Source organism: Nomascus leucogenys, chromosome 13 (genome assembly GCF_006542625.1).
Source record: "Nomascus leucogenys isolate Asia chromosome 13, Asia_NLE_v1, whole genome shotgun sequence".
NCBI classification, from domain to species: Eukaryota; Metazoa; Chordata; class Mammalia; order Primates; family Hylobatidae; genus Nomascus; species Nomascus leucogenys.
In genome coordinates this window covers 19592228-19734952 of record NC_044393.1, presented here as the reverse complement: position 1 = coordinate 19734952, position 142725 = coordinate 19592228, and the positions used below count along the sequence as shown (strand labels likewise).

Sequence of the window (142725 nt, the reverse complement as noted above, 5' to 3'; positions counted from 1 at the left end):
TTCTTGGCCTTTGACATGAAATTTTGCAGGACCTCCCACTGTCAGTAAGTTTATTCCCTGCCCCATTGATGGGGCGCTTGTTCATGTGACCTTCTTGGGCCCACAGAAGGTTAGAGGAAGGATGTGTCAGGAGCAGAGGCCTTATTTTATTTATGTATGTATTTATTGAGACGGAGTTTTGCTCTTGTTGCCTAGGCTGGAGTGTGGTGGCACGATCTTGGCTCACTGCAGCCTCTGCCTCCTAGGTTCAAGCCACTCTCCTACCTCAGCACCCCCAGTAGCTGGGATTACAGGCACACACCACCATGCCAGCTAATTTTTTGTATTTTTAGTAGAGACGAGGTTTCACCAATGTTCACCAGGCTGGTTTCAAACTCCTGGCCTCAGGTGATCTGCCCACCTTGGCCTCCCAAAGTGCTGGGATTACAGGCGTGAGCCAGCGCGCCCAGCTGAGCAGAGGCTTTAAATGTGCTGGCCAAGGCTTGGGTGCCCCAGTGGTCATCATGAGAAGAGCATGCCCCTATATATTTGCTGCCCTTTAAGCCTGGACGCCAGAATGAAACAAGTGGAACAGCAGAGCCCAGCTGTGGCCTGGAGCCAAGTGTAGCCGATGGGCAGCCTGATGCAGAACTCACCAGCTGAGGCCAGCCCATACCAGCAGAGCTGCGGTTGATCTGTGAGCAGTTTAAGTCCGTGAGTTTGGAGGTGGCTTGTTGTAAAGCATTATCATAACCACCCAGTGGGTTCACCTTACCCACTACCTAGACACAGCCGATGTATCAAGACAGAGGAATTGCAATGGAGAGAGAGTAATTCACCCAGAGCCAGCTGTGCAGGAGACCGGAGTTTTATTATTACTCAAATCAGTCTCTCCAAGTATTCAGGGATGAGAGTTTTTAAAAATAATTTGGGTTGCCGGGTGCAGTGGCTCACATCTATAATCCTAGCATTTTGGCAGGCTGAGGTGGGTGGATCACCTGAGGTCAGGAGTTCGAGACCAGCCTGGCCAACATGGTGAAACCCCATCTCTACTAAAAATACAAAAATTAGTCGGGTGTGGTGGCACATGCCTGTACTCCCAGCTACATGGGAGGCTGAGACAGAAGAATCGCTTGAACCCAGGAGGCGGAGGCTGCAGTGAGCTGAGATCATACCATTGCACTCCAGCCTGAGTGACAGAGTGAGATTCCATCTCTAAAAAATAAAGTAAAAAATAAATAAGAAAAATAAAAATAATTTGGCAGGCAGGGACTTGGGAAGTGGTGAGTGCTGATGGGTCAGGTTGGAGATGGAATCATAGGGGGTTGAAGTAAGGTTTTCTTGCGGTCTTCTGTTCCTGGGTTGAATGGCAGAACTGGTTGAGCCCAATTACCGGTCTGGTTAGTGTCAGCTGATCCACGGAGTGCAGGATTTGCAAAATATCTCAAGCACTGATCTTAGGTTTTACAACAGTGTTGTTATCCCCAGGAGCAATTTGGGGGTGTTCAGATTCTTGGAGCCAGGGACTGCATGACCCCTAAAGTGTAATTTCTAATCTTGTAGCTAATTTGTTAGTCCTGCAAAGGCAGACTGGTCCTCAGGCAAGAAGAGGGTCTTTTTGGGAAAGGGCTATTATCAGTTTTGTTTCCGAGTCAAACCATGAACTGAATTCCTTTCCAAAGTTAGTTTGGCCTATACCCAGGAATGAACAAGGACAGCTTAAAGGTTAGATGCAAGATGGAGTCGGTTAGGTCTGATTTCTTTCACTGTCATAATTTCCTACTAAAATTTTGCAAAGGCGGTTTCATTATTACAGCAATCTCTGACTACTACCATGGCAGAGCTGGGATATGAAGCATCGGATGTGTTAGGAGCAAAAACCTTTGCTATTTTCTCTATGGTCTAGGTTGTTGGTAACTACAGGTGAGAAAATACAGTAAAAATGTCAGACACTAAATAAAAAAAATCAAGAACAAATGCTTGTTATTAATGTTATTCATTGTTGCTTTATTATTATATTGATGATACTAAGTCATTTCAGGGTTGTTAGGGGATATTTAGGAACTATAGTGCCCAGGCTTCTGAGAGAGACATCCTTAGGCAAAAATATAATTTTATGTAGCCCCCATAAGTGCCTGACATTTTAAAACTTATATTTTCCAACCCACGACTTCATTAAGACAATTAAAGATGGCCGGGCACGGTGGCTCATGCCTGTAATCCCAGCAATTTGGGAGGCCAAGGCAGGTGGATCACTTGAGGTCAGGAGTTTGAGATTAGCCCAACCAAAATGGAGAAACCCTGTCTCTACTAAAAATACAAAATTACTCAGGCGTGGTGGTGCATGCCTGTAATCCCAGCTACTCAGGAGGCTGAGGCAGGAGAATTGCTTGAACCCAGGAGGCAGAGGTTGCGGTGAGCCAAGATCGCACCATTGCACTCTAGCCTGGGCAACAAGAGCAAAACCAAAACTCCGTCTCAAAAAAAAAAAAAAAAAATAGACAAAGACTAGTGTGGCGTAAAGTATTATTCTCACTTCGTAATTGAGTAACCAGCTCAGAAAAACTAAGTGATTTGCCCAAGATCAGCTGAGGAGCTGATCGGCAGAACTGGAACACGGTCTGCTTGGCTCCAGGTCGAGTGCTTCTAATAACTCCAGATGAGAGTCCACTTATGTCCCCATCCATTCACCCCATACCACTCCTATCAGCACGGGGGGTGGTGCCTGGCAGATGGAGCATGATCAGGAAATGCAGCCAGAAGGCAGGAAGGGCTGAGAGGAGGGGAGGGTGAGAAATTAACTACCGCAGCTTGTTAGGGCAGGGCCCCAGTAACTTTTTCTTTTTCTTTTTTTTTGAGATGGAGTCTCACTCTGTCACCCAGGCTACAGTGCAGTAGCGCCATCTCTGGTCACTGCAACCTCCGCCTCCCGGGTTCAAGCGATTCTCCTGCCTCAGCCTCCTGAGTAGCTGGGATTACAGGCATGTACCACTGTACCTGGCTAATTTTTGTATTTTTAGTAGAGATGGGGTTTCACCATGTTGGCCAGGCTGGTCTCGAACTCCTGACCTCAAGTGATCCGCCCACTTCGGCCTCCCAAAGTACTGGGATTACAGGTGTGAGCCACTGCACCCGACCCCCAATAACTTTAGAAATTAACAGACTAACCAGAGGTGGCTCCCAGGCTCCCACCTACCTCCTAGGCACTCCCACACCCCAGATGCACATGCCCTGGGCAGCCACACCCTGACAGAGAAAACATGGCAAGTGGCAGGGCTCAGTGAGAAGGAACCCAGCCTGGTCCCCAAAACTAAGCAGCCCAGGAACCAGCGCCAGGCAGCCCTTAGCTCACCTTTGGGCAGATAGCACCTCAAACAAGATGGGGACCTACTTAACCTTGGTCAAAAGGACACCGCAGACACAATGTGCCCTTTCCTTTTACAGCTTTCCTTAAAAACAGTTCTTATTCTCCCTCATCCCCTAGTGAACCCCAAAACCAGACTGCAGAGTCTCGGAGACTCCATTCCCATGCTGGAGCACTGGGACCCAGCCTTCCACATTCGCTAACTGCACTTTTTCCCTTTTTTGAGACAGGGTCTCGCTCTGTCACCCAGGCTGGAGTGCAGTGGTGCAATCTTGGCTCCCCGCAACCTCACTCCCTGGGCTTAAGTGATCTTCCCACCACAGTCTCCCGAGTAACTGGGACCACAGGCACATACCACCATGTCCAGCTAATTTTTTTTTGTATTTTTAGTAGAGACAGGGTTATCCCATGTTGCCCAGGTTGGTCTCAAACTCCTGAGCTCAAGCAACCCGCCCTCCTTGGCCTCCCAAAGTGCTGGGATTATAGGCATGAGCCACTGAGCCTACCCTGATGGTACATTTTGACTACCCATGAATCAATAAAAATTTAAAAGTCACATGCATGGGTTTTTTTCCCGATTTTAAAGTAAGTTATGGTTCTGGTATTGTGCACTTGAAAGACATTTATATAGTACCTCCCATGCACTAGTTCCTGTTCTTTTTATTTTATTTTATTTTATTTATTTATTTATTTATTTATTGAGACTGAGTCTCACCCTGTTGCCCAGGCTGCAGTGCAGTGGTGTAATCTTGGCTCACTGTAACCTCTGCCTCCTGGGTTCAAGTGATTCTCCTGCCTCAGCCTGCTGAGTAGCTGGGACTAAAGGCACCCCCCACCATGCCCGGCTATTTTTTTTTTTTTTTTTTGTATTTTTAGTAAAAATGGGGTTTCTCCATGTTGGCCAGGCTGGTCTCAAACTCCTGACCTCAAATGATCCGCCCACCTCGGCCTTCAAAAGTGCTGGGATTACAGGCATGAGCCACCATGCCCCGCCTCACTAGTTTCTGTTCTGAGTACAAGTGTTAATTCATTTAGTTCTCACAACCCTTTAAGGTAAGTTCTTATACCCATTTTACAGATGAGGAAACTGTGGCCCAGAGAGGTCAAGGAACTTGTTAAAGAACAGCCAGAGTGTGACAGAGTAAGGATTTAAACTAACGCAGTCCATGATAATCTCTCCATTCCTTTGCTTTTCTAAATGCTTTATATAAACCATCTCTGCCTGAGTTGGTGACAGTGTCAGGGTAGATTTGGAAAACACCCTGCTTTTGACCCTCAGCACACTTTGGGGACTCTCCTTCCACTGTCTATGCCCAGCTAGACTGTAGACCTGCTGAGGGCAGGTCTGTGTCTCTCTGAGTTAATGGTGCATCCCCTGTGCCTAGTACTGAGCCTGGTATACCTGGTGCTCCTCAGCTGTTGGGGCAGTGAACACTGAGTAAGTTGAGGCACTATTAACCCCACCATATGCTTCAGAAACTGACACTCAGAGACATTGACTTGGTCGAGGACACACGGCTGTGAGTTATAGCCAACATGAGCCCGGGGCTTTCAACCTCCAGGTTCTACGCTAGACATATACCACTTATTCTTTTTATTCTTCCTCACCTTCTTTGTGGTGGTGAGATCACTTATTCTTTGCAGTGACTGCATATATCACTAAAATGGAGTTGCTATAATTTATCTAACCGATTGGCATTTAGGTTCTTGATAATCTTTGACTCTTACAGACAGCTGTAATGAAACCTTTGTCCTTAGCTTTGCTCACTTCCTGAAGCATTTCTAAAGCCCAAATCCCTAGATTGAAATCACTGGGTCTACACATTTTAAGTGTGTTTTGTTTTGTTTTGTTTTGTTTTGTTTTTGAGAGGGAGTCTCACTCTATCTCTCAGGCTGGAGTGCAGTGGCACGATCTCGGCTCACTGCCACCTCTGCCTCCTGGGTTCAAGTGATTCTCCTGCCTCAGCCTCCCAAGTAGCTGGGATTACAGGTGCACGCCACCACACCTGGCTAATTTTTGTATTTTTAGTAGAGACAGGGCTTCACCATATTGGCCAGGCTGGTCTCAAACTCCTGACCTCAGGTGATCTGCCCACCTCGGCCTCCCAAAGTGCTGGGATTACAGGCATGAGCCACCGCGTCTGGCCTACTACTAGGTTGCCATCTAAACAGGTGGGACCTGCTTACCTCCCCTTCTCCTAAGGTATGAGAATCCGTTTTCTGTACTGTGTGTGTTCAACTTTAAAACTCCCCAGAGACTGTATTCGAGGTTTCTGGGACAGTTTCTAAAGGTGTTTAAATTGTAAAGGATTTCTCCTAACAGAACCTACCTTCTTGACAGCTATCAAAAATGTTTTTATTTTTGAGACTTTTTAAAAGAGCTGGCCAGGCACAGTAGCACACTCCTGTAATCCCAGCACTTTGGGAGGCCGAGGTGGGTGGATCACCTGAGGTCAGGAGTTCAAGACCAGCCTGGCCAACATGGTGAAATCCCGTCTCTACTAAAAATACAAAAATTAGCCGGGCATGGTGATGCACGCCTGTAATCCTACCTACTCGGGAGGCTGAGGCACAAGCATTGCTTGAAGCCAGAAGGCGGACGTTGCAGTGACCCGAGATGGCGCCACTGCACTCTAGCCTGGGTAAGACAAGACTCTGTCTCAAATAAATAAATAAATATTACAAATAAATAAATAAATATTACAAATATATAAGACCTCTGCAGTTTATTCCTCTGGGAATTAGGTCCAGCTCCCCATGTCCATTAAACCTATGTGAACATGTGCAACCAGGCCTGAACTACATTTGTGTGTTGATGCAGAGAAAAAGGAGGCAGGGCTGCAGCAAAGTCCACCCAGAGGTCTGCTCCCCCATCATTCACGAAGAAACCAGCTGCCACAACAGCTCTGAGTGGGAGTTTCTTTTCATGTTGTTTCCAAAAATAAAAGCCATAGTCATCTTGGGAAGAACTTTTCATCAAGCAGAACAGAGAAACAGGGTAGAAAAGATTCAAAGAGTTGGTGAGATTATCCAGTCCACCCCCATCGTTTATTACAGGAGGAAATTGAAACCCAGAGATGTTGAGTGACTAGTTCAAGGTCACACAAAAGAGTGGAAAAACCAGCAGCAGAACCCAGCTCAAAGCCAGGTGCTCTAACTTCCAGCTGAGCATCTTAGTCCATTTTGTGCTGCTATAACAGAAGACCACAGACTGGGTAACTTATAAAGAACAGTGACTTCTTACAGTTCTGGAGGCTGGGAAGTCCAAGATCAAAGGGCTGGCATCTGGCTAGGGCCTTCTTGCTATATCATCCTATAGTGGAAGGCAAAAGGGCTAAAGATTTTGGGGGCTAGGGAACAAACTCATCCTTTATAAAGATGCTCCTCTCATGGTAACAAACCCACTCCCCAAATAATGGCATTAATCCATTCATGAGGCCAGAGGCCTCATAACCTGATTACCTCTTAACGGTCCCACCTCTCAATGCTGTTGCATTGGGGATTAAGTTTCCAAGACATGAACTTTGGAAAATACGTTCAAACCACAGCACTGAGTGCTCTTTATGTTATAGCAGGGAGTATCTATGATCTCCACTCACAGTCCTTTAAGGCTAACTTTCTTCCAATCTCAGTTGCTTTTAAAAATGAGAGGAAAGTGAGGCTTCTTGAAAATGGATGTCCACATAAAAATCATGGTAACATATCTATGTGCCTTTGTGTGTGCTGTCCCCACTGCCTTGGATTTCCTTCTCTGCCTAACTGCTTGAACTCCTCCTCATCCATCAAAACCCAAAGAATTGCTGCCTTCTTTGAAAATATTCCCTGACTCTCCAGGGCCTCTGGTTGTTCCCTGCTTTATGTTCTTGGCCCTGACTTTGCCCCAGCACTCAGAACACTTTATGGCAGGACTGGTTCTTCTCCATGAGAGTGAAAACTCTTCCAAGGCAGAGATGGACCAAATTCATCTTTGCAACACCAGCACACAGCTTAAGCTACAAAAGGATGGACTTTGAACCACAATCTCCACGAGGAGGGGAGTTTATCATTCCACCCCAGCTCCCAGCTCACAGTGTGAGCCCAAGAAGGGTTTGTTGCTGCCGAAGGAATCTGAACAGGGAAGTTCTGCAATGGGAGGGGATTCTGATCCTGGAGCCACCAAGCTTTCGACAGACACTTCCTGGACGTGCCAAGCAGGTCAGGCTGACAAATGAGTGGGCACTAAAAGGCACAAGAAGCTCTCACATGTGTACAGGCCTCCAGGGCTACAAAGCACTTGAAAAGTGACCTCATCTGAGTAAACTTTGAAAGTGCTCTTCAGTGTTGCTTCTGTGAGGCCTACTTCACCTTTTACCAAGAGAATTGCTCCCAAGTCTGGCTGATCCTGACCTCAGGACTGTAAGACACGAAGTGGCACACAGGGAAGGAGTAAGTCAAGCTAAGAAATACATGACTGAACACGCATTTATATTACAAGACCTAGGGGGAAAAACAGGAGCAACTCTAGCCATAAAATAGCCTGTATATGACAAGTTAAATTGAGAAAGAATTACCTACTTTCACAAAGTGGGCTGAGGTTTACTGGGCTCTGCACTTCCTTAAGAGTATTAGAAAAGAACACACAAAATGCTGAAATGTGGGATTTCATTATCTCAGTTTACTTTAATTTGCTTGTTTACACACATGATCTGTGTGTATGTAACAGTAGCAAGAGCCATTCTCTAAATACAATCTGGTACCCAGACTATGACAGATGCACGTGGAAAATGAGGCGTCAGTGAATTAATCTCAACATAGAGAGGCAAAATAAGCATGGCAGTATTCTATGATCACAGATGCCCCCAGAGCCTGGGGGTGACCGACACTTTTCAACATAATACAAGACAATTTTAACCAAAGACCCAGACTCCAAATGGCACCCAAAATATATTCGTTTCTCTGCCTTCTCTAAAGGAGTCAGAAAGTTCTAAAGGCTTACTCAAGAAAAAGGAGGCAGGGAGACTATGGCCTGCTAAGCACAGATGCTGAGCACTTTACACGCACCATTTCCCTTCATCTCCACCTGACAGACGATGAAAACGAGGTTTGCCATGATCACACAGCTATCAGGAGTGGTGCCAAGATATGAACCCATATCTCATGTTTGCTTGAGCCCAAATCCTTTCACTTATGTCAGGCTGTCTCACATGGGAATAGAAAGCATGCTCCCAAGGAAAAGGCAATGGGGCTAAGCATGGACAAGCGGTGGAAGCCTCATGGATACAGAAGGCTCTGCAATTGACACTTTCTACATAGAGTTAATTTAGTGCTGAGCCTGAATCAGACCCACATGGGATAAATACCTGGAGATTTAAGTATCACAAATGAACTTCTGGGGTCACCCTGTGCCTATTCCCTTTTGGTGCTGAACATGACACTTTGGAGAGCCTTTTTTTTTTTGAGACGGAGACTCACTCTGTCGCTCAGGCTGGAGTGCAGTGGCGTGATCCTAGCTCACTGCAACCTCCGCCTCCTGGTTCAAGCAATTCTCGTGCCTCAGCCTCCTGAGTAGCTGGGATTACAGGCATGTACCACCACACCTGGCTAACTTTTGTATTTTTAGTGAGACGGGGTTTCACCATGTTGGCCAGGCTGGCCCAGCCTCAAGTGATCCTCCCATCTCGGCCTCCCAAAGTGCTGGGATTACAGGTGTGAGCCACCGTGCCTGCCCTAGGAGAGCTTTCAATCCCTTCAACAAGCCCCTGCCATCTACTCCATGGCCACTCCCCCCACTGGTTTATGGGCATAGGCAACAGAGGGTCACATCTTGCCAACCCCTCCAAAGCACCATGGCGCCACCTCTCATATCTCATCACCTGTGTTTCTGCTCCTTTTGGGTGCAACAAATCATGACTCATTGTGATTGATAAAGTTAACCTGCAACTTGATGGGATATGAAATATATAAAATATATCTTTATAGTAAAAGATTTTACACCGAAGATTCACCCTCAACCACCTAAGCTTGAGTGAAGCCAGTCAGGTGTAGTGCTTCTCAGTTAATGCTACTATTGGGCTTGATTGGACAGAGGGGCATCAAGGCGGCTTTAAGGGTGATTACCCCAACAGCAAGGGGCTCAGTTTGAAAGCCTTAATGAGACAGTCAGGGAGAGAAGAGGGGACATCTTATCACGGAGCGTGGAAATGTGCCTTTGTGGATGGAGGTGACAGGATTTCTAACCCTTCCCAGCATTGTCACAGCAAAGGCCACAGAATGACAAAGCTGGAAACTAAGCAGTGCTGCAAAGGGGAAAGAAAAAGGAAACTGATTTCAAGTCTAGCTGAACAGGCGCAGGTATGGTTTGGTTTAGTTTGGTTGGTGATGCAAGTAACAGGAGGGAGGGACCACAGCCACGCCACCCTTCAATAAGGGTGATTTTGCAAACAGGTTGGCTTTTTGCCATCAGAGGGAGGCATTTTACTTCACTTCTGAATTATCATAATCTTGTCCAAAAGGTACAGATGCCCTGGGCCACAGCGGAGTGATCAGTGCACTCAGCACATGACCCTGAAGCACACTGTTCAGTCTATACCACTGATATGTGGTCAGGGACATTTCGGTGCAAGAACGCATTCTGCAAAATTACCCTGATTCACCTTAAAATTCATCAGGTTGTTACTAAAATGCCTGCTTTCTGATTTGATTATCTTATTTATTTATAGAAACCAGGGTCTCACTATGTTGCCCAGGCTGGTCTCAAACTCCTGGGCTCCAGTAATCCTCCCACCTCAGCCTCCCAAAGTGCCAGGATTATAGGTGTGAGCCACTACACCTGGCCCAGGTTTCATTGCTAACAGAGAAAACAGCCCCATGAGGTGGAATTTAAGACTGTAAGCCCAGAGTTTGGTTTATAACAAGTACATTAGTGTTCTAAACCAACCAACCAATCAACCAGCCAACCAACCAACCAACAAACCCTCAAAACAACCTACATGTGCCAGAGTGCAGCACTGGCCTTGTGAGTTATTTTCAGGAGTTTTATCAACAAAGAACAAATGCCATAGTTCTTATCAAAAACTGTAAAGGATTCGCTCAAAATAGAACAGAAAAAAAGTAATCTTATTGCTCCAAAAAAACCAGCATATAGTAATAGAAAACATGGACAGAAAATGATCATAGTCCATTACGTATGAATCATCTAATACTTGGTCGGAGAGGCACTGCATCTAAAAGGGCCTGTTTTGGTGGCTAATCGCAAGTCAGTTGCAATATTTAAACATTTCATGGATAAAACAAATATTACAACCAGAGAGTGTCTTTCAGGCATCAGGGTGTTTTTATAAAGAACCCTGCCTGAGCCGGGCGCGGTGGCTCACGCCTATAATCCCAGCACTTTGGGAGGCCGAGGCAGGCGGATCACCTGAGGTCAGGAGTTTGAGACCAGCCTGACCAACATGGAGAAACCCCGTCTCTACTAAAAATACAAAATTAGCTGGGCGTGGTGACGCATGCCTGTAATCCCAGCTACTCGGGAGGCTGAGGCAGGAGAATCGCTTGAACCTGGGAGGCGGAGGTTGCAGTGAGCCGAGATCGGGCCATTGCACCCCAGCCTGGGCAACAAGAACAAAACTCCATCTCGAAAAAAAGAAAAAAAAAGAACGCGGCCTGAAATAGATGCCTATGCAAAACTGACCAGTGGGAAATACTGTTTTGCTTTGTTTTTTCTTTTTTGAGATGGAGTCTGCTCTGTCACCCAGGCTGGAGTGCAGTGGTGCGATCTCCGCTCACTGCAACCTCCATCTCCTAGGTCCAAGCAATTCTCCTACCTCAGCCTTCTGAGTAGCTGGGATTACAGGCACCTGCCACCACATCCAGCTAATTTTTGTATTTTTAGAAGAGACGAGGTTCGCCACATTGGACAGGATAGTCTCGAACTCCTGATCTCAGGTGATCCGCCAGCCTTGGCCTCCCAAAGTGCAGGGATTACAGGTGTGAACCACCATGCCCGGCCGGAAAATACTGCTAAGTAACAGCAGTAAGAGCCGTGAAAATCTAAAGACGACTAGAACCAGGGAGAAGGCAGCAAAGGAGTCCCAAGGCTCTGGCCTCTCCTTTAGCCACACCATAGAGGCTTTCCTGATTCTGCCCTTTTGCTGAGCCTTAGTTCCTCACTCTAGGGACAAAAGGAGTGTTCCAGATAAACGTCAAGTCTTACCAGGGACAAAAAGTGCCTAACTGGGAATGGTGGTGCTTCCAACACTGGTGATGTTGCCAAGAATAGTCTGAAGACTAAACTCACTCCCCAGACTTCAGCACCACCCACCAAAACTGCCTGGTACACTTTCCCTCTGAAGTAGGATCAATAATTTAGCCAAATAACTAAGCAAAATATATATTTGAAAAATAGATTAGCCATTGTCCTTCTGTGCCCCCTCTGTTACTCTTTTATTTCTTGTAACTATCTTGCTTCAAATTCAAACTACAGCTCTGGGGAGGAAGTCCTGGGGAAAAAGCTTTCGGATACCAAAACCCGTATGTCCCGTACCAGCTCAGCAAACCGAACAAGGTGCCAAACACCTTCTGGGACAAGTTGTGGAAATAAACAGCTGTGCACAGAAACATCAACACCCAGATGAAAGTCAGAATGCCCAGGGCCACAACCAGGGTGGTGATGGCGGTGTGGAGGCAGTGGCTTCGGTCTGTCTTCACCTCGTGCAGCACAGACATCTCTTCTACAATCATGAGGGCACAGAAGGTCAGCAGGAAGGAGTGACCTGAGATGTCAAAGCCATGCCAAAAGCCTCCTTCCTGGTGGCATTGCTGCTTGCTCTGGTGTTCCTTTCTGACCCCCTCCAGGGCCGGGGACTGGTAGCAGCTGCCCGTGTAGTGTTCGATGTTGGAGAAGATGGAGGTGCAGATGTACCAGATGGCCGTGCCCACAAGCAGGGTGCTCAGCCGCCGCAGGACCAGGCCAGCCTTGCCGGTCAGATGGTAGTTGGTGAGGGCAATGAAAGGCAGGAGGAGACAGAACGTCCAAGCCCAGGCCACTTTGACAAAATACCTGACAGAGGAGGAAAGTGGAAATGAAGAGAGGGAACACGGCGGAGAGGACACCATGTCAGGGCTCAAGTCTCTACACTGTCAGGGGAGGGAAAATGAGAAAACTGATCAAAGCTACAGCTCATAGCAACTATCATGTTTTAAGTACTTACCATATACTTCACTTACTAAGTACTTTATTTATTTATTTATTTATTTACTTATTTATTTATTTATTTTTGAGACAGAGTCTCACTCTGTCACTCAGGCTGGAGTGCAGTGGTGCAATCTCAGCTCACTGCGACCTCCGCCTCCCGGGTTCAAGCAATCCTCCTGCCTCAGCCTCCGGAGTAGCTGGGATTACAGGTGCGCATCACCCCGCCTGGTTAATTTTTGTATTTTTAGTAGAGAGGGGGTTTCACCATGTTGGCCAGGCTGGTCTCGAACTTCTGGCCTCAAATGCTCCGGCCACCTTGGCCTCCCAAAGTCCTGGGATTACAGGCATGAGCCACTGTGCCCAGCTCTCCCCTCCTCCCCTACCCCACCCCTGTGTAAGTACTTTAAATGTATTAACCAGGTAATCCATTAACAACTCTATGAGTTGGCCGGGCGCGGTGGCTCACGCCTGTAATCCCAGCAGTTTGGGAGACCAAGGCGGGCAGATCACGAGGTCAGGAGATTGAGACCATCCTGGCTAACACGGTGAAACCCTGTCTCTACTAAAAATACAAAAACTTAGCCAGGCGTGGTCGCGGGCACCTGTAGTCTCAGCTACTTGGGAGGCTGAGGCAGGAGAATGGCAAGAACCCAGGAGGCGGAGCTTGCAGTGAGCTGAGACTGTGCCACTGCACTCTAGCCTGGGCGACAGAGCGAGACTCCGTCTCAAAAACAAAAAAAACAAAAAAAAAACTCTATGAGTTAAGTACTGTTATTATCTGCCTTTAACAGAGAAGAAAACTGAGACAGAGGGAAGTGCCACGCCAAAAGTGGAGGCCGGAAGTGGAGGAGCTGGGATTCAAATCCAGGATCTGTGGTCTTAAGCACTTGTTATTTACTTACGAAAATAATAAAAATAAATAATAATAATTGAGCATTTACCAAATGCCAGGAGCTTTCACACACATTCACTTTCCCACAGAGCACTCACATTTACCCTGGGAGGAAGATGCCATTGTTCCATTTTATAGACAAGAAATCTAAGGCTCAGAAAAGTTCAGTGCCTTGCCAGGGTCACACTCACACAACCGGCATGCACAGATTAAACCACGGTTTGGATAGCCCCCAGGCTCATGCTGTTTCTCCCATACCAGATGTGGTTTTTTATTTTTTATTTTTATTTTTCTGAGACAGGATCTCACTCTGTCCCCCAGGCTTGCGTGCAGTGGCACAATCACACCTCATTGCAGCCTCAAACTCCTGGGCTCAAGCAATCCTCCTGCCTCAGCCTCACAAATAGCTGGGATTACAGGTGTGTACCAATGTGCCTGGCTAATTTTTTTTTATTATTATTTTTGTGGAGATGGGGCCTTGCTATGTTGCCCACACTGGTCTTGAACTCCAGGCCTCAAGCAATTATCCTGCCTCAGCCTCCCAAAGTGCTGGGATTACAGGTATGAGCCATGCACCCGGCCTGGTTCTTTCCTAATGGCAGAAACAGTCTTACAACAATGAGCTTTACTTTAAGCCAAAGACACGTTCAAATCTTGACTCTGACTTAACTTACTATACTTCCTACCTCTCCAGCCCTCAGTTTCTTCAGCTATTAAACAGAGCTGAGGGGATCAAATGATTTTTTTTTTTTGAGACAGAGTTTTCACTCTTGTTACCCAGGAGTGCAGTGGCACGATCTTGGCTCACTGCAACCTCCGCCTCCTGGGTTCAAGCAATTCTCCTGCCTCAGCCTCCGGAGTAGCTGGGATTACAGGCACCTACCACCACACCCGGCTAATTTTTGTATTTTTATTTTTATTTATTTATTTATTTTGAGACGAAGTCTCACTCTGCCATCCAGGCTGGAGTGCAGTGGCATGATCTCAGCTCACTGCAACCTCCACCTCCCAGGTTCAAGTGATTCTCTTGCCTTCAGCCTCCTCAGTAGTTGGGATTACAGGCATGCACCACCACACTCGGCTAATTTTTGTATTTTTAGTAGAGATGGGGTTTCACCATGTTGGCCAGGCTGGTCTTGAACTCCTGACCTCAAGTGATCCACCTGCTTTGGCCTCCCAAAGTGCTTGGATTACAGGTATAAGCCACCACGCCCAGCCTGGTTCCTTCCTAATGGCAGAAACAGTCTTGCAACAAGGTTTTACTTTAAGCCAAAAGACCCGGGTTCAAATCTTGACTCTGACTTAACTTACTATCCCTCCTACCTCTCCAGGCCTCAGTTTCTTCAGCTATGAAACAGAGCTGGGAGGACCACATGATTTTTAAGATCCCTTCTATATCCCAGGATTCACTAGTTCCCTCTCATTAATCAGCACAGAAGCTTGGAACAAAACTCCAGGATCCATGGCTGCCTTCAAACAACAGGGGCGTGTTGTCAGCCAGGCCACTTGGCTCCCAGCTCACCTAGGCCAGAGGAAGCAGCAGCTGCCTTGTCTGCCTCCCCAGTGCTCACGAAGGGTGGCTGACCTAAACCCAGGGCAGAGACTTGGGGCCACTACCACTCTCATGATCTATTCTTAGCCCAGCCTCTCAGGGTGGGTGAGGAAGGAAGGTGGACCAAGGACAGGACTCTTTTCTAGGTTCCAGTGGCTTCTCAGGCACCACTCCCAGGCCTGTCACTAAAATCTTCACTGGGACTGATAAGGAAGATCTTGCCAGAGCCAAGACCCGTCAGGCATTTGAGGAAGCTGCCTGTGAAAGGAACCAGGGTTTTAAGCAGATAACAAAAGTTGGGCTGACTTTCAGGACACGCTGGAGACACTTATTCTGGAAAACACTTGGGCTCACATCAAGGGAGCAGTTTTATCTTTCAGAGTTTCCCTTTATGACTGCAACAGAGTTTTTGTGCAATAAACTTACTAACCGGGAGTTTTGAAAAAAGCAAGCAAGAAAGCAAAGGAGTGGATGGGTGGAGTTAAGGAGATGTCTCAAAGCGCCCAGCTGTGATTGCTTTTCTGGGCCTCTGCCATGCATTCTGAGTGGCTGAGATGATCCAAGGAGATCCAGGGGAAAGGGCACAGCCTAGGGGGTTCCACTCCTCTGTGAGTATCTCACAGGCGGGGGCTCTGCCTGTCACAGGCTAGGGAGAGGCTCTTCCACAGGTCGTAAAGGGATTCCGTCACGCGCTGGAGGGATCTGATCTGACGCAGGGTGGGGTCTGTGCGGGGTCTGACACAGGCAGGCAGGACAGAGGTGAGGTGGCATCTCCCAAACAGGGCAGGGGGTCAGCTCCTAACTCCAAGGGGAGGCGGGGGAGTGGTGACATGGGCTGGTTCATCCCCACCCCATTCCACACCCCTACATACAAAGACACACACGACCCCGCTTGTCACCACCTGCCCAGCCAAGCTCAGGCTGCCCAAAGTGGGTCTGCAAACACGAACTGCTAGTGACACCAGCTACCCCGGGGCCTCCCAGGCGTGACAAGCGTGCAGATGCTGCTGTCACGGCTAGGAGGAGGACCTCCCCTCCAATGACTCGTCCACCACGGCAGCTAGCACCGGCTTCTCTGGGCGAGGCGACAGCGGGCCGGCTCTGGCGGGGACAGCAGAGGACCAGGGTGCACTCACATGTTGAGGACGTTGCGCTTGTTGCTGAGGTAGCTCTCGGGCAGCGGAGACAACTCCTTGAGGAGGGAGCCCGCCAGCATGGAGGCCACCAGGGCCCAGGGCAGGTAGCGCCGAACGGCCGCCCGCACCAGCGTCCCCCGCAACAACCACTCGCAGCGCTCCAGATGCTCCATGCCGGATCTCGTCAGCCACCGTCCTCCTCCTCTCCGTGCCCTCTCGGCCACCGTATCGCCCTTCGCCCGGACCGGCGCCTCCGCCCCCCTTCGAGCGCATGCGCACTGCCCAGGAGTCCCACCCCTTGAGGCGTGCTTGGGCTCCGGAGCCCGCGCGCTCCCCCTCGTGGCCGCTGCTGCCTCTGGCGCGTGCCGGTCCCCGAACTCCTGCTCCTCTCCACTGCGCTCTCCTGGCCGCCCCCCTCCCCAGCCTCCGCGTCTTGCTCTGGTCTGGGAAAAAGCGCTTGTGAAAAAGTATTTGCTGGAGGCTGAAGGAGGATAAATGTAGCCCTGGAGAATTGGAGCAGCAGTCACAGCATCATTTGGTCTTTCTTGGAGCCTCGGAGACACCTCTGCCATCTGAGCCTTAGTTTTCTCATCTGTAAAATGCGGGAGACAAGAGGAGATCAATCTTTCCCAAAAGCTAGTTTATGAGCTCAGGGGTTCATTACGTTGACAGGTAGAGGGACATGAGATGAAGTTTCCTTAGGAATAATTATTGTATTTATTGATTAGTTGGGGGGGATCCCTCTCTGTCGTCCAGGCCGGAGTGCAATGGCACCGTCACAGCTCACCGCAACCTCAAATTTCTGGTCTCAAGCAATACTCCCACCTCAGCCTCCCGAGTAGCTGGGACCACAGGCGGGCACCACCACACCTGGCTAATTTTTTTTATTTTTATTTCTGTAGAGACAGGGTTTTGCTTCGTTGTCGAAGCTGGTCTCAAACTCCTGGGCTCAAGCGATCCTCCTGCCTCGGCTTCCTAAAAATGCTGCAATTACAAGTGTGAGCCACCACGCTCTGCAGTTATTAAATTAATTAATTAATATAATTTATTTATTTATTTAGAGACATAGTCTCGCTCTGTTGCCCAGGCTGGAATGCAGTGGCACGATCTCAGCTCACTGCAGGCCTCTGCCCGCCGGGTTCAAGCGATTCTCTGCCTCAGCCTCCCGAGTAGCTAGGATTACAGGCATGCGCCACCACGCCCGGCTAATTTTTGTATTTTTAGTAGAAATGGGGTTTCACCATGTTGGCTAGGCTGACCAACTCCTGACCTCGAGTGGTCTGACCTCTCCAAATCTTGACCTCAAGTGATCTGCCAGCCTTCACCTCCCAAAGTGCTGAGATTACAGGCGTGAGCCATTTCACCCAGTGCAATTATTACATTTAAAGTTTAAATTTCTGAATTTATTTTCACCTGGGCAACACAGTGAGACTCGGTATCTACAAGAAATAATTTTAAAAACTAGCTGACGTGGTGGCTCAGGCCTGTGGTCCCAGCTACTCAGGAGGCTGAGGTGGGAGGATTGCTTGAGCCCAGGAATTTGAGGTTGCAGTAACCTGTGATGGTGCCATTGCACTCCAGCCTGGGCCACGGAGCGAGACCCTGTCTTAAAAAACACACAAAGAAACACAAAACAGCTATCTATGCATGTTGGATGCAAATGCTGGATGCTGGGGTTAATGGGGAGATCACATGAAGGTATTGGAGACTCAGTTGCTCAGTTTATCACAAAGCTAACCCCTCACCCCTGGTTAGGGCTGGGTGTCTATTTCAGTTTCCCAACCTTGGACTCATTCCCTTACCCCAATGTTAGTTTCCTGTGGCAGCTCTAATAAATTACTATAAACTCAGTTTATTTTTATTCCCTTTTTTTCTTTAGTTTTAAATAGAGATGGGGTCTCACTATGTTGCCCAGACTGATCTCGAACTCCTGGGCTCCAGTGATCCTCCTGCCTCGGCCTCCCAAAGTGCTAGGATTACAGGCATGAGCCACCATGCCCAACCCTGAACTCGATTTTAAACAACAGAAATTTATTCCAAAAGCCACAAACCTAGCCAATACACACATATATAGTCATATGAAGAGATGGGCATTTTAGGCCAGGCATGGTGGCTCACGCCTGTAATCCCAACACTTTGGGAGGCCAAGATATTTTGATCTAGGCTCACTGTAACCTCTGCCTCCTGGGTTCAAGGGAGTCTCCTGCCTCACCCTCCCAAGCAGCTGGGACTACAGGCATGTGCCACCACACCTGGCTAATTTTTTGTATTTTTAGCAGAGACAGGGTTTTTCCATGTTGACTAGGCTGGTCTCCAACTCCTAGCCTCAAGTGATCTTCCTGCCTCTGCCTCCCAAAGTGCTGGGATTACAGGCGTGAGCCACCACACCACCACACCCGGCCCAAAGAAAACATTTCTGTTGAAATATTCATCATCACTAGCTGCCCAAAATAATTTCATGTCTCTATGCCAAGGACAGCTACCACACTGGGAAATGCTAGCCTGATTTATGCCTACAATGGACTAATGTTTATAGTCTCATGCAGAGAATCAAAAAATTAATGCAAGTAATAATTCCTTAAAGCCATCTTAAGATGACCTTCATATCTGTAAATTGCAATTATCTGATTAGAGTTCTTATATAGCAAGATGCTTCCAGGCCTTCAGAATGCTTGGTTTAAAAAATAAAATATAGTGACAATTATACCAATTTGGCATTTCATGATTGAGAATAAAAACTACATAGCCAGAAAGGTGTTATTTGTGAAGGCAGCTTGTAAATAGTATCTGATACCATCTCTGTCTCCTTGAGTTTGTCAGGTGCTCAATTACTGTGGCTTTCCTTAGCAAACAGCATAACAATTAAGAGCAGGGAGGCTGGGTTTGAGTGCCGGTTCTCCTCCTTACTAGCTGTGTGGTTCCTCCAAAGAAAATCCAGATACGTCCCCCAACCCAAGAAGGAGGGAAAGACTGCTTGGTGAATATAAACACTAAATATCACCCCAAGGGACTGTCCGAAGAGTACCTTCTGAAAGGTTCAGGATTTGTATTTTTGAGAAAGGAAATGGGTTTGTTTCATTTGAAACTGCAGTTTCATTCCTGGAGAGTTTTCTTTTCCTTCCTTCCCTTCCTTCCTTCTTTTTCTTTTTTATTTTTTTCTTTTTCTTTTTTATTGTTTTTTTTTGAGACAGGATCTTGCTCTGCACTCCCAGGCTGGAGTGCAGTGGTGAGATCGTAGCTCACTGTAGCCTTGAACTCCTGGCCTCAAGCAATCCTCCTGCCTCAGCATCCCAAGTGCTGGGATTACAGGCATGAGCCACCACGCTTGGCCACCATGGCTGGAGATTTTTGAAGACTGGGTTAAACTCAGCCTGAAAAAATTGTTGCAGGTCTCTAGAGAAGTTTTTGTATTAAAAAAATTGAACCAATATTGGGAAATACATATTTATGTTGTGAGTGAAATGATGTGCTGTAGTCAACTCATACTAGCCTATAAGAGCTGATGATTAAATTTTCAGAACTTTTGCGGGCTGATTGTCAAACACAGCCATATTAAGAACTGCATCATAGGGCCTGGGCCTGTTGGCTCACCCCTGTAATCCCAGCACTTTGGGAGGCCAAGACAGGTGAATTGCCTGAGCCCAGGAGTTCCAGACCAGCCTGGGTAAAATAGGGAGATCCCATCTCTACAAAAAATACAAAAATTAGCCAAGCATGGTGGTGTGTGCCTGCAGTCCCAGCTACTCAGGAGGCTGAGGTGGGAGGATGGCTTGAGCCCAGGAGACTGAGGCTGCAGTAAGCTGTGATCATGCCGCTGCTAGAGAGCGTGCTGAGTAACAGAGCAAAATCCTCTCAAAAAAAAAAAGTTACAAATATAAAAAAAAAATGAAAATACTCAAAACTCATTAGTTACTAAGTGTTTTACTCTGTTTTATTATTATCTATGCTCTTGGGGTAACTTACATCTATTTTTCCTGTATGGTAAGCTCCCGCACAGCTCTTCCCAAATCTATTCAGTGATGTTACATTGGGAGCTTGAAATCAGCCACGGGGGTAGTATTTACACTATGGAAATTGGCAAGTGCTACAAATCAGGGATTTACTTGGTTTGTCTACATTGAGAGTCAAGTCCATTTGTCAAAATATAGTTGAATTGAAACCATAGGTTGCCTATGGTTACAAGAATCCAACAAAAATCAATAAAAGCATTCTGTGAGAATCAATTAGCTATAGTTATAACGAAGAGTATTTATATATTTCTTTTCTTTCTGTTTTTTTTTTTTGAGACAAGTTCTCACTCTGTTGCCCAGGCTGGAGTGCAGTGGCATGATTATGGTTCACTGCAGCCTTAACCTCCTGGGCTCAAGTGATCCTCCCACCTCAGCATCCCGAGTAGCTGGGACTACAGGCGGACTAAATCAGCCATCACCTCTGGCTAATTTTTGTACATTTTTTTGTGCAGATGGGGTTTCGCCATGTTGCCCAGGCTGGTCTCAAACTCCTGGGCTCAAGCAATCTGCACATCTCAGCCTCCCAAAGTGCTGGGATTACAGGTGTAAGCCACCAAGCCTGGCCATATATTTTATTATTTGTAAATAATGTGCTACACATTATTTTATGTTAAGAAACATTTATAATAAACATAGGTAGGTATATGCTTATACATGTTTCCCTAGAGAGCCAATAGTTAAACCTTTTTTATTTTTTATTTTTTGAGACAGAGTCTTGCTTTGTCTCCCAGGCTGGAGTGCAGTGGCATGATCTCGGCTCACCGCAACCTCCACCTCTCAGGTTCAAGCAATTTCTCCTGCCTCAGCCACCTGAGTAGCAGGGATTACAGACGTGCACCACCACACCCGGCTAATTTTTGTATTTTTAGTACGGATGGGGTTTTACCATGTTGGCAGGTGTGAGCCACCACGCCTGGCCTTAATAGTTAACCTTTTTTTTTTTTTTTTTTTTGAGACAGAGTCTTGCTTTGTTGCCCAGGCTGGAGTGGAGTGGGGTGATCTCCGCTCTCTGCGATCTCCGCCTCCCGGGTTCACACCATTCTCCTGCCTCAGCCTCCCGAGTAGCTGGGACTACAAGTGCCCGCCACCATGCCCGGCTAATTTTTTGTATTTTTAGTAGAGACAGGGTTTAATCATGTTAGCCAGGATGGTCTCGATCTCCTGACCTTGTGATCCGCCCCCCTCAGCCTCCCAAAGTGCTGGGATTATAGGCATGAGCCACCGCTCCCGGCCAATAGTTAAACTTTTATCAACAAATCACTTGTGGCCTAGTACACATATAAAAATTTATATAGTGTGTAAGCAAATATATATGCTAATAGGAATATAGAAATAGTTTTATGGCTAGGCGCAGTGGCTCACGCCTGTAATCCCAGCACTTTGAGAGGCGGAGGCGGGCGGATCACCTGAGGTCAGGAGTTTGAGACCAGCCTGGTCAACATGGTAAAACCCTGACTCTACTAAAAATACAAAAATGAGCTGGGTGTGGTGGCACGCGCCTGTAGTCCCAGCTACTCAGGAAGCTGAGGCAGGAGAATCACTTGAACCTGGGAGGTGGAGGTTGCAGTGAGCTGAGATTGCGCCACTGTACTCCAGCCTGGGTGACAGGGTGAGACTCCGTCTCAAAAAAAAAAAAAAGAAAAAAAGAAATGACAATTTATGACAGATTATGGCAGAATTTGCCTCTACCATGTGTGAAGCACTCTGATGTTTTCTACTCAGAAATTTAATTCAATTTTTTAAAATGCTGGTCATGACCCACTGAAATGATTTTATAACTCACTAATCGGTAAGAACCTGTAGTTTGGAAAACACTGCATTAGGAGAGTTTGAGGCATTAGAAAATAATGCTCCTACACTGTCCACCAGAGGGTAATAGAAGACCACAAGTTTCAGGGTTCTGCCCTGCCTGAGACTTCAGTGGGACCACCTAATTGTTGGTTTTCACCTTTCATTTGTCTATTCTACAAATACTTATTACGAGTGTATGGTATCTGCACAAATAAATGAAAAGATATCCAGTGTTCATGGACTGGAAGAATTAATATTGTTAAAGTGCCCATACTGCCCAAAGCAAGCTATAGATTCAATGCAATCCCTACCAAAATTCCAATGTCCTTTTTAATAGAAATAGAAAAATACCTTCCTAAAATTCATATGGAACCACAAAAAAACCAAATAGCTAAGGCAATAATGAGTAAAAAAACAAAGCTGAAGACATCTTACTACTTGATTTAAAACTATACCACGAAACAGTAGTAATTAAAACAGCATAGTAATGTCATAAAAATAGACATGTCAACCAATGGAACAGAGTAGAGAGCCCAGAAATGAACCCATACATATATGGTCAATTGACTTTTGACAAAGATGCCACGGATACACAACAGGAAAAGGACAGTCTCTTCAATAAATGATGTTGGGGAAAACTGGATATCCACATGCAGAAGAATGAAACTGGACCCTTATCTCACACTATGGACAAAAATCAACTGAAAATGGAATAGAGACTTAATATAATACAATAAATTATAGAACTACTAGAAGAAAACATATGGGAAAAGCTACGCAACATCGGTTTAGGCAAAGATAATTTGACCCTGAAAGTACAGGTAAGAGAAGCAAAAACAGACAAAGGGGATTACATAAAAATAAAAAGCAGGCCAGGCACGGTGGCTCATGCCTGTAATCCCAGCACTTTGGGAGGCCAACGCAGGTGGATCACCTGAGGTCAGGAGTTTGAGACCAGCCAGGCCAACATGGTGAAACCCTGTCTCTACTAAAAATACAAAAATTAGCTGGGCATGGTGACGGGCACCTGTAATCCTGGCTACTCAGGAGCCCAAGGCAGAAAAATCACTTGAACCTGGGAGGCAGAGGTTGCAGTGAACCGAGATTGCACCACAGCACTCCAGCCTGGGTGACAGAGTGAAACTCTGTATAAATAAATAAATAGCTTGTGCACAAAAAAGGAAATAATTAACAGAGTAAAGAGACAATGTACATATTGGGAGAAAATATTTGCAAACCATAGGTCTTATAAGGGATTAATGTCCAAAATATAGAAAGAACTTGAACAACTTTATAGAAAGAAAACAAATAATCTTATTTTAAAATGGGCAAATGGCTGGGTGTGCGTTAGCTTCCACCTATAGTCTCAGCTACTTGGAAGGCTAAGGTGGGGAGATGGCTTGAGCCAAGGAGTTCGAGGCTGTAGTGAGCTATGACCACTCCACTCCACTCCATCCTGGGCAACAGAGTGAAACCCTGTCTCTAAAAAAAAAGAGAAAAAAGAAAAGGCAAAGGATCTGAATAGCTATTGTTCAAAACAAGACAACATAGAAATGGCCAGCAGATATATGAAAAAATGCTCATCAACATAACTAATCATTAGGAAAATGCAAATTAAAACCACAATGCAATATCACCTTATAGCTGTTAGAATGGCAATTAGGCTATTATAAAAAAGACAAAAGTGTTGGTGAGGATGTGAAGAAAAGACAGCACTTGTACACTGTTGGTGGGAATATAAATTAGTACCAGCGTTATGAAAGACTGTATGGAGGTTCCTCAAAAACTAAAAACAGGATTACCATATGATCCAGCAATCCCACTCTGGGTATTCACCCACAAGAGTTGAAATCAGTATGTCAAAGAGATGCCTGCACTCCCAAGTACATTGTAGCACTGTTCACAACAGCCAAGTTACAGAATCAGCCTGTGTCCATCACTGAGTGGATGGATGGATAAAGAAAATGTATGTATATATACCCACTGAAATACTATTCAGCCTTTAAAAAAGGAAAGAAATTCTGTCATTTGTGGCAATGCAGGTGGAATTGGAGAACATTATACATATTTAAATAAGCTAGGCACACAAAGAAAAATACCATGTGGACAAAGACAATACTTACATGTGGAATCTAAAACAATCCAACATGGCCGGGCACGGTGGCTCACGCCTGCAATCCCAACACTTTGGGAGGCCAAGGCAAGCGGATCACCAAAGATCAGGAGGTCAAAACTAGCCTGACCAACATGGCGAAACCCCGTGTCTACTAAAAATACAAAAATTAGCCCAGCGTGGTGGCAGGTGCCTGTAATCCCAGCTACTCCGGAGGCTGAGGCAGAAGAATCACTTGAACCTGGGAGGTGGAGGTTGCAGTGAGCCGAGATCATGCCACTGCACTCCAGCCTGGGCGACAGAGCAAGACTCTGCCTCCAAAAAAATAAATAAATAAATAAAACAATCGAACACATAAAAGAAAAGAACAAATGATGGTTACCAAAGGCTAGGCGGTGAAGCAGGGATGGGGAGATGATGGTAAAAGGGTACAAAGCCTTAGATGGACAGAAGGAATAAGCTGATTTTTTTTTTGAGGGCTATTGCATGGCATGGTGAATATAGCGCATAATGGTGTACTGTACATTTCAAAATCATTAAAAGTAAATTTCAAATGTTCTTGCTATGAAAGATGATAAGTATTTGAGATAATGAATATGTAAATTCACTTGATTTAATTATTCCATACTGTATTCATAAATCATAACACCACTTTGTATCCCATAAATATATACAACTATAATTTGTCAATTTACAATAAACTTTTTTTTTTTAAAAAAGAAGTACATGGTCTCTGACCTCAAGGAACTTAAAATCTAGCAAAAGTCATAATCATTAAGTTATTCAATCAACTAACATTTATTAGCTACTTACTCTGCATCAAGCATTAGGCTAGATATTGGGACTTCTAATGTCTTAGATAGGTGAGTTTCTTTAATAACCGCAGATTTACCGCCCTTTAGGAACATAGTTTCCCAGGTTTGAGGCAGAATATTCAAGATGTGGCTGGATCATCTTGTCAACCAAAAGCAAGGAAATGTTAAAGCAAATAAGGAGATCATTAGGCTGAGGTTGTCCCTGTGCCCAGAGCTCTTATGTAAACAAACCAAAACTTAACTGGGAGGCATTTCTTGTAACTGACATAAAACCAAAATAAAACAAAACATCCTCAGTCAATCACAAACAGCCAACCAGCTGACTGGCTGTGTAACTAGGGTCTTCCCATCACACCATACCCAAATAAGACAAATGCCTAGTTGTAGCCAATTAGATGATTTCTGTTTTTTTGCTTCTGTGGTCAGCCTATAAAAGCTTGCTGCTCACACAGCTAGTAGAGTGAAGCTCTCTGAACCTCTTCCAGTTTTGAGTGCTGCCCGTTTCATGAAGCATTCTTTGCTCAAAGAAAGCCTGTTAAATTTATTTTGTCTAAAGTTTTTCTTTTAACAGTTGCCATAGGCTCTCTAAGACTGCCAAGGTCAGGAGAACACAGGAATCAATAGAAAACCCTCCCACAGGCCAAAGATGGGCAACTGGAGCATAAATAATAACTGTAATGAATGGAAACACACAAATAGGTTTAAATTCATGGGTTCATAATGGTACTTGAAAAACTAATGCCCACTTTCAGAGGAACCAACTCATTATTTTGAAAACTAGTAAACAAAAGTAAGGAATCAAGCAATTTTTGTCTTTCCTATGTGAACTGAACCACTGAGCAGCCAAACAGTAGGTGAGCTTCTTTTTATAGAAATATTTCAATAAATGGCTGGGCATGGTGGCTCATGCCTGTAATCCCAGCACTTTGGGAGGCCAAGGGGGGTGGATCGCAAGGTCAAGAGTTCAAGATCAGCCTGGCCAACATGATGAAACCCCATCTCTAGTAAGAATACAAAAATCAGCCAAGCCTGGTGGCACGTGTCTGTAATCCCAGCTACTTGGGAGGCTGAGGCAGGAGAATCACTTGAACCTGGGAGGCAGAGGTTGCAGTGAGCCAAGATAGCACCACTGCACTCCAGCCTGGGTGACAGAGCAAGACTCCGTCGGGAAAAAAAAGAGAAGAAAAGAAAAAAAAGGAATATCTCAATAAATGAAGAAGGAATGATAGAATTAGAATATCACCATATGTAACATGCAAGTAAAAATTTAAGTTTGCAATAGTGGTGAGTCACATTCACTAAAGAAGAGTGAGCTGCAGATATTCATAAACAGAAAAATCTTTTTTTTGTTTTGTGGGGTTTTTTTTGTTTTGTTTTGAGACAGGGTCTTGCTCTGTCACCCAGGCTGGAGTGCAGTGATGAGATCTTGGCTTACTGAAACCTCCACCTCCTGGGCCCAAATGATCCTCCCACCACCGTGTGCCACCATGCTTGGCTAATTTTTAAAGCTTTTTTTTTTCTTTTGTAGAGACAAGGTCTCACTGTGTTGTCCAGGCTGGTCTGGAACTCCTAGGCTCAAGCAATCCTCTTGCCCAGCCTCCCAAAATATTGGGATTACAGGGACAAGCCATTGCACCCGGCTGAGAAAAATTAACAAAATAAATATGAGCAGCACTTTAAATCTCTAAAAATTCACCTTATAAGTTTTAAATTTTAAAAATCAAATCATCAGAATTTTGACCTTTGCTCAGAATTTTATATTTTAGGCTTCTTAGAGTCGGATTTTGCAGGAGCACATGGCTTCACATTTACTGTGGAAATGAACTATAACCAAAAATACGTCTGCCTCAAAAAAGCAACATTTCCTTATTGCCAACTGTAATTTCAAACTCCATATATATGTCACTATTTTGGCAAGAGTAGACTCTGAGTCTCTCTTAGGCAAATAAAACTTTTTGACTTTTTAAAAAATCACTTTTACTTATCTTTTTATTTTGATGGCAGTTTGACTTTTTGAAAAACATAAAATCACTAAATTTGTGGAATTGTTACATGAAAATCATCTGAGGTTATGATTGTGCTTTGGCCAGGTTGGACATTTATATATATATATATAATATTATGTATTATTAATATATTTATATATTATATATTAATTAGTATGTGTATATATAAAGATTAAAGTAAAAGGAAATTTAAGTTTAAAAATGCTTCTCATAAAGAATTTTTCTCTTTTTTTCCCTTAACCCAAAGGAGTATATCATAAAGAATTTTTGGGCTGGGTGTGGTGGCTCACACCAGTAACCCCAGCACTTTGGGAGGCCAAAGTGAAAGGACTGCTTGAGCCTAGGAATTCGAGACCAGCCTGGGCAACACAGCTAGACCTCATCTCTTAAAACAAACAAACAAACAAAAATTAGGCCAGGTTCAGTAGCTCACACCTGTAATACCAACACTTTGGGAGGCTGAGGCAGCAGATCACTTGAGGTCAGGAGTTCGAGACCAGCATGGCCAACTTGGTGAAACCCCATCTCCACTAAAAATACAAAAATTAGCTGGGTATGGTGGGGCACGCCTATAGGCCCAGCTACTCGGGAGGCTGAGGCACGAGAATCGCTTGAACCTGGGAGGCAGAGGTTGCAGTGAGCTGAGATAGCACCACTGTACTCCATCCTGGGCGACAGAGCAAGATTTTGTCTCAAAAACAAAACAAAACAAGACAACAACAACAAAAAAATTTGTCAAAGTGGTGTCATATGCCTAGCCATTTGGGAGGCTGAGGCCGGAGGATCACTTGAGCCTGGGCAGTCCAGGCTGCAGTGAGCTGTGATTGTGCCACTGAGCTCTTGTGTGGATGACAAAGTGAGACCCTGTCTTAAAAAAAAAAACTGTTCTTTATAACCATATTAAGTTAAAATGCCAGTGATTCATAAGGGGATTAAATTCTGCTGGGGTAGAATACTAAAAAATGAGAGTGTTTATTTCAATTTTAAAGTAAATTGGTGGCCGAGCAAGGTGGCTTACGCCTGTAATCCCAGCACTTTGGGAGGCTGAGGTGGGCAGATCACTTGAGGTGAGGAGTTCGAGACCAGTCTGGCCAACATAGTGAAACCTGATCTCTACTAAAAATACCAAAATTAGCCGGGCGTGGTGGCGTGTGCCTGTAGTCCCAGCTACTTGGGAGGCTGAGGCACGAGAATCACTTGAACCCGGGAGGCAGAGTTTGCAGTGAGCTGAGATTGCACCACTGCACTCCAGCCTGGGTGACAGAGCGAGGTTCTTGTCTCAAGAATAAAAAATCTAGTAAGTTGGTTACAGGGAGCTATGATTTCACCACTGCACTCCTGCCTGGGCAACAGGGCAAGACCCTGTCTCTAAAATACATAAATAAACACATAAATAAATAAACAGGCTTGTGTCACTTGGTTAAATGGCAAAATGCAGGAGGTCTTTATGGGTTAGGAGTATCCATCAAAGATTCCATTTAGAATATACTTTATAATTTACTTATTTGTGTGTTTATTTTCTGTCTCCCCTGGAATGTCAGCTCCAGAGGGTAGGTAACTTTATCTGTCTTGCTCATTCATGCATCCCAAGTGTCTAGAATGGTGTTCTAGAAGTTTGTGGTTAAATAAATTAAACGATCATTATTAACACAGTGATCTAAAGGAAATCATTTTTTTTTCAGACGGAGTCTTGCTCTGTTGCCCAGGCTGAAGTGCAGTGGCGCAATCTCGGCTCACTGCAAGCTCCGCCTCCCGGGTTCACGCCATTCTCCTACCTCAGCCTCCCGAGTAGCTGGGACTACAGGCGTCTGCCACCACGCCCGGCTAATTTTTTGTATTTTTAGTAGAGACGGTGTTTCACCATGTTAGCCAGGATAGTCTTGATCTCCTGACCTTGTGATCCACCCGCCTCGGCCTCCCAAAGTGCTGGGATTACAGGCGTGAGCCACCATGCCCAGCCATTTGAGACCAGCCAGGAAATCATTTTTAAATTTAAATTGCTTCTTTACAACCAGAAGAGAAACAATGGAAAATAATAAAAATTATGAAATTATTATTTTAGAGTGATGCAAAGAAAAAAAAAGAAATTATCATTGTTTTAATCTTAAGGAGTTCCCAAGATTACAGCCCAGTAATTCTCCCAGTGGGAGGCCCTCTTTGTCCACAACTACTGGTCAGTGAGCAGGAGGATTCATCTCCAGCACCAGCTCCTTCCTTCTGAGCTCTCCTCTGCAATGCCTCCCCCCATTACTAACATCTAGCCACCTCTTCTTCTGCCAGGAAGGCACGACTAGCCACTCCCTGGGGTGAGGCAGCTGAGCAAAGCTGGTGTCTGCCAGAGGCCAGGCTGCCTGACTGTCCAACTGGGAAGGGCTTGTCTCCACTGACTGTTCCCTGAAACCCACACAAGCCCAGGCTACCCATCACCTGGGCCCATCTGGGACACAGGGTCAGCAGGGCTGGCGGCTTTACTCAGTTGCAGGCTGAGTAGCAGGGGGCTTACCTGGGACCCTACACATCCCTGGCAGCCTTGAAGACCCTCCAGCTTCCTCCTCTGGTCACTGTCTCCTGCAGACTCCAGTACCTCCTATCTTAGACAGGTCATGGCCAGGGAGGAGAGGGAAGCTTTTGTTACCTGAAAGACCAATGGTAGGTCAGGCGAGGTGGCTTATACATATGCTTATAACCCAGCACTTTGGGAGGCTGAGGTGGGAGGATCACTTGAGCCCAGGAGTTCCAGACCAGCCTCAGCAACAGAAAGACCCTATCTCTACAAAAAAAAATTTTTTTAATTAGCTGGGCTCAGCCAGGTGTAGTGGCTCACGCCTGTAATCCCAACACTTTGGGAGGCTGAGGCAGGTGGATGTCTTGAAGTCAGGAGTTTGAGACCAGCCTGGCCAACTTGGCAAAACTCAGTCTCTACTAAAAATACAAAAATTAGCCAGGTGTGGTGGTGTGCACCTGTAATCCGAGCTACTTGGGAGGCTGAGGCACAAGAATTGCTTGAACCTGGGAGGCGGAAGTTGCAATGAGCCAAGATCATGCCACTGCACTCCAGCCTGGGCAACAGAGTAAGACGCTGTCTCAAAAATAAAATAAAATAAAAAATAAACTGGGCATGGCGATGCACTCCTGTAATCCCAGCTACTTGGGAGATTGAGGCAGGAGGATCTCTTGAGCCCCAGAGCTTGAGGCTGCAGTGAGCCATTACCACGCCACTGCACTCTAGCCTGGGCAACAGAGTGAGGTGGCTCAGGCCTGTAATCTAGCACTTTGGGAGGCCGAGACAGGTGGATTGGTTGAGTCCAGGAGTTCGAGACCAGCCTGGGCAATATGCAAAACCTCGTCTCTACCAAAAAATACAAAAATTAGCCAGGCATGGTGGCATGCGCTTGTAGTCTCAGCTACTCAGGAGACTGAGGTGGGAGGATGGCTTGAGGCCAGGGGTTCCAGGCTGCAGTGAGCCGTTATGGCACCACTGCACTCCTGCCTGGGTGACAGAGTAAGACTGCGTCTCAAAAATAAATATAGTTTGGGCTGGGCACAGTGGTTCACACCTATAATCCCAGCGCTTTGGGAAGCCAAGGCGGGTGAATCACTCGAGGCCAGGAGTTCGAGACCAGCCTGGCCAACATGGTGAAACCTCGTCTCTACTAAAAATACAAAAATTAGCCAGGCGTGCTGGCAGGTGCCTGTAATCCCAGCTACTTGGGAGGCTGAGGCAGGAGAATCACTTGAACCTGGGGGCGGCAGAGGCTGAAGTCAGTGGAGATCATACCTCTGCAATCCAGCCTGTGCAACAGAGCAAGACTCTGTCTCAAAAAAAAAACAAAAAATAAAATAAAATTACAAAAAATAAATAAATAAATTTTTTAAATAAAAGGAAATAGGCTGGGCATGGTGGCTCACACCTGTAATCCCAACACTTTGAGAGACCGAGGCAGGATGACTTGAGCTCAGGAGTTCTGACCAGCCTGGGCAACATAGTGAGACCCCTGTCTCAACAAAAAGTAAATTTTTAAAAATTAGCCCGAAGTGATGGTGTGGCTGTAGTCCCAGATATTGAGGAGGCTGAGGCGGGAGGATCGCAGGAGTTCCAGGCTGCAGTGAGCAGGATTGTGCCACTGCACTCCAGCCTGGGTGACAAGGTGAGAGAGACCCTGACACAAAACAAAACAAAACAAAACAAATAAAATAAAAAAGAAATCTTTAGCTGCTCCTAGTAGCTTGAGAGATAGGTCAGGCAGTGTCACCATCCCCATTTAACAGATGGGAAGGCTGGCTCAGTTTTGAGGCCACAGAAGAGCAAGGAGGCCCTGAGGGTCTCACAAGTCGCTTCCCGCCCTGGCCCTGTTGAATTCTTAGGGTCTGGCGCCAGGACGTGGCCGTGGGGCCCTAACTCCTGGCCTGCTCAGGAATGTGGCACGGGCCGGTGGCAAGGCGCTGGTGCGGGGGCGGGGAGGGGCGCTGACGCCGAGGCTTTTCCGCTCCAGCTGCGCGGGCCGGCGACACAGCAAATTCCGAGGGCACACCTGGCTGTGCAGCTGTCCCGGGACGAGGATTTCCCAGTCCTCCGGTCGCCAGCCCCCCAGGGCACAGCCTTGACCCCGGGACTGCGGGGCCCCGCGCGGGACAGGAGCTGGGGGCGCCCTTTGGGGTTAAGCGCGCTAGGCCAGCCTTCGCCCTCCCCGCTGCCAACCCCAACCCCCTGGCACTGGGTGTGGAGGCAGCTCTGCCTCTGAAGGTGGTCCCGGCCCGCGTGGCCTTGCCAGCTCCACCTTCCAGGAATCTCCTCCCCACCTTTTCAAAGGGTGCTAGTCCTTTCCAGCACCCAGGAGGGTGAGGGGCTCCCTGACTCAGCCCTTGATAACCCCTTACTTAATGGGAGGGCAAGGATGAGGAGGGGCAGCTCAGTGGCCCTCTTCGGTTCTGCGTTCTGGGGGTCCATGGGAAATCGGTCCTAGGAGGATGGACTGGGATGAGGGGCCCCCCTTCCCTGAAGGAAGCTCTCCCTACCTCCTTCCTACCCCCATCCCCCATGCCCCATAAGTCTCCAGGACCCAGCACAGGGCAAGGCCTCCAGCCCTGCAAAAACTGGCCTCTGTTTACCTCTGAGCCCATCTCTCCATCCACCTCTTACACTCTTGACCCTGTCGGTCCTCCCTAACCTGACCTTCTTCAGTTCTTTTTTGTTTTTGTTTGTTTGTTTTAGGGATTTTTTTGTTTTTGTTTTCATTTTGAGACAGGGTCTTGCCCTATTGCCCAGGCTGGAGTGCAGTGGGGTGATCTCAGCTCACTGCAAGCTCTGCCACCCAGGTTCAAGCCATACTCGTGCCTCAGACTCCTGAGTCGCTGGGATCACAGGTGCGCACCACCACTACTGGCTAATTTTTTTGTATTTTTAGTAGAGACAGGGTTTCCCCATGTTGGCCAGGCTGGTCTTGAACTCCTGAGCTCAGGCAATCCGCACACCTTGGCCTCCCAAAGTGCTGACCTTCTTCAGTTCTTTTTTTTTTGGACACAGAGTCTCACTCTATCACCCAGGCTGGAATGCAGCGGTGCCATCTCGGCTCACTGCAACCTCCACCTCCTGGATTTAAGCGATTCTCCTGCCTCAGCCTCCCAGGTAGTTGGGATTACAGGTGCAGGCACCACCATGCCTGGCTAATTTTTGTATTTTCAGTAGAGATGGGGTTTCACCATGTTGCCCAGGCTGGCTGGTTGCCAGGTGATCCACCTGCCTCGGCCTCTTAAAGTGCTGGGATTACAGGCGTGAGCCACCGCACCGGGCCCTTCTTCAGTTTTTAAAATGAACCCGATTCCCTCTAGCCTCAGAGGGTGGACCCAGGTGGTTCCCTCTCCTTGCTCTGCCGTCTTCCCCCCTCCTCCACATTCCAGCTTCCAGTTTGCTTCATCTGACCTCCACTTATTTTTCTGTTTTCTGCTTAGTCATCACCTGTGACTAACATTGTGATGAACGAAGTGTTTTGAAAATCTTGAACCATAGATCTTCTACAGGAAGTTTAGAATCAGCCCTCCAGCTTCCTCTTGAAACCTTGTTGGAATTTTGATTGGGATTGTATCGAATCTATAGATTAATCTGGAGTGAACTGACAACACATAGGTTTACCAAAACAATGACATGAGTCAGTGATGATACAAATTAGACACAGCTCCTTCCTTCAAAGAGCTTATTTATACTCTTCCTATTTTATTTTACTTTATTTTATTTTGTAAGAGAAGATCTTATTGGGTCCATTTTACAGATGAAGAAACTGAGGCTTGTGAGTTCATATGACTGGCTCTGGGTCCTATGGTAAGGAACAGGTGGGGCCAAGACCCCACCTATGTCTGTTTGGCTCAAGAATCTGCCTATTCAGTCGATTCAGTCCATGGGTTTGGTTTGTGTGTGTGTCTCTGTGTTTGCAGGTAGGGTATGTTTCCATGTACCCAGAGTGGAAAAGCATCTCCTTTTAAAGATAGATGGGGTTGAGGGACAGTGTAGGCATGTCTGCTTTATTGGAAGGTAGCTTCTATTTGCGTTGGTGTCAGGGTCATTAGCAATGTGTGTAGTGTTGGGGGGCTAGTGGTTATGTTGGGGAGGGTATTTATGTGTATTGGGTGGAAGTATGTGTTGGGAGGACAAGAACAGGATATTTCTGTTGGTGTGTCTGTTTTTTCTTCTATACGATTTTACTTTTATACCTGTTGAAAGTGCTCTTTTAAATTGAACAAATGGCTAGGAGCAGTGGCTCATGCTTGTAATCCCAGCACTTTGGGAGTCCAAGGCAGGAGGATTGCTTGAGCCTAGGAGTTAAATACCAGCCTGGGCAACATGGCAAAATCCCATCTCTAAAAAAAAAAAAACAAAACAAACAAACAAACAAACAAAAAGAAACAAAAACAACAACAGCAACAACAACAAAAATACAGATATAAAACATGTAAAACACCCCTGTAGGAACTCCCTCATGCCTCCTCTGAGCCAGTACCCCCCAACTCCTCACAAAAGCAGCCACTGTTCTGACTTCCATTACTCTAAATTAGGTTTGCCTGTTCTTGAGTATCTTGTCAATGGAATCACACAGCATTTCTCTTTGGGGAGGTTAATAGCTGATATTGAACTAACTTTGCTTTGTGTGCTGAAAACTTTCCATATCTCACTGAATTTCTCATAGTAGCCAAATCAGTTAGCACCTGTTTGTTTATTTATTTATTTATTAGAGACAGGCCTCTCTCTGACACCCAGGCTGGAGTGCAGTGGCATGATCACAGCTCACTGTACCCTCAGCCTCCTGGGCTCAAGCAATCCTCCCTCTTCAGCCTCCTGAGTAGCTAGAACTCGGGGCCTGGCTAATTTTTGTACCTTTTTTTTTTTTTTAAGATGGAGTCTGACAATGTTGCCCAGGCTGCTCTCAATCTCTTAGGCTCAAGTGATCCTCCCGCCTCGGCCTCCCAAACTGCTGGGATTATAGGTGTAAGCCACCATGCCTGGCCAGCACCTATTAATTGTTCCCATTTTACAGATGAGCAAATGCTCAGAGAAGGCCCATGACTTGTTCCAGGTCACTCAAGAGTTATCAGAATCCACAGCTCTGGTCCATGCTCATTAGACGATCCTGACTCCCTTGGGGTATTCTGCAGAAGAGGGGCACTGCTATCTGAGTGCAGAGAGCAGAAGACAGAGCCTGGAGCTCAGAGATGCTTCTGTGTGTGATTTATTCTCCAGGTCAGTTTCTCAGAATCTATTGTGAGGCCTCTCCAACCCCACCTTGCTGGGTCAGGGACTCAGCAGCCCAACCACCGCTATGCTGTGGAGACTCATCAAGCTATGGGGGTCGAGTCCCAGCTCCCAGACTTATTTGTTGTACAACTTTGGGCAAGTTGCCTCTGTCTTTGAACCTCGGTGTCCTCAACTGTTAAAAGGAGGTTAAATTTCTCCTGCTTGGTTAAGGGGTAACAGATGGAAGGTGTCACTGTATAAATTGCTACTGTTGTTGTTTTCTTTAAAAAAAAAAAAAACCTTTTTATTTTTAATTAAAACACAAATATTGAAAGTCACATAAAACAAACATGGAACCTACTAGGTTATTATGAGGTAAACAGCTTGTAACCACAGGCCAGATCAAGAAATAGAAGCCCCGCCGGGCGCAGTGGCTCACGCATGTAATCCCAGCACTTTGGGAGGATAGGTGTGGGATGGGTGGCGAGGCGGGTGGATCACATGAGGTCAGGAGTTTGAGACCAGCCTGGCCGACATGGTGAAACTCCATCTCTACTAAAAATACAAAAAATTAGCTGAGCATGGTGGTGGGCACCTGTAATCCCAGCTACTCAGGAGGCTGAGGCAGGAAAATTGCTTGAACCTGGGAAGAGGAGGTTGCAGTGAGCCGAGATAGTGCCATTGCACTCCAGCCTGGGCAAAAAGAGCAAAACTCCATCACAAAAAATGATATATATATATAATTTTTTATATATATTATATATATATTATACATATATTTAAATATATATTATATATGTATTATATATATATATGCCCCTCAAATGCCCCACACCAGCCTGACTTTATAGTATTTGTTTCTTTTCAGTTTTACACCCAAATGTATAGCCTTGAAGTTTATAGTAATTTGCCTCCCATCGCCTTTATTCCCTTACAGTTTGTCTTTTGAAGAACCTGGGGCATTGAATTTTAAGAGTTTCCGCAGGGCTGGGCATGGTGGCTCATGCCTGTAATCCCAGCACTTTGGGAGCCCGAGGCAGGTGGATCACCTGAGGTCAGGAGTTCGAGACCAAGCTGACCAACATGGAGAAACCCTGTCTCTACTAAAAATACAAAAAATTAGCCGGGTGTGGTGGCGCATGCCTGTAATCTCAGCTGCTCGGGAAGCTGAGGCAGGAGGATCGCTTGAACCCGGGAGGCAGAGGTTGTGGTGAGCCGAAATCGCACCATTGCACTCCAGCCTGGGCAACAAGAGCGAAACTCCGTCTCAAAAAAAAAAAAAAAAAAAAGAGTTTCCTCAGAGCCTGAATCCTCACTGCTCTTTTCCACTCATGCACCCTTCTCCTGGCTTCCTCCCTCCTCCTGCTTGGATTTGGAGTAACTTAGATCTGGGTTGCAGTCCTGAGTCTACCCGTTCCTGTGTGACTTTGGACAAATCACTTAACCTCTCTGAACCTCTTTCCTCAACTGACAAATGGGTACATGACCTAGATCATCTCTAAGGGCCTTCCCGCTTTCTCAGTCTCCTCTCTCAAGCACCAGGCTCTTGCCCCACAGTCTCTTCTCAAAAACAACTTTTTTGTTTGTTTGTTTGTTTTGAGACAGAGTCTTGTTCTGTCACCCAGGCTGGTGTGCAGTGGCACAATCTCGGCTCATTGCAATCTCCGCCTCCTGGGTTCAAGCAATTCTCATGCCTCAGCCTCCCAAGTAGCTGGGACTACAGACGTGCGCCACCACACCCAGCTAATTTCTTGTATTTTTTGGCAGAGGTGGAGTTTCGCCATGTTGGTCAGGCTGGTCTCGAACTCCTGACCTCAAGTGATCCACTCCCTTAGCCTCCCAAAATGCTGGGATTACAGGCGTGAGCTACCACACCCGGCCAAAAACAACTTGACTGGGTGAAAAGAACACTGGGTAGGAGTCAGAGAGACCTGGCCTTGGAATCTAGTTTCCACTGGAACTAGCTGTGTGAACTTGAGCAAGTTACTTAACCTCTCTGAGTTTCCACTTCCTTGTCTATAGAATGGGGATCCTGACACCCAACCCATGAAACTGGAATGAGCCTTACCTGAAGTCATGTCCCTAAGACATTTAGTGTCTGGCATCTGGTATGTGCTACAGAAATGTTGACTGTTATTGTTATTAGCTATTATTTATTATTTATTGACTGCTTGCTCTGTGCCAGGCATTGTGTCAAGTGTCTTAAGATGTACTAACTCATTTAATCCTCACAGCCATGCTATGAGATAGCCCCATCTTATAGATGAGGAAACTGAGGCACAGAAGGGTTAAGTAAATTGCTGATGGTCACACAGGTAAAAAGCCATGGAATTGATCCATGAACCCAGGCTGTCTGGATGCAGAGCCTGCCCTATTACCCACCAAGCTGCACTGTCTCAAATACTACTACTTTCTGGAAGAATGTTCTCTTTGCTTGTCCAAGCCCAGAGAGAATTCCAGTAGGGGTGAGGATGGAGCAGTAGCTGAATCCAGTTGGTCAAATCCAAGGGTGAGAAAGACGTTCTTACCCTAACGCGAGATAAATGTCCAGGGCATTAACTTGAGCTGACCCAAGTGCAGTGGCCCACACAGGTAATCCCAGCACTTTGGGAGGCCAAGGTAAGAGGATTGCTTGAGCTTAGGAGTTCTAGACCAGCCTAGTCAACATAGTGAGACCTTGTCTCTACTAAACATTTTAAAAATCAGCCACGTGGTAGCACGTGCCTATAGTCCCAGCTGCTCGGGGAAGCTGAGGCGAGAGGACCATTTAAACCTGGGAGATCGAGGCTGCACTGAGTCATAATCGCGCCACTGCACCCCAGCCTGGCCAACAGAGCAAGACCCTGTCTCAAAACTAAAATAAAAAGAAAAATAGGCCGGGCGCAGTGGCCCATACCTGTAATCCCAACACTTTGGGAGGGAGTTTGAGACCAGCCTGGCCAACATGGTGAAACCCCATCTCTACTAAAAACACAAAAATTAGCCAGGCCATGGTGGTGGGTGCCTGTAATCTCAGCTACTTGGGAGCTGAGGAAGGAGAATTGCTTGAACATGGGAGGCAGAGGTTTCAGTGAGCCGAGATTGTGCCACGGCACTCCAGCCTAGGCAACAAGAGTGAAACTCTATCTCAAAATAAAATAAAATAAAATAAAATAAAATAATAAATAAAAATAAGTTGGGCCACCCCTGATTATTTCCTGGCCCCACTCCTAATATTTTACCCATTGAAAACCTGCCAAAGTGCAACTGGGACCAGCTTTCTTCAATGGGGGCAGCAGAGAGGGTCTGACTGGGAAGTTGCTGTGTGTTTGCTACCAGAGTGAGTTTCTGGGTTTCTGTGGATGCATGAATGTGTGGAGCAGGCGATGATGGTCTTGTCTGCGTGGCTGGACTGCGGGGTCTTCCTCGATGTCTGTCTCTCAACACTGTGGAGAGGCAGTATGGGGGTGCCTGTCCCACCTCTCCCACCCACAGGATGTGTGACCCGGGGCAAATGACTCACCTTTTTGTGCCTTAGTTTCTTCATGTATATAAAAATGCGGATGATGATAATAATAGGGTTATTCTGAAGACTAAATGAGATTGCCCATGTAATGTGCTTAAAACAGTGCTGGCCACTTATGAGAAAGTAGCTAATACCATCAGCTTATATGTAGTAGACATGCTTAAGTGTGTAACCTGTGGGTTTCTGTATATTTATTCAAGACACCTGTGGTGTACAATGGAGAGGATATGAGGGCCTGGCGGGGATGAGCTCTGTGATTTGTGGGAGGGAATGTGCTTATTTGAGTGTGTGCACAAACGTGTGTGTGTGTGCACATACATGTTGTGTGTGTTGTGCGTACAGCAGATGCATGTGCCTTCTGCACATGTGCGAGGACGTTCACTGTCAGGACCCAGGTTACCACACAAACAGTCTCCATCCCTAGGACAAGTCACTGAGGCTCACGTGTGCCTTGGTATCTTCATCTGTACAATGGGTGGAGTCACTACCCCAAAGGCAGCTATGAGGCCCAAGTGAATTGAGGATGTGAAGTTCTGAGCCAGTGCAAAGTGCTAGTTACATAGGAGTGGCTTGTGCTATGCGTTCTGAGAGAGCCGGGCTTACTTGTTGACACTCCTGGGTTCCTAAGTGCCAAGGCTGTTTGTATCTGCCTTCCCTGGCCGGCAGAATTTGCCCTAGTGTATCGAAGATCCCAGCCTGTTGTAGTCAGAAGAGCCAGAATTGGAAACCTACCAAAGTGAAACTGGGAACAGCCTTCTTCAATGGGGGCAGCAGCTTCAATTCAGCTTCTTCAGTGGGGCATCCAAGGCCCAAAGAAGGATAAGAACTTGCCTCAAGACACCCAGCACACTGGAGGCAGAGAGGGGGCTAGATCGAACCAGTCTCTCTTGTCCTTCTGGCACAGTGGGAGAGCCCCCATAGGGGTCAGGGATCACAGCCCTCACCCGTCACTGCTCTGCCCTCCCCACCTTCCCCAGCATCCAGCCATCACTGCTCCAGCAGGAAGGTGTGTGCTTTGGCAGCCGCACTGTCTGGGCTGCCTGTGGTGGGAATTCCACGTGTCTGGAGAGGACCCGTCTGAAATAGCCCAGTCCCAGCCCCCAGCCCTGCTTCGCCAGCTGGCCCGGGGTTTGGCCTGCTGCCCCGAGACTAGGTTCAGCCTGGGAATCCTCAGAGCTTGCTAGAAGAATAGTCTGAGGATTGCAAATTCTTCACCTGTGTTTTTTATACAACACCTTTCTTTTGTAAGTCTATCCTCTTCTATTACAAAAGTAATGCTTGTTATTTTGGGGGAATACAAGTAATGAAAGAGGAGAAAATTGAACTCTTTCTTAACCTAGGACTTCAGCAACTCAGAGACCAACGAGACTTTAAACACACACACACACACACACACACACACACACACACACACACACGTCCATTATCTACATACTCATACATTCACCTGGGGACACATGTGACCCAAGAACACTCAAACACACACGCATGTAAGTATACTTGCACACACATACACAAGTGCATACATACTCTCACAAGTACACACAGGTACACACAAACACCTTCACACACACATTCCTGGAGTGCATACTGTGTGCCAGCCACTGTACTAAGGCTCCACAAATGTTCACTCATTTCATCTTCACAGCAGTGCTACAAGGTAGGCACCATTATTTCTCCCATTTTACAGATGAAGCACACAATGGTTGAGTAATGTGCCCAACACCTAGTTAGTGAGGGGGTGGGATAATGGAGATTCGAACCCAGATTCGTGGGCTTAATTCATTTGCTAATGAATAGGCTGTGTTTGAGTGGCATCATGACGAACATCACCCTAGGCTTTTTTCCTTATGCATCTATATTTGGTTTGGTTAGAAAATGGCATCTTTGGCTCCAACAAAAAAATTAGCCAAGTGTGGTGGTGCATGCCCGTGGTCCCAGCTATTCAGGAGGCTGAGATGGGAGGATCACCTGAGCCTGGGAGGTGGAGGTTGCAGTGAGCCGAGATTGTGCCACTGCACTCCAGCCTGGACGACACAGCGAGACTCTCTCAAAAGAAAAAAAAAGAAAGACAGCCTGTCCGATATGGTGAAACCCCATCCCTACTAAAAAATACAAAAATTAGCCAGGTGTGGTGGTGCGCACCTGTAGTCCCAGCTACTTAGGAGGCTGAGACAGGAGAATTGAGGTTGCAGTGAGCCGAGATTGTGCCACTGCACTCCAGCCTGGGTGACAAAGTGAGGCAAAAAACAAAAAGAAAGAAAAAAAGAAGGAAAGGAAAGGAAAAGGAAAAGGCATTCTTTTTAGATACTAACCAGGCCTGGGGTCAGATCTGGATTTAAATCCTGGCGTGATTGCAGACTGGCTGGCTTGACTTTGGGCTTGTTCTTTCTCCTCTCTGGGGCTCAGTTTCCTCATCTGTGAAATGGGGAGCTATAGTACCTGCTTCTGAGGGTTGGCTGAGCTTGTTTGTAAAGCACTCAACCCTGGGCTTGGCACATAGCAGGGGCTCACTAGATGGGCCATATTAACTGTGTACTCCAAGGCTGGAGGGTGTTGTAGGGAAAAGTCAGAAAATACTCTCCAGATGCAAGGTGGCCTTAATATGTCAGGATGTGGAAGGCAGAGAGAAGCCTCGGGGTCTGGGATCTCCCGTAGGGGATGAGCATTTTTTCCTGGAATCCCTGCCCTATTGCCACATCACTACCCTGACCATTCCCCAGCCCAGCCCTACACGCTTCAGGTGAAAGCAGAGAGAGAGAGGGGCGGGACAAAAAAGCCCATCAAGCAGAAGGCGGAGCCTCCCTGCAGGAGTCTGGCCTGGCTGGAAGGGGAGGGGGCCGTGGGGCCAGGGACGTCAGATGCCAACAGCGCCCAGGGGACTGTTAAAGTCGCTGCACCGCCAGGTGGGCCAGGGTGTCTGCGGAGGTCCCCAGCCTCCTGGGCTGCCGCCTGCCGCCGTTTGTGCTGCCTGTCCTGGGTATGCACCGTTGGAGCCTCCTGCCTGGTCTCTCATGCTTCTCTGTCTCTAAGTTGATTTCTCGCTCCTTCTTCTGTTTCTGCCTCTCTCTCTATTTCTGTCCTCCCCCAGCCACATCGTTGCCTCTCTCTCATTCTCTCTTATCTCTTTACCTTTCTATTTCTCATTCTTTTTTCTCTGTAACTCTTTTTTTCTGTCCCCTTTTTGGTCTCTCTTTTTTCTCTGCCTCTTTCATTCTCTGCCATTGGGTTTTCTCTGTGTCTCATTCTCAATTCCTAAATTGCAGCAAAGCAGGGACAAAAGGACCGTGCAATATGCCCTGGGTTAAGGTGGGCCCTGCCCTCCGAGGGCATTGACTAAGCCTGCTCAAGCAGGATTGGTGAAGAGGATGTCTAGGCTAGAGAGGGCTGCTGTCTGTCTCCTGGGCTGGAGGGACAGAGCCCTGGCTTTGAAGTGGTGGCACCATCTCACCCCAGGGCCATGTCTGGATTAGCCACTGTCTGGGCATTTCTTCCCCTTGCCCAACCCACTCAGTCCGCTGGCATGGAAAGGAAGGGGTGTTGGGCATCCGGACCAGAGCTGCATCTGGAGGTCTTTGCCAAGTTCCCAGGAGGCAGCATCCTCTGGGTCGGCACTGCTGGAGAACGCTCAGGGTCTGGTGCTCTCGTGCCTGCCCCTTCCAGGCAGCCGGCTCTGATTGCACAAGGCAGACCTGTGACTCCTCCATCCAGCTATGCCCCTGCTGCCCAGCACCGTGGGCCTGGCAGGCCTTCTCTTCTGGGCTGGCCAGGCAGTGAACGCCTTGATAATGCCTAATGCTACCCCAGCCCCGGCCCAGCCCGAGAGCACAGCTGTGCGGCTCCTGAGTGGCCTGGAGGTGCCCAGGTACCGCCGGAAGCGCCACATCTCTGTGAGAGACATGAATGCCTTACTGGATTATCACAACCACATCCGGGCCAGCGTGTACCCACCTGCCGCCAACATGGAATACATGGTGAGTCACCGTACCTGCCCCCAACCCCCCACAGTGTCCCTTCCGGCAAACGCAGCCGACTCATCTTGGCCTAGAATGACTGGCTTTGAAGAGCTGGACCACTTGCCTGCCTGGCCCCACTAGCCAGTATCTGGGTGTCGACCTGCAGAAAGGGCAGGAGTTAATCTGCCCATTTTACAGATGAGGAAACCAAGAAGGTTGCACAGCTCTTCCAGTGAGTCAGGCATGGGACTACTATGGAAGGAGCGGCTCTGTGTGCCAGGCACTGCACGTGAGTATCATCTCCATTTTCCAGAGGAAGAAACTGAGACTCAGAGAATTAATTTGCCCAAGGTCACCCAGCCAGGATTTCAATCCAGGTCTGCCTGCTGCCACCTGGCATCATCACAACTGTAACCATCACAATCCCCTACCCAAGAATTTTGGCTCCCCACACTGGGGACCTGCAGGGGGTGCGTGGCTGGTGCTTTCTATGCTATTATCTCTTTACCCTAAGGGTTTGACTGACACACCCACACCATCCTCCGCAAGCCCCTGGAGGCAGGCTTGGAGCAGTGGGGACAGGTACTCGGGAATCTCAGGTTGAGGAAAACCAGCAGCTGACTAGCAGAGGAAGCTGGGATGTCTCCCCTCAAAGAGGCAGGGCTGGTGGCTCTCACTCCAGCCCCCAAGAAGTCAGAGGAGGGCACCAACCTTTTGCTTACAGCTTCTCCCCCCAGGGCCACTGTCCAAAACCAGCCTAGAGGGATGGGTTTCCAGCCCACCCAGAGATGTCTTTAGGGAAAGAGTTTGCCAGTCTGCCCCCTGAAAGACCAACACATGCCACTCGATAGCCTGAAAACTTAACTTTTTCATCGTATCCATTGACTTATACTTGGAGTACACTTGGAACCAGGCACCGTGCTAACCCTTGTGGATACTGCTGGGAACGGAATGGACAAGGCCCCTTCCTTCGTGGAGCTGACATTTTAGTGGGAATAAGAGAAAACAAGCATGAACAACAAGATATTAATATATATGATAATGTGAGGAGGCAATACGGTGTTGGGAGGGACGGGAATAGGGGCTGGGACGGCAGGGGAGTCATTGACTCACTCATTCATTCGTTAGCACCTAGAATGCCCTCCATTTTTCAAACAAATGGCACATTTATTGAGCACCCGTTGTGTGTGTGTGTGGCACCTGCCTCAACAGGTGTTTAATGATTGCAGGCGACATGGAGCAGAGAGGGTTAGATGTCTCACCAGAGACTCCAGGGAGGGCCTGAACATGTAGGTTTGATGTTTAGCCTGCTCCTTCCCTCAGTTTACCCCTTTGTGGCATGAGGGAAGCATTCCTCTGCTCTCTCTAAAAGACTGAGTCAGACAGCTGGGCGCAGTGGCTCACGCCAGTAATCCCAGCACTTTGGGAGGCCGAGGTGGGTGGATCACCTGAGGTCAGGAGTTCCAGACCAGCCTGGCCAACATGGTGAAACCCAGTCTGTACTAAAAATACAAAAATTAGCTGGGTGTGGTGATGGGCACCTGTAATCCCAAGCTACTCGAGAGGCAGAGGCAAGAGAATCACTTGAACCTGGGAGGCTGTGGGAAAACAACCTCTTTTTTTTTTTTTTTTTGAGACAGAGTCTCGCTCTTTCACCCAGGCTGGAGTGCAGTGGCGCAATCTCGGCTCACTGCAAGCTCCACCTCCTGGGTTCACGCCATTCTCCTGCCTCAGCCTCCCAAGTAGCTGGGACCACAGGTACATGCCACCACGCCTGACTGATTTTTGTATTATTATTGTTATTTTTGAAGACAGAGTTTCACTGTTGTTGCCCAGGATGGAGTACAATGGTGTGGTCTAGGCTCACTGCAACCTTGGTCTCCCAGGTTCAAGCGATTCTCCTGCCTCAGCCTCCCAAGTAGCTGGGATTATAGGTGCCCGCCACCACACCCGACTAATTTTTATGTTTTTAGTAGAGACAGGGTTTCACCATGTTCCTAGTCTCGAACTCCTGACCTCAGGTGATCCGCCCACCTTGGCCTCCCAAAGTGCTGGGATTACAGATGTGAGCCACCACGCCCAGCCTAATTTTTGTATTTTTAGTAGAGAGGGGGTTTCTCCATGTTGGCCAGGATGGTCTCAAACTCCTGACCTCAAGTGATCTGCCTGCCTCAGCCTCCCAAAAGTGCTGAGACTACAGGCGTGAGCCACTGTGCCCAGGCGAATATCTTACATATTAAAATTATGCATATTTTTACGATTTAAAAAAGCTTTTGAATTAAACATTTTTAATGTTAAAATAAACACATTTAGAAAATGTGGATCGCCAGATGCAATCCACCTGCTTCAGCCTCCCAAAGTGCCCTGTAATCCCAGCACTTTGGGATGCTGAGGCAGGTGAATTATTTGAGGCCAGGAGTTGGAGACCAGCCTGGGCAACGTGGCAAAACCCCGTCTCTACAAAAATTAGCCAGGCGTGGTGGCATGCGCCTGCAGTCCCAGCTACTCAGGAGGCTGAGGTGGGAGGATCGCTTGAACCAGGAGGCAGAGATTGCAGTGAGCTGTGATCGCGCCACTGCACTCCAGCTTGGGTGACAGAGTGAGATCCTGTCTCAAAAAAGAAAAGAAAAGAAAAAAAGAAAGAAAGAAAAAGAAAATACTATAAGTACAATTTAAGAATTAGTTATTTTCTCATCCTTCTGGGTTTGGTCACTTCTAGGGACTGCTGAGAACTCCTGTACGAACACCCTGGGACCTGCTCAGAGCAGAGCCCAAGCTCAGAGTCAAGAGATCTGGGTGTGGACCCCAGCTCTGGTGTGGACTCATGGTTGCCCTTCAAGTCATCAGCGAGCTAAGCCTTAGTCTTCTACTTTGTCATGTGGGTTTGTTGTAGGGTTCCAGGGAGATGGGATAGAAACGGCACCAGGTAAATGTGCATCTCTGGACACGGTTGTGATGATGGTGGCTATTCCCCTGGGGAATTTCATTGCCTTTCTTTCCCCAGGTCTGGGACAAGAGGCTGGCCAGGGCTGCCGAGGCCTGGGTCACCCAGTGCATCTGGGCACATGGGCCTTCACAGCTGATGAGATACGTGGGCCAGAACCTCTCCATCCATTCTGGCCAGTGAGTGACCTTCTGCCCTTCCTTCACTCAGTCGTTCAACAAACACTCATTGAACACTTACTCTGTACAAGCTGCTGCACTTGACACTGGGATACAGTGGTGAGCAAGGCAGACAAGCTCTTCACCTGCAGGGAGCCTGCATTCTAGTTAGGAGGGGCAGGCAAAACCCTAACAAAGTTGTGTATACATTGAATTGAGGCAAGTCTTGTTTTGTTTTGAGAACAAACAAATGCGCAGATTGTGGTGGAAACTGAGGAGGGATTGAAAGACTCAGAAAATAGGATAAGGGGGCTGGGCATGGTGGCTCACACCTGTAATCCCGGCACTTTGGGAGGCTGAGGCGGGCAGATCACTTCAGGTCAGTAGTTCAAGACCAGTCTGGCCAGCATGGTGAAACCCTGTCTCTACTAAAAATACAAAAATTAGCTCAGCATGGTGGCGCATGCCTGTAATCCCAGCTACTCGGGAGGCTGAGACAGGAAAATCACTTGAACCCGGGAGGTGGAGGTTGCAGTGAGCTGAGATTGCGCCACTGCACTCTAGCCTGAGTGACAGAGTGAGACTGTGTCTCAAAAATAATAAGTCAATAAAATAGAATAAAGATAAGAGGATAACATAAAATAAAGATAAGTCTGAGAATGGCAAACCCATCCTTCTGGCCTGACCTTCTCACTGCCATTCTGACTCTCAAGTCAGAATCTGGGGACCTTCTGATCTGGGTGGCTTTGGGAAGTTATTTCCACTTTCTAAACTTTCTAAACCTTGGTGTCCCTGTTTGTAAAACAAAATTGTTAGCCTACCTTAGTTCTTTCCAGACTTGCGGATTTCACAGGCCTATAAAATTGCAAAAAGAAATCTGTGAGACTGCCACACAATTGTCAGATTTTTATTTTGCCAAATAAGGATGTTAGAAAAACAACTACCTTCCCATCCTCACCATTCTGACATCACCCCAGGGAGAGTGGGAAGGAATTAAGCCCAGTCCTTTCAAGTGAGCTTAGTGGAAATTCAGGGCCCTGTCTGCGTTTTTTCTTGTCCTTCACTGGTCACAACCAGCACCAGCTTCTGAGAGCCGTGAATGGTCACTCAGAGCCCTACAGAGCAGACATCGGGTGATTCGGTCCTGCCTCCATTTCACTTCCCCTCTCCCCTGCCACTGAACTCTTCCTGCCAGACTCCACCCCTACCCATGGCCACCATTTGAGAGGCTCACAGAGAGAAAGAAAGCGGTGTTAGAGACGAAGCTATGCTGTCGTAAATTATGAATGTGCATTCTTCCAGATTTTCTCCCTCTTTAGTCATTTATGTACATTTTTATATATTTGTGCCCCTGTCAAATATGTGTGATAGAAAAAGCCCTCAAAGGCCAGGTGCGGTGGCTCATGCCTGTAATCCCAGCACTTTGGGAGGCAGAAGCGAGCGGATCACCTGAGGTCAGGAGTTCGAGACCAGCCTGGCCACCATAGTGAAATCTCATCTGTACTAAAAATACAAAAATTAGCCAGGCGTGGTGGTGCATACCTGCAGTCCCAGCCACTTGGGAGGCTGAGGCACAAGAATTGCTTGAACCCAGAAGGCAGAAGCTGTAGTGAGCTGAGATCACACCGCTGCACTCCAGCCTGGGCAACAGAGCCAGACTCCACCTCAAAAAAAAGAAAAAGCCCTCAGGTCCTCCCAGATGGCTTTTCAGACTGCAGAGGTTATCTCTGGGTGACACACCGGTATCTGCCTTCTCCTCACATCTCAGAGGCCTAGGAGATTGTCCGAGGAGCCCTTCCTTTCCTAAAAATGCAAGCTCCCCTGTCAGATGTACCTCCTGCCCAGCCCTCTGTATAACAGTAACACGTATGCTTTTTTGAGGACTTACCACTTGCCAGGTACAGGGAGACATTCATATGGGTTCAGAACATGCCTGTGAGGCAGGGCCACCGCCCTCCTGCTCACAGATAGGAAGCTGAGATGGGGGAAAAGAAGCAAAGTGATCACCCAAGGTCACCAGTGAGTTGGCGGCCAAGCCACTTTTCCATCCTCTCACCCAGCTTCTTCCGTGTCCCCCGCCTCCCCAGGTACCGGTCCGTGGTGGATCTCATGAAGTCCTGGTCTGAGGAGAAGTGGCATTACTTGTTTCCGGCCCCGAGGGACTGTAACCCACACTGCCCCTGGCGCTGCGATGGCCCCACTTGCTCCCATTATACCCAGGTACTCCTCCGTCAGGGCTGACGGCCCCTGGGATAACACATCCTGGTGCCTTAGAAGAAAAGGAATGTGTGGAGCAGAAATGAGAATGCAAACAAAGACCTTTATGAGCTTCTTTTCACCAAAGAAACATATTCCTGGAAAGTTATGTGCACAATGAATTGAGGTGAATCTTTTTTGTTTTTGTTTTTTGTTTGTTTGTTTGTTTTTTGAGACAGAGTCTCACTCTGTTGCCGAGGCTGGAGTGTAGTGGCAAGATCTCGGCTCACTGTAACCTCTACCTCCTAGGTTCAAGCGAAACTCCGTCCCCTCCCCCCCAAAAATTAAAAGTTATATATATATAAAGAAAGAAAATGACTGGGTGCAGTGGCTCACGCTTGTAATCCCAGTAACTTGAGAGGCTGAGATGGCAGGATTTCCTGAACGCAGGAGTTTGAGACCAGCCTAGGCAACATAGAAAGATCTCATTTCTAAAAACCTTTTTAAAAATAGTGATGCGTGGCCGGGTGAGGTGGCTCACGCCTGTAATTCCAGCACTTTGGGAGGCCAAGGGGGTGGATCACGAGGTCAGGAGATCGAGACCATCCTGGCTAACACGGTGAAACTCCGTCTCTACTGAAAATACAAAAAGTTAGCAGGGTGTGGTGGCATGTGCCTGTAATCTCAGCTACTCAGGAGGCTGAGGCAGGAGAATCACTTGAACCCAGGAGGCGGAGGTTGCAGTGAGCCGAGATCGCACTATTGTACTCCAGCCTGGGCAACAGAGCAAGACTCCGTCTTAAAAAAAAAAAAAAAGTGAGGCTTGGTAGTGCACACCTTTAGTCCCAGCTACTTGGGAGGCTGAGGCAGGAGGATCGCTTGAGCCCAGGAGGTTGAGGTTGCGGTGAGCTATGATCCCACCACTGCACTCCAGCCTGGGTGACAGTGAGACCCACCTCTCTAAAAATAATAATAATTTAAAAAGGAAATGAATAGAAAAGTATAGAAAATATATTGGCTGGCCAGGTGTGGTGGCTCATGCCTGTAATCATAGCACTTTAGGAGGCTGTGGGCAGATCACCTGAGGTCAGGAGTTCAAGACCAGCCTGGCCAACATGATGAAACCCCATCTCTACTAAAAATCCAAAAAATCAGCTAGGTGTGCTGGTGGGCACCTGTAATCCCAGCTACTCGGCAGGCTGAAGCAGGAGAATCACTTGAACCCAGGAGGCAGAGGTTACAGTGAGCTACTGCACTATAGCCTAGGCGACAGAGCAAGACTCTTTCTGGAAAAAAAAAAAAAAGAAACAGGAAAGAAAAAAAGAAAGAAAGAAAGAAAGAAGAAGAGAGAGAGAAAGAAAGAAAGAAAAGAAAGAAAAATATATTGGCTAATAAAAAAGAACAAGATCACATATTTTGCAGGAACATGGATGGAGCTGGAGGCCATTATCCTTTAGCAAACTATTGCAGGAACAGAAAACCAAATGCCGCATGTTCTCATGTATAAGTGGGAGCTAAATGATGAGAACACATGGACACAGGGAGGGGAGCAACACACACTGGGGCCTGTCAGAGGGTGGAGGGCAGGAGGAAAGCATCAGGAAAATTAACGAGTACTAGGCCTAATTCCTGGGTGATGAAACAATCTGTACAAACTCCCATGACAGGAGTTTACCTATGTAACAAACCTGAACATGTCCCCCTGAACTTAAAACAAAAGTTAAAAAATCCAAAAAAGAAAAAAAAAAAAGAAGAAACCCAGATACTTTATTTCAAATTATTAAAAACATTAGATGGCCAGGAATGGTGGCTCGCACCTGTTATCCCAGCACTTTGGGAGGCTGAGGCGGGTGGATCACCTGAGGTCAGGAGTTCGAGACCAGCCTGGACAACATGGCAAAACCCCATCTCTACTAAAAATACATAAAATTAGCCAGGCATGGTGGTGCACGCCTGTAGCCCCAGCTACTTGGGAGGCTGAGGCAGGAGAATCACTTGAATCTGGGAGGCAGAGGTTGCAGTGAGCCAAGATATCACCACTGCACTCCAGCCTGGGTGACCGCAAGACTGTCTCCAAATAAATAAATAAATAAAAACATTAGTGACTGTCAAAAAAAAAGAAAATATATTGGCTAGTCTGAAGGTAGTGAGTTCTCTCAATTGATTGTCTACAGTCAGTTTCAGATCCAACTCCCTTCTCATGACTGCACTTGACTGAGTGCAGCATGAAATGAAAGAAAGAAGAAAGAAAATATATCACACGTGATAACATAAGGCTAGTGATTCATAAAACCCTGGTTCAAATTGTGTGTATGTGTGTGTCTGTTGGTACACCTGTAACAATATAAAAATTATTCCTTACTGTTGGTTGTAATAAAAAAAAAGATTGAGAAACATTATGTTACAATATAAATGCCTCCGTTTCCTCCCCCAACACCTTGGCACAGGCAGACTGTCTCTCCCAGGAAGACCTCACCTAATGCAACTGTACAACCTCAGGGAGCCTGGGTCCCACTGAGCCCTTCTCATAGCCTCCTCTGTCTCTGTCCTTCACCAGATGGTGTGGGCATCCTCCAATCGGCTGGGCTGTGCCATCCACACCTGTAGTAGCATCAGCGTCTGGGGCAACACCTGGCATCAGGCGGCATACCTGGTCTGCAACTACGCCATTAAGTAAGTGCCTGCACCAAGGCAAAGGGAGCCCTGGGGCAGACGGGTGGGTCCTGAGAATTCAAAGAAAGATACGCTCCATATCTCTTCTTCATTCTAAGTGCCCTCAATACCATATAATTTGGGTAGTTTTTTAAGAGTTTACTAAGGCCAAGCATGGTGGCTCACACCTGAAATCCCAGCACTTTGGGAAGCCAAGGTGGGCAGATCCCTTGAGCCCAGGAGTTCAAGATCAGCCTGGGCAACAAAGCAAGACTCCATCTCTGAAAAAAAAAAAATTAGCTGAGTGTCGTGGTGATCATCTGTAGTCCTAGCTACTGGGGGAGGGGTGAGGTGGGAGGGTCACTTGAGCCCAGGAGGTTGAGGCTGCAGTGAGCCATTATCATGCTACCTCACTCCAGCCTGTGCAAGAGTGAGAAACTGTGTAAGAGTGAGAAACTGTCTCAAAAAAAAAAAAAGTCAATTAATAATCCATTTTTTCTTTCTTTTTTTTTTTTTGAGAAGAGGTCTTGCTCTGTCAGCCAGGCTGGAGTGCAGTGGCATGATCTCAGCTTGCTGCAGCCTCCACTTCCCAGGTTCAAGCAATTCTCCTGCCTCAGCCTCCCGAGTAGCTGGGATTACAAGTGTCTGCCACCACGCCCAGCTAATTGTTATATTTTTATTAGAGACAAAGTTTCACCATGTTGGCCAGACTGGTCTCAAACTCCTAACCTCAGGTGATCTGCCCACATCGGCCTTCCAAAGTGCTGGGATTACAGGAGTGAGCCACTGCGCCTGGCCTATTTTCTCTTCTTTTTTTGAGACAAGGTCTCACTCTGTCACTCAGGCTGGAGTACAGTGGCACAATCACAGCTCACTACAGCCTCGACTGACTGGGCTCAAGTAGCCCTCCTCACTTCAGCCTCTCAAGTAGCTGGGACTACAGGTGCATGCCGCCATGGCTGGCTAACTTTATGTAGAGATGGGGTCTCACTATGTTGCCCAGGCTGGTCTTGAACTCCTAGGCTCAAGCAATCCTCCTGCCAAGGTCTCCCAAAGTGCTGGGATTACAAGCGTGAGCTACCCTACCCAGCCCAATAATCCTTTTCCTTTACCCAAGTTTGAGAATCACTGGGAAATAGACAAGACTGACACAGGTGGAAAGACAGTGTTGCTGAAGTCAGTAGTGGAGAATGTGGCTTAGATCTGCCGATACGCCAGCCAAGTAGGCTTACAAATATCTCGCTACTGAATTAGACCTACACATCCAGTGGCAGGTAACACTGGACAGCCAAAGGCCCCTTCTTACAAGAAAAGTGCCAGCCCTCTAAGCTTACGACAAGAAAAATACAGCCAAGAACACATGCTCCCTGCAGACAGGCAGATCCCAAAGAAAAGGAAGGAGGAATGAGTGTGCTTAGCTTCTCCAGTTTGCTGGGTGGGAGAGTTTAGGAGATGCCTGCATACAAGCCTCTTGGAAACAGGGAGCAAGCGTAATGAAACTTGCAGACATTACAGATTCTCATAGAAAAGCAAGAACAGTCCGGGTGTGGTGTCTTACGCCTGCAATCCCAGCACTTTGGGAGGCCGAAGCGTGTGAATCACCTGAGGTTAGGAGTTTGAGACCAGCCTGGCCAACATGGCGAAACCTCGTGTCTACCAAAAATACCAAAATTAGCTCGGCATGGTGGCGCATGCCTGTAATCCCAGCTACTCGGGAGGCTGAGGCATGAGAATCGCTTGAGCCTCAGAAGTGGAGCTTGCAGTGAGCCGAGATTGCACCACTGCACTCCAGCCTGGGCAACAGAGCAAGACTCCATCTCAAACAACAACAACAATAAACACAAAAACAAGAACAAATTCTAAGTAAAAATGATATTTAGAATTTCTTTTTTTTTTTTTTTCTTGGAGTCAGGGTCTTGCTCTCTTACCTAGGCTTGGAAGTACAGTGGCACGGCCACAGCTCACTGCAGCCTCAACCTCCCAGGCTCAAGTTTTCTAGTTTGTTTGTTGACATATCAAATGTTTGAAGCATTGAGTGTTATCAGTATAGTTGTTAAGATTTTTAGCCTCTGGGGCCAAGACTACCAGGGTTCAAATGTGTGATCTTCTCTATTCCTGTTTCTTCATCTGCAAAATGGGAATAAAATAGTACCCAATCTTGGAATTGAGGGAATTGAGTGAGATAACACAGGTAATGCCCCCAGGCTCATAATAAGTGGGGAAAACAGACTGGTTACTATTGTTATTACCAGGCCTAGGTTTGATTCCCCTCTGCAATGCATGTACTAAGTATTTGAATACATCATTTTATCTTGACAGGCTTTGGCCTTCCCCTTCCCCTTCCTTTCTTTCCTTCCCCTTTCCTTTTCCCTTTTTCCTTTCCCTTTCCCCTTTCTCCTTTCCCTTTTCCCCTTTCTCCTTTTTCCTTTCTCCTTTCCTCTCCTTTCTTTTCTTCTGTCTGGCTCTGTCACCCAGGCTGGAGTGCAGTGGCAGAATCTCAGCTCTGCAACCTCCACCTTCCTGGTTCGAGCAATCCTTACACCTCAGCCTCCCCGGTAGCTGGGACTACAGGCATTCACCACCACGCCTGGCTTATGCTTTGTTTTTTGTTTTTGTTTTTTTTTGTAGAGATAGGGGTCTTGCCACGTTGTCCAGACTAGTCTGGACCTCCCGGGCTCAAGCAGTCTGCCCACCTCAGTCTCCCAAAGTGCTGGGTCTACAGGCATGAGCCACCAGGCCCAGCCCCTTTAAGGTTAATGCTACCTGGCTCACAGAATTTAAGGATTAAAATATAATGTGAGGCCGGGCATGGTGGCTCATGCCTGTAATCCCAGCACTTTGGGAGGCTGAGGCAAGTGGATCACCTGAGGTCAGGAGTTCAAGACCAGCCTGGCCAACATGGTGAAACCTCATCTCTACTAAAAGTACAAACATTAGTCGGGCATGGTGGTGCGTACCTGAGGCAGGAGAATCGCTTGAACCCAGGAGGCAGAGGCTGCAGTGACCCGAGATCATGCCACTGCACTCTAGCCTGGGCGACAATGCGAGACTCTATCTCAAAATAAAATAAAATAAATAAAATAAATAAGCCTCTGTGGTGCCTTGCCCATAGTACATGCTAAATAAATGATGGCCACGACTAGAACTAAGTTATAAACTCTTGGGCGTGGGAAATCGACCATTTTCATTTCTATATCCTTCTACTATAGCGATTGCAACCCTTTGGTTTTTTAAGCAGAACTTTTTTCTAAGTGGTTAAATTAAACAAAAAAAGAACTCCATGTCATCCCAGGTATCACCACCACCCACTCTCCCTGCCCCCAAACTTCTGAGAGCACCTTTTGAGAACTGTGGACTGGCAGCAGCTGGCACAAATCCTGATGATCAATAGGTGCTCCAGAAGTGTTTGTTGAATGACTAAATGATCAAATGAGTCCTGTTAGGAAACCAGAAGTGAGTATTGTTCTGAGCACTTCAGCTGATTTTACTCACGGTCACTCAACAATCACGTTTGGAGAAAAAAGATTATATTTCTGCTCAAAGGTGTGTTCATTTAAGGTGTGAGAAAACAAAGCACTGGGGCTTGGCAAAGATAACGAATGCCACAGGCCAGTGGTGAGATTATTAGGCAGCCATGAGCAAGAGCTGGAGGAACAATTTTAGGCTTTGAAAGGAGAAAGAGGGAGAAAAAGGCTGGGTGCAGTGGCTCACGACTGTGACTCCAGCACTTTGGGAGGCCGAGGCGGGCAGATCACTTGAGGTCAGGAGTTCGAGACCAGCCTGGCCAACATGGTGAAACCCCGTCTCTACTAAAAATACAAAAATTAACCAGGTGTGGTGGCACACGCCTATAATCCCAGCTACTCAGGAGGCTGAGGCACGAGAATTGCTTGAACCCAGGAGGCGGAGGCTGCAGTGAGCCAAGATCGCACCATTGCATTCCAGACTGGGTGACAGAGCAAGACTGCCTCTCAAAACAAAACAAACAAAAAGAATAAGAAAATCAACCCTTACAGGGGAGCCACTAATTGACCAGGCACAGTGCTGGGTGCATACATATATGTGATCTTTGCTGAATCCCTTAGAGAGAGAGGAGGTTCTTCTCTTGGTTTTACAGGAGAAACCAAGGCTTGCAGGTTGGGCACAGTGGCTCATGCCTGTAATCTCAGCACTTTGGGAGGCTGAGGCAGGAGGACTGCTTGAGTCCAGAAGTTTGAGACTAGCCTGAGCAGTATAGGGAGACCCGCATCTCAGCAAATAATTAAAAAATTAGCTAGGCATGGTGGCATGTGCCTGTAGTCTTAGCTACTCAGAAGGCTGAGTTGGGAGGATTGCTTGACCCCAGGATGTCAAGGCTGCAGTGAGCTATGGGTGACAGAGCAAAACTCTGTCTCAAATAAATAAATAAATAAAAATAAAAAAAGGAAAGAAAAAAAAGAAACCAAGTCTTGCAGATGTGACTTGCCCCAGGTCCCCAGGGCTGGTCAGTGGCAGTGCTGAGATCTGGACATCTGTGTGAAGGTTACTCACCTAACGCTCCTCTGTCTCCCTGGGACCTTTTCTCTTCCAGGGGCAACTGGATTGGCGAGGCCCCGTACAAGATGGGAAAGCCATGCTCTGCCTGTCCCCCCAATTATCAAGGCAGCTGCAATAGCAACATGTGCTTCAAGGGGCTGAAATCCCACAAGCTCACATGGTTCTGAATTTTCTCTGGGCTTTGGTGAGCCTCCAGCTGGGCCTGACCCTCCACGTCCTGCCCTCAAAAAACTGGGTGGAGAAATAATTGTTTCTTTAAAGGATATGAGTTAGAATCACCCCCTATTGAATTTTCCCTCCTAGATTCCCTTTCTTAAATGTCCAACATGAGTCAAAAGAAAATGACCTCCTTGCCTTCCTTCTTTCCTAGTTGCATCTTTCTTTTCCTGGGCCTCCGGGAAAGAGCCCTGCATCTTTCACTAATTCAGTTCTCAGAGAACCAAGGCTGGAAGGCATAGAACTGGCACCTCGGGACCAGGCATAATGGCTCACACCTATAATCCCAGCATTTTGGGAGGCTGAGGTGGGAGAATCACTTGAGTCCTAGAGTTGGAGAACAGCCTGGAAAGCATGGCAATACCCCATCTCTATTTAGAAACAAACAAACAAACAAACAAAAAACCTGGCACCTTGGTTTTGTAACTCTCAGGCCTTGTCAAACCCAAATGACTTTGTCCATCCAATGAAAGGAACTCCGCTGGGCGCGGCGGCTTACACCTGTAATCCCAGCATTTTGGAAGGCTGAGGCAGGTGGATCACCTGAGGTCAACATTTCGAGACCAGCCTGGCCAACACGGTGAAACTCTGTCTCTACTAAAAATACGAAAATTAGCCAGGAGTGGTGGCTCGCGCCTATAATCCCAGCTACTCGGGAGGCTGAGGCAGGAGAATCGCTTGAACCTGGGAGGTGGAGTTTGCAGTGAGCAGAGATCCAGCCACTGCACTCCAGCCTGGAGAAAGAGTGAGACTCTAAAAAAAAAAAAAAAGAAAGAAAGAAAGGAAACCCGCTTTCATTCATCCCATAACAGTCAACCAGTTTCTGGGCAGCCTTTGAGGACTTGTGATTTGCTCCCTGAGTTGGGCACATTTCAGGCGCATGATTTTAAAAAACATTGAAATTGGCTTGTGGACATCCGCCCCCCCACCCCCACTGCATGGTATTGGAGCCACCACGGAGTCCAGGCCCCCCTTTTTATAGATGGGTACACTGAGGCTCAGAGCAGGGTGTAACTTACCCAGAGCTGCACAGCTTGTCTTTGACGGCCAAGGTTAGAGCTCGGTCTCTCACAGCTCCTTCCTGTTTCCTCGGCTCTCAGAACTGAGAAGTGAAAACCAAAGTTGGCCTGAGGGGACTCTCTCTGGGCCTTTTTTTCTCTTTCTATCTCTGCCTCAGTCTCTCTCTTGTCTACTGTCCGTTCTATCTCTGCCTATTTTTGTTTTGGTCTCTGCATCTCTGATTCTTTTTCTCCCATATAATCTTACTCTCATTCCAATAAACCATTTCCTCTCTCCCCCGCATCCCACCCAGGGATCATAGCACACACAAGTCCTTTTGTCTCCAGAGATAGTAAAATCTCCTCCCTCAGACCTTGCCCTGTAGCTGGGGCCCACTCCCTGCCTGGCTGGAGAGCTCTTCCTTTGAAGACCCGGGATGGAAAACAGGCCCTTCTCTGTGGAGTCCCTAAGTTGTCCTGGATGGAATGAGTTTTCTCATCCTGTGCATGTCACCCCCTCCCATTCCATCCCCAATAAAGTCTTTTGAGATCCAGTGTAGTGGCTCTTTCTGGTCCCTCCCTCTCTCGGCTCCCAAGAGGGTCAAAAGACAAGGAACAGGAACTGGGTGGGGGAAGATGGGTGAGAGGAAAACCAGCTCAACTGGAAGACCAGGGGAAGGAACTAACAGTGCTTTGGGCCCCGATCTGCAGAAGGCTAGATCAATGCACAAGTGCATGCATGTATACTATTGCTCCACTTTACAGATGAGATAAATGAGGCATGGGGTGAGTACTAATTTCTAAATGCTGGAAATGAGTGAAATAAGAGAATTAAGAGGTTGGGCGTGGTGGCTCATGCCTGTAATCCCAGCACTTTGGGAGGCCAAGGCAGCAGAGAGCTTGAGGCCAGGAGTTCAAGACCAGTCTGGGCAACACAGTGAAACCCTGTCTCTACTAAAATTACAAAAATTAGCCAAGCATGGTGGGGCACGCCTGTAATCCCAGCTACTCAGGAGGCTGAGACACCAGAATTGCTTGAACCCAGGAAGTGAAGGTTGCAGTGAGCCAAGACTGCACCACTGCACTCCAGCCTGGGTGACAGAGCAAGTCTATGTCTCAAAAAAAAAGAGAGAGAGAGAGAGAATTAAGGACACTGTTGTGAGTTCATTGTTCTTAGACTATATCTTTCCTACTTTATTTTTTGGAATGGGCTCTTGAAGGCAGTATCAGAAATGGAAAACCCAAGAGATCACGTGGAATTCCAACCTTACAATGGCACTTTTTGCTCGTCTCTTCCCTGGCACGGTGGCTCACACCTGTAATCCCAGCACTCTGGGAGGCCGAGGAAGGTGGATCACCTGAGTTCAGGAGTTCCAGACCAGCCTGACCAACATGGTGAAACCCCGTCTCTACTAAAAATACGAAATTAGCCAGGCGTGGTAGTGCGTACCTGTAATCCCAGCTACTTGGGAGGCTGAGGCAGGAGAATTGCTTGAACCCAGGTGGCGGAGGTTAAAGTGAGCCGAGATTGCACCGCTGCACTCCAGCCTGGGCAACAAGAGCAAAACTCTGTCTCAGAAAAAAAGAAAAAAAGAACAGATTTAATGAAGCTTCTTGAGTCTCAGTTTTTACATCTGTAAAATGGGAATATTGACTATGACAATTCAATGACATTAAGAACATACAATGCTGACAAACTAAACAGTTCATAAATGCCAGTGGTTGTCATTCTCATTATCCTGGTGCTCAGGAAGGCAATGTGAGACCTGTTGAAATAGCATGGGCTTTGGGGTCAGATGATGCTGAATTCCAGTTCTGCGTCAGCTCCTTCCTAGTTATGTGACCTCATGATGCCACGTCATGCAGGGGGTCACATACCACTTAAATCTCCAGAACACTTTGGGAAAATGACATAGGGTTAGCAAACCTCCCCTACCCTCATATAAAAATATTAATACTTTTTTTTTTTTGAGATGGAGTCTGGCTCTGTTGCCCAGGCTGCAGTGCAGTAGTGCAATCTCGGCTCACTTTAACATTTGCCTCCTGGGTTCAAGAGATTCTCCTCCTTCAGCCTCCTGAGTAGCTGCGATTACAGGTGATCGCCACCACACCCAGCTAATTTTTGTATTTTTAGTAGAGATGGGATTACACCATGTTGGCCAGCCTGGTCTCAAACTCCTGACCTCAAGTGATCCACCTGCCTCAAGCCTCCCAAAGTGCTGGGATTACAGGCATGAGCCACCATGCCCGACCAGGAATATTAATACTTTTTTTAAAAAAATCCAACAGGAATTTATTTATTTATTTATTTATTTATTTTGAGATGGAGTCTTGCTCTGTTGCCCAGGCTGGAGTGCAGTGGCACGATCTTGGCTCACTGCAACCTCTGTCTCCCTGATTCAAACGATTCTCTTGCCTCAGCCTCCCGTTTGCCACCATGCCCAGCTAATTTTTTATTTTTAGTAGAGATGGGGTTTCACCATGTTGGTCAGGCTGGCCTCAAACTCCTGACCTCATGATCGGCTCACCTCGGCCTCCCAAAATGCTGGGATTACAGGCATGAGCCACTGCGTCCTGCCCCAAAATCTAACGTTTGTTATCACTATTGTTTTACAAAAGAAAGGACATTTTAATGCAACCCATGCCCATCCATAGGGGCTGAAGGTCCCTCTGAGGTGATCGATAAAGCTGAAAAAAGAGACTATGGGAAGAGAAGAGGAATATATCAATTAGCTATTTTAGAGGAAGGACAAACTATGAGCTAGGTATTTCTATAAGGAAATGAAACAATTTACTAAAAAACATACAGCAAGAAAATAGTAGAGCTGGAGTTTTCTGATTTTTCTGAGTCCAGAATTTGTTTCACTGTTCTCATTTCAGCTCTCTCTAACAGGATGAATGACCTTGATTTCAGAATCCCCAAGCAGGTGGTGAGATCCAAAATTGAGACAAAAGAAACGGGGCTGTTCCAAAAAAAAGCTAGGTGGCAGGTGTCTAACATGCCAGGGAGCTAAAACAGGGTGTGCAAGTTTCAGCAGCAGGTTGAATTTAGAATGGGGAGGGAGACCAGAGGAGACGCCAGACAGGATGACTTTGTCCCATTGGCCTGGAGGCAGACCCATGTTTCTGTTTCTCCACCCCTCATATCACCCACCAGTTTGTAATAGTATCTTTGAATGACGATCTGATTAACGTCTGTCTTCTCCATTAGTCCACAAGTTTTGGGGGCACATCTACTTTGCTCATTTCCATATCACCAGAGTCTAGCACAAGGCCTGGCACATAGTAGGTGCTCAATAAATATGTTAGCTGAAAGGAGGATAACACCTCTATGTACTAGCGGTGAGACTCCAGCATGCAATTTCTTTCTGTCCTTCAGTCTCTTCATCTCAAGGTTTAATTTAAATATGGTAACGCCTGTATGCAACTCCCAGCATCCAGTAGGCACCCACTAAACACAGTTCTCCACCCTCCTTTTTCCCTCTGCCCCTCCCTCGGTTTTCCCACTACTTCCTGCATGGTGACACACCCATAGTTTGGAGCCATAAAACCCAACCCAGGTTGGACTCTCACCTCTCCAGCCCCTTCTGCTCGGGCCCTGTCCTCAAACTGGGGGGCTGATGTCCCCATACACCTGGCTCTGGGTTCCCCTAACCCCAGAGTGCAGGACTGGGACCCGAGTGGACCTCAGGTCTGGCTGGGTCACCATTGCCATGGAGACAGCAACAGTCCCCAGCCGCAGGTTCCCTAAGTGACTGGTTACTCTTTAACGTATCCACCCACCTTGGGTGATTAGAAGAATCAATAAGATAACCGGGCGGTGGCAGCTGGCCGCACTCACCGCCTTCCTGGTGGACTGGCTCCCGGTGGCTCTGCTGCTGCTGCTGCGAGCGGGCCCCTGCTCCTCCATGCCCCCGGGTCTCCGGCTGGCTGGGCTTGGCCATGGTCAGTGTGAACGCGCCCCTCGGGGCTCCAGTGGAGAGTTCTTATGGTAAGTGGGGCTGGGGGAAGACCGGACAGGGCGGGGCTGCGGTCAGCTTTGGGAGGCCATGGGACACCTCCCCGTGTGTTTCTTACGGGCCCAAAGCCCCTCCTGGAGCTCCTCTGGAAGGACAGGAAGCCCCCACGGAGGCTAAGCTCTCAAGCCCGGGCATGGCCTGCTTGGTGCGAGAAGTGCTGGGAGGGGCCGAGAAGCCCTGGGGCAGGGGCTTGACTCATTTTGTCTGTCCAGGGGCCTTCCTGGGAATGCATCTCAGGGGTCTTTCCAAAACCCCACAGAGGGTGGGGCTTGGAAGCACCGGCCTGCTTCGCTGCGGGGCAAATTGAGGTCCACCAAGAGAGCCTTGCTGGGCCTAGGTCACGTTGCTGGTGCATTATCAAGCTGGGCGTGGGACCGGGCGGCTCGGTCCCTCCGCACCTCCGTTGGCTCTGGATAATGGGGAGGAGGTAGAAAGCGCCGCGCAGGGTGGAGCGTTGGAAAATGAGAATATCTTGTGCGGACGTGTGAAACTCAGATGCAGGACTAGACAGCATGTGTTACTGAGAGTGAAAGGCTCAGGCTCACTCATTAGGGTGACCCCCACATTGGAAGTAACCCAATGTCCCTCAGCAGAGGGAAGACGGGTAAATAAAGCGTGAGACGTCTTTACAATGGAATGCTATTCCATTGTTCAAGGAAACAACGCACATCTGTGTGTGACAGGGAAGAACCTCTCCGTTAAATTAAGTGAAAACGGTACACTGGAGAACTGTATAGTTGCTGATAGCGAAACGGATATAGATGTATATATGAACACACGCGTATACATGTACATTCCACGCATAGAAAATTCGTGGAATGACACGATAAAATTGGTGACAGGTTTGTTTCTGAGGAGGGAAATTCAAGGGAATGTTTGTTTTATCTTTTGGGGACACATTTTGGATTTTCTAAAAGCTGGGTGCCTTTTATAAACCTGTTCAAATTGCACACCCGCACAGAACTTGGCCTCTGGAATCCAGTAGACCTCGGGTCTAGCTGTGACTGTCGCATGACTCAACATTCACATGCCTCTTGCTTTCTTTCTGAAGTGGAGACAGGACTAGGATGTGTCTTAAGATCATGGTGGATGCCGTGGGGAGCAAGGGTGTAAAGCCACGTGCATTGCAAAGACGCAATCAACATTTATGTCATCAATCGCTGAGGACAGAGGGCCAGTGAATGACAGAATCAGGGCCTGATCTCCTGACTCTAGTCAGGGAGTATCTTCTTTGCTTTGACCCCCATCAAACAGGAATATGTGATGCACTGGAAATGGCAGAGGCTGAAGAAACCAACAGCCTGGGAACCCATCCCACACACCAGCTGTGTGACCTTGGGCAAGACATTTTCCCCTCTCTGAACCTATTTCCTCATCTGTAAAATGAAGATAACAACAGGACCTATCTCCCAGAGGGCGGGGAGATTAGAGGAGATAGCATAGAGGAGATTAAGGGTGACGCCACCCTTAATCCACAATTTTAAGACCTGGAGTAAAGATGCCAATGGATGACTTGGTTGAACCTGTGGCCAGAGGAGGACATTGTCTCTCAAACGGGCCAGATAGCTTCTGGGGAAGGACAGCCCAGGTCATAAGGCTAAGCTAGGGGTGAACAGAAGGCCCCACAGTGTCTCTTAAAGGATGATACAATAATATAACCTGACAGCCTTTCACTGTTAGGATGTCCTCATGGCTCTTCATCTCTGCCTCTGAGTCGTACTCATTATATAGCAAGCATTCAGCAATTATTAGAATGGTTGCTTGTATCAATGGGTAGGTGGGTGAATGGATGGATGAATGGGTTAGTGAATGTTCTACTATTATCTCTCAGACAGCTCTTTCATTTTCCAAACAGCTGTCTGAGATAAATAATATTGTAATCTCCAAGGACAGAAGAGAAAACTAAGGTTCAAGATTAAAAAAAAAAAAAACGCAAACAACAAAAAATGTCATCTGACTTGAGACTTGACACAATCCAGCTGTTGCTGGCCCTCTGCTCTAGGCCACAGATATGGCTGGACAGAGAAAGGAGAACTCCAGTGACCTTGTAACACATCCACAAAAAATGAGCACTTTTGTCCTGGGGCAGTGGAACATTCACGCAGTGTATGTGTGCCTGTGTGTATGTGTGTGAGAGTGGCTGAAAGACCCTGATTTGATATTTTTGATAAAATACATCTGGGTTAGCATCCTAGATCTACCTTTCTTAAAAAAAAAAAAAAAAAATGCTGTGTGGTCTTGTGAGTCAAATCATTACCCCTCTCTGAGCTTCATATGTTTTATCTGTAAAATGAGCTAGTGAAGTCTGCTGGGAGGCTCCAGAAAAAAAAAGAAAGAAAGAAAAGAAAAATTTGCTTTCTGAGAAAAGAAACAAGTGCTCCGAGGAAACAAAGCCCCTCTCCCAGGCTGGGTGCAGTGGCTCACGCCTGTAATCCCAGCACTTTGGGAGGCTGAGGCGGGCAGATAACTTGAGATTAGGAGTTTGAGACCAGCCTGGCCAACATGGCAAAACCCCATCTCTACTAAAAATACAAAAATCAGCCAGGCATGATGGCACACGCCTGTAATTCCAGCTACTTGGGAGGCTGAGGCATGAGACTCACTTGAACCTGGGAGGTAGAGGTTGCATTAAGCCGAGATCATGCCACTGCCACTCCAGCTTGGGCAATAGAACAAGACGCTATCTCAAAAACAACAAAACAAAACAAAAAAACAAAAAACCTTCTTCTGGGGTTCTCTAATGGGGATAACATTAATCATCTCCTAAGATGACTGTAGCAGAGGTGCATTGGTGGGTCAGGGACATGGCACATAGCAGAGCCTTAGTTAGAGGCAGAGGAAGACATGGCTGTTGTGAGGATCAAATGGAAGCATCCATGAGTGCTTAGAACAGTGCTGGGTCCAGAGCAAGCATGCAAGAAATCCTCGTTGTGGTTTCGTGTTTTTGAGCTTTAGCAGGACTCTAAAGAGCTGCTCTTTGGTGTGGTGATGCTGGGTGGACTTGGCCCTCCCTGGACTTCCGGTGCTTCCACGGCACACTGGATTTGGCTTTGCGGTGGTTCTCGTCATCGCTCTGATCATAGTTGTTGGTGTGAATTGTGGTGTCTGGCTCCCCCACCAGACTATAAACTCCGTGAGCTTTGGGACCTGGGTGGTTTGTTCAGCCTTGTTTGTCTCACAATGTCTCACATGGTGACTGGCACAGAAGAAATGCACAATACGCATTTGTTGGATGAGTGAAATGATGGGCTTAAAACAGCGCTACAACGATGATCATCAATGTCAGCCAGATCCCATTCTCTTCCCTTCCTTCCTCTCTGCCCTCCTCACTGCGTTGGCTTTGGTCCTTGTATTTGCCCCATTATAACCCAACTGGCTGTCCCAGCATCAGTTGTCATGTCTGCCTGTCTGAAGCTGGAGGCAGGAGGAGAAGACGTTTTCCTCAGTGCCCTTGTTTCTTTCATCCAAAAGTAAAACTTCCCCAGAAACCTCCTGGCAGACTCCCCTAGTTCAAGGAAAGCTGGGAAGACAAGTATGTAGTGGAAAGAGATGGGAAAGCCAAGACAGGCCTAGACCAGTGATTTTTCTCTTGGGGTGTGGCACACTCCTGCTCCAAACAGAACTGAGGCTCTCGTTTCTCAGCCTCAGCACTGTTAACTTTTTGGCCTGGAAGATTCCCTGTGGCGGGGGGCTGTCCTGTGCATTGTAGGATGTTAAGCAGCATCCCTGGCCTTTACTCTACTCCCCAGATGCCAGTAACATCTCTTCCCATCAGTTTTGCCAATGAAAAATGTCTCCAGAAAGCCAAATGTACCCTGGGGCACATATAACCCCACTGTGTTATAGGAGAACAAGGTAGTTCTAGGGAGTGTCTACCACAGTGGAGTAGAGTAGACTGTGACTCTTGTGTTGTTCTGCTTTGAGTGCCAGGATCTTGCTCAGTGCCAATCTGGGACTACCCTGAGTAACTGTGAGGATGAGATGCTAAGCATGCATATCTGTGTGCTAACCTGACTCCTGGCCTTATTACTTTTCTACCCTTATTTTCCCTTTAACAAGTTTCCCTTGGTTATTTATTTTGCTTCTTTGGTAGTTGCTCGATTCTGTAAGTATCTCAAATCTCCTTGAAGGAAAGGTCTGTATCTATCTCATTCTTTTTGTTATAGTCCAGCCTTCCACAGGGCCTGATCCCATGTAGACCTTGACTGAAGGCTAATTGAGTGGATGAATGAATGGGAAGATGGATGGATGAATGAATGTATGTTTGGGTGGGTGGATAGGTGGATGGACTGATGAATGAATGTGATGTGATGAATGGATGTGATAGATGGGTGGAGGGATGCATGAATGGAATAGATGGAGAAATAGCTGGATGGATGAGACAAATGAATGAGTAACTGGGGAGATGGCTGGGTGGACAGATGGGTGGATGGATTAATGAAAAGATGTTATGGGTGGATGGGTGGGTGTAGAGGATGATTAATGGATGGGTAAGTAGATGGATGAGATGGATGGAAAGATATGTAGGTGCATGTGATAAATGGATGAATAAGTAGCTGGATAGATGGGTAGGTGGTTAGGGGAAGGATGGATGGACAAATGATGTGATGAGTGGGTAGATGAAAAGATGGATGGATGGATGGATGGATAAGAAGGGTTGGGCTGAGCTGGCCTGGAATAGCAGCATCTTCAAGTGCTGCAGACAGGACAAGCGAAGAGACAGGGGATGTCAACAATCTTCCATCAGGGCAATACTGTCTATCTGTTTTTAAGTGCCAGGTGAGCCTAATTTTTCCTAGCTATGTAGGCCTAGTCCCTTTGACCAATAGCATCAGCTTGAGGACAGATCAGAGGCCATTGTCAGAGGCAGTTTGGTCACGTGGCTCTGCCCCTTGAAGCTCTGTGATGATGGTGCTTTGCTTCAGTTCTCTGTTCCTCAGTTTCTTCACCCATCAGATGAACCTTGGTTGTTGTGAAGATTCCATGAGCTAATGAAAGAGAAAAGGTAATAGAAGCTATAACGAACATGCTGTGTCCTTGTGAAGGGTGGATAGGCCCAAAGTCGAGTAGGACCCCAGGTGCTGGCTGGCTATGGGACTGTGTCAAATATCAGGCTATGGCTATTCCCACCCTTCATTCTCAAAATATGGCCGCTCTCCAGCCCTTCCCCTATCTCCCCTCCCACATCACCTTCCCATCCTACCTCAATTCAGTCTTCAGCCCCCATGAGTCACAAACCTGGTTGCACATAGGAAACTTTTTAAAACAATTTTAGGGCTCCACTCCAGACCCAGTTAATCAGAGTCTCCTGGGGTGAGTTCCAAGAATCTGTAATTTTTTGAGCTCCTTATGTGATTTAGGGTATGCAGTTCAGTTGAGGTATGGAAACCATTGCCTTACTTTGTCCCATTTAGTAAACAGAGGAACTAAATATCCAAAATGCATCTTGCCTCCACCCAGAAGCCTCCCGTATTCATTAATTCATTGTTCATTTGTTCATTTCTTCAAGAAACTTCCACTGGAGGCTTATGGTATTTAAGACATTTTGTAAGGCACTGGGGGAACACAGGAGGATAAAACTTTGCTTCATGTGGTGGCTCATGCCTGTAATCCCAGCACTTTGGGAGGCCAAGGTGGGTGGATCACCTGAGGTCAGGAGTTAGAGACCGAGGAGAGGTGGAGGTTGCAGTGAGCCAAGATCACGCCACTGCACTCTAGCCTGGCGACAAGAGTCAGACTCTGTCTCAAAAACAAAACAAAACAAAACAAAAACAACAAAAAAACAACTTTGCTTCAGATCTTAAACAGTGCTCAGTTTGGCGGGAGGACAGACAAGCCAGCAACAACAAAAGACAGAGTGCCATGATAAGGACAGTGAAGGCACCGTGGGATACAGAGGGACTTAGGAGAAGGGGAAGGGGGTCACAGACTTCTTGACCTTGGAGGAGTAGACTGATATCTAAACTGGAACCTAGGTTTAGCAGGAGTCAGCTGGGAGAAGAGATGGTGGGGAAGAGTTTTCCCAGCTGAGGGAACAGCATATGAAAAGGCCTGGAGCCTGGCCACACACTGCTCTGATTTTACTTATATTTGACTGCAATTAATTCCACCCTTTACTGAAAGTATCTTGAGACTTGCCTGGTTGTTTCATGATCGATTAATGTTATTCCTAAAAGCATGCTGAGGCTGGGCATGGTGGCTTATGGTGGATTACCCGCCTGTAATCCCGGCACTTTGGGAGGCTAAGGCGGGTGGATCACTTGAGATCAGGAGTTCGAGACCAGCCTAGCCAACATGGTGAAACCCTGTCTCTACTAAACATACAAAAATTAGCTGGACGTGGTGCCAGGCACCTGTAATCCCAGCTACTCAGGAGGCTGAGGTAGGAGAATCACTTGAACCCAGGTGGTGGAGGTTGCAGTGAGCCAAGGTTGTACCACTGCACTCCAACCTGGGCAACAAAGGGAAACTTGTATAAAAAAAAAAAAAGGCATGCTGAGATGCTTAAGTGAAGGAATTGTGCCTTCCATTTTTCGTGAGTCATATGCCTGTAGCATAAGGATGGGTCAATGATAAGGAAAGAAATTTGTTTTCGTTTATGCCCCTTTTATGTAATTGGCAAGATGCTGGCTATTTGATATGTTTCCTCCCTTTTAAGCCTTGCAATAACGCATCCAAGTAGGAAGTATTATCTCCATTTTATAAACAAAGAAATTGAGATTCAGAGTTGTTAAGTCGCGTTTCCCTGCATTGCCCAGCAAATAGGTGATTAAAATCTAGTCTGACACCAAATCTTCATTCTTTCAGCTATCACGTCATAATAGCACCCAAGGGCGCTACCACCTACTACCACCTACTAGCTGTGTGACCTCGAGTAAATGACTCAATCTTTTTTTTTTTTTTTTTTTTTTTGACACGGAGTCCCGCTCTGCTGCTGAGACTGGAGTGCAATGGTACGATCCTGGCTCACTGCAACCTCTGCATCCTGGGTTCAAACAATTCTCCTGCCTCGACCTCCCGAGTAGCTGCCTGCTACCATGCCTGGATAATTTTTTGTATTTTTAGTAGAGATGGGGTTTCACCATGTTCACCAGGCTAGTTTTGAACTCCTGACCTCAAGTGATCTGCCTGCCTCGGCCTCCCAAAGTGCTGGGATTACAGGCCTGAGCCACTGCGCCCGGCCGCCTCAATCTTTTTTGCCTCAGTTTCTTCATCTGTCAAATGGGGCTGATGATAATACCATTTACTTCATAGGGTTGTTGTGAGAAATAAAGTCAATATTTGTAAAGTGCTGAGTGTCTAGCACATAGAAAGTGCTGTGTGAATTTGAACTATTATTATTATTGTTATACCTATAGAGTGTGCATCTACTATATGCAAAGGACTGGATGCTTACTAGGTGTTAGCATCGTTTTGGCTGTTGTAGAAACAACAGAGATGAATAAGGAATAGATAACTGGTCCCAGGATGCAACTGTCTCTGGCTGGAGAGTAAGGACAAGGCTTTGTTGCAAGCCTTCTGGGGCCCTAGGATGCCCAGGGTCTCCTCTTGGGGGTGCTGGTTCATATATGGGGGCCTGTGTGGCTCCTTCACGGAGGAGGAGACAGATGAGAGGCATAGAAAGAGAGGGGACAGACCTATCCTCATCAGAGACCTGGGAGATGGCTCTGGCCCTGGCCCTGGGTGGCTGTTTGTGACCTCACTCAAGTCCTTCTCCTGTTGTTTCTCCATCTCCTCTTTCTTTCTTTTTTTTTTTTTTTTTTGAGACAGAGTCTCAATGTCACCCAGTGGCTCTATCTCAGCTCACTGCAGCCTCCACCTCCTGGGTTCAAGCAATTCTCATGCCTCAGCCTCCCAAGTAGCTGGGATTGCATGTGCGTGCCACCACACCTGACAAATTTTTGTAGTTTTGGTAGAGATGGGGTTTCACCATGTTGGCCAAGCTGGACTTCTGGCCTCTTGTGATCCTTCCACCTCGGCCTCCCAAAGTGCTGGGATTACAGGTGTGAGCCACAGCACCCAGCCTCCATTTCCTCTTTTGAGAAATAGAGGTATGACGACCACCTGGCTCAGCAGTTGTCACACAGTATTCCCTGGGTCCTAAGAGTCAGGAAAGATGCTTCAGGGTTCACTTTGAGGGTAATGTGGGTAGGGACATGTTCAAATGGACTAGGGCTTAGCCTCCCCCCACCCTTCAACCTCTGGTTCCATCAGAGACACTTCTTTTTGACTTTTGTATATTTCTTTTTATTTTATTTTAGAGACCGTGGTCTCGCTATGTTGCCCAGGCAAGCCTCAAACTCCTGGGCTCAAGCAATCCTCCTGCCTCAGCCTCCCAGCCCCTGGGATTACATGCTCATGCCACTGCACCTGGCACTCTGTTTTGACTTTTAAATGAAATATTTAATGGAGGGTCTCCACATTTCAAAAACATTTGGAAAATCAGAAGACCACACCAGTGTGTTTCAAACTGCAATCTTAACCCAGTAATAGGTCATGAAATTTTTTTTTCTTTTTTTTTCCTAGATGGAGTCTTGCTCTGACACCCAGGCTGGAGTGCAGTGGCACGATCTTGGCTCACTGCAACCTCCGCCTCCTGGGTTCAAGCAATTCTCTGCCTTAGCTTCCTGAGTAGCTGGGATTACAGATGCCCGCCACCATGCCCAGCTACTTTTTGTATTTTTACTAGAGATGAACTTTCACCACCTTGGCCAGGCTGGTCTTGAACTCCTGACCTCGTGATCCACCTGCCTCGACCTCCCAAAGTGCTGGGGTTACACGTGTGAGCCACCGTGCCCGGCCGGTCCTTCAATTTGTTGGGATTGTATTAGTTCAGACAATCTAGCTTATGTAACAAGCAAATGCAGACTTTAAGTTAGAAGTTTATTGACCTCTGTGGCATAGTCATCCAGGGACCCCTAAGGTCACCCTAGCCCAGAGAGACACTTTCACTTCTACTCACATTCCACTGGTGAGAACTAGTCACATGGCCCTTGCCAAATGCAAAGGGGTCTGGAAGATGTGGTCCCTAGCGGGGAGGGACTAGCTCTAAAGTTTGGAAAGGGGAGCATGAATTAGTTGGTACACAGTTGATCGTCTCTGCAGTAGGGTCATGCTCACACGTCCCTCCACACACACACGTTAAATATGTATAACAAGTGTAAATATACAATTTAAAAAATTATCTTTTTTTTTGGCTTGTTTTTGTTTTGTTGTTGTTTTTGAAACAGGGTCTTGCTCTGTCATGTGGGCTACAGTGAGCCACAATCATGATTCACTGCAGCCTCAACCTCCCAAGCTCAAGCAATCCTTCCATCTAAGCCTCCCAAGTAGCTGGGACCACAGGTGCATGCCACCATGCCCAGCTAATTTTTTATTTTTATTTTTTTGTAGTGACAGGTCTTGCTGTGTTGCACAGGCTGGTCTCCTACTCCTGTACTCAAGCAATCTTCCTGCATCAGCCTCCCAAAATGCCAGGATTACAGGTGTGAGCCACCGCACCTGGCCTTCACAATTTTTTTTACATAAAATGTTTCAATAAAAAAGTGCATAGATAGATACAGAGATATCAATAAAGCAAATGTGACAGAATGCAACCAGTTGGTGAATTTAGGCGAAAGGATACATCAGTGCTCACTATACTAGTCTTTCAAACTTTAAAGCTTGAAATTTTTCAAAGTAAAATATTGGAGAAAATGAAATTCTTAAAATTTGCTAGACCTATAAGTAGAATAAAACAATAAGTTATAACTAAAGTAAGATTTGGCCAGATGCAGTGGCTCATGCCTGTAATCCCAGCACTTTGGGAGGCTGAGGTGGGTGAATCACTTGACCCCAGGAGTTCAAGACCAGCCTGGGCAATATGGCAAAAACCCACCTCTACCAAAAACACAAAAATTAGCTGGGCATGGTGGTACATGCCTGTAGTCCCATCTACTCGGGAGGCTGAGGCAAGAGGATTGCTTGAGCCCGGGAGGTGAAGGTTGCTGTGAACCGAGATTACAACACCACACTCCAGCCTGGGTGATAGAGTGTAATCCTAGTGCTTTGGGAGGTCAAGGCAGAAAAATTGCCACCACACCTGGACTTAAAATAATATTTTTACTGAAGTATAACATTCAAAACAGAAAAAGGCACAAATCATCAATGTATCGCTTTATGAAATTTCACATTTTAACAAAAGAATGAAATAAAATAAAATAGAAAATATCAGAGCATTTCATGTAGTAAGAGTAAGATATGTATGTTTCGAAACTTTTGTTTTACTTATATATATTTATGGATTTGTGCTTGATGTTGTGATAATAGCAAAAATTTATAGAGTACTTACTAGGGTTTTACACATATTAATTCCTCATTCTCAAAATGTCCCTATGGGCCGGGCGCAGTGGCACACGCCTGTAATCCTAGTACTTTGGGAGCCCGAGGTGGGCAGATCACTTGAGATCAGGAGTTCAAGACCAGCCTGGCCAACATGGTGAAATCCCATCTCTACTAAAAATTCAAAAATTAGCTGGGCATGGTGACACATACCTATAATCCCAGCTACTCAGGAGGCTGAGGCAGGAGAATCTCTTAAACCCAGGAGGTGGAGATTGCAGTGAGCCAAGATCACGCCACCGTACTCCAGCCTGGGCAACAGAGCGAGACCCTGTCTCAAAAAGAAAAAAAACAAAAAAAAATAAAAACAGCATACTTTGTATTAGGTGAACCCACAAAGTACAGGGGCCGATTTTAGGTAGTCCACGAACACTTTTAAATCTTTGTGCATTTATTGTACGTTAGAAAAATTTATACATAGCATATTAAAGCATTAATATAAAATATATTTTAAAAATTAATGTAGATCTTCAAAAGAAAGGAAAACATCAAGGAAACAATTATAGATAAATAAAGTACGGGTAAAAGGCAGATGTGGTAACAATTGTATGAAGAGCAATACAAGTGTCTAGGGCTTGGGGGCCACACACTAAACCTGGCATCAGAAGGCCCAGATCTGGGACCCGGCTCATTTGTTTTCTAGCACTAGGTTGTTTCATCCTTGTATAATATCATGGCCCAGGCACTATTCTAAGCACTTTATAAAAATTAACTCCTGGCCAGGCGCGGTGGCTTATACCTGTAATCCCAGCACTTTGGGAGGCCAAGGTTGGCAAATCACCTGAGGTTGGGAGTTCAAGACCAGCGTGACCAACATGGAGAAACCTCATCTCTACCAAAATACAAAATTAGCTCGGCGTGGTGGCGCATGCCTGTAATCCCAGCTACTCAGGAGGCTGAGGCAGGAGAATCGCTTGAACCCAGGAGGCGGAGGTTGCGGTGAGCCGAGATCACGCTGTTGCACTCCAGCCTGGGCAACAAGAGTGAAACTCCGTCTCAAAAATATATATATATATTAACTCCTTGGCTGGGCACGGTGGCTAACGCCTGTAATCCCAGCATTTTCAGAGGCCGAGACCGGCAGATCATGAGGTCAAGAAATTGAGACCATACTGGCCAACATGGTGAAATCCCATCTCTACTAAAATTACAAAAATTAGCTGGGTGTGGCGCATAGCTGTAGTCCCAGCTACTTGGGAGGCTGAGACAGGAGAATCACTTGAACCCACGAGGTGGAGGTTGCAGTGAGCCAAGATTGCACCATTGCACTCCAGCCTGGCGACAGAGCAACACTCCGTCTCAAAAACAAAATTAACTCCTTGGCCAGACGTGGTGGCCCACACTTAAATCCCAGCACTTTGGGAGGCTGAGGCAAGAGGCTCACTTAAGGTTAGGAGTTCAAGACCAGCCTGACCAACAAAGTGAGAAAATAAATAAATAAATAACTCCTTTAATCCTCACAACCATCTATTGAGGTAGGTACTGTCATCATACCCATTTCTGAGAAAACAAAGTCTCAGAGAGATTAAATAGCTTACTCCAAACCATGCAGGGCATGAGAGGCAGAGCTAGAATTCAACACCAAGGATTGTATTAGAAAAGGCAATACCAGCTGATCAACCCAAAACACGAGAGGAGAGTTTATCTACTTCACGCAGTTGTCTAGGGTCCCCCACTCCTTCCTCCCTAGATGGAAGATGGGCTTTTTATTTTTGAGACATGAATATATATATATGTGTGTGTGTGTGTGTGTGTGTGTACATATATATGTATATATATATATATATATTTTTTTTTTTTTTTGAGACAGGGTCTCACTCTGTGGTCAAGGCTAGATTGCAGTGGTGCGATGTTGGCTCACCGCAACCTCCATCTCCTGGGTTCAAGTGATTCTCATGCCTCAGCTTCCTGAGTAGCTGGGATTACAGGTTTGCGTCACCATGCCCAGCTAATTTTTATATTTTTAGTAGAGATGGGGTTTTGCCATGTTGGCCAGGCTGTTCTCGAACTCATGATCTCAAGTGATCCGCCTGCCTTGGCCTCCCAAAGTGCTGGGATTACAAGCGTGAGCCACCAGGCCCTGCCAGGAAGATGGGTTTTATTTGAACCACTGGGCCCTACTGGGATCGGTAGAATTTTCTGTATCATTCTGGGATCCACGTCCTCCTCTGAAAATGGGGTTAATAATGCTAATTCTATTTACCCCTCAGGGTAGCTCTGCTGCTCAAGGGGATAGAGGCAAGAGTGTCCTGCAAACTGCAAAGAGTTCCCTGAATGTAAAATGTTAGTATGTATTGTTAATGATATTGACCAACGCTACGTTACCGTGTTACAGTGAAGATTAATTGAAACAGTGCATGGAAAGGCCTTGGCTCACATACAGACAAAGTCAGCTGTGAGTAATAGCCATAATAGTAGTGTGGCTATGCAATTGAAAATATTGATTTATCTCCAAATTGGGATATAGTTATATAGGATCTTTCTTACTGGCAAGTTAACACATTACATCTATAACTAAAAAATCAAGAAGTCTTGATTTCTTGAGAAGTCAGTATAACATGATGTTTAGAAATACAACCAAGAGGCTGGGCACGGTGGCTCATGCCTGTAATCCCAGCACTTTGGGAGGCCGAGGCAGGCAGATCACAAGGTCAGGAGTTCGAGACCAGCCTGGCCAACATGGTGAAACCCTGTCTCTACTAATAATACCAAAAAAATTAGCCAGGCATAGTGGCGGGCACCCGTAATCCCAGCTACTCCAGAGGCTGAGGCAGGAGAATCTCTTGAATGTGGGAGGTGGAGGTTGCAGTGAGCCGAGATCACGCATTCCACTCCAGCCTGGGCAACAAGAGCAAAACTCTACCTCAAAAAAAAAAAAAATTGGGCTGGCCACAGTGGCTCAAAATGCCGTAATCCTAGCATTTTGGGAGGCTAAGTGGGGGGATCGTTTGAACCCAGGAGGTCGAGGCTGTAGTGAACAAACATCATGCCACTGCACTCCAGCTTGGATGATAGACTGAGACCCTGTCTCAAAAAAAGAGAAAGGAATATAAATAAATAAATGAAAATTTAAAAGGAAAAGAGAATATTTAAACACTATTTCAGACAATCTCAAATGTACCTGGAAACAGCTGGGACAGGAAGTCATGAAGGGAATGGGCAGAGTTAGAGAAGGTCAGAGTACAGCCATGTTTCACATCCCAGCTGAAACTCCTCCAACAGCTTTGTATCACCCTTCAAATACAACCTGAGCTCTTTTTCTTTCTTTCTTTCTTTTTTTGTTTTTCTGAGATGGAGTCTCACTCTGTCGCCCAGGCCAGAGTGCAGTGGCACGATCTTGGCTCACTGCAACCTCCGCCTCCTAAGAAGCTGGGATTACAGGCGCGTGTCACCATGCCCAGCAATTTCTGTATTTTTAGTAGAGTCAGGGTTTTACCATGTTGCCAGGCTGGTCTCAGACTCCTGACCTCAAGCGATTTGTCCACCTTGGCCTCCCATGAGCCACCACGCCCAGCCCTGAGCTCTTTTCTTTGACCAGAAGGCCCCCACAGGCTCTGACTTTTGTCTGATAGTCTCTCATCTTTCTCCCTTTGCTCACTGCAGTCAGCCACACTGGCCTTTTGACAACCCTTCAGTCACACCAAGCACACTCCTGCCATTGGGCCTTTGTACTTGCTGTTCTCTCTGCCAGGAATGCCTTTTCCCCGGATCTTTGCATAGCTTATTTCTTCTCATAGTCAGGGCCTTAGTTCAAATGTCCTCCACTCAGAGCAGCCTCCCTTGAACACCCAAATCTAAGCCTGCCCCACCTCCATCCCTTGCTAGCAATTCCATTATCCTCTACAGCGCTGAAATTACGTATTCCTTGATCTGTTTATCATCTGTCTCCTTCACAGAAGTTCCATGACAACAGGGAGTTAGGCTGTCTTGTCCCCTGCTGTATCCGCAGCATGTAGAACAGTGCTTGGCACACAGTAGGCGCCCCATAAATATTTGCGGAATGAGCAAATACAGATGGGGACAGCTGAGTCAGTAGGGTGAGCAGCTGGACGCGCCAGTGGTGGAGGGAGGAAACGGCAGCCTCTGCCTGGGCCTTGCCCTGGGTAAACAGACCTCCCTCTCCCCAGACAGCCACTGTTTGACGACTGTCTGCCATGGGCCTGGCTGAGCCTGGGCCGTCAAACTGCCAGTGCCTCTGTATTCTCTGGGACAAGCAGTGGAGGCAGCCATACCTCCAGGAGAGTTTGTGAAGGAGCAGGTCAGAAAGTTGTCCAAACAGGCATGAGGAAGGGCGGAAGAGGTGGGGAAACAGGGAGAGAGCAGGCGGCCCTGCCCTGGGCAGAGCCAGAGAAGCTGGAGGGAGACCTGGGCGCTCCCCTGGGCAGTTTCCCAGGCAAACCCAGCTGCCTGCAGGGTTCAGCTGCCTGCAGGACTCAGCGCTGGGAGCAGGTTGTGGTCTCAGCTCTAGTCCTGACATACACAGTATCTCAAGTACTTGCCATTTGTAGGCCTTAGCTTCCTTACTTGTAAGTTAAGAGGCTACAGGCAGATTAGTGGCTTTCAAACAGTTTTTTTGTTGTTGCTTTTTGTTTTCGTTTTTGAGACGGAGTCTCAATCTTGTCGCCCAGGCTGGAATGCAATGGTTCGATCTCAGCTCACTGCAACCTCCGCCTCCCGGGTTCAAGTAATTCACCTGCCTCAGCCTCCCGAGTAGCTGGGATTACAGGCACGTGCCACTACCGCCCGGCTGAGATTTGTATTTTTACTAGAGACGGGGTTTCATCATGTTGGCCAGGCTGATCTTGAACACAGCAAGATTCTATCTCTACAAAAAATACAAAAACTAGAGGCTGGGCCCGGTGGCTCACACCTGTAATCCCAGCACTTTGGGAGGCGGAGGTGGGCAGATCACTTGAGGTCAGGAATTCCAGATCAGCTTGGCCAACAATGGGAAATCCCATCTCTACTAAAAATGCAAAAATTAGCCAGGCATGCTGGAGCACGCCTGTAATCCCAGCTACTCAGGCGGCTGGGGCAGGAGAATCTCTTGAACCCAGGAGGTGGAGATTGCTCTGAGCCAAGATCGCCACTGCACTCCAGCCTGGGCGACAGAGCAAGACCCTGTCAAAAAAATAAATTAAAAAAAAAATCCCAACTTTCACCTCCTTTAAAAAAAAGTGAAGGTCTAGCAACACTGATACCTATGAGACAACAGTCTCCTGGAGCTACTTGAGATTTGCATGCTTCCTCTAATTTGCCACAGTCCCCACTATTCCTTAGTGTCCCCATACGGAAACTTATTAATGAACATAAATCACCATGTTTGCTGTATTGTTTTTCTTAGAGGAACGTGTGAACTTTGCTCACACCCTATCTGTTCCATTTATTTCAGTTACTTCTCTGGGTAAGGGCACTTGAGTGTGGGATGCCTGATCACTGAGACCAAAGTGAAGTTCATTTATTTGCATGAGCAATCTTCTATTTCATAGATTTACCTTTTTTTTTTTTTTTTTTTTTTTTTGAGATGGAGTCTCGCTCTGTCGCCCAGGCGGGAGTGCAGTGGCGCAATCTCGGCTCACTGCAAGCTCCGCCTCCCGGGGTCACGCCATTCTCCTACCTCAGCCTCTCCCAGTAGCTGGGACTACAGGCACCCGCCACCATGCCCGGCTAATTTTTTTTTTTTGTATTTTTAGTAGAGACGGGGTTTCACCGTGGTCTCGATCTCCTGACCTCGTGATCCACCCGCCTCGGCCTCCCAAAGTGCTGGGATTATAAGCGTGAGCCACCGCGCCCGACCGATTTACCATGTTTTTAAGCGACTACAAGAAAAGTTTAAATTATGTCTGTGGCTCACATTCTATTTCTATTGGCCAGCACTAGCCGGGTCCCTTGGATTCTATAGCAGTGTACAAGCTTGCTGCTAACTCATTCTGCCTCCATTTTCCATTCTTGCGTAGACCAATCCCAGTCAAATCTCTTGGGCTGGTGTCTTCTCCCCACCCCACAGTTATCTTTAGTGTCTCCACCCTGGTTGCCTGGCCACCTGTCTGTCCAGAGGATCCCGGCTCCAGAACTCCGGGCATGTCTTCTAGAATTCTCCATACGGGAAATGTCACTCCCAGCCCCCATCTGGCAGCCATTGTGTTTTCTTTATCTGACATTCACATAAAACAATAGTCAATTTGAAAGCTAAATACACATCCATTCTTCTGTCTCCAGCCTGTAAATTTACCCCAAATCCAGTAATTTGGGAGGTGGAGTTGGTGGGAAGAAGCTTTTTTTTTTTTTTTTTCCCCTTCTCCAGGGCAAATCGTATAGTTTTTCTGGAGATAAGATGGACTGAATTTGGGGGAAGAACACAGGTCCATCTACAGTGAAGGCTCAGACTTTGTTTTTGGAGGAGATGGTGTCATGGCTCCTCTGGGGAGATGAGATGAGAGAATCCTGAAGACTTAGGGTGCCGGGAGGAAAAGGAATCTTGGCAATGACAAAGACACCTTCAAATGAAGGGGCTAACGTGGTAGTGGCTGAGAATTTGTGCTGCAGTCAGGAGGGCTTGGGTTAGAGCTACATCCACGGTATGACCTTGGACAGGTGACTTTATCTCTCTGATCCTCGGTCTCCTCATCTGTAAAATGAGGATAAGAATAGACTTGACCTCCACTTCAACGAGAAGTTAAATGAGATATCCTAGCACTGCGCTTTGCACATAAAGGCTCTATAAATGTCAGCTATCATCATAAAGAGCCCAAAGTGGCATTTGGAGTAAATTTGATTTGTTTTTAAGAGAGAGGGTTTTGCTCTGTCACCCAGGCTGGAGTGCAGTGGCATAGTCAAAACCCACTACAGCCTCAAATTCCTGGGCTCAAGCCATCCTCTCGCCTAAGCCTCACAAGTAGCTGAGACTACAGACACACACCACCATGCCTGGCTAACGTTTACTTTTTAATTTTTTTAAGTTTTAAAATTTGCTGTAGAGATGGGGTCTCACTGTGTTGCCCAGGCTGGTCTCAAACTCCTAGCCTGAAATGATCCTTCCAACTCGGCCTCCCAAAGCACTGGGATTGCAGGTGTTAGCCACCACACCCAGCCTAGTTTAATTCTTTTTTAATCATCCTTCTCTGCATTTTTGTAATTCCTCTACCATGAACCTGCTTTAGTTAAGTAAGAAACAGCTAACTGGGGGAGGAGAAATAAAACCAAACTCCTAAAAAACCCCTAATAAACCCCTAAATGTGGGGTCCAACATGAAGTGTTACAGCTGGGAAAAGGTAAGAGATCCTACAGTTCAAACTATACACGCCCTTTTTTTTTTAATTAAACTTTTTAATTTTTTTGGAGATAGTTTTTCTCCATTGCCCAGGCTAGAATAATGGCACGATCTTGGCTCACTGCAACCTCTGCCTCCTGGGTTCAAGCAATTCTCCTGCCTCAGCCTCCTGAGTAGCTGGAACTACAGGCACGTGCCACCATGCCTGGCTGCTTTTTGTATTTTTAGTAGAGGTGGCGTTTCACCATGTTGGCTAGGCTGGTCTTGAACTCCTGACCTCTGGTGATCCACCCACCTCAGCCTCCCAAAGTGCTGGGATTACAGGTGTGAGCCACTGCGCCAGGCCTTAATTAAACTTTTAATTTAGATTCAGGTGGTACGTGTACAGGTTTGTTACATGGGTATATTGTATGACACTGAAGTTTAGGCTATGATTGAGCTCATCACCCAGGTAGTGAGCATAGTACCCAAGAGGCAGTTTTTTAGCCCTTGCCCTTCCTCTAGAAGTCCGCAGTGTCTGTTGTTCCTCTCTTGATGCCCATGTGTACCCAATGTTTAGCTTCCTTTTACAAGTGAGAACATGCAGTATTTGGTTTTTTGTTTCTGTGTTAATTCACTTAGGATGATGTCCTCCAGCTCCATTCATGGTGTGGCAAAGGACACGATTTTGTTCTCTTTTTTATTTTTTGACACTATCCTTGAACTTGGTTGAGGTTTTGTTCTCTTTTATGGCTGCATAGTATTGCATAGTATATGTACCACATTTTCATTATCCATTCCACTGTTGATGGGCACTTAGGTTCATTCCATGTCTTTCTATTGTTTTGTTTTGTTTGAGATGGACTCTCACTCTGTCGCCCAGGCTGGAGTGCAGTGGCGTGATCTCAGCTCACTGCAACCTCTGCCTCCCAGGTTCAAGCGATTCTCCTGTCTCAGCCTCTCAAGTGGCTGGGATTACAGGCATGTGCCACTATGCCTGGCTAATTTTTGTATTTTTAGTAGAGACACAGTTTTACCATGTTGGCCAGGTGGGTCTTGAACTCCTGACCTCAGGTGATCTGCCCGTCTCGGCCTCCCAAAGTGCTGGGATTACAGGTGTGAGCCACTGTGCCTGGCTGATATCTTTCTATTGTGAATAGTGCTGTGTAGAACATATGAGTACATGTGTTTTTTTGGTAGAACAATTCATTTTCCTTTGGTTATATACCAAATAATGAAATTGCTAAATTGAATGGTGGTTCTGTTTTAAGTTCTTTGAGAAATCTCCAAATAGCTTTCCACAGTGGCTGAACTAATTTACATTCCCACCAACAGTGTATAAGTGTTCCCTTTTTTCCACAGCCTTGCCAACATTTGTTATTTTTTTGACTTTTTAATGATAGCCATTCTTCAGATATCAAGGGTGGGGACAAAAAAAAAGAAACTTAATAGTCATTTTGACTAGTGTGAGATGGTATCTCATTATTTCATTTGCATTTTTCTGATGATTAGTGATGTTGAACATTTTTTCATCTTTGTTGGCCCCTTGTACATCTTCTTTTGAGAAGTGTCTGTTCATGTGCTGTACCCACTTTTTGCTGGGGTTCTTTGTTTTTTGCTTGTTGAATTGTTTAACTTCCTTGTAGATTCTGGTAGATTCTAGTTCTTTGTAGAATTGTCGAGTTCCTTGTAGACCTTTGTCGGATGCATAGTTTGCAAATATTTTCTCCCATTCTGTAGGTTGCCTGTTTACTCTTGATAGTTTCTTTTGCTGTGTAGAGGCTCTTTAGTTTAATTAGGTGTCACTTGTCAATTTTTGGTTTTGTTGCGATTGCTTTGGTGGGTTTAGTTATAAATTTTCTGCCAGGGAAATTTTTTTTTTTTTTTGAGACAGGGTCTTGCTCTGTCACCCAGGCTGTTAATAACTTAACAAACTGAGACCCCAAGAGGAAAGGTGATTCGGCCAAAGTTATACAGTAAGTTAGTGGCAGAGCCAAGACTAGAATGGTGGACTGTGGGAGTTGGAAGGGGACTTTGAAGTTGTTAGGGCAGCCTTTCCTAAGACAAGGCCCCTCAGACAAGAAGGATTCTATTGTTAGATGTTTGAAAAGTGCTGAATTAAAGAAAGCTGCACAAATTTCATTATCCGAGAATTTCTCAGAATTCTTAACACATGACAATGCCTTGGCCACTCCAAGAAATGCCTGCAGCGTATAGGGCCCTCAATTAGTTTCAAGAGTCCCTTGAAGGACGTTGACACCTATGCAAGCTCTCCCTGCTCTCAGACAGAGAAATGCTATATCTTAGATATACTCCTAGTTGCTTTTAAAAAATAGGTTTCTAGGGCCGGGCATGGTGGCTCATGCCTGTAATCCCAGCACTTTGGGAGCTTGAGGCAGGCGGATCACGAGGTTAGGAGTTTGAGACCAGCCTGACCAACATGATGAAACCCTGTCTCTACTAAAAATACAAAAAAAAAATTAGCTGGGCATGGTGGCATGCACCTGTAATCTTAGCTACTCAGGAGGCTGAGGCAGGAGAATTGCTTCAACCTGGGAGGCGGAGGTTGCAGTGAGCCAAGATCATGCCACTGCACTCCAGCCTGGGCAACAGACAGAGACTCCATCTCAAAGAAAAAAATATATATATAGGTTTCTAGATTTTTTCCCACAGTTGCTTGTCATTGTGCAAATTGTTGTCATTGTGCAAATTGTATGATTTTTAAAATTATACTACCAAATTGTCTGTAGCTGGTATGTAGGAAGATGGTTGACTTTTTTTTTATAATCTCATTTCTCCTTTTTTTAAAGTAAGAAATATTACAAATGTGCAGAAAAGTATAGACAATAATATTATGAACATTGATGTATTCACCACTCAATTTTGTCAAATCTTATTATATGACCATGTTTTCTTTGGATGTTGTTCGTTTGTTTGTTTTAATGACAAATTAAACATTACACTTAGAGTTGAAGCCCCTTGTCTCATTCCTGATCCCATCACCCTGCCACCCTTCAGTGGTGATCATGGTCACCATTTGGTATTTATCATGTGTATTTGGTATTTATCTGGTAATGTGTCATTGCCAGACACATTTTCACAGTTCTACCATACTTTGGCTATATAAGCAAAGTAAAATATTTTGCTTATCTGGAAAATTTATTTAAATGATATACTGTACATATCCTGCAGCAACTTCCTTTTATTACTCCTCATAATAGGTTTCTGGATCTTTTCATGATGATACAAGTTGCACCAGGTCACTCATTTAAAATGCTGTGTAGGCTGGGTACAGTGGCTCACGCCTATAATTCCAGCACTTTGGGAGGCCGAGGCGAGTGGATCACTTGAGCCTAGGAGTTCAAGACCAGCCTGGGCAACATGGTGAAACCCTGTCTCTATCAAAAAATAAAAAAGAAATAAAACGCTGTGTATCCATGAAGTACTATGCAGTCATAAAAAAGAATGAAATCATGTCCTCTGCAGCAACATGGATATGGCTGGAAACCATTATCCTAAGCAAACTAATGCAGAAACAGAAAACCAAATAACATATGTTCTCACCTATATGTGGGGGCTAAACCTTGGGTACACATGGACATAAAGATGGGAACAATAGGCACTGGGGAAACCAAAGGGTTTAGGGAGGGAGGGGCAAACGCTGAAAAACTACCTATTGGGTACCATGCCCATTACCTGAGTGATGAATTCATTCATACTGGAAACCCCAGCATCATGCAATATACCTTTGTAACAAACCTATACATGTACCTCCTGATTCGAAAATAAAAGTTGAAATAACGGGCTGGGCAATGTTTAAAAACACATGCAGCCAGACGTGGTGGCTCATGCCTGTAATCCAAGCACTTTGGGAGGCCAAGGCGGGTGGATCACTTCAGATCAGGAGTTCGAGACCAGCCTGGCCAACATGGTGAAACCCTATCTCTATTGAAAATATAAAAATTAACCAGGTGTGGTGGTGGGCACCTGTAATCCCAGCCACTTGGGCGGCTGAGGCAAGAGAATCGCTTAAACCTGGGAGGCAGGTAAAAAACAAAGTTGAAATAACAAAAAATAAAATAAAAGTGTCTATAAATATCCTGAGTATATTTATTCTGTTTTGTTTGTTTGTTTGTTTTGAGATGGAGTCTCACTCTGTTACTCAGGCTGGAGTGCAGTTGCATGATCTTGGCTCACTATCTCAAATGATACTCCAAAGACTATTCTTATACCTGTGGATGAGAGTTTCTCTAGGTAACATGTAGAGATGGAATTTCTGTATCTTAGACAGTGGATATCAACACTTTTAAGAGATGTTGCTAAATTGCTCATTCTTGAATGCCAACTTCCACTTCAAACAATAGTTACAGAGTTTTGGTTGCTCTACAACCTCACCAGCACTTGATTTTGTAAGATACTGAATGTAAAATTATACTTCACTTTCAAATTTGCATTTCCTCTATTACTAGAGAGGGAGAAGTTCTTTTGTCACTTGAGTTTCCTCCATTATGAGTGTGCTTGTTCACATCCTTTGACCATTTATCTATTATATTATTTACCTTTCCTTATCAATTTGTAGGCATTTTTTTAGCACTCTTAGAAACATCTTTTATGCATGTATTTTTTTTTTTTTTTTTTTGAGACAGAGTCTTACTCTGTCGCCCAGGCTGGAGTGCAGTGGCACGATCTCGGCTCACTACAACCTCCGCCTCCCAGGTTCAAGTGATTTTTCTGCCTCAGCCTCCTGAGTAGCTGGGGTTACAGGATGCACCGCTGCGCCCAGCTGATTTTTGTATTTTTAGTAGAGACAGGGTTTCACCATGTTGCCCAGGCTGGTCTTGAACACCTGACCTCAGGTGATCCACCCGCCTCAGCCTCCCAAAGTGCTGGGATTACAGGCGTGAGCCACTGTGCCTGGCCACATGTGTTTTTAAACATTGCACTACATGCACTACAGTGTGGTCAACGCATCCATTCACTGAAATAATCCATTCTCAATGCAGTGCCGGAATTATTTATTCTTGATTCTAATCCTTTCTCAGTTATATTAGCAGAAAATACCTTTGTCAGTCTGTAACTTGTATTTTCAGTCTCTTTTTAAATATCTTCTTTTAGGTTTTAATGAAGCTTGATTTTTTTTTTTTTTTTTGAGACAGAGTCTTGCTCTGTCACCCAGGCTGGAGTGCAGTGGCACGATCTCGGCTCATTACAACCTCCATCTCCCAGGTTCAAGCAATTCTCCTGCCTCAGCCTCCCGAGTAGCTGGTATTACAGGCACCTGCCACCATGCCTAGCTAATTTTTGTACTTTTAGTAGAGACGGGTTTCACCATGTTGGCCAGGCTGGTCTTGAACCCTTGACCTCAGGTGATCCACGGACCGCAGCCTCCCAAAGTGCTGGGATTACAGGTGTGAGCCACCATACCCAGCCAATCATTTTTAAATGTACAGTTTGGAGACATTAAATATATTCACATTGTAATACAACCATCACCACCGTCCATCACCTGAACTTTTTTCATCTTCCCACACTGAAACTGTACCCATTAGAAAATAGCTCCCCTTGGGAGGCAAACATGGAGAAACCTCGTCTCTACTAAAAATACAAAAAAATTAGCCGGGTGTGGTGGTGTGTGCCTGTAATCCCAGCTACTCAGGAGACCGAGGCAGGAGACTCACTTGAACCTGGGAGGTGGAGGTTGCAGTGAGCCGAGATTGGGCCACTGCACTCCAGCCTGGGCCACAGAGAGGGTCCCCGTCTCAAAAAAAAAAGAGAAAGAAAATAGTTCCTCTTTCCTCCCAGCCCCTGGCAAACTCCTTCTACTTTCTGTCTCTATGAACTTGACTACTTTCCTGCAGGTTAGTGGGATCATACAGTATTTGTTCTTTGTGACTAGCTTTTTCCCTAGCATAATGCCCCCAAGATCCATCCATGTTGTAGCATGTGTCAGAATTTCCATCCTTTTTAAGGCTGAGCAATATTCCATTGTATGCATATACCACATTTTATTGATCCATTCATCCATTGATTGATACTTGGGTTGCCTCTGTCTTTTGGCTATTATGAATAATGCTGCTATGAACTTGAGTATACAAATCTCTCTTCCAGATGCTACTTTTGGTCCTTTTGGGTATATACTCGGAAGTACAATTGCTGGATCATATGATAGTTCTATTTTTCATTTTTAAGAAACCGCCATACTGCTTCCCACAGAAGTTGCACTATTTTACATTCCCACCAGCAGTGATAGGAACGTAAAAGGGTTACAATTTCTCCGCATCTTCACCAACACTTGCTATTGTCTGTTTTGTTACTGTTTAATAATATCCATCCTAATGGGTGTGAGGTGGTCTCTTATTGTGTGTTTTGTTTGTTTGTTTGTTTTGGTTTTTTTTTTGGAGACATAGTCTTGCTCTGTTGCCCACCCAGGCTGGAGTGCAGTAGTGAAGTTTCGGCTCACTGCAAACTTCACCTCCGGGGTTCAAGTGATTCTCCTGCTTCGGCCTCCCAAGTAGCTGAAATTACAGGCGTGTGCCATCACACCCGGATAATTTTTTTTTTTTTTTTTTTTTTTGAGACAGAGTCTCACTCTGTTGCCCGGCTGGAGTACAGTGGTGCGATCTCAGCTCACTACAACCTCTGCCTCCCAGGTTCAAGTGATTCTCCTACCTCAGCCTCCCGAGTAGCTGGGATTACAGATGCATGCCACCATGCCTGGCTAATTTTTGTATTTTTAGTAGAGATGGGGTTTCACTATGGTGGCCAGGCTGGTCTCGAACTCCTGACCTCATGATCCGCCCGCCTCAGCCTCCCAAAGTGCTGGGATTACAGGCGTGAGCCACTGCACCTGGCCCACACCCAGATAATTTTTGTATTGTTTAGTAGAGATGGGATTTTGCCATATTGGCCAGGCTGGTCTCGAATTCCTGATCTCAGGTGATCCACTTGCCTCGGCCTCCCAAAGTGCTGGGCTTACAGGCATGAGCCACTGTGCCCAGCCTCTTATTGCAGTTTGGATTTGCACTTCCCTAATGATTAGTGATGTTAAGTATCTTTTTATGTGCTTAATGGTTATTTGTATATCTTCCTTAGAGAAATGCCTATTCAAGTCCTTTGCCAATTTTTTTGTTTTCTTGAGACAGGGTCTTGCTCTGTCACCTGGGCTAGAGTGCAGCAGCAGGATCATGGCTCAACAGCCTCAAACTCCTTGACTCAAGTGATCCTCCCACCTTGGCCTCCCAGGTAGCTGGGACTACAGGTGTGCACCATGCCTGGCTAATTTTTAAATTTTTTTGTAGAGACAAAGTCTCACTATGTTGCCCAGGCTGGTCTTAAACTCCTGAGCTCAAGCAGTCCTCCTGCCTCTGCCTCACAAAGTGGTGAGATTATAGGCTTGAGCCACCACACCTGGCCTCTTTGTCCATTTTTTAAGTTTTTTGTTGTTGTTATTGAGTTGTAAGAGTTCTTTATATATTTTGGACATTAACCCCTTATCAGATATATGATTGGCAAATATTTTCTCCCATTCTGTAAGTTGCTTTTTCACTGTCAAGTGTCCTTTGGTGCACAAATTTTTCTAATTTTGATGTAGTCCAATTTGTCTCATTTTTAAAAATTTCCTGCGCTTTTGGTGTCATATCCAAATGCACATAAAGAACCTTTATTCTAAAGGTTTTATACTTTTCCGTCGAACTCATTTTCAGTTAATTTTCATATATGGTGTAAGGAAAGAGTCTGATTTCATTCTTTTGCATGTGAATATACAGTTTCCCAAACATGAATTTGGTTTTGATAGTACTTTATTAATTAAGACTTTTGCACCTGGTAGATGCTCTTTGATTTGACCTTTAACCCACTGGAATCCTCTCACCATCCTTCCCTCACAGTTGACCATTTAGCTTGGGCTTAATACTTCCAATGACAGAATACTCACTACTTAATAAAGCAGCTTTTCCTGTGGTAGAACAATTGTATTTTACAGAAAGATCTTCTCCATTTTGAGCCTCAAGTTTCCTTCCTGTAGCATCCACATTTTGGTCCTGGTTCATTCTCTGAAGCTGTAGGAATCAGTGAGCGCTTTTTGTTTTTTGAGACAGAGTTTTACTCTGTCACCCAGGCTGGAGTGCAGTGGCACGATCTCTGCTCACTGCAACCCCCACCTCCAGGGTTCAAATGATTCTCCTTCCTGGCTAACACAGTGAAACCCCGTCTCTACTAAAAATACAAAAAATTAGCTGGGCGTGGTGGCGGGCGCCTGTAGTCCCAGCTATTCGGGAGGCTGAGGCAGGAGAATGGCATGAACCCAGGAGGCAGAGCTTGCAGTGAGCCGAGATTGCGCCACTGCACTCCAGCCTGGGTGACAGAGCGAGACTCTGTCTCAAAAAAAAAAAAAAAAAGATTCTCCTGCCTCACTCTCCTGAATAGCTGGGACTACAGGCACATGACACCACACCTGGCTTATTTTTGTATTTTTAGTAGAGACAGGGTTTCACCATGTTGGCCAGGTGAAACTGGTCTCAAACTCCTGGCTTCAACTGATCCGCCTGCCTCAGCCCCACAAAGTGCTGAGATTACAGGCGTGAGCCACCGCACCCAGCCAGTGGGCACTCTTTTCCAAAGGAAAGTACTTTGTTGCTTTTTTTTTTTTTTTTTTTTTTTTTGAGACTGATTCTCACGGCACGATCGTGGCTCATTGCAACCTCCGCCTCCCAGGTTCAAGCGATTCTTGTGCCTCAGCCTCCCAAGTAGCTGGGATTACAGGCGCCCGCCGCCACGCCCGGCTAATTTTTCTATATTTAGTAGAGACAGGGTTTCACCATGTTGGTCAGCTGGTCTCGAACTCCTGACCTCAAGTGATCCACCCACCTCAGCCTGCCAAAGTGCTGGGATTACAGGCGTGAGCCACCGCGCCCGGCAGGAAAGTACTTTGAATTGAGTAAATAACACAACTATATGCTGGGCAGCTACCTGCCAGGTTTATAAGGTTTAACACATTTACTCCACAAAGCAATCTATGAAAAGGTCCTATCATTGATTCCTATTTTATAGATGAAGCAAATAAGGCTTGAAGAGCTTACGATTTTAGCAAGGTCCAACAGTTATGTAAATGGCACCACTGATATTTCAAAGGCAATGGCCCTGGCCACTCTGCTACACGACCTCTCTCTCCTCTTTTCCAATACACAGCCCAGAACTCTTTTGGATCTTCGATTATTCTTCAAGGGGCATAGCTTTCTTTCTTTTCTTCTTTTTTTTTTTTTTTTTTTTTTTTGAGACGGACTCTCGCTCTGCTACCAGGCTAGAGTGCAGTGGTGAGATCTCGGCTCACTGCAACCTCTGCCTCCCAGGTTCAAGCAATTCTTCTGCCTCAGCCTCCGAAGCAGCTGCGACTATGGGACTACAGGTGCGTACCACCACGCCCGGCTAATTTTTGTATTTTTAGTAGAGATGGAGTTTCACCATGTTGGCCAACATGATCTCGATCTCTTGACCTCGTGATCTGCCCACCTGGGTGTCCCAAAGCTCCGGGATTACAGGCATGAGCCATGCCACTGCACCTGGCCTAAGGGGCATAGCTTTCTCATCCTCTGTCATCCTAGGAAAATTTTAAGTATTCATATTAAAATGAAAACTAAACACAATTGTCCATATATGGTCCTTAGGAGTAGAATGCGAAGGACCTCTTAGCTCCTCTGACCTGGGAACTACATTCTCTCTAATGACACATACGACTGGGTTAGAGGTTTGGGCAGCTGCCGCCAAGTAAAACCTCTAGAAGTTTGCTATGTCACTTTCTGCTAAGGTAGCTTTTCCCATCTACACTAAATAAATAAATCATCCAGGTGATTTATTTTTAACCAATGCGGAGGGTTTTTCACTTCTCTCCATGGAGTTCAAACATTTCTCCAGGCTGGGCAGGGTGACTCACATCTGTAATCCCAGCACTTTGAAGACCAAGGAGGGGCAGATTGCTTGAACCCAAGAGTTCCAGACCAGCCCGGGCAACATGGTGAAATTTCATATCTACAAAATATAGAAGAATTAGCCAGGGGTGGTGGTCCACACATGTAGTCCCAGCTACTCTGGAGGCTGAGGTAGGAGGATCATCTGAGCCTGGAGACTTGGAGGCTGCAGTGAGCTGTGATGGCGCCACTGCATTCCAGCCTGAGTGACAGAGACCCTGTCTCAAAAAAACAAACAATAATTCACCAAATCTATTTGGATCTGGGTCCTGCCATCATTTTATAGGTAATACCTCCATAGCACTCACTAAGTGCCAGGCACACTTCTAAGCCCTTTTTATACATTAACACAAATAATCCCCACCAGGACCTAATGCCATACACATCATTATGGTCACTATTTTGCAAATAAGAAAACAGTCACAGAGAAGTTCAGCAACTTGTCCAGGGTCACACAGCTAGTCCGTGACTGAACTAGAATTTAAGCCCAGAGCCCAGGATGTCAGGTTCCAGAATTGGTACACTCAGCCTCAATACTGTGCTGCCTTCAAATATTCTGACAATCTTAGACAGCTTTGGGGATCCAAAAGATTGAGAAGTACTTGGGGACCTCTTTTTTTTTTTTTTTGAGACGGAGTCTTCACTCTCTCACCCAGGCTGGAGTGCAGTGGTGCAATCTCGGCTCGCTGTAACCTCCACCTCCTGGGTTCAAGTGATTCTCCTGCCTCAGCCTCCCAAGTAGCTGGGATATTACAGGTGCCTGCCAACATGCCCAGCTAATTTTTGTATTGTAAGTAGAGATGGGATATCACCATGTTGGCTAGGGTGGTCTTGAACTCCTGACCTCAAGTGATCTGCCCACCTCAGCCTCCCAAAGTGCTGGGATTACGGGCATGAGCCACCGCCGCAGCTCCCTTTTTTTTTTGAGATGGAGTTTCACTCTTGTTGCCCAGGCTGGAGTGCAATGGAGCGATCTCGGCTCACTGCAACCTCCACCTCCCAGATTCAAGTGATTCTCCTGTCTCAGCCTCCTGAGTAGCTGGGATTACAGGTGCATGCCACCACACCTGGCTAATTTTTGTATTTTTAGTAGAGACGGGGTTTCCTCATATTGGTCAGGCTGGTCTTGAACTCCTGACTCAGGTGATCCACCCACCTCAGCCTCCCAAATTGCTGGGATTACAGGCATGAGCCACCACGCCGGACCCCTGGCTCCTTTTTTTTAATAAAGAAAGACTAAAGGTCCAGAGGCTTTGAAAGGCAAATAGTATTAAGTCAGGATTTGATATAAGGATTTCTTTCATTCTGTTTATTTTCTCATTGCTTTCTACTTATGATACTGTTTCATTTGGTAGTAATAATATTTCTTTCTAAAATAAATTGAAGTAAAAAGAAGTGAGTTGATGTAAGAAAAATGTTACAGATATGAAAAAATCATAATGGTCATTAAAAAATTAGTGAAACTTTGGAAAGACTGTGTTCAGTCAAGTGAAGTGAAGTTAGGTTGCAACCACAAAAAAACCCCTAAGTCTCAGTGGTTTGAACAGCGGAAATTAATTGCTCACCTACAGTACACGCCCAGCATGGGTCGGCAGGGGGCGCTCCGCGTCGTGGAATGATTCATATCTACACTTGCTTCCCCAACAAGGGCAGCACTGGCCTTTAAAGCTTCTGCCCAGGTGTGACACAGGTTGTTTCTGCTCACATCTCATTACCCGAAAGAAGTCACATGGTCACATCTCATTTCAAAGGAAGCAAGAAAATGCAATCCCATCATGTGCCGGAAAGGAGAGAAATAGAATAGTTGAGAACAGCCCTCAGAGAGATATAAGTAAGGGAGGGTGAAAGGTGGGTCTAGAGAGATAGGCTGAGTCATGACTCATTGAATTTTTCTGACTTAGATCATGACGGTCCACTCCACCAAGTGGCCAACATTTGTTCCCAGAAAAGGGAGTGTGATGATCCCCCAGGAAGAACACAGTCTGACAACATTATTCTGATGAGCAGACACATCTCTCAGGCTGCAATTCAGGAGTCCTTTTGGGTGGGGGGGTGGGGATGCTGGTACTTCCTAAGTGGTTTCAGCTGAACTCTGTGATTTTTTTTTTTTTTGCCTATTCCCTGAAGGGAGATGAGGCAATTTGGGCTTTGGCTGAGCTAGGGTTTGGTTCTGTCACTACTTTGAAAAGCTATCTAGGGAAGGGTAATTGGAAAGGAGAGGAATTCAAGGAGAGGGTCCAGGTGGGTAGGGAGCCTCACACAGGGCTTGGTGATCAGGTGATTAGGAGGCCTCCTTGAGGAATTTTCAAAGTGCGGTCTGAGGGCACCTGGTATCAGAAGTACCCAGAAGCTCATTAAACACTTGGGCCAGGTGCCCCGTGGCTCCTGCCTTTCATCCCAGCACTTTGGGAGGCTGAAGTGGGAGGATTTGCTTGAGGCCCGGGTTCAAGACCAGCCTGGACAACATAGCAAGACCCCCCCCCCCACCGCCCCCGTCTCTATTTTTAAAATTTATTTATTTATTTATTTGTTTGTTTATTTATTTATTTATGGATTCTCACTCTGTCACCCAGGCTGGAGTGCAGTGGCCTGATCTCTTCTCACTGCAACCTCCGCCTCCCAGGTTCAAGCAATTCTCCTGCCCCAGCCTCCCAAGTAGCTGAAATTACAGGCATGCACCACCACACCCAGCTAGTTTTTGTACTTTTAGTAGAGACGAGGTTTCACCATGTTGGCCAGGCTGGTCTTGAACTCTTGGTCTCCAGTGATCCACCTGCCTTGGCCTCCCAAAGTGTTGGGATTATAGGTGTGAGCCACCATGCCCCACGTCTATCTATTAAAAAAAAATTTTTTTTTTTAATCTGATGACTAGGCCCACTGTTGATCCTGGTACCTGGAGGTAGGACCCCAGGCATCTGATTTTTTTGTTGTTGTTTTTTTAAGGCAGGGTCTCGCTCTGGCGCCCAGGCTGGAGTGCAGTGGCACGATCTTCACTCACGGGAACCTCCACCTCCCAGGTTCAAGCGATTCTCCTGCCTCAGCCTCCCAAGTAGCTGGGATTACAGGCATGCACCATCATGCCTGGCTAATATATATATATATTTTTTTTTTAGTAGAGACAAGGTTTCACCATGTTGGCCAGGCTGGTCTTGAACTTCTGAACCAGGTGATCCACCCGCCTCCCAAAGTGCTGGGATTACAGGCGTGAGCCACTGTGCCTAGCCGCCATCTGATTTTTTTTTTTTATTATTTGAGACGGAGTTTTGCTCTTGTTAACCAGGCTGGAGTGCAATGGCACGATCCCGGCTCACCACAACCTGTGCCTCATGGGTTTAAGTGATTCTCCTGTCTCAGCCTCCCAAGTAGCTGGGATTACAGGCATGTACTACCACGCTCAGCTAATTTTGTATTTTTAGTAGAGATGAGATTTCACCATGTGGGTCAGGCTGGTCTTAAACTCCGGACCTCAAGTGATCCACCTGCCTCGGCCTCCCAAAGTGCTAGGATTACAAGTGTGAGCCACCTCACCCAGCTGGCATCTGAATTTTTAATAATGGCCCCAGATGATTCTTATGGACACCAAGATTTGAGAAGCATTGAATGACTGAGAGAAAATTTCTTGTAAGGGTAGAAGCCCAGCACAGTGGTTCTCAGTGGAGATAATTTCAACCCCCAAGGGACATTTATAAATGTCTGGAGATAGTTTTGGTTATCACACCTTGAGGGTAGGGGAAAGTGCTGCTGACATCTAGTGGCTAGAGGCCAGACATGCTGCCAGGGACAATGTATGGGACAGTCCCCATGACAAAGAATTCTCTAGCCCAAATGTCATTAGTGCTGAGGTCAAGAAACCCTGGTTAGCAATTAAGAGTTTGAACCTTTCTAAATGTTGGAGCACATGTGATTTTTAAATCTTCAATTTTTATTTTACTTTCCAAAATGTCTACTATATGCATAGAATCCTTTTCATTGAATACCTGTTACGCACCGAGCACTTGAAGTTTACATCACTGTCAGTTCCTCTTGAAAGACCTTTTCAGTCATTCATCCAACAAATATCCATTAAACACTTACTAAAATATATTCCAGGCCGGGTGTGGTGGCTCATGCCTGTAATCCCAGCACTTTCGGAGGCCGAGGTGGGTGGATCACCTGAGGTCAGGAATTTGAGATCAGCCTGGCCAACATGGTGAAACCCCATCTCTACTAAAAATACAAAAAATTAGCCGGGTGTGGTGGCGGGCACCTGTAATCCCAGCTACTCAGGAGGCTGAGGCAGGAGAATTGCTTGAACCCAGGAGGCGGAGGTTGCAGCAAGCCGAGATCGTGCCATTGCTCTCCAGCCTGAGTGACAAGAGCGAAACTTCACCTTAAAAAAATAGAAAAAGAAGTATTCCAGGCAGAGGGGAAAGTATGTGCAAAGGCCCCCAAGACAGGAAAGAAAAACTGTAAAAACGGCTAGTGTGCCTGCTGCTGATAGGGGTGGGGGCAAGTGGAATGAAATGAGGTGGGAGATGGAGGGATATAAAAACAAGGGCGTGCATGGCCTCACAGTGTAAAGTGGGAGTTGCATGAGTTTTGTTATAAATGCATAGGAAGTCATAAAAATTTAAGTAGAAGAGGATCTGAGCCAACGTACATTTGTACAAGATCACCCTTGGCCCCTGAGTGAAGAGTAGGGGGCAGGGAAGCCACAGGAGAAAAAGAAGTGAAGGAATGGGGCAGAGGCAGGCAGAGGGGAGGCGGGGGGTGGAGCGGGGGGAGATCCCCTCCCCAACCCTGCCAGGTTAAAAAAAAAAAAAAAAAAAAAAGAGAGAGAGAAGAAGTGAAAAGACTTTTGCAGACCTCCAGAGATGATGCATAAGGTTGGCTGGGGTGGAGATGGAAAGATGAAAAATCTAGGTTCTGTTTGGAGGGTGGCAAGAAGTGGATTTTCTGATGAACTGGAAGGCATGAGAAACACAGCACAAAGACTGTGACTTGCAAGATGTTGGCTTGAATAACTGAGAGAAGGTGGGTGATGATATATGACATATAGATATGACTGTCATTCTCTTTTGACGACTGAGGAAGGGGAAGTGAGTTGTCCTACTTCACAAAGATAGCATATGGGCTCCAGGTGTGTCTAACCCAAAGGTTATAATTTTTCCACACTCCTATATCCACACATTAATTTTTTTTTAAATTGAGACAGAGTCTCACTCTATCACCTAGGCTGGAGTGCAGTGGCGCGATCATGGCTCACTGCAGCCTCCAACTCCTGGGCTCCAGCGATCCTCCCGCCTTGGCCTCCCAAAGTGCTGGAATTACAGGGACTCACCATCACGCCCTGCCTACCTTAATTTTTATAATGGGGATGACATTTAATGATAGTAATATCATTATAAATGCCCCATACATGCTAACATCTGCTTCCACAAGGAAGCAGCACAAAGCCTGGAACCTTCCTCAAAGACCTCTGTACATTGGAACAAGGTGCTGGGAACAGAAGTTTAGTAGGTGGTGGAAGGGCAGCAGCTGCCACCCTGGGAACTGGTTTTAAAATCTAACGTTCTGATTGCTGCAGTGGCCATGTGCTGGTGTGTGATGGGGAGATGTTCGTCTACGTAACTAAACCCAATGAGCTGTGATTGGTGATCGAACCGAGCAGGCACCCTCTGGATTTGGAGAAACATAGTGCGTCTGGGCCTGTGATTGGCGGGATTGCTGTGATTGGCGGGATTGCTGTGATTGGTGATGTCCCTAAGGCTATTTAAGTTTCTGAACACCAGTTCCTGCATTGGCCACGAGGAGGAGCCCGGAAAGCGCAAAGCGCAGCACTGCGGAGAGTCTTGGCCGCCTCCTCCGGGACGCCCTCCGGCCCAGCGCGGTGCCAGCCCTGCCCTGCGCCCTGGGGCAACCGGGGATGAGGTGGGGCGGGAAACGGTGTCAGGGCTCCCAACTGTGGCCCGGGTGGCCACGCTTCTCTGCACAGTCCCTTTGGCCTCTTCCCCTGGCTCCCAGCCCCACAGAAGACATTGGCTGACCCAAGGGGTGGGGCTGCGGGTTCGCGAAGGTTTGTGAAGGCCCGGATCCAAGTTGCAAAACTGTGGAGTCTATCAAGTGAGACTTAGCAGCCCCACTCCCTCAGGTGCGCCCCTTGCCCTCCTCAGAGCCCTTCTCTCAAGTTTAGCAGCCTCCACCGTGCCCTTTAAGATCCTCAAAGAACTTTTGCAAATCGGCATCTCATTGGAGCTAAAATGACCTGTGCAGGCAAAGGCCACTAGCTCAGGGGATCGCCCCCTGCCCATCCCCAGGTGCTATCACATCGCGCTGTGCGTCTTCCCTGCACTTAACCACTGTTTGTAATTGATTTCGTTTTTCATTTATTTACTTGCTTATGTCTGCAACCCGCCTCTCCACCAAAATGCAAGCTCTGTGAGGGAGGGTGTAGGGTTGCCCGACACAACACAGGACACCCAGTTTCATCTGAGTGTGAGATGAACAGCACATTTTAAGAGTATAAGTAGGTCCCATGCATTATTTGGGACACGCTCATACTAACAAAGTATTCCTTGTGTATCTTAAATTCACATTTGACTGGGCATCCTGTATTTTTATTTGCTCATCTGCAACCCTCTGAGGGGAATATTTTGCCCATGGTCTTCACTGCTGCATCTCCACCACCCACAACGATGCTGAATAAATGTTGAATGTTTCGATGGACGATTTCCTTCCTTCGTTCACTCAGTTATCCATCCAGCCTATTTATATCAAATGGGTCCTGGGAATACAACGGTAGATGGGACACAGTCCAATGGAGGAGGCAGACAACCAGTCTAACTACCATCTGACTGAACTATGAAGATGTAAAGCTTTGGGAGCTGTGGGGGGACAGAGGAGGACCCCGGCGTTCTGTTTCCCGGAGGAACATGACTAAGATGGGACTTGGAGGATGAGAAAGCAAAGAAAGAAGTGTGACAGCTCTCTGCTTGAGACCACGGGGTTCTGGAAGCTGCAGGTGGCTGGGGAGGGCAAATGTGCAGTATGGGCGGGGCAGTCAGGAAGAGGTGAGAAGGAGACTCTCATTCACTGGGTATTACCACCCACCAGCCAGCACAAGAGGGATGCCATGTTGCTATTATTGTGCCCATCATACAGATGAGGAAGCTGAGGCTCAGAGAAGTGACATGCCTCAGCTAAATTTACAGTCGTAGAGGGAAAAGCTGAGTTTCAAGTTCAGGTCTGGCAGACTCTGAAGTCTGCACTCTTCTAGAAAAGCCACTGGGTTAAGGATTACAGCGCCAATAGGGGGTTGGAGAAACAGGCTCAGAAAGGTGACAGGGCTCTCCCTGTGAATATGGCTCTGTCCAGTTGAGCAGGATACTGAAGCAATGCAAGAGTTACGGTTTTTTCCAAGCCCTCCAGAGAGACAACGGGAGGGCCAGAGCAGGACCCAGGAGTCCAGAGCAGGACCCAGGAGTCCAGACCACTGCGTCTCCCATTCCTATTGGGGTTGGCTCTCTAGGAGCCCCTTGCAGAGCCCTGGGGCTAATTCCTTGCATGGATCCTGGACAGGTCTGCAGTTTCCATGGAGACCGCCTCCCACCATCCCTGAAATCTCATTGTGACCAGTATTAAGGGATTAACTCTGCCCAGCGGCCCTCACAGGGTCTGGGGTGCCGAGGGGGGCCAGCAGGAGCTCCCTCAAGGATGAAGAGGTTGTGCACTGTGCGGGACCCCATAGCAGCAGGAGGAGGATGTCGGACTGGGGCCAGGGCTTCCCCCGGGACCCACCAGGTATGGTCCTGACTCCACATCTGCCTGGAAGGAAGGATGGGATGGTAGGAGAGAGACACAGGACCAAGGGGGAGGATTCCAGACTGGGAGCAATGTGGAGGATTTGTACTCTCATCCCCTAACCCAGGAACGTCCAGGGCCCTGATGGGTGAATGACGTTCCGATCAGAGAAGGAGGATCCAGACGACCTCAACAAGGTGAGAGGAGCCCCGTAGAGTATTAGGGGTACTCCAAGGCTGCCTAAAGACCAGATCTCTTATCTCTCCTATTTGGCAGTTGGGGAAACTGAGGCACGGAGAGGGAAAATGACTTGCCCAAAGCCAGTGAGTCAGCAAACTGAAGCAGGTCAAGAATCCAGAGGGAACCCTGAAGTTCCCTGAGCAGAAAACAATCGGTTAAAATCTCATTGCCACTTCCGCCTTGAACTCCAAATCCTCCTTCCTGAGCTCCAGGCATGGGGTCCCCTCCATCCCCTCACCCAGAGCTTGTCCCATCAGCCATGCTTCCCTCCCTGCCTCTCATCCTCCTCCTGACTTCCCCTGCCACCCGCACCACCTGAGGCTGGCAGAGAGTTCCTGGCAGGTTCTCCAGTGCTGGCGGGCACAGCCACCAGGCCCCCACTGTTCCATCCAGGGGACACCTTCCCACTGGGTCCCTATCTGGATGACTTGGGACATTCTTTGTTCCACACTTCATCCTCTCTTTGGGATTTCTGGGTCCAGACACAGTGAGGACCCTGACAGTTCCCCTCCTCACCTCTTGTCCTGAGAAGGCCAGGCCTGCGTGGGAGAGATGTAACCAGACTCCCAAGCTCTCTGGGCCGGGCTTCGTGGAAGGCCATATCAGTGCAGGGGCATAAACACCGGCTCTGGAGCCAGCTAGAGATGGGTCTAACATCATTGCCTTGGCTCACTGGGAAAATGATGTTCCTTCTCTGAGCCTCAGTTTCCTCACCTGTGATGGGAGACAATCACCCTTCCTTCCTCAGAGCTTGCTCTCAGCTGCTATGGAAACATCTCCAGGTTGCGATATTAAATGAACCAAACAAGATACAGAACAGTGTAAGAGCAGAGGCTACTCATGTATGATCTTACGTGCTGTCTGGTCTGTATAAAGAAACCTTGGCAGATACATCTGTAAGGGATGTGGTCCCCCATAGTGAGGAAGTCAGGGAGAACAGGTGAACAGGAGACAGAGCTGGAAGCAAGACTTCTCACTTCACACCTTTTATGGTTTGATTCTGAACCGTGTGAATGTAGCACCAATTCAAAACTAAATGTAAAGATGTTCACAAATTAAGTAAAATATTAAATAATAATAATAACACATACCTCAATAATATGACCGGTGTGCAGCCAAGATTTAGACCCAGGTACTAGAAACTGACTCAAAGGAAGAGAGGAGGCCTGTCTTCAAGTCACCGAATCCTTGACCTAGAAAGGCCCTTTATTTTGTCAACGTCAAATTGCCAATAACAACAATAATAGTCTTGGTAGCAAGAATCAGGAGCTCCCTACCTGGGGAACACGGTGCCAAGCACTGTCTGAACATTATCTCATTTAATTGGCGTTTTGATTTTGGGAGGAAATGATCATCATTCCCACTTTACAGATGGGAAAACTGAACCTCACTGAGGTTTTGACTAGTAAGTTGCAGTAAGTGATAGAACTAGGGTGCCATCGAAGGCCTTCCAGCTTCAAATTTGAAGCCCCCCTACAGTGGGTCTCAATATTGGCTGCACGAAAATATAGATGCCTGGCACCTCCCCACCCCTACCCCAAGATTCGATCATTGGTCTGTGATAGGGACTGGGCATCTGTCTTTAATTTTAAAAAGTCTTTTTAAAAAATAGACACAGGGTCTCACTATGTTGCCCAGGCTGGTCTCAAACTCCTGGGCTCAAGTAATCCTCCCATCTCAGCCTCCCAAAGTGCTAGGATTACAGGTGTAAGCCACCGTGTTCGGCCTCTTCTCCAATGGGAAACCAAGGCCAGGGAGGGAAATGACCTTGCCCAAGGACACACAGTGGCTGGAACCAGAGCTGGCAGGGCACCCAGCAGCTCACATGAAGCCCTAGGGCAAATAAGAAAAAAGCACCCCACTCTGGGCAGGCAGAGCTCCATGGGCGCTTCGCTTGGCAAGTGGAATAAGGGCTGGATTTCCATCCCTACTTGCCTTCTTGGCTGGAGAACCTTTGTGCAGTGAGCAACCTGCACAACTGTACAGAGCAGTAACTCTGGCCTGAGCCTCAGGACTTCCAAACACTTCACCTTAGTGACCTGGCAAATCCCTGGGGCCCCTCAGAACAAGAGAATGGGGAGACCAAGGGTGGCTTCTGGGATGTGGGCTCAGCCCTCACTCCCCAAACCAGAGTCTGGATCAGGCAGGGGCTCCCATCAGCCTTCAGGCCCCACAAGGGCCGGGAAGGCCGCATCTAATTCCCAAGGTCACCCCTGCAGATAAATTCAGGAATATAAACAGGAGGGATGAACATAAACAGGAGGAGAACAACACCCTCGGCCCAGATGTCATAAGCCACCTGGCAAGAGGCAGCCGCAGAGAGGCCCCACCCACACAGATCCAAGTCCTCCTGGCTTCCTTCCTGATCATTCTCCAGACCATACTCTCTGCCCTACCTCCGGAGCCTTACAGTCAGCATCTCCCACAGTGCCCTGCTCTCTGCCGTTCTCCTGGCCATCTCTCACTGGCATCCCTGGAAGGGAAGGGTAGCCCTGGAGTTAGAGGCACGGACTCTAGAGACAGACTGCCCAAGTTCCAATTCTACTTCTTGTTTCTCATCAGCTGTGTGAGCATGGGTATATGGCTCAACCTGCCTGTGCCTCTGGTGTGCAAAATGATGGTGAAAGCATTGCCTACCTCCCACAGTGGCTGGGAGGATCCAGGAAGTAACACATGCAAAGCTCCTAAAACAGCTGCATATCCAGTGGCCATGATGATCAATGTGTATATTTTGCTCCATTTCATTTTCATGACAACCCTGGAAGTTAGGTATTATAATTCCCAATTTACAGGTGAAGAAACTGAGGCTGGGAGAGGTGGAGAGAGTCAAGGCAAGGCTCTGCATCTTTTTCGTGATAGGGACTGGGCATCTGTCTTTAATTTTAAAAAGTCTTTTTAAAAAATAGACACAGGGTCTCACTATGTTGCCCAGGCTGGTCTCAAACGCTTGGGCTCAAGTAATCCTCCCATCTCAGCCTTCCAAAGTGCTGATGCCTCCAGAGACAGGACGTGGCTGAGATGGATTATAACGTAGTCTCTGGTTTGCAGTGCATGGCTGCTGGTCACATCCTCACAGGGCCCATGGGACACACAGCCAGGTGCATTCCCCTGACTTGGGTCTTCCAATGGCTCTCAGGCATCTCTCTGCTTCCAGCCAGCCCTGGGAGGAGGGGGAGAACGGCATGGCAAGGCATTTGCAGAGCCGTCTTGTTCACCAATGTCCCTCAAGACATTGCTCGGGTCCACAGAGACCCCACGATTCATTCCCATGCTGGCTGGAGCCCCTGAATACCCGAGGTGACCTTCTGTCCTTGGACAAGTCACTTCCCCCTCTGATCTCCATCTCCCCATCTGTGCAGTGAGGGGATGGAGCTGGATCAGTGGTTTTCCAACCCTCAAATAAAATATTAAGATTACATGTAAAAGGGAGTCGCCGGTTGAAGTTGGGCCTGTGGATGCATACCCTTGGCTCCTGGGAGCCTCGGAACCCAGCCTGAAAAGCCTCAGCCCACATCCTCCTGAAGATTCTCCTGGCTCTGACACTGCAGAGTTCTAGAACCCCAAGCTCAAAGCTGCCGCTTCCCATCCCTGTTTGGAAAGCTCTCCCCCAGCTGCCTTTATCTCTCTTTGGTAACAGAGCAAATTTGCTTAGGACCCAGCACAGGGGGAACAAGCAGACTGTTGACTCTTGAGCAAAGCCTCCTCTTTGGAGAGCAGCCGAGGTGGCCGTGGGATATGCGTTGGGAGGCCAGCAGCCTCTTGCATAACCCTCGAGGCCTCCTGCCCACCCAGGCCTTTTCAGGGTTAGGGGTGAGGAAAACCGCAAACTCATGCCCAGTTAATTTTTTAAGGCAAAATCAACAGGCTCAGCAATGATTAGCAGCTGGGTAAGTTGGTCTTAATCAGGCTGAGGACAGGGAGGGAGGAAGGAGGCCCAGGGATGGGGCCCGGTTATCAGTTAACCACATGAATGTTGCTTCCTTCCAAACCCACTGGCCTTCAGCCCCAAGCTCCCTCATCTTCCTCTCGGAAATACTCCTGTGACGAGCCAGTGGCCACCCATCATTGGGTGAACAAACACAATGCCACTCATGGTCTGTGATGAAGTAGAAAGTGCTCATTGTTAAGACAAAGCTCACCCACCACCGCTGCGTGGCCTTGAGCAAGTCCCTTTCGCCCTCTGAGACTCCACGAGGGGCCCCAGGTCTGGGCCCCAAGTCTATGGTTCAGTCTGTGGCCAGCTGCCACTCCCCTGACGGCCTCAGTGTTTCCGTCCACTAAATGGGTGGGTTAGCCAAGGCATCTTTTCCAGTCTTGAAGCTTTGTGGGTGCCTGATTTGATTAAGCCACAGTGGCCGGTGCCGAGTGCAGAGGGTGGTATGAGTGGCATTTTAGGAGCCCAAGGAAGAGAAAGGGAGGAGACCTACCTGGTATCTGCCGTTGGTATCAGCAAGCGTCAGATCCCAGCTCCAGGAAGAGGGCTGTCCTCTCAGATGGAAGGCAGGGGTCCAGTGGGGTGGCTGTGGCTGCAGGGATGGCCTGGCACAGCCTCTTGGTGGCCCGGACCCCCTGTCCCTGGACCTTGGAAGCCGCTAAAGGAAGCAGCAAGACCAGGCCAGCTGGTGGCTGCCTGGACTGGAGTTTGGTCAGTGGTTGGGGACCTATATTGTGAGATAGTTAGGACTTTGTCCACAAACTGGAATTTGAAATTTCAAAGGGGCAAAACTGAAGGGCCCTACCCCAGAGTAGAGATGGCTCTTGGCTTCTTTCCTCCACGACTTTTGTTCTTTGTCTTGATAAGTCCCAGTTTTCTCTGCACTGCTCCTGGAGTGGTGGGTGGGGAAGAGAAGATAGGAGATAGTGGTGTGGTGAGCACCAAGGGGAAGCGAAGATGCCGGGCAGCCCTGGGGTGGCCAGGCATGTGAAGGATGCCCCTGAACCTGCCTATGCCCCGGGATAAGGTGCTTTACTTCTCAGGTCCTTGAGTTCCCCTGCAAGACTGAGGCAGTGAAACCACCAGCTCCAGTGCCTTAGAATTCTGAAGTCCTTTCTGGGATTCTGGGAGTCATGATCCAGGCAGTGCATAGAGGGGTGAAGCCCTCAAGCTCTGGAGGCAGACTCGGGTTCAAACGACAGCCCCTCCCGTACGAGCTGTGTGGCTTCGGGCAAGTCACTTCACCTCTCTGAGCCTCAATTTTGTCATCTTTAAAATGGGGATGACAATAGCCCCTATCTCAATAGGCAGATAATATGAGAAGACGAGAAGGTTTTTAGTACCAGGGCTAGCACAAAATTTCTCTGTAAACATTAGACCTTATTATAATGTAAAAGAAAAACAATGTGGTTTGTAGTGGCAGCTGCCTTACCACCGTCCACAGCAGAGGCACAAGCTCCCTATACATGCCTCCCCGACTGCAGGCTGCCCAGGGCAATCCCTTCCTGTCTCAACTGGGTCTCTCGGTGGGCTCTGAGGTCCTCTGCTATCCCCTGGAATCTGCTGCCTCTTGAGCTGGGGCCTGACAGCAGGTGAGCAGAGGTAAAGAACGGCTGCTAAATTGATGGCATTGAGGCCAGTGCCTGTTCATGGCTGGGCGTGCGGTACCTGGAGCTGTCCTGAGCAGGGGTCCTGATTCCGACTGATTATGTGGTCAGTGTGTCATGGAGTCAATGACCAATGACAGTAATTGCTACTGTTGTACTGTGTGCCTACACCTGGTCATTTAATGCTTGAACCATCCCTACAAAGAAGGTATTAACCCAATTTTTCTGATGCTGAAACTAAGGCTGAGAAAGGTAGATGTTGAGGTCACAGAGTTTGGTACATTGGCACTGCCTGGATTTTAACCCAGATCTATCTGACCACAAGGTCTGTGGTTTATTCCCCTGAAGAGAGGTCAGGGGGAAGGGAGGCTAAGAACCTTATCTACTCCCTCATTTAATCTTCACGACAAACGACAAGTTAGACCCATTATACAGAAGGAGTAACCAAGGCTTCGAAATAAAAACTTGTCTTGTACAGACAGCTGGCCCTGGGCTTGGAGTATAAATAGTCACTGGTATACAGGCACCAGAGGCCAACACCCACAAGTTAACACCCACTCAGTCCACAGAAAGAAGCTTAATATTTTTTATAAGCATAGAAATAAAAACCAAACCAATACTGTGACGTTTGCTCTGTGACTTCCTGTATTTATTATGTGCTCATATGAAAGCATCTAAGCATTGTCAGGATAATGTTCTTCCTCATTGGAGGGCGTTATGAAGTTGCTTTTTTCCATTAGTTAAAAAAATTCCCTTGGAGAAAGGGAATGAAACTTTTTATAATTGATACATAATAATTGTACATATGTATGGAGCACATGTATTTTGATACATGCATACAATGCGAAGTATTTAGGATATCCATCACCTCAAACATTTATCATTTCTTTGTGTTGGGTACATTTCAGATCTTCTCTTCCAGCTATTTTGAAATATACAATAAATGATTGTTAACTATAATCGCCCTACTGTGCTATAAGAACTAGATCTTATTCCTTCTCTCACTTATTTTTGTACCCATGAACCAACGTCTCTTCATCCCTTGAATAAAACATTCTTTTTTTTTTTTTAAACAGAGTCTTGCTCTGTCACCCAGGTGCAGTGGCACAATCTTGGCTCACTGCAGCTTCCACCTCCCGGGTTCAAGCGATTCTCCTGCCTCAGCCTCCCAAGTAGCCTGGACTGCAGGGGCATGCCACCATGCCTGGCTAATTTTTGATTTTTGTATTTTTAGTAGAGACAGGGTTTCTCCATGTTGGCCAGGCTGGTCTTGAACTCCTGACCTCAGGTGATCCGCCTGCCTCGGCCTCCCAAGATGCTAGGATTACAGGTGTGAGCCACTGTGCCCAGCCTGAAACTTTCAAGATCTCAAGACACTGTACATTTAAAGCGCCCCAATGTCTTCCTTTTCCACTTCCCATTCTTTCTCCTTATCTAACATGAAGAACATTATATTAAATCTGATTTTTAAGGATTTTTTGTCTGTTATGTGTTAAGGGTTTGTTTGGTACCCCAGTGGAAACATTCTGCATTGCAGACCAAAGTGTGCTTATTTCAGGGGCATGGGATCATTGTGTTCCTAGCCATTGTCACAAAATACATAGAGTCATATTTAAAATGTAAAGTTGTAACATACATATGTTTAAAATGGAAATACAAAGCAAAAAGATGGATGTACGATGTTATGTGTATTCAGTTCTCTGTACTTGGTAAATGCAACTGACTTGTCTGTCTATTACTGAACTATAGGTGCAAGGACACATCGGTTACTTTGCATCTGTAATCCACAAAGATTCTGGGCAGCTGTATTATCATAGCTTGGTTTAAATAAACTATGTAGTAACAATGAACAACAAGAACAAAAGAAATAATAGCTTGCCTGAGGTCACAGAGCCAGCAGATCTTATTGGTGGTGCGTCATTTATATGAGGAATGTGTATCTAGAAGATATTGTTTGGCGTTGGCTAAGGGTGGAATGAATCATGTATGTAATAGATTATGCAATTTACAGTGATGAGTGGATAGATTTACTTATGGGGTAGGTTATAATGTGGTGGGATGTGAATCTAGAACGTGCCTCCTAGGCAGTCATGCAGATTTTGCATTTGGTAAGTCAGGTATGTCGTGGTTCGTGTATCTAATAGCTCTTCATTTGAAGGCTGTCCACCTAGTAGCTCTTGGATATAACGGGTCATGGCTGTGGCGTGGTGTGGTTGATCTTGGTTGATCATAGACCTTATTTAATTGAATCTAATATGTCATCTATAGAAAAATGTATTGTTATTTTTGTTGCCAATGAAATTCTGACATGACATTGATCACATTCCCCTTTAAGCAATGTGGAACTGTGCCTCAAAGTGGAAGAGGCCATGTATTGCTGGGTTGTGTAGGGAGTAGCTGTGCCTGTGGCCTGCCATAGGTGCCAGGCAGGTGGCAGAGGCCTGGGCTTGGCACCTGAGGGCTCCTCCTGGAGCTGCCCTCCACGTCTCTTCTGTGTTTGCCCCTTAGTCAGATCTTCCGTTTCTGCCCACCTCTGCACTGCCCCCAAGGCTGGTGGAGCCAGATCAGATATTCCTGGAGTAGGCATGGGAGGAACCCACCGGTATTTGGTCTGTTTCAGCCCCTTATCAAATCTCAAAGTGTGGGTTGCAGGGGGCTGCCTCTTGCTCCCTCCCTCAGAGTCTTGTCCTGGCCAACAGAAAACTGAGCCAGGATCATCTTTCCATTTTACAGAGGGAGAAACTGAAGCCCTGAGAAGAGACGATGTAAATAAAGTTATTGGAATAGTGACTGAGCTAGTTCCTAAACCCAGGTCTCCTGACACCAAATCTAGCCTCTCTTGTCCTCCACAACAGTTGCTCCCTCTCCCCTTTCCCTGCAGGCAATAGCACTCCCCATTCATCTCAGCTTCAGAGGTCAGATCAAGTGGGCAGAATAAAGCTAAGCAGGGCAGAGAAAGGGCTTCTAGCAGTGGGAAGAACATGGAGATGCCTCCTCATACCACTCAAACACACATGCCCTGACTCCCAATTTGCTCACTCATTAATTCGCCCACACATTCACTCATTCACTCACTCATTAATTCACTCACCCATTCACTCATTAATTCACCCACCTATTTGCTCACTTACTCAGTAATTTACCCTCTCATTCGTACATTCACTCACTCAATTCATGCATTCACTCAACTCACTCATTAATTTACCCTGTCTCTAATTCACTCACTCCTAATTCACCCACTCATCATTTCCCCCACACACTCACTCATTAATTGGTGCTCCCACTAATTCGCCCACTCTTGCTCACAGGTGTCACCGAGTCCCTCCAACCTGCCCTTCCAGCCAGCGGCGGACAGGCTCCCAGGTCTCCCAGGTCTCAGGCTTTCCTTCCTCTGCCCTCACTCTCTGCCTTCTCCATCAAGACTTTACTTCCCCAGATTGATTGGCAGCCCTTGAAAATGTCTGCACAGAAGGCAAGGAGGGCTGGAGGGAGTGAGAAGAACAGACACCATGAGCTTCAGACAGCCAGGACCAGCTGTGTAATTTTCAGGGCCCCGTCCAAAACAAAAATGCACAATCCCTTGTTCAAAAGTCATGATGAATTTTAAAACAACCACAACAGAGCACTGAACCGGGCACCAGAACTTTCTAAGGGTTGGGCTGCCTGTGACTGCACTGGCAATACCCCCACAAAGCCCACTCTGAAGGTAGGAGATGGGTGGAGAGAAACAGGGGGATGGAAAGGGGGATACAAAACAGGGAGAGGAAGGAGGAAGAGGATGGATGTCTACCAGGCCCCACTTGGTGCTTGATTTATGCCATCTCATTTCCTTCTCAAACCACATTTTGAGGTTGATTGTACATTTTACAGGGAAGGAAACTGAGGCTCAGAGAGGAGAATCATTTACCCAAGGTCCCAGTTAGTAGATGGTAGGCACCTGAATGTAAATCCAGGTCTCTGCCTGCTCTGGGAGGGGGTGGGGGTAAGGGAAACAGGAGAATGTGACGGGAAAATCCGAGATGGAGCCAGCCTGGGCCAGAAACACTGGGAGCTGTGGGAGCTGGTGAGGGGCAGGGTGGGATCATAGCGAGCAGTGGCGGGGAATTGGAGGTGAATCTGGCCCTCCCAAACTTCCAGTCCATTCTGCTCCCAGGGGAACCAGGAAACTGCAGGGGAACTGGAAGGGAGCTCCCAGAACAAGGATCCAGAAGATTGGCATCTGGGGCCTGGGATTTAGGTTTCTAAATCGTGGGCCATGGGGCAGCCTTATCTCTGCAAAAGCATTGATGGTAGAAGTCAATGATTTGGGAAGTTATTGAATTAGGGGATCTCAGAGGTAGGCTGTCAGTGCCTGATAGTATCAGTTAGAATGCCTGACTTGGGGTGACAATGGCTTGGAGGGGTGGGTGAGTCAAGGGTCAAATGAGTGCCCGTGAGTCATGATTCTTGCCTTGTACAATTGATAACTGAACATCGGTGAGTTAGGGCCCCAGCAGTTGTAATTAGCACCCCGGGTGTCAGCCAGAAACCAACAAACAGCCAAATCCCTGCAGCCCCGCCCAGCCTATCCACTGGCGGGGGACCGATTAACCATTAACCCCCACCCCTCCCCGGCAGAGCCTCCACCCCTTCACAGAGGCTAGGCCAAGACTCCCAGCAGATCTTCCCAGAGGACGGTTTGAAAGGAAGGCAGAGAGGGCACTGGGAGGAGGCAGTGGGAGGGCGGAGGGCGGGGGCCTTCGGGGTGGGGCCCAGGGCAGGGCAGGTGGCCGCGGCGTGGAGGCAGGGAGAATGCGACTCTCCAAAACCCTCGTCGACATGGACATGGCCGACTACAGTGCAGCACTGGACCCAGCCTACACCACCCTGGAATTTGAGAATGTGCAGGTGTTGACGATGGGCAATGGTAGGTGGGGGCAGGTGTGCCCAGGTGTGCCAGTGGGGGCAGGTGTGCCTGGGTCCAGGAGCAGATCTTTGGCACTCAACTCTGGGGTGGGAGGAGAATGATAGAAAATGGTAGGTTGGTCCTACAGTTTGCCAATGAAGCCCATGTGCCCAGGTACAGTGATCACAGGCATTCCGGGTGAAGGGAGGCCTGCAAGGGCCAATTTCCAGCCAAAGTCGATCCCGGCTATTCCTCCCAGGTCCTTCCAGTCCTCACTGCCTCACAGTGGCTCCGCTTGGCGCTTGGCATAGTGACATGATGGTGAGCTCCCCCTTGGTGCCCAGCTCCAGCGATTCAGCCCAGCACGGCCCCTTCGTGAACCCCTTGGGCCTAGGTTCAGAGACGGCAAGGGATGTTGTATCCCTGGAGATGGTGGTTGGAGACATAACTGCATTTCTCGGTGTCTTTGGGACTTTCCTAGGGAAATTGGCACTTAGGGAAAATGGAGCTCTCAGGGAAGTTTTGCTAACTATGAAGCCAACTCAGCACTGTGTGTGTGGTGTGTGCGTTCATATGTGATCGTGAGTTTCCATGTAGGTTGTATGGGTGGGGTGATGCCTTTAGGAACCCATTTGCATATGGGTGTTCATTTGTCTCTGTGTGTGAGTTTTGGGTCTATTTTCCTTTGTATTCATTAAGTGGGTCTGTATTTGTGTCTTAGGAGGTGCCCGTGTTGATCTTGCTTATGTATGTAAGTGACTATGTGTGTGTACGTGTGTCTGTGGATGTTTGTACATGTGTGCTGTGTGTGCGGGTCATAGAGCACATGTGTTTGTGCATGTGGACCTGTTGGAGTGCCCTGTTCTTCCTGCATCTTTATCCTGTATGGGCGTTTTGTCGTGTGCCCATATTTGTACCTGCTGTGTATATATGCAGTCCCCTGTACTGCGGGCGGGGGTCAGCGGTCTCTGGTGTGCACGATTGCACAGACCCAAGTGCAGGACTCTGTTGTTGCCACTCTCCAAGTGAGATCCACATCAGCAACATGTCCGTTTGTCTCTGAGCAGATTCTGTTGCCAGTGTGTCTCTCCAGATGGAGGCATCCCCTCCGACATCACTGGAGCATATCTGGAGGGGTGGACAGTTCTCCACAGGGAGGTAGGGGGAAAGAGGAGGCCTGGAAACCCCTCCTGGAGGGAAGAGCCCCATCGGTCCCAGGCCAGCCTCAGAGGAGAAGGGGCAGGCAGCTGGCTGAGGTCAGCCTGCCACCCTGCTTCCTTCTGTGTCTTGGAGCCACTCAGCCAGTATCAGGCTGCAGCTCCAGCTGAGGTCTGGAATCTTGTGGTCAGCTCAGCTAGAGCGAGGAGGCAGCTGCTGGGCACTGCCTGTTGTCAGCTCAGCAGGTGCTTGCCTGCCCCTGCTGTCCAGTCACTGTGTGACCTTGGGCATGTCACCTCCCCTCTCCTGGCTTCTGTGTCTTCTACAAAACGGGCTTCATTCCCCCAGGCCTGCTGGCTGGCTGGCTTTTAGGTCTGTCTGAGGACCACGCGAGGAGCACAAGGCAAAAACACACCAGAGATAGCAAACAAGTTGCTGCTGCACTAGGTGGAGTGTTGTGTGGCCCCACGAGGACCACGGCCCTTCCCTGGGCTGCTCCCTGCCCCCATCACTTTTTCCAAGCCCAGGAACTGTGTGCTCCTGAGGCAGAGGCCAAGCCCCTGAACTGGGAGTCCCAAAGACAAGACCATCTCCAGCTCTGGAACCAGAAAGATCTGGGCTCAAATCCGGCACAGATCCTTCCAACCTGTGTGAATGTGGCAAGGCAATTTCCTCTCTGAGCCTCAGTTTCCTCATCTATAAAATGGGAATAAATGATAGTGTCTGCTTCCCAGGGCTGGCCAGAGGATAAATAAGATAAGGTGCCTGGGTGCTTAGCCCTGGTAAAGGGCCTGGCCCCAACATGGGTCATCTCAAGGGCTCTGAGCATCTGTAAGCAGGGTCCCCACATTCCTCACTGGAGTCGGAAGGGGTCTGCATTGGGGTTATATGAAGTTATCCTCTGAAGTGTGTTGAGAACATCCTGGGCTGGTGGCTCAAAGGCTCCAAGGATATCCCCCCCCCACTCCCCACCCAAATGAAGCAGCAGCCCTGGGGGCTCCTTGTTCATTAGAGGCCCCAGCAGACACCTCAACACGTGCGGCACTGGCTGCAGTAGCCTAGCAAGCCTGGACCATAAACCTATGGCTCTGCTTCACAGCAAGCAGTGCGATGACACCAGGAAGCCACTTGTCCCCTCTAAGCCTCAGTGTCCTCACCTGCGGAATGGAGGTGCTCAGCTGACCGCAGAGGGGAGATGATGGAGCTGACAGCCCCCAGCTCATCCTGCCCCAGAGGTGGGAGCTACTTCCCCAGCCTCCTGCTGAATGGCCAGGAACTGTGGGGTCAGCTCTCCCCGGGGGTCGGGGGAGGAGAGACCGAGGGAGAAAGGGCACCCACGTGGCTTAACAATTATCCCCATCTCCGGGAATAATTCACCAAGTGGAGGGGGCCACACTTCTGGGGACACCTGGGAGTCTGCGGTGGCAGAAATGAGATGCGGCAGTGTCTGCTTGTGCAAGGAGCCTGGAAGTCCTCTGCTCCGAGAGTTTTCCTATGCAGCAAAGTTTTTATTTCATGAGCACTGATATAGTGTTCACTATGTGCCAAGCACTTCACATACACATATGAGAATTCACCGAATCCCCATAACAAACCTAGGGGAATATCACGTTCCCCATTTTACAAGTGAGGAAACAAAAGCATGGAGAAGTAAACGAACGCAACCAATGTCACACGGCTAAAAAGTCGGCAAGCTGGGATTGAACCCTGGGCAGAAGGACTTCAGAGGCTGTGCTGTTACCTACAATGCACGGCCCTCTCCGGGTCTTAACTGGATGCCCCTGAGGAATCCGAGGTCGGATTCAGGATTTCTATGAATACGCATGTGTGTGTGTGTATGTTTGTGCATGTGAGCATGTGTGTGTGGACTGTGTGTATGTGTATGTATATGAGTGGACTGTATATGTGCACACATCTGTATATGTGTGTGTTGATGTGTTTGTGTGCATGTGTGTGGACTGTGTGCAAGTGTGTGCGATGTGTGTGGACTGTGTGTGTGCGTGTGTGTGTGTGTGTGCACACGTGTGTGCATGTGTGTGGACTGTGTGCTTATGTGTGAAATCTGTATGTTCATGTGTGTACTGTGTGTATGTGTACACACGTGTGCATATATGTGTGTGTTTGTCGATGTGTATGTGTGCGTGTGTGTGAATTGTGTGTGTGTTTATGTGTGGTGTGGTGGTGTGGTGGTGGTGTGTGTGATGTGTGGTGTGTGTGCGGTGTGTGTGGACTGTGGTGGTGTGGTGTGGACTGTGTGGGTGTGTGTGCGTGTGTGGGGACTGTGTGGTGGTGGTGTGTGTGTGGCGTGTGTGGTGGTGGACTGTGTGGTGTGGTGTGTGGTGGCTGTGTGGACTGTGTGTGTGGACTGTGGTGTGTGCGTGTGTGGACTGTGTGGTGCGTGTGTGTGTGCGTGTGTGTGGGACTGTGTGGTGTGTGTGTGCGTGCTTGTGTGTGGCGTGTGTGCGTGTGTGTGGACTGTGTGGCACACACGCTTGCATTTACCCCGGGGCTGACCCATTGCATTTGTCATCTTCTTCAAAGGGGTCTATCTTTGCTGAAAGATTTGCTGACAAAAAAAGGGGGTTCAGCTGCTGCTATGTTTTTGAATTTGGAAACAATCAGACCAAACTGCTCCCTTTTATGGTTAGAGAAAGTGAGGCCCAGAAGAAATTGAAGCAAGGAAAAGGAAGTTGCCCAAGTTTACAGGCGAGTTAGTGGCAGCATCAGCACTAGTGCCCAGGACTCCTGGCACCAAGCCCGAGGTCCTCTTTCCACCTGCCTCTACGGCCCCCCTCACATTTGTGTAGATGCAGTAGCTTTTGCCTGTGGGATGGGAGGGATGGGAGATGTGTCCAGACCCTCCTAGGAGGCCACATGAGTGTGACTGTTCTCAACCCAAGTCTTTCTCGTTCCTCAGAGAATTTGCAGGCCCCCTGGGCACGCAAGCTGAGATCCACCCAGCCCTGGTCCCTTGGTAAGAACTGAGGGACAGGACCTGGTTCTGGGGAGAATGCAAGGAATGTTTCTCCCTTCCGCAGCCCCTTCCCCAGTTAGGAGGCAGACTCCCACCCCAGAAGGTGGCCAGGTTTTCATGCCTTCCTAGAGAAAGCTGGGGCTCATGGCCTCCACCACAGGGAGACGCAGACCCTCAGAAACAACTCTGTGAAGTCACAACCAGCCCCAGTTTACAGATGTGAAACTGAAGCTCCAAAAAGTCAGGAGGTCACTGAGTGGGGAGTTGATGGATGGGAACAACCCCCAGATCTGGCTGAGGCCGAAGCCCTGGAGAGATCCCCGCAAGGCTCCCTTAGATGTCTGACTTTCTGTTCTTCCTGAAGCCTCACTCCCTTCTCTCCTGGCACAGACACGTCCCCTTCAGAAGGCACCAACCTCAACGCGCCCAACAGCCTGGGTGTCAGCGCCCTGTGTGCCATCTGCGGGGACCGGGCCACAGGCAAACACTACGGCGCCTCGAGCTGTGACGGCTGCAAGGGCTTCTTCCGGAGGAGCGTGCGGAAGAACCACATGTACTCCTGCAGGTGAGGAGCCTCAATTTCTTCAGCTGGGAAATGGGCACACTTGGGCTCATGGCCCCAAGGTCTGTCTTCTCCCTGAGTGAGTGGGTCCCAGAGACAGCTGCCCTTCAGGGCCTTCAAGGCTCTTCTGGTTTTGTAGGCTTTGTGAATCCAAGAAGAGCATCTATTCTAGGAACCACATTTACTGATCATCAAGCTACTGGCTGCTGTTTTTTGAGCTCTTATCATATGCCAGGCACCATACTAAGTCTTTGTGTGTATTTAACCATCCCCTTGAGCCCATTGTTCTTTTTCCCATTCCATGAGGCCTCTTCTGAAGCCTCAGTAGATGAGCCCGTCTTCCAGTCTGGTGCTTTTTTTGGGACAAATAGGAGATTGACCCCAGGCCATTCCACCTACCCCAAGGGCTTCCACCAACCCCAAAGTCTTCCCAAGGCCTTGGAGAGCCCTCTTTCGAAAGCATCTCCTGTTCTGGGTAACGACAACAATAAAATCATAGCAGCTGTCAATTGTGAGCACTTGCCATGTACAAAGACTGTGCCCCATTGGTGCATGACTTCATTTCACCTGTCAACTCCCCTGTGAGATGGTTACTGTTGTTATTCCCATTTTATAGAGGAGGAAGCTGTGGCTTGGAGGGGTAGGCATTTGCCCAAGGTCAACCAGCTTGAATCACTGGCAGAGCTAGGGTTAACACTCACGGCCCCACCCATCACCGCGGTGTGGCACTGCCTCTACTTCCTATCCCTCTCCAGAGAGAGGCTTATGTGAACCAAGTATTAACTCTGAGCCATAACCAGGAGCCTGCTATGGGTTCTGAGCTTTTATAGGATGTGGTGGAAATAGCAGGGCTCTGGTACTCGAGAGGTCGAAGTTCCCAACTCAGCTCTAACACCAACCAGCAGAGTGACCCAGGACCACATGTTGCCTCTCTGAGCCTCAGTTTCCCCATGTTTAGCAAGACAGGACTGGGCTCTTAGAGAGTTCATAGCACTTCTCCAGCTCCTGGTGGGTTCAAGAGAGAAGTGCTGGGATGAAGAGATGAGAGCACTGAGGTTGGGGGGCCAACTGGATAGCCAGGGCCCTAGCTCTGTCCTAAGAGGAGGAAGTTGTGTCTTCTCCATCCAACCATCCAAAGCCCTCCCCAGATTTAGCCGGCAGTGCGTGGTGGACAAAGACAAGAGGAACCAGTGCCGCTACTGCAGGCTCAAGAAATGCTTCCGGGCTGGCATGAAGAAGGAAGGTGAGCCTCGGCCCTCCCCGCCCCACCACTGCCCCACCTGCACCCACAGCTCCCCGACAGTCATTTACAACTGTAGCCACACTTTATGACTCAGTGGCAGGCCCCAGGGTGACTGGCTAATGGCTGAGAAGAGGGAGGGCCTGGAAGTCTGACCATAGGGAGCGGCTGGGCTTGGTCTTGAGAAAGATTCAGAGAGATAAGCTCCCACTCTTGGCTCCTCAGGCTCCCAGCAACCACCACCCCTGCCTGCCTGTCTGCGCCACCACAAAGCAGCCACGTTGGGTGTGTGTGTGTGTCTGTGTGTGTGTGTGTGTATTTAATATAATATTTCGAACATTAGGACAAGCATAGAGAATGACATTGCAAACATCTGAGTTCTCACTACCACAACTTTACAAAGGGGACAGCCAGGGGAGCCCGATGCCTGAGATTCCAGTCCCAGGGACAAATGCCCCAGTTTCCTTAGTATTCGTTCGTGGGTATCAGGTGATCTCCAAAGTCTTCACATTCTAGAAAATGGGAACAAGACCCCAGACCCATGCTGGACAAAGGAGGAGAAGACCAGAGCACATTTATTAAGGTCTTGCCAGGCCTCCTGCTACCAGCAGGGATCAGTCACTGGGCTGGGCTTTTTCCACACTTCAATGGGTTGGGTTCGTTTCATTTTCATGACAACCCTATATGGGAAAATGTCGTGAAAATGAAATGAGCCCAGCCCATTGAACCTATTACAATTCCTCCCTTTTTGTGGATGAAGGAACTGAGGCCCACAATGGTTAAGCAACTTGCCGAGGGCCCCACAACTGATCCTTGGAAGATCTGAGGTCCCAGAGCTTCTGCTGTTTGGACCACACTTCAGCACTGTCTATTATTTTATGTTCTCCAGATACCAGGGACATTTAAAATTGTTTTTAGCCCAAGCAAGGCAAGCAAAAATCTTTTAACTGCTTTAAAGTAACTTGAGGCCAGGCGCAGTGGCTCACGCCAGTAATCCCAGCACTTTGGGAGGCCGAGGCGGGCAAATCATTTGAGGTCAAGAGTTTGAGACCATCCTGACCAACATGGTAAAACCCCGTCTCTACTAAAAATACAAAAAAATTAGCTGGGCTTGGTGGTGCGTGCCTGTAGTCCCAGCTACTCGGGAGGCTGAGGCAGGAGAATCATTTGAACCCAGGAGGAGGCGGTTGCAGTGAGCCGAGATCATGCCACTGCACTCCAGACTGGGCAAGACAGCGAGACTCTCTCTCAAAAAATAAAAAAGTAACTTGAGCTGATTTTCGAATCTCTTCATTTCCTGCTCCTCTAAACTCAACCTTTCCCAGCTCTGCGACTAGTCCCAGACTTTCCCTTCTAGCCCACAGTTGTGCGGTAACAGCCAAACCTTGGTCTACTCCTGCTAGTTCAGTAGAAACACCTCTGACCCCCATCACCCCAGCACACCCCAGCTTGCTCTGGGGCCCACTGAGAAGGAGGGGAGGGGAGGCTTTGGTAGATGCTCTTTCCCCTGTATCTGCTCCTGGCCCCCTGTTTTCTCTGCCACCTCCCTTGGAAATATCTTCTATGTCTCATCCTTATGGGACCTTAGTCTGAGCTCATGAGCTGTCTTGGAAAATCTGGGCTCGCTGATCCCGATGCAGGAGTAGGTGGTCCCCAAGGCCTGCTCTGAACGCTGCAATTCTAACATCCAGACATCAGTGGTTCTCCAAGGGCAAGAGGGGCTTTTTCAAGCTGCAAATACTCCTTCCCTCCTCTCCCAAACCCAGTTTTCAATGGGATTGAGCCTGTCTCATCCACTTCAACTTCCATTTTGTGGACTGAGAAAGGTTATGAATGGGAACCTGATGCACGTGCGAACAGTTGGAGGCAAGAAAAAGATTGAGAACTACAGTCTAAGGTTCCAACATTTCTGTGATTGTATTAGTCAGTGATTCCGTTATCCCAAAAGCCTAAGATTGTAGGCACTCTGATTGCTCATAGGTGTCATCCAGAGGGCACTGTGTTGGAGAGAACGGCTCTCTCACAGTGAAAGTTCAGGTCTGTGACAGGCAGATGGGAGAGGGGTTGGCAGCCCTCCTGAGTGGACGGCTACCCACCTCCACTGCATGTGGCCTGGTCCTGCGTGTGGTCAGTTGTTATAAATGTGTTTTATTAGACATCCAGAGTCATTTTCTCTTGTGTAATTTAGGGACATTTCTCTGTCTTCTGGGCTCTAGTTTTCCCATCTATAAAATGAGGACACTGGATAATGAACCCTTCAGCCCTATGAGTCTCACTCCTCACTCCCTGACCTACCTGCACAAGTCACACTGCCCACTAGGATGGGTGTGTTTGTTCCCTGGTCCCCTCTTTTTTTTTGATGGAATTTCGCTCTTGTTGCCCAGGCTAGAGTGCAATGGCACGATCTCGGCTCACTGCAATCTCCACCTCCTGGGTTCGAGTGATTCTCCTGCCTCAGCCTCCCAAGTAGCTGGGATTATAGGCGTGTGCCACCACACCTGGCTAATTTCATATTTTTAGTAGAGATGGGGTTTCACCATATTGGCCAGGCTGGTCTCGAAGCCCTGACCTCAGGTGATCCGCCTCAGCCTCCCAAAGTGCTGGGATTACAGACGTGAGCCACTGCGCCCAGCCCCTGGCCCTCTCTTGAGCTGCTGCAAAGCCAGCAAACCCCTTACTAGGCTCCTGGAAGGGGGATGAGAGCCCCAGACCATTCAGCCTTAGCTCAGCCTTGAAAATAGCTGCTTGCTTCCTAGCCCAGGAAAATGGACATGCTGCCTGGAGGATAGGAGAGTAGGCTGATGGCAAGTGAGCGTGGATTAGTCGATGCTAGTGCTTGTTTACATGCCTGGGTTACCTGGAAGATCATTACACATGCAGTCACTTGGTTGTTTTGAGAACGGGCCAGAGTGACAAAGTGTTCAGTTGCCACTGGGGTCAAGCCATAGGAAATAAGGGTATTCCTAGCTGTGCCTGTCTTCTAGGCCCCCCTACCCCTCCTCAGCCTGCTGGGAAGCTCCCAAAGCCAAAAGAAGGTCTCAGTGGAAGTCGCACTGGCCAGGAGAGTTGGGACAAGCTTTTATTTCTTTTTCTGGATGACCTTAGGAGAATTTGAAGACTGAAACCCTAAAATAGTCCCTGAGAACCAGAAAGTGTGAGCTGGAGAGGTAGGATTTCGAGACCAGCTGAGTCTATAAGAGGTCATCAAATCTACCTGCTCCCCTCTTTACGGAAGAGGACACTGAGGCTAGACAGGTGATGTGATGGGTCAGGGGTGGAGTCAGGTCTAGAACTCAGGCTCCCCAGAGCTGAGCAGACACCAAGCTTCCTGGAGTGAAACTTGCAGTGATCAGTTTGGGAGGCACATTTCTTGATCTAGATGGCTGAAACTTTCTCTCGACCACAGAGAGGGGCTTCAGGTCTCATGGGCCTATAAGTCTCCGCCACAGTATAGCCCACCGTGGCTGGAAGGGGCTCCCTGGAGGGACAAAGAATCCAGGGAGAACCCTGGGGGTCAATGGGCCAACAGCAGGCCAAGAATTCTTTCCTGTAACCCAAAGCCAGGGAGACAGACACCTGCCTGGGCCTCAGCTGTCAGGCCCAGGACAAATATCCGGCTCCTGGCATCAAAAATCCAGCCCAGAAAGCGGACCCAGGATTGCAGGAGGTGAGCGTAGGTGATGGGCCAGGGGCCATCTGATGGGACCTTCCTCGGAAGCCCCTGCCCTGCTCCCCACAGCCCCCTACCCAGGAGTTCTCTGAGAAGACAGGCTCATCACCTCTCCGCCTCTGCCCGGGTCAGTTAATATTCAATAGAAGTTACATTAGGTCCCCGACCCTGCTAATACTGAGCAAACATTTGGAAAACATCATTCCGTGACTGAGCTCGCGCCGGGCACTGATAACGCCCGCCTAACCTTGAGGAGCCCTATCCGCAGCTGCTGACAGCAGCCCTTTCATTCCGCCCGCCGGCCACTCGGCGCCCTGGTGGGTGGGTGCGGGTGCTGGCAGGAGGCTGCCGTGGGAGGGGTGTGGGCGGGTGGGGCGGGTGGGGCGGACGGCCCGGGCAGGGAAGCCATGCTCTGAGCTGGCCCCGTCCACGTGGTGGGTCTGAGAGGAGGTTGCTTGCCTCCGGACTTCTGTTCTATCCACTGACTCCCCGGCTCAGTGCAAAGGATTTGACTTTTATTCTCTGATTTTAACAATGTGTCAACATCAAGAGAAAGTTGAATAGCTGGGGTGTCAATGTTCCCTGGAGAAATAGGGTTCTTATAAGAATTAGAGTTTATGACCAGGTGTGGTGCCTCGCACCTGTAATGCCAGTATTTTGTGAGGCTGAGTGGATCACTTAAAGCCAGGTTTTTGAGACCAGCCTGGGCAACCTAATGAGACCCCGTCTCTCAAAAAAAAAAAAAAAAAAAAAAAAAAATCAGCCAGGCATGGTGGCACATGCCTATAATCCCAGCTATTCGGGAGGCTGAGGCAGGAGGATCGCTTGAGCCCAGGAGGTTGAGGCTGCAGTGAGCTATGATTGTGCCACTGCACTCCAGCCTGGGCAACAGCATGAGACCCCATCTCGAAAAAAAAAGAAGAAGAATTAGAGCTTGTCTCCTCCAATGCCTTCTTTCTCTCACTGCACAAATATTTATTGAGTACCTACTGTAAACCAGGCTCTGTTCTGGTGGCTGGGACTACAGGAGTGAACTAGAGGAATGGAGTTTTGGCCTTCTGAAGCTTTCCTTCTCAGAGAGAGACAGATAGTAAAGGAAGTAACAAATAATTCTACAGTAAGTGCCTTGAAGAAAAATAAAGCATGTGGGGCAGGGCCAGGGTGGGGGTCATGCTGTGTTAGACAGGGTGGCTGGAGAGGGTGTCTGAAAGGCGATATTTGTGCAGAGGCAGGAGTGAAATGAAGATGCTGCTGCACTGTGCGGGACAAGGAACCCCAGGCAGTGACCACAGCAGCCCACAAGTGTGCGGATGCATCCAGGTGGGGAGGTGGGTTTTCGCGGACAGAGTGGGTACGGGGAAGCCGGTAAAAGGTGCGATCTGAGAGGAGAGGAAGGGCCTTGGGGACTTGTGAGGTTGGAAGGCACTGGTTTTGAGCAGCAGCAGACATGACTTGAACGGATCCCTCTGTCTCTGAGAGGAACACAGACTGCAGGCGCAAGGCAGAAGCAGAGCCCAGGAGGAGGCTGGTCTAACCTAGGAGAGACAGCGGGCCTGGGAGCAGGGAGGGAGCAGCGGGTCTGTTTGTCAGGATCACGACAGCACTGAGGTGTGAGGGGAAGCCAAGGAAGGTGGCCAGGCTTGATGCCAGTCCCTGAGACAAGAAAGAGTGCAGGGAGCCGGCTGGCAGGGAAATGCCTACGGGTAGGGAAACTGAGCCCCAGAGAGAGACTGCGATTGCCACCAGCACACAGAGTGGCAGGTTCCAGACAGGAAGCCGGGTCACGTGCAGCTTCATCCTCCCTCCTTTCCGAATCAGCCAAGCCTCATTCCACAGTGAGGCCTCTTGGACTCCAAGGGCTATCCCATCCACTGTCGGGATGGTGGAAGGATCATCTTCTGTCTCAGGCCAGGACTGACCCAGAAAGGGTTGGGCAGTGGAGCCTGGGGCCCCGGTGGGCGGAGGCTCCAGATCCCTCAGTGCCTGGAGCAGAGCAGCAGTGGGAGGGAGGCAGACAGCGCCTGGCCTTGCTGACGCTGAGGTTAGTCTGGAGTACATGCAGCTCCTGCTGATGGACAAAACCATCAAGGCAGTTGGAGCCCCCAGATTCCCTTGTTCAGGAATCCCCAGGCCATCTCCGTGTCACCCAGAGTGATTTGTTTTGCTTGCTTTACTCACTTTCATTTGGAAAGAAAGGGACCCTTTTGTAGACCAGAGCTTGAACATCTTTAATCTAGTCAGATCCCCTCCTCAATGCTCAAGACCCATTTTAAGCCCATAGCCGAGTCTTCACTGTCTTGCATGCCCCTGGTGATGGATGGATCACTCCTATGGCCTCTCCATTGTGATGGGGGTAGTTCTGATATGTGGAAAGTTCTTCCACCAGCTGAGTTAGAGGCCATCTCCCCTCATTTTACATGCTGATGTGGGCCTGTTCTCTGGACGCCCCCCACCTCCTGCTCCCACTCCTCATCAGTCACAGACACCCCCACCCCCTCACTCCATCCCTGCTCTCCCTCCTCACTACTCTGTGCCTCCTCACAGCCGTCCAAAATGAGCGGGACCGGATCAGCACTCGAAGGTCAAGCTATGAGGACAGCAGCCTGCCCTCCATCAACGCGCTCCTGCAGGCGGAGGTCCTGTCCCGACAGGTACCCGGGTGATCCTGCCACCCACCCAGGGATCCCCCACACTACAGAGGAGCTCACCTCCTCCACCTCCCTTCTCCCCAGCCAGCCCTGGAGCAGCTGATGGGAGGAGCCTCAGATATTACAGAAGGGACACTGAGTCCAGTGTCACATGGCCCAGTTAGCAGCAAGGGCAGAAATTGAACCTGGTGCCCTGGGGTACTTTCTAATTCATCCTACTGCCTGCATCCCACAAGCCAAGCAGAGTCTTCGCCTTCACTGAGGGCCTGCAATCAGCTCAGCCCCGAGAGAACAGAACAGTGGCTCAGTGGACAGAGGTGGCAGAGTGCGGTCCAGCCCATCCCTTGCTGAGTGACCTTGGGCAAGTCACAGCACCTCTCTGAGCCATGGCTGCCTCATTGTCAGAAAAGGATGATGATTTTTTGCCCTGCTTCTCTTCTAAGGCCGACAGACTCCTTGGGGCTCTAAAGCTGGTAGAGGAGGAGGCAGGGGGCAGGTAACAGGTGAAGACCCAGAGGGAGCCCTTCTCCCTCATCCCTGCCTCCTCCCTCCCTCCGTTTTTCCCCTGAGCTTCCTTCAGAGCTGGAGGGCACCCACTATCCAGCCCCCTCCCCGCATCTGATTCCAGGGAGGGGGCTCTGTGCAGAGGACAGAGAGTGAAGGAGGCCCGGACATCTCCAGCATTTTCTTCCCTATATTTCTCGAAGATCACCTCCCCTGTCTCTGGGATCAACGGCGACATTCGGGCGAAGAAGATCGCCAGCATCGCAGACGTGTGCGAGTCCATGAAGGAGCAGCTGCTGGTTCTCGTTGAGTGGGCCAAGTACATCCCGGCTTTCTGCGAGCTCCCCCTGGACGACCAGGTGAGGATGGGCGTGGATTTTGGGCAGTAGTGGGCACTAGACAGGGCAGCCAGGGGGCTGCTGGCCCACTTGGGATATAGCCGTGGACTGGCTTGATTTTATTTTATTTAACAAAATATGTAGCGCACACACGTGTCTGAAACTTTAAATCACCTTACAAATATTAACTCAGTTAGCTCCTCCAGCAACTCTATGAGGTAGGTACTAAGGTACTGTTATTACTGCCATCTCATAGGTGAGGAAATTGGGGCACAGAGAAGTTAAGTAACCTGCTCAAGGTCACATAGCTACCATCCAGCATAGCTGGGATTAGAACCTGGCAGGGAAGCTCCAAAGTCCAAGTTCCTAACCATTGTACCTGCAGCTCTCCCAGGGGGATGTTGACAGGGACCCTAGGACAGGGATCAGGAGATTTTGGCTTAAGCTATGGCTCTAAGACTGGTTGTCTGCCTAATCCTGGGCAAATGAGTTCCTCTCTCTGAGCCTCAGTGTTCTCTTATCTGTAAAGTGGAAATGATAATATCCACTTCAGAGTGTGGTTGGGAGGATTGAAGACATTAGTGTCTGAAAAGTGCAAAAATCAGGTGATGGGGCAAGCTGCACAGTGGCCAGACCAGAGCTGGTCTCCCTAAACATTAGTTTCTTCCTTGTTTCCCACCAAAACAATTGAACTCAGCATCGTGTTTCCCACCAAAACAATTGAACTCAGCATCATATTTCCCACCGTACATTTTTTTGGAATACTAAAATGTCCCTAGGGGGAAGAAAGGGTTGAAGGAAGGTGGCGTGTGTCTGAGAACAGATGAATTTTGGAGATGCCACCCATGAAGCTCCTGCCCAGAGCACCCCTGGGCCTCCAAAGAGATGTTCCCCATCTGGGGAAGAGGAGCTGGGCTGGGCCACCTCCTCAGCTTTGGAGACAGACCCTGGTGCATTCGCTTACCTGTTTAGAACCTTTGCATAAGACACTGACAATGCATGTAAGTCTGTGAAAGCTTCTAAGAAGTCTCGTCCAGGCAGTTGTTTGACTTTGCAGAGGCCAAGGCTTTTCAAACTCCTTTGGCCCCAAGATTCTCCTGGAACACCTATTAATACTGCACATTGGGACACTGTGAAAACGCTGGTTTGGCTGGTCCCCAGCCTCATACAGGGGCTGGACCCGGGGCCCTCTTCCATGGTTCCTCCCTCCATTAGCAGAGTCGACAGGGCAAGGATCTTGGACAATCCGCCCCTACCCTCTCCCCTGTTCCTTGTGCTCTGCCCCCAGTCTCCTCTGCTGGAGTCTCTACATTAATGTTTAATCCCTCCTGTTCCTTCCCAGGGGCTTAGCAGGGCAACAAGATACCCCCAACCTGAGCAATTGTTAACCTCAATTTCCCACCCAAACCTCCCTGGCTGGGGCTCAGAGCATTCTCAGAGAGCAATGATGGGTGGCCAATAACACAGGACAATCATTAACACACCACCCCGACCTCCCGGCCCACCCCCCAGAATAGCTGCCATATCAGGGGGTTGAACCTGGGATCAGAAGGGTTCCCAGCTCCCCATTCCTGGTGTATGAGGAGCCCAGCTTGCCCAATGTAGGTGGGGCATCCCTGGGAAAGTCAGGGGTATTGTCCTCCAAAGGGCTCCCCAATTTTGGTAACATTGCCCCAGAAACTAGATTCCCAGTTGGTGTGCTTCTTGGACCTGGATACAATTGGAGAAAGAGATTGGGGCTTAGAGAGAGACAGCAATTTGCCTGAAGTCACAGAGCAAGTTAGCCACAGAACTGGGATTCAAATCCAGGTCTTCTGCTTCGTGGCGTGAAGGCCACTGGAGTGACTGATGAAAGACTTGCACAGTGCCTGGCACGCAGGAGGCTCTCAGCAATCAGCATCCTCGGCCTCCCTCCATACTGGTCGTGGAAAGTGGATTTCCCCTCCCAGGCAGTTTCCTCTTTTTCTGTTTTCCTCACAAGGTTCTATCCATGGGGAATAGAAGGGGCAAGGACAACTGGCTGCCCAGGAGCAGCTAGAGCTAGAGAGGAAGTCAAGATGTTTGCTCATTCATTCATTCGTTTCCCCTTTCCTTCCTTCCTTCATTCAAATATTTGTTGAAGGCTTATTTTGTGCCAAACATCTTCAGGTAAATGTCTTTTTTCCTCTAACAACAATTTCACCTCCTTAGAGGCCTTCTCTGACCTCCCCATCTAATGTAGCCATTCTTGCCCCATTGCTCTCACCATCCTTTCCACTCCCTTCCCTCCCTTCTTCCCTTCCTCCCACCTTTTCTCCTTCCTTCTTTCCTTTATGCTGTGATCACCCTGCGTCCTGTGTACTTATTTATTCTCTGCTATCTGTTCCATCCTCTCTCCTATAAAATGTTAGTGCCATGAGATTAGAAACCTTGTCTCTCTTTTTTAGACATTGTGCCTCTGTTGTCTTAAAAAGTGTCTGGCATTTAGTAGGCATTTAGGATTTGATAACTGAAAGAATGAACAATCAAATTAATGCACAAGCAAAGGCATTTTAACCTTCTAGTTTGGCTTGCTATAGAACCTCCAAACTCCCTAACCCAACCTTGAAGATGAGATCCTTGAGGCTACCAGCCTGGTGCTGTTTTGTTTCAGGCCATCCTTTGGTCCTCAGGCAAGCACTAAAGCAGATGGCTCTCAGTGGGCTGGCTGTGTCCTTCTGTGAGCTTGCTGGGCCCCTACCTATGACTCCAGTCTTAGAAGTCTTGCCTTGTACCCCCTGCAGAGAAGGGTTTCATCAAGCTGATTCTCTGCCAGGGGCCAGTGCTCATACCTTTGCTTTGAGAAGGACCAGCCCTGAGACATAACATCCACATCCAAGGTCTTGTAATGCCCTCTCAGAATCCTAGAGTCCTGCAATGTCGATCCCTGGAGGGATCTGCCAGACCAATGATTTCCCAAACAGAATTGCACTTCAGAGTCAACTGTGGAGCTTTTTAAACACAGATCCCTAGGCCCACCCTAAACATACAGAATCAGGATCAGAATCTCAGGGCCTAAGAATCTGTATTTTCAGGCTGGGCGCAGTGGTTCACACCTGTAATCCCAGCACTTTGGGAGGCCAAGTTGGGCTGATCACCTGAGGTCAGGAGTTCAAGATCAGCCTGGCCAATATGGTGAAACCCTGTCTCTACTAAAAATAAAATTAGCCAGGCATGGTGGTGCATGCCTGTAGCCTCAGCTACTCTGGAGGCTGAGGCACGAGAATCACTTGAACCTGGGAGGCGGAAGGTGCAGTGAGCCGAGATCATGCCACTGCACTCCAGCCTGGGCGACAGAGTGAGACTCTGTCTCAAAAAAAAAAAAAAAATAGAATCTGTATTCTTACAAAGCACCCTTCATAATTCTCCATAGCTGGTCCACGGGTGGGAATTTGGGACCCACAGTTTTGGAACGTTTTGGGATCATAGACCTTTTTGAGAATCTCAAAAAAGAAAAAAAAAGCACCCAGAATGTTGCTTACAGTTTCATCAGGCACACAGAAGAGGCCCAGCAAGAAACAGCTTCTTGCCCAAGGACACAGCAGTTCAAGGGCAGAGTCGGCGCGAGGTCTCTCAGCTCTGAGTGCGTGTTCTTTCCCCTTCCAGGTTTCTAGTTTTATGGGCAGTAGTTTTATGATGCCCATTTCACGGTTCAGGCAGGTAGAGGCAGAGGGGAGCATTAAGCCGACTTGCCCAGCGTCACTGAGTTGGCTACGGGCAGCCTTCCCAAGGGTACAGATGGCAAACACTGTTTCTTCTCTCTTTCAGGTGGCCCTGCTCAGAGCCCATGCTGGTGAGCACCTGCTGCTCGGAGCCACCAAGCGATCCATGGTGTTTAAGGACGTGCTGCTCCTAGGTAAGGTGGCTGCCTGCCCTGGCCAGGGCTCCAGGGAGGGCATGCCTAGCATGGCACTCACCCAGGCAAGGAGATTCACATGGTGGCATGCAAGGGCGAGGGAGACTAGTCAGGAGTGGCCCTGTCCTCAGGCTTGCATTGGAGGGCTCCAGGACTCAGTCCTCAACTGGGTACCCCTCTCAGATGCAAGGAGATGTGGATGCAAGGCGTCAAATTCCCAGCATTGAATTCAGAGCACAGTCAGGGTTATCCCTGGAATTACCTGTGCATCCTTTTTTTCTTTTGACAGAGTCTTGCTCTGTCACTCAGTCTGGAGTTCAATGGTGCGAACTCGGCTCACTTCAGCCTCCGCCCTCCATGTGGTCCATGTTCAAGCAATTCTCCTGCCTCACCCTCCAGAGTAGCTGGGACCACAGGCGTGCAACACCACACCCAGCTAATTTTTGTATTTTTAGTAGAGACAGGGTTTCACCATATTGACCGGGCTGGTCTCAAACTCCTGACCTCAGGTGATCTGCCCGCCTCAGCCTCCCAAAGTGCTGGGATTACAGGTGTGAGCCACCGCGCCCAGCCTACCTGTGCATTCTGATGTTTTTTCTGGAGTAGGAGCAAGAGGTGGTTAAGAATGGCACAAAACCCCAGCCCATGTCACCTGTGCCTTCATGGCATATTTATTATTTTAAACGCTTGTACAGCACACACTATGTGCCAGGGACTGTGCTCACTGCTTTGCAAACACTACCTATTTTAATACAACAATGCTATGAGGGAAGCTTGATTATTTATCCTCATCTTATAGATGAGAAAACTGAGGCACAGAGAGGTTAAGAAACTTATTCAACTATAACCGGCTATCAGGGGCAGAGCCATTTAAGCAGGGCAGAGCAGTTCCAGAATCTGGTCCTTTAACCTTGATGCTTTGGTGCCTACCAGGTGGCCTTTGAATGTCATCGATCTTGTGAGTCGTGTTGGTAAATGGAGCTTGGGTCATGTGAAAGGGGTCCTAGAAAGCCAAGTTCCAAGCTCAGCCAGATGACTCGAGGCAGCTCATCTTCTGAATCTGGGATTCAGCTTCCTTACGTGACCATCCCTGCAGGCCCTCCTCCCACAGGCACCAGCTATCTTGCCAACTTAAAAGCCAAAACTAGAGGAGAGGGGTCAACCCAAGGTGACTTCCCATCCTCCCTCCCTCCCAACCCTTCCAGGCAATGACTACATTGTCCCTCGGCACTGCCCAGAGCTGGCGGAGATGAGCCGGGTGTCCATACGCATCCTTGACGAGCTGGTGCTGCCCTTCCAGGAGCTGCAGATCGATGACAATGAGTATGCCTACCTCAAAGCCATCATCTTCTTTGACCCAGGTACAGTGCACACCTCCTAAGCCATCCCTGACTCTCTCTCCGGAATGCTCTGCCAGACTTCTCCTTTGGGTTATGTACACTGAGTTCTCCACCTCATCTCATGTTAACGACAGCCAGGAGAGGCCGTTTTCATTTAACAGATGAGGCAAGTCAAGATTTGAAGGGAGGATATGGCCAGGCGTGGTGGCTCACACCTGTAATCCCAGCACTTTGGGAGGCTGAGGCAGGCAGATCACCTGAGGTTAGGGGTTCAAGACGAGCCTGGCTAACATGGCGAAATCCCATCTCTACTAAAAATACAAAAATTAGCCAGGCATGGTGGTGCATGCCTGTAATCCCAGCTACTCGGGAGGCTGAGGCAGGAGAATCACTTGAACCTGAGAGGCGGAGGTTGCAGTGAGCCAAGATCGTGCCACTGCATTCCAGCCTTGGAGTCAGAGTGAGACTCCACCTCAAAAAAACAAAAACAAAGGGAGGATATGACTCAACAGGGCATCCTGACTCCAAAGGCCTGGGCTTTCCCTTCTTTTACTTCTTCCCTCCATCCTTCTTTCTCCTTACTTCCCATCTTCCTCTTTTCTTTCATATTTGCTTCTTTTCCTCAAAAAATTTTATCAAAATAATATCTAGAACCGGATGTGGTGGCTCACACCTGTAATCCCAGCACTTTGGGAGGCAGAGGCAGGAGGATCACTTCAGGCCAGGAATTCGAGACTAGCCTGGCCAACATAACAAGACCTCATCTCTATAGAAACTAAAAAAAATTAGACAAGGATAGTGGTGAGCACCTGCACTCCCAGCTACTCGGGAGGCCAAGGTGGGAGGATCTCTTGAGCCCAGGAGGTCGAGGCTGCTGTGAGCTGTGATTGCACCACTGCACTCCAGTCTGGGTGACAAAGCAAGACCTCATCTAAAAAATCAATCAATCAATATATAAATCTACACATACTTAAAATGCAAATACTTCTCTGCATCCTACTTTTCCAGCTCTAAGTCTACTCCCCATGTCTGATTCTTTTAATTGTTTCTTCTGGCAGTTTCCTCAACAATCGTAAATGAAAGACTAAGCCTTATATTTGTTGAATCCATTTGGGGTCATAATGTTCCCCTAGGATGGCGGAGGACTTTGCTTTTCTCCATCACCATTCCCATCATTTCTTCCTCATTTTTCCCAATATATTTTTATTGCTATTTTTGTGTCTCTGTTGCAAGTTATGTGGTTTTATCTTTCCTTTCTTGTTCTATCAACTGTAGACGGTATCTCCCAACCATTCACATTGCAGGATGAAGAAAAAGCATTCCTACCCTCTCCTGTGGCTCTTGGCTCTCCTCTCCCCATTCTGTCCACTGACTTTTGCACCTGCATTTATACAGAATGCATTTGTCATCAGTCTTTGTACAAAACTTCCTTTTGTTTCCCAGCGTCAAAGGTGCCTGAACTCCGGAGGCTTGCTTGCCTTCCCTGCTTACATGTTAGAGGGGACCTACTGTATGCCAGGCACTGTCCTTCACACTGCAGATAGATTACCTCTAGTAATAATAGTAATGAAAAGGCTGGGTGCGGTGGCTCACGCCTGTAATCCCAGCACTTTGGGAGACTGAGGCAGGCAGATTACTTGACGTCAGGAGTTCAAGACCAGCCTGGCCAACATGGTGAAACCCCGTCTCTTCTAAAAATACACAAATTAGCTGTGTGTGGTGGTCCGTGCCTGTACTCCCAGCTACTCAAGAGGCTGAGGCAGGAGAATCGCTTGAACCCAGGAGGCGGGGGTTGCAGTGAGCCAAGATCATGCCATTGCACTCCAGCCTGGGCAGCAAGAGCAATACTTCGTCTCAAAAAATATATATATATGTTTATATATATATATATATTATAATATATATTTTTATATATATATATATATGTTTATATATATATATATAGTGATGAGGTGGAAGATGAGCCCCATGTATTGAATGCTCCCTAAAGAGCTGTTTTTAAACACTTTTTGTGGATTGTCTTACTTACCAACATGGTACCTGTGAAGTAGGAATTGTTATTATCTCCATTTTACAGATAAGGAAACTGAGGCATGATTAACTTGCCCAAGGTCACACAACCAGAAAATGGCAGAGCTTGGATTTGAACTGCAGACCACCTGTCAATCCCAATTTCTCTCTCTCTCAAGCCCACATTCTTACCTACCACCTGCTATCCCACACTTCCCAGAGGGTGAGATTTCTAGTTCTAGTTCCCCCCACAGCCTGGCCCAGCCTGTATCCTCTGTAGTGCTTGGCACAAGGCTGGACTGGCAGAATTGTTCTGCAAAATGGGCAGGATCACTGATGCTGAGTCAGAGGCAGCAGCCTCCAGCAATTTGAAGAGGCGGGGGACCTAGTTCAAGGCCTGGCATGCTGCAGGAGGTGCTCAATAAACATTTGTGGACTGAATGAACTAATGAACAAACATGATTCAGTGGAAACAGCCCACTAGAAATGTGGATGAATGTTCTTTCTGCCACTTCCTTTGTCCATGACAGAGGAAATCAATGCATTACCTCCATGAAGGTTGAGATTAAATATTGTATGACCACTTAAGTTCCCTTCTAGGCTAAGGATCTAGAATTTATTCACTGATTTTTTTTCATTCATTCATCCAGCCATCTAACAAAAAATATACATATAGTGATAAATAAATATATATATTAAAAAATATATATATATAGTCTGTCACCCAGGCTGGAGTGCAGTGGCACCATCTTGGCTCACTGCGACCTCTGCCTCCCAGTTTCAAGCGATTATCCCACCTCACCTCCTGAGTAGCTGGGATTACAGGCATGTGTCACCATGCCAGGTGAATTTTTGTATTATTAGTAGAGATGGGGTTTCACCATATTGGCCAGGCTGGTCTCAAACTCCTGACCTCAAGTAATTCCCCCGCCTCAGCCTCCGACGGTGCTGGGCTTACAGGCATGAGCCACCACGCCTGGCCCTATTCAATAAATATTGACTATGCATGGTGCTAGGTGGTGGGTTTAAAACGGCAAAGGCCGGGTGCAGTGGCTCACACCTGTAATCCCAACACTTTGGGAGGCTGAGGCAGGCAGATCACCTGAGGTCAGAAGTTTGAGACAAGCCTGGCCAGCATGGTGAAACCCCGTCTCTACCAAAATACAAAAATTAGCTGGGTGTGGTGGTGTGTGCCTGTAATCCCAGCTACTCGGGAGGCTGAGGCAGGAGAATCGCTTGAACCCAGGAGGCAGAGGTTGCAGTGAGCTGAGATCACGCCACTGCACTCCAGGCTGAGGGTCAGAGGGAGACTCAGTCTTAAATAAAATAAAATAAAATAAAATAAAATAAAATAAAAATGGCAAATAAGACATATGCCTGCCCCTGCCGAACTAACAGTTGGATGGCACAACAATTACATCCTGTGTGGTTAGCAGTGATGGAGGGGCCACAGAGATTTGGAAACAGGAGGGACACAGGATGCAGACATAGGAGGGTAGAAGGGAGACTTCCTGGAGGAGGTGAAACCTAACCTGGGTCCCTAAGGTGATAGGAAGCAGGAACCAGGGAAGGGGAGCGTATTCTAACACAGTAGAAGCAGGAAGTGCTGAGGTCTGGATGAGGGGACCTCAACTGTGGCCCAAAACCCCAAGTTCCCATCGTGGCTCTGCCAACAACTGGCTGTGCGACCCAGGACAAGTCCTATCTTTGCACTGTGTCTGGATTTCCCCATGTGTAAGATGAGACGGTTGCTAGGTGCTTATTGGATGCATTCCTCAAGTCCCGCCCTCCATCTCCTATTCCCCACTCTTCTGGTTTAGTGCCTTAGGAAATGTGGCAGAAATCTTTTTCTGCCTGTGTCTAGGAAATCATAATTCATGCTGGCGTACCCTGGTTGTTGAGGTCCCTGAATCCTTGTGCCCACACTGCTGAAGACTCCTTATGTGACACAAGTCAGGGGACATCTGGGTCTTGACTCCCCAGATGCTCCAGCTGGACCCTGCTGCCCTCCCTTGCCCACCCTCTTCCATTGTAGATGCCAAGGGGCTGAGCGATCCAGGGAAGATCAAGCGGCTGCGTTCCCAGGTGCAGGTGAGCTTGGAGGACTACATCAATGACCGCCAGTATGACTCGCGTGGCCGCTTTGGAGAGCTGCTGCTGCTGCTGCCCACCCTGCAGAGCATCACCTGGCAGATGATCGAGCAGATCCAGTTCATCAAGCTCTTCGGCATGGCCAAGATCGACAACCTGTTGCAGGAGATGCTGCTGGGAGGTCCGTGCCAGGCCCAGGAGGGGCGGGGTTGGAGCGGGGACTCTCCAGGAGACAGGCCTCACACAGACCTGAGCTCACCCATCAGCTCCTTGGCTTCCCCATTGTGCGGCTTTGGGCAAGTTGCTTAACCCGTCTGTGCCTCAGTTTCCTAACCAGAAAAATGGGAACAAGGCAATGGTCTATTTGTTCAGGCACCGAGAGCCTAGCACATGCCAGTCACTGTTCTAAGTGCTGGCAATTCGGTAAAGAACAAGATCTTTGCCCTCGGGGAGGCTGTGTGTGTGTATGTATGGATGCGTGGATATCTGTGTATATGCCCGTATGTGTGTGCATGTGTGTATAAAGGCTCACATTTTATGATTTTGAAATAAACAGGTAATATGATAGAGTTTAACTGAAAAGGAATCCTCTTTAGATAGGAGAAGCCACAGGAGACCTCTCTGAAGTGGTGACTCTTGTGCTAAGACCCTAATGGCTGAAAGGAAATGGAAGGCTTAAAAGGCAAGAGAGGAATATTCCAAGAAGAAGGAACTACTTCAAGGGCCCCGGAGAGGAGAGAGTTGTGTGTTTGAGAAAGAAGGGCAAGGTTGTGAGATGGAGGAGGTGTAGGAGGGAAGATGGAGATTGGGCAGAAACCAAATCATAAACATATGGCTTTGTCAGAAATTTGGATTTTATTCTCATTGCAACTATTGTAAGGAGAGTGAAAACCAGACTAATTATTTTTATTATTTGAGACAAAGTCTCCCTCTATCATCCAGGCTGAAGTGCAGTGGCACGATCTCGGCTCACTGCAACCTCCACCTCCTGAGTTCAAGCAATTCTCCTGCCACAGCCTCCTGAGTAGCTGGGATTACAGGCGCCCGCCACCATACCCGGCTCATTTTTTAATATTTTTAGTAGAGACACGTTTCACCCTATTGGCCAAGATGGTCTCAAACTCCTGATCTCAAGTGATCACCCACATCGGTCTCCCAAAGTGCTGGAATGACAGGTGTGAGCCACCACGCCCAGCCCAGACTAATGCTTCAAACCAACCACTCTGACTGTTGGGTAGAGAGTGAATTGCAGAGATTCCTGAGAATGTCACTGTCTCCAATCACGTGATGGATGATGGAGGCTTGGACCATGGCAATGGAGCAGTGAAGACAAACCTGATCATCTGTTTGGAGGAAGAGCCCACACCCACAGGATTTGCTGATTGATCAGATGTAGGGAGTGAGAGAAAGAGGAAGAGTCAAGGACAAAGTCTACATTTTTGCTTTGAGTAGCAGAAATGATGATGGAGTAATTTACTGAGATGAGGAGGACAGAATAAACAACAAGACACTGGGTCTGGGGGTGACCTCAGAGATCCATTGTGAACTCTCTTTTCTTTTTTCCTTTTTTTTTTTTGAGACGAGTTCTATCTCTGTCACCCAGGCTAGAGTGAAGTGGTACAATCATAGCTCGCTGCAGCCTCAACCTTCCAAGCTCAAGAGATCCTCCTACCCTAGCCTTTCGAGCAGCTGGGACTACGGGTGCGTGCCACCACACCCAGCTAATTTTTCATTTTTGTTTTTTATAGAGACAGGGTTTCACTATGTTGCCCAGGCTGGTCTTGAACTCCTGGCCTTAAGCAATCCTTCCGACTTGGCCTCTCAAAGTGCTGGGATTACAGGTGTGAGCCACCATGCCCAGCCTCATTGTGGACTTTCATTAAGCATGAGGTGACTATTGCAAATCCAAGTTATCAAGGAGGCAGTTGAATGTATGAGTCTGTTGCTCAAGCACAAGATTAAAGGCAGCTCTGTGGAATCAGGGGAAGATGGAGCCATGGAGGGAAGGGAAGAAGATTGGCCAGAGGGGTAAGAGAAAACCAGGGCAATTCCAGAATCCAAGAGAAGAGCGTGTTTGAAGGACAGTGTTTAATGGTGTTAAACTCTACAGAGAGACAGAAAGAAGGGGGGAGGAAAGGAGAGGGGAAGAGAGAGGAAAGAGTCCATTGGATTGACAGCTGGAGGCTCTTGGCAATTGTGTTGAAAGCAGTGTCAGAGAGCTGGGAGAGTGGAAACCAGATTGGAGAGTGCTCCAAAGAGAGTGAGTGGGAAGGTGGAGATAGGGTAGATAACCCTTTGAAATGGTTTGACTCTGAAGGGGATTATGAAGGATTTAGGATGACTGTAAGAGAGTGATTAGAATGATAGGCCATGGAGTCTGGGCTGCACTCAAAGAGAAATAAAGATAGAGGCCAGGCACGGTGGTTCACACCTGTAATCCTAGCACTTTGGGAGGCCGAGGCAGGTGGATCACTTGAGGCTAGGAGTTCAAGACCAACCTGGCAACACAGCAAAACACCATCTCTACTGAAAATACAAAAAAAATTAGCCAGACATGGTGGCATGCGCCTGTAATCCCAGCTACTCGGGAGGGTGAGGCAGGACAATCACTTGAACCTGGGAGACGGAGGTTGAAGTGAGCTGAGATCACGACATTGCACTCCAGCGTGGGCGACAGAACAAGGCTCTGTCTCAACAACAGCAACAAAAGGGTGGGGTGATAGTGAAAAGAGAGTGTCAGTGAATTGACAGTCTCAGTAGGGCTGAAGAATTTTTTCAGTGATGGTATTAGATTACGGGAGCTGGAAGGACATGAGGTGAAGTCAAAGTGGGGATGTTGAATTCGAGATTTTCGAGGTGTTTCCGTGACTGGAGATGACAAGGCAAGGACGAGGTTTCTCAACATTGGTACTATTGATACTTGGAACTGGACGATTCTTTGTTGTGCGGGGCTGTCCTGTGCATTGTTCAGCTGCATCTCTGTCCTGTACCCATAAGGTGCCAGTAGCACTTCTCCAGTGGTGACAACCAAAAATGTCTTCGGATATTGTCAAATGTGTCCTGATGGGCCAAAATCATCCCCAGTTAGGAATCACTGTTATGTGATAGCTCATTTCATTCTCACTTTGACCCTGTGAACATGGGGTTATTATGAATCAGGTGTCATTGAGATCAGGATCAGGAGCCTGTGGTCTGTTGCCAGATAATTAAGTAAGAGCTCTCTGGGCTCAGTTGTCTCATCTGTAGAGTGGGCTAATAATAGTATCCATCCTATAGGATTGCTGTGAGGATTAAATTATGTGAAACATGAAAAGTGCCATACAATAGTACCTGGCACATGATAATTGTTAATTATCAACAATTGTTATTTATCACTGAAATAGATGTACTGTAGAGATCTCTTGCAAGTGTTGAAATTCCACCATTGTCATATTACTCACCATAGGCTATTATTAAACCATACCCCATGTGGTATTTTTACTCCCTGACACATGTTTGAAGTGGTTACTGTGTTCCAGACAATCTGCTAGGCCCTCAAAGAAAGAAGAAAAATACATCTGAAATTGTAATGCTCATAGACAGAAGAAGTGGTTGTTCCTAAAAGTTGTGTTACAGACAAATTACTATGAGAAATCCAAGGAAGGAGAATCAGGAGAGGCTTCTAAAGAGAGGAAATACATGAGCTGGAATTTGGGCTTATGGACATGGAGCAGGTTTGGGGTGGAAAAAACATCTCTGACGGAAGCAACAACGTGAGCAGAAGCATAGAGATAGGAAAACACAGGGGACATATAGATGCTATAAGTAGGTCAGTTGGCTGCAGCAGAGATGTGGGGGATGAGGCTGAAAGTTGAGGCGGGACCAAGTGGTTAAAGGACTTGCACTCCAAGGAGCTTTGAGAGCCATTGATTACATCCATTATGTTACTATGTGACCAATACACTACTCATTAGAACATTTATGTGATCTCAGAGCTTCCTTATATGCACCTTGTGCCTTTCAACTCACTTTTGTTCTCTTGGTTTTTTGGGGTCCTCTTAACACCCTCATGAAGTCTACAGATGGGAATGGTACACCCTAGTTTACTAACCCAGGAATAGGTACCCAACAGGCACTGCCAATATTGGATGGGCAGGTTGATTGGCCACGCCTGAGGAAGATGGCGTCCCAAGGCCTGAGGTCTGCATCCCAGACTCTCCATCCTGATCGACCTTCTCTACCTGCAGGGTCCTCCAGCGATGCACCCCATGCCCACCACCCCCTGCACCCTCACCTGATGCAGGAACACATGGGAACCAACGTCATCGTTGCCAACACAATGCCCACTCACCTCAGCAACGGACAGATGTGTGAGTGGCCCCGACCCAGGGGGCAGGCAGGTGGGCAAACTCTGGGGCTTTACCCTGCAAAGGGTGAGGATGGGGCTTAAGAGAGGAGGCAGGAGAAGGTGGAGTCTAGAAGGCAGAACCAGGATGCAACAGTTTTCTGGGTTCCAGGGTAGGGAATAAAGGGCAAGATTGTCCATTTGTTGAGGCTGTTTATTCAGTAAGGTGACTGACAGCCTTTACTGAATGAAGCCATTGTTGGGATGAGGCAATCCACAGGATGAGGTAACCCATTGAGTGAAGACGTTCTTGGGTGAGAATTCCATTAGTTGACGTTGTCCATTAGGTAAAATTGGTCATTGAAGTAAGGCTGCTCAATTGGGTAAGGCTATCCATTAGACAATTAGATGAGACTATCCATTGGGTCAGGATGTCTGCTGGGCTAGACCATCCTCTGAAACCTCCAAAGTATAAACTTGTCATTGGGCAAAGCTCTTCAAAGAATAAGATTATCAATGGGATGAAGTGATCCACTGAGATGAGATGATATTTTACTGACATTGTTCTCGGGGAAAGTTTTCCATTGAACAAAGTTGGCCAGTTTGGTCAAATTTGCTCTCCAAGTCTGCCATGAGAGTGAGGCCAATTAGTTTCTATTACTCATCTCCTAAATATCCAAGAAATGGTATTTTTTGAGCCAGTTGGCCCAGGGTTTCATCAACTGCTGCTCCCTCTCCCAGGAAAGAATATCCCTGTCACCCATCCCATTGCCGTTGAGGACAGCCAGGCCTGGGCCTTGGTTTGGGAGAAGAAGTCCAAGTCTGCATATCAAATAAATGATGGAGGAGATGGGTGGTAGGACCTTCCAGACCTCATAAAACTTAGGCTTTATGATCTGGGACTCACCGAAGGTTGAGCCATAAAAGACCTTAGGGATTATCTGGTTTAATTAATTCTCTCATTTTATAGAGAAAGAAATTAAGTCAAGGCGGGGCGGGGTGGGAGGGGAGAACTTTCCCAGGGCTCTTCATTTGCTCCCACAAAGGCTGAAATTTTGAGCAGCCCCTATCTGTCTGTTTGTCCTTCCAGCCACCCCTGAGACCCCACAGCCCTCACCGCCAGGTGGCTCAGGGTCTGAGCCCTATAAGCTCCTGCCAGGAGCCGTCACCACAATTGTCAAGCCCCTCTCTGCCATCCCCCAGCCGACCATCACCAAGCAGGAAGTTATCTAGCAAGCCGCTGGGGCTTGGGGGCTCCACTGGCTCCCCCCAGCCCCCTACGAGAGCGCCTGGTGATCACGTCGTCACGGCAAAGGAAGACGTGATGCCAGGACCAGTCCCGGAGCAGGAATGGGAAGGATGAAGGGCCCGAGAACATGGCCTAAGGGCCACATCCCACTGCCACCCTTGACGCCCTGCTCTGGATAACGAGACTTTGACTTGGGGAGACCTCTACTGCCTTGGACAACTTTTCTCATGTTGAAGCCACTGCCTGCACCTTCATCCATGTCCAACCCCCGACTTCACCCCAAAGGACAGCCGTCTGGAGATGACTTGAGGCCTTACTTAAACCCAGCTCCCTTCTTCCCTAGCCTGGTGCTTCTCCTCTCCTAGCCCCGGTCATGGTGTCCAGACAGAGCCCTATGAGGCTGGGTCCAATTGTGGCACTTGGGGCACCTCACTCCTCCTTCTGCTGCTGCCCCCACCTCTGCTGCCTCCCTCTGCTGTCACCTTGCTCAGCCATCCCGTCTTCTCCAACACCACCTCTCCAGAGGCCAAGGAGGCCTTGGAAACGATTCCCCCAGTCATTCTTGGAACATGTTGTAAGCACTGACTGGGGACAGGCACCAGGCAGGGTCTAGAAGGCTGTGGTGAGGGAAGACGCCTTTCTCCTCCAACCCCACTGCATCCTCCTTCTTCAGGGACTTGGGTGGGTATTCGGGGTGAGGATCTCTGCAGGCCTTCAACCTGAGAAAACAAGCCCAGGTTGGCAACCGTAACAGGAACTTGGAGTGGAGAGGAAAAGCATCAGAAAGAGGCAGACCATCCACCAGGCCTTTGAGAAAGGGTAGAATTCTGGCTGGTAGAGCAGGTGAGATGGGACATTCCAAAGAACAGCCTGAGCCAAGGCCTCGTGGTAGGAAGAATCTGGCAAGAATTGAGGACGAATGGTGTGGGAGAGGGATGATGAAGAGAGAGAGGGCCTGCTGGAGAGCATAGGGTCTGGAATACCAGGCTGAGGTCATGATCAGCTTCAAGGAATATGCAGGGAGCTGGGCTTCCAGAAAATGAACACAGCAGTTCTGCAGAGGATGGGAGGCTGGGAGCTGGGAGGTCAGGTGGGGTGGATGATATAATGCAGGTGAGAGTAATGAGGCTTGGGGCTGGAGAGGACAAGATGAGTAAACCCTCACATCAGAGTGACATCCAGGAGGAATGATCTCCCAGGGCCTGTCTCAAGCTCTTCTTTACTCCCAGGCACTGTCTTAAGGCATCTGACATGCATCATCTGATTTAATCCTCCCTTCCTCCCTATTAACCTAGAGATTGTTTTTGTTTTTTATTCTCCTCCTCCCTCCCGCCCTCACCCGCCCCACCCCCTCCTAACCTAGAGATTGTTACAGAAGATGAAATTGCATTCTAAGAGGTGAAGTGATTTTTTTTTCTGAAACTCACACAACTAGGAAATGGCTGAGTCGGGGCTTGAACCCAGGTCTCCCTGAATCAGAACAGGAGCTCTTAACTACAGTGGCTGAACAGCTTCTCCAAAGGCTCCCTGTGTTCTCACCGTGATCAAGTTGAGGGGCTTCTGGCTCCCTTCTCCAGCCTCAGAAACCAGGCTCGTTCTTCTGGGAACCCTGCCCACTCCCAGGACCAAGATTGGCCTGAGGCTGCACTAAAATTCACTTAGGGTCCAGCATCCTGTTTGCTGATAAATATTAAGGAGAATGCATGACTCTTGACAGCTTTTCTCTCTTCACTCCCCAAGTCTAGGGGAGGGGTGGCAGGGGTCTGTTTCCTGGGAGTCACGCTCATCTGGCCTGTTGGCGTGGGGGTGGGACAGTGTGAGCAGTGTGGGGGCAGGGGAGGGCTAAGCCGGCCTGGGTTTGAGGCCTGCTCCGGAGACCGTCACTCCAGGTGCATTCTGGAAATATTAGACCCCAGGATGGAGAGACCAGCATGTCATCCATGTGGAATCTTGGTGGCTTTGAGGACATTCTGGAAAATGCCACTGACCAGTGTGAACAAAAGGGATGTGTTATGGGGCTGGAGGTGTGATTAGGTAGGAGGGAAACTGTTGGACCGACTCCTGACCCGCGCTCAACACTGACCCCACTGAGTGGTTGGAGGCAGTGCCCCAGTGCCCAGAAATCCCACCATTAGTGATTGTTTTTTATGAGAAAGAGGCATGGAGAAGTATTGGGGCAATGTGTCAGGCAGGAATCACCACATCCCTACGGCAGTCCCAGCCAAGCCCCCATTCCCAGCGGAGACTGAGCCCTGCTCAGAGCTCCCAAGCCTTCCCCCACCACCTCACTCAAGTGCCCCTGAAATCCCTGCCAGACAGCTCAGCCTGGTCTGCGGTAAGGCAGGGAGGCTGGAACCATTTCTGGGCATTGTGGTCATTCCCGCTGTGTTCCTCCACCTCCTCCCTCCAGCGTTGCTCAGACCTCTGTCTTGGGAGAAAGGTTGAGATAAGAATGTCCCATGGAGTGCCGTGGGCAACAGTGGCCCTTCATGGGAACAACCTATTGGAGCAGGGGGTCAGTTCTCTGCTAGGAATCTACCCCTTTCTGGAGGAGAAACCCATTCCACCTTAATAACTTTATTGTAATGTGAGAAACACAAAACAAAGTTTACTTTTTTGACTGTAAACTGACATGATATTAGAAAATCTCTCTCTCGTTCTCTCTCTCTCTTTTTTTTTTTTTTTTTTTTTTTTTGGCTACTTGAGTTGTGGTCCTAAAACATAAAATCTGATGGACTAACAGAGGGTTGCTGGGGGGACAAGTGTGGGCACAATTTCCCCACCAAGACACCCTGATCTTCAGGCAGGTCTCAGGAGCTTCTAAAAATCCGCATGGCTCTCCTGAGAGTGGACAGACGAGAGGAGAGGGTCAGAAATGAACGCTCTTCTATTTCTTGTCATTACCAAGCCAATTACTTTTGCCAAATTTTTCTGTGATCTACCCTGATTAAGATGAATTGTGAAATTTACATCAAGCAATTATCAAAGCGGGCTGGGTCCCATCAGAACGACCCACATCTTTCTGTGGGTGTGAATGTCATTAGGTCCTGCGCTGACCCCTGAGCCCCCATCACTGCCACGTGATGGGGCAAAGAAACAAAAAACATTTCTTACTCTTGTGTGTTTTAACAAAAGTTTATAAAACAAAATAAATGGCGCATATGTTTTCTAAGTCCTTGGATAAGTATCTTTTCTTTCAGGTATCAGAAATAAGACTGAATCTTCTGGTTCTACTTGGGGGTTAAAAAAATGTTTTTTAAAGGAAGAATGAGAATAGTTTTATAGTTCTTTGTGATGTGCAGAATGTTTTTGTATCCATTATAATTTTTCGGTCTTCACATCAAGAGGTAAGCAGTTAGACATGATTTCTCCCAGTTTCCAGATGAGGAGACTGAGGCTTGGGGGAAGTGACTTCTCTTGGGAGGCAGAGGTGGACGTCTAACCCTGGTCTCTTGATTCTAAGTACTTAGTATATGGAGACAGTGAAAGCTGATCCCCCTTCTTGAAGAGGGGAGTGATGAGGGGAGAGTGCAATGGAAAGATCTGGAAGAATGGCAAGAGGGTCCAAGGGTCTGTCATCCTCCACCAAGGTTCAAGACAGAGCCTTTTGCTGGGTCGCCTCAATCTGCCAGCAACGGAAGATGAGTAGCTGTGGGGACATTTCATAAAAGCAAGTGGTTTTTTTGTTTTGTTTTGTTTTGTTTTGTTTTTTTCTAGAACAGGGCTGTGCACAGTGGCTCACCTCTGTAATCCCAGCACTTTGGGAGGCTGAGGCGAGAGGATCACTTGAGCTCAGGAGTTTGAGACCAGCCAGAGCAATATAAGGAGACCCCATCTCCACAAACAATTTAAAAATTAGCCAGGTATAGTGGTGTGTGTCTATAGTACCAGCTACTCTGAAGGCTGAGGTGGGAAGATTGCTTCAGCCCAGGTGTTTGAGGATGCAGTGAGCTATGAATGCAACACTGCACTACAGCCTGGATGAAAGAACAAGACCCTGTCTCAAAACGTAAATAATAAGTAAAAAGAATAAAAGCAAGAGATGTACTTGAGAATCTCCAGCCAGATCTGTAGCCACTGCGGTTCTCTCCAAGGCTAAACTATTATAGGAGGGTGGCCTTGTGTCTCGGTCACCACAGACCACAGCGTTCCATTCACTCAGGGTTGTGCTGGAGCTGGCTTGTGAGAACTGACTGTTAGCTTCTCTTCCTAACTCCATGTTTGCCAGTGCCACACTGATAGCTTGAAATTGGTTATTGCTGGAGTGTTTACACCACAAAGACTAGCAAACGCTACAAATCAGGGCTTTTGCTCCTGGAGAGCCCATTGTTAACATTCACCAGCACACCACAGCATTCGGCGATGGCTGGACCATGGGATGCCTACATATGGGGACATCCTCCTTGGGGATGAGGGTAGAGCAGGGTGATCCTTTCACCTCTTCCTTAAGGGAGGGGACAAAAGATCTGGTCTGGGAAGCACACGTTTTGCTGATCAGTGTAACCTTGGGCAGGTCACTCCGCCACTCCAAGCCTTATCTGTAAAGTGGGAATGATATCCCCCTCCAGGGCAGATGTCAGGATTCAACGGAATGAGATCACAGTAACTGTGAGAGCTCCCGTTACATGACGAGTACAAGTGAACTCTTCATGCGCCCCTTTCTAGCGAGAGGTTAACCATTAAACTCTCCAGCCTTCAGAGCACCCATTCGCTGTCTACCTGATCCCTAGGGCCGCTCCCACCTTCCCCTGTGCCTTCCCTCCACTAGTCAGCACCAGGAAATATTTTTGATAACGTTGCAACGGAGGCCTTGTTCATGCTGCCGCCATCGGGGACATGGGGGCGGGGGGGCCAGAGGAGACTATTTCAGTCCTAAATTGTGCTTAATAAATCCATATCAAAACCATAAACCCTTGGCTGCCATAAATTCCTCTACCCTTGGTTCCTCCACCTCATCAGCCCTTTGCCCTGGTTAATCTCAAATCTCAGCACAGGCAGCCAGAGCTTCAGGTTTGGTTTCTATTTCAGTTGCTAAACAGCATCAGCTCAGGTAGCAGACAGTAAAATTCCAATTTTAGAGATGATGAAACTGAAGTTCAGAAAGGTGAAGAAACTTGTCCAAGGTCACACAGCTAGAGACCCCGCGGAGACCTGAGCCCATGCTTCCACCACCCAGGTAGCCTGATTAAGAAATGGGAATTCTTGGCTGAGCATGGTGGTTCATGCCTGTAATCCCACCACTTTGGGAGGCCAAGGTGGATGGATCACCTGAGATTAGGAGTTCAAGACTAGCCTGGCCAACATAGTGAAACCCCGTCTCTACTAAAAATACAAAAATTAGCCGGGCATGGTGGTGCATACCTGTAATCCCAGCTACTCGGGAGGCTGAGCCAGGAGAGTTGCTTGAACCCAGGAGGCGGAGGTTGCAGTGAGCCAAGATTGTGCCACTGCACTCCAGCCTGGGTGACAGAGCGAGACTCCATCTCAAAAAAAAAAAAAAAAAAAAAAAGCGTATCAAGCTTCTCAGGGAGACAGATTTGAGGTTTCCTCTCATATCCTTGTTTGGTAGCCCTACAATTAAACCTCTTTCTCTGCTACAAAACAATGGAAAAAAACTGGAATTTCTAAGGCTCCTCTTTTTTTTTTTTTTGAGTCAGGGTCTCACTCTGTCACCCAGGCTGGAGTGTAGTGGCACCATCATAGCTCTCTGCAACCTCTGCCTCCAGAGTTCAAGCAATCCTCCTGCCCCAGCCTTTTGAGTAGCTGGGGTACAGTGTGCCAGCACACCTGGCTAATTTTTTCTTTTATTTTTAGTAAAGATGAGGTCTTGCTATGTTGCCCAGGCTGACCTCTTTTTAGCTCCTCTGAAAAGTTGTTTCCCCAAGCAATGCTACTAGAAGCTTCTTATTCCATCATTCCATCATTGCTCAGAGTGGGGACCAGAAGTAGAAGGGACCCTGGGTGACAGGCTGCTTGAAGATCCAAAGAAAGTTTCATGCAGTGTGAATGGTCTGTCATCCCAAATTGGTGAAATTGTCCTACTTCCTCATTTGTGGAACCCAGATAACCTTTGATCTACACTTCTCAAATCCACGTATCATATGTAAATTCCAGGATGTGATCTCAGAGGCCTGAATCACAGGATCCCAGGCAGCTGTTTGACGATGGTGGAGTTAGACACCAAATCATGACGCCAAGGACATTTACTGGGCTCTTCCTCTTTGCCAAACATGGCTGGACATAATTTAATTCCCACAACAACCTCTGAGGCTGTCATTCTTGTGGTTCTGTTTCACAAATAAGGAAACAAGGCCGGGCATGGTGGCTCACGCCTGTAATCTCAGCACTTTAGGAGGCTGAGGCAGGTATATCTGCTGAGGTCAAGAGTTTGAGACCAGCCTGGCCAACATGGTGAAACCTCATCTCCATTAAAAATACAAAAAAAAAAAAAAAAAATAGCCGAGCGTGGTGGCATGTGCCTGTAATCCCGGCTACTCGGGAGGCTGAGGCAGGAGAATCGCTTGAACCCGGGAGACAGAGGTTCCAGTGAGCTGAGATCATGCCACTGCACTCCAGCGTGGGCAAAAGCATGAGACCCTGCCACAACAACAACAACAACAACGAGGAAACAGGCTCAGGAGGACAGAGGAAGGGACTTGCCCAAGGTCCGCACACAGCTGGTCACCACTCTATAGCTGGTGTGGCCGCTGATCTGATGCTCATTGTCTGACTCCAGGGGCCAACATGAGGCCTTGAGGAAGACACTGGTGACTCCGTCACTGCGTGGTGGGCACAGAAGTAGTGTGAATGGTGGAAAGCTCATCTCATGACAAATGTTGATGAGCAGAGCCCTGTGCCGGGCACCCTGGGATTATGGAGAAGCAATAGCATGAGGCGCCTCCCTCCTAGAGCTGTAAGTTTTCAGACGGACAGGGGAAAATTAGAAGCAGTTGACGACAAGAGGCAAAGGGGCGAACGTGACAGCTGGTGAGGTGGTGGGGAGGGAAAGGTGACTGCACTCTGGGAAAGGGAGTGGTGTATGCTTTGAAGGACGATTCAGAGGCAATAATGAGGCCAGACAGAAGTGCGCTCGAGGCTGAGGAGTGAGCAGCAAGTGGGAGGAGGCAGCGGGAACTCTGTGCATGGGGGCAGGACGAGGGCTGGCATTTTCCAACCTTCGTGCACATGCCAGCTTGACCTCTCCATGCCCAAGGACCGCTGTAACTTCCATTCCTTATTTTTCGTTAAATCAGTTCATCATGATTCCCTTTAAACTTCAGGTCACCGACATAAATAGGAAACCAGCATCATTTGCCGTAAATAAGAGGTGATTGCAAAATTAGTGAAAAGAAAATAATGTTTTTCAGCTGCAGCCAGGTGGAATCACCCCAGGGAAAGCTCTGTTCTTGCTTTCGTATTAAAAAGGAAAACTGACAAATATTACAGAGATGTTAAGGGCATACACGTGCCCAGTGGAGACTTTCTCCTTAAAGCTTTCAGAGGCCTGTAAAGGACAGACTTTGGGGACAATATCACTTAATACCTTCAGTATGTTTCTAAAACTTCCCCCCAGTTCCACTGGAGGCCCTTATCCCACTTCTGGAAGCTCGCTCACTAGGACAGCTGGTTTGCACACAAGTAGTGGGGACCTCAAATACTGGACAGAGGAGTCTGGAATTTCTTCCAGGGAAAAGGAAACCACTAGAGGTTTCTGTTTGGTTGGTTTTTTGAGAGGGGTTCTCACTCTGTCACCCAGGCTGGAGTGCAATGGCACAATCTCGGCTCACTGCAACCTCTGTCTCCCAGGTTCTAGCAAGTCTCCTGCCTCAGCCTCCCAAGTAGCTGAGATTACAGGAGCCCACAACCACACCCAGCTAATTTTTGTATTTTTAGCAGAGATGGGGTTTCGCCATGTTGGCCAGGCTGGTTTCAAACCCCTGACCTCAAGTGATCCACCCGCCTCGGCCTCCTAATGTGCTAGGATTACAGGCATGAGCTGCCGCACCCGGCCCACTGGAGGTTTGAGAGCAGTGAAGGTTGTAGGCAGATATGTATATATGTATATAAATATACATACATATATAAATATATATAATATATAAATAAATATACATATATATACATATATGTGTATATATGTATATATATTTATACATATATGTGTATATATATTTATACATATATATGTGTATATATTTATACATATATATGTGTATATATTTATACATATATGTATATATTTATACATATATATGTGTGTGTGTGTATATATATATATATATATATATTTTTTTTTTTTTTTTTTTGGGACAGGGTCTCCCTCTGTCACCCAGGCTGGAATGCAGTGGCGCAATCACAGCTCACTGCAACCTCTGCCCCCTGGGCTCAAGTGATCCTCTTACCTCAGCTTCCTGAATAGCTGGGACCACAGGCAAGCACAACTATTTTTTTGTATTTTTAGTAGAGATGGGGTCTTGCCATGCTGTCTAGGCTTGTCTTAACTCCTGAGTTCAAGCAGTCCGCCCGCCCCGGCCTCACAAAGTGTTGGGATTACAGGCGTGAGCCACTGCACCCGGCCAGACCTGTATCTTTAAAACATCACCCTGGCTGCTTTGTAGCAGACAATGGAAGGGGTGCAACTGTAAGCTGGGAGACCAATGAAGACACAAATGTACTGGATCAGGTGAGAGGTAGTAATGTCCATACCAAGATGGTGGCAGCGGAGTAGAGAAAAGCACCAACCCAAGAGACTTTTATTCATTCATTCATTCATTCATTCATTCAACAAATATTTAGTGAGTGTCGATGTGTTGAACATTTTTCTGAGTCTGAGAGGTAGGCAGGGGTGAGACGGGAGATAGCCTTCTAGGCCATGAGAAAGATCCTGGATTTTCTTGTCGGTATAGTGGGAAGCTCTTCATTTTTGAATACAGAAGTGATATGATCTGCTTGATGTTCTTAAAAGGCCACTCTC

The 142725-nt window shown here is 47.8% G+C and overlaps 3 protein-coding genes across 11 annotated transcripts; 2 read left to right on the top strand and 1 right to left on the bottom strand.

Moving 5' to 3' along the window:
- Positions 1-7977: 7977 nt before the first annotated feature.
- FITM2 (fat storage inducing transmembrane protein 2) lies at positions 7978-16369 on the bottom strand. Its single transcript, XM_003253599.4, has 2 exons — positions 16096-16369; positions 7978-12380 (listed from the first exon to the last, which is right to left on the bottom strand). Exons 1-2 carry the CDS (start codon positions 16266-16268, stop codon positions 11765-11767), a joined length of 789 nt encoding a protein of 262 aa, XP_003253647.1. The 5' UTR covers positions 16269-16369; the 3' UTR covers positions 7978-11764.
- Positions 16370-41771: 25402 nt separating this feature from the next.
- R3HDML (R3H domain containing like) lies at positions 41772-54667 on the top strand. The gene is made up of 5 exons (XM_003253600.4): positions 41772-42032; positions 45019-45137; positions 47204-47336; positions 49870-49985; positions 54535-54667. Exons 1-5 carry the CDS (start codon positions 41772-41774, stop codon positions 54665-54667), a joined length of 762 nt encoding a protein of 253 aa, XP_003253648.2.
- A 4880-nt stretch (positions 54668-59547) lies between these two features.
- Positions 59548-138661, top strand: HNF4A (hepatocyte nuclear factor 4 alpha). Of its 9 annotated transcripts, XM_030825503.1 has the most exons (12): positions 105703-105790; positions 106029-106090; positions 106837-106927; positions 110292-110466; positions 111612-111706; positions 117918-118024; positions 118729-118884; positions 122650-122737; positions 123943-124098; positions 128123-128359; positions 132405-132557; positions 133593-133735. In XM_030825503.1, the coding sequence occupies exons 1-12, from the start codon at positions 105703-105705 to the stop codon at positions 133733-133735; spliced, it is 1551 nt and encodes a 516-aa protein (XP_030681363.1). The 9 variants fall into 9 exon arrangements, with proteins under 9 accessions (XP_030681371.1, XP_030681370.1, XP_030681368.1 ...); XM_030825511.1 differs by lacking the exons at positions 105703-105790; positions 106029-106090; positions 106837-106927 and adding exons at positions 59548-59705; positions 94882-95103 and having other exon boundaries at positions 132405-132527; positions 133593-138661; XM_030825506.1 differs by lacking the exon at positions 106029-106090 and having other exon boundaries at positions 105543-105790; positions 133593-138661.
- Positions 138662-142725: the final 4064 nt, after the last annotated feature.

Bases quoted from the DNA above. Each gene is read 5' to 3' on its own strand.
- FITM2 (XM_003253599.4), bottom strand. From the start codon at position 16,268: ATGGAGCATCTGGAGCGCTGCGAGTGGTTGTTGCGGGGGACGCTGGTG. The intron at 12,381-16,095 runs GTGAGTGCACCC...CTCCTCTGTCAG, and splicing joins AAGCGCAACGTCCTCAACAT to GTATTTTGTCAAAGTGGCCT.
- R3HDML (XM_003253600.4), top strand. From the start codon at position 41,772: ATGCCCCTGCTGCCCAGCACCGTGGGCCTGGCAGGCCTTCTCTTCTGG. The intron at 45,138-47,203 runs GTGAGTGACCTT...CCGCCTCCCCAG, and splicing joins CTCTCCATCCATTCTGGCCA to GTACCGGTCCGTGGTGGATC. The intron at 47,337-49,869 runs GTACTCCTCCGT...GTCCTTCACCAG, and splicing joins CTTGCTCCCATTATACCCAG to ATGGTGTGGGCATCCTCCAA.
- HNF4A (XM_030825503.1), top strand. From the start codon at position 105,703: ATGGACATGGCCGACTACAGTGCAGCACTGGACCCAGCCTACACCACC. The intron at 118,885-122,649 runs GTGAGGATGGGC...TCTCTCTTTCAG, and splicing joins AGCTCCCCCTGGACGACCAG to GTGGCCCTGCTCAGAGCCCA. The intron at 128,360-132,404 runs GTCCGTGCCAGG...CTCTACCTGCAG, and splicing joins GCAGGAGATGCTGCTGGGAG to GGTCCTCCAGCGATGCACCC.